This window comes from Bubalus bubalis, chromosome 10 (assembly GCF_019923935.1).
Source record: "Bubalus bubalis isolate 160015118507 breed Murrah chromosome 10, NDDB_SH_1, whole genome shotgun sequence".
Classification (NCBI taxonomy): domain Eukaryota; kingdom Metazoa; phylum Chordata; class Mammalia; order Artiodactyla; family Bovidae; genus Bubalus; species Bubalus bubalis.
In genome coordinates this window covers 82,016,627-82,160,805 of record NC_059166.1, presented here as the reverse complement: position 1 = coordinate 82,160,805, position 144,179 = coordinate 82,016,627, and the positions used below count along the sequence as shown (strand labels likewise).

The window sequence follows — 144,179 nt, the reverse complement described above, 5'->3', positions numbered from 1 at the left end:
AAGAAGTATAGTACTTTGCGGTCATTTCCAAATTGGAAACAGATTTAAGAAATGGTGATTTAAGAAAAGGAAAGGAGGTGAAATTTAGGATTCCTTGGAAAAGAAAAGTGCCCTAATTCTCCGTGTGCTCTGACCCTTCCTTGATTTCTCCTGTCTGCATTCTCCAATGCTTTCCCATGAGGGGTCTGTCCCAGTTCCAGGGCCCTTGCATTCTCCTTCCTGGTGGCTCAGATGGCAAAGAATCTGCCTGCAATATGGTCCCTGGGTTGGGAAGATCTCCTGGAGAAGGGAGTGGCTATCCACCCCGGCATTCTTGCCTGGAGAATGCCGTGGACTGAGGAGCCTGGCGGGCTACAGTCCATAGGGTCGTACAGAGCCGGACACGACTGAGCAACTAAGGCTTTCCCTTTCAACCCCACCCTGCAGGACGTGGTGATGAGTCACACAGCCGGTGCAGGACCCGCTGGCTCAGATTCCCTCTGCCCCCAAAACTCCTGGGGTCTGCTGCATCTCGGGCTGCCCACTCTCTGCAGTTTGGCCGTGTTCAGGATTGGGTCTCTGTCTGTGCTCTCCTTTAACATGTATCGGTCAGTTAGGTTCTTCATCCTGAAAGCAGATGCTCCATCCCGAGCCTGCCTTGATGGAGTCGGAGCCATGATGATTCTTGCCAAACCATGCCTGGAGCTGGCTCCTGCCCACTTGTCCCCACAGCTGTTGGGGCAGATCATCCGGGATCATGGCTCTTGTGTGTTGGCTCCAAGAGCCCAAGTCCCCAGTCTCTGTGCTACTATTTACTGGTGTGTAACTTGTCTCCAAGATGGTGACAATAACCTTCCCATCCTACATGCACTCTTCTTTTTTAACTTTTGTGTTTTGAGATAATTAATAGACTCAAGAAGTTGCAAAAATGATACAGTCCCATGTAGCCTTCAATCAGCTTCTCCAAATTATGATAGCAGAAGCATACCTATCGAATGACATACAATTACAGGACAATATACAGAGATGTAGCACATATGAAAATTGGCATCAGTCTGTTACTGTTACCTGGACTATAGGCCTTATTCAGCTTCGGTCATTTTGTAACCTGTATCTGTGTGTGCGTGTGTGTTCCAGTGCATATAGTTCTATCCGGTTTCATACCATGTATAGATTTGCATAATGATCACAGTCAACACACTGAACTGTTCAGTCACCAAAAAAGGACTCCTCTGTGCTTCTTCTATTTTCCTGTGCCCCTCTCTCCCAAACACCCCTCCCTGCCCCAAGTCTCTGTCGCCTGCCAACCACCACTCTGTTTTCCATCTCCATACTTTTATCATTTTGAGAATATTCTAGAAATGAAACCACACAGTATATAATCTTGAGATATTTTCACTAAGCGTAAGATCCTTGAGGTCTAGCCAGGCTGTTGCTTGTTATCAGCAGTTTATTCTTTTTTTATTGATGAGAAGTACTCCATTGTATGGATGTGCCAGAGTCCGTTCAGTTGAATGCAGGACAGGAGGGTTATTGCTGCCATCTTGGAGACAAATGACACAGTCCTCCAGCTAAGTGAGTAGACAGTGGGCACAGAGGCCGAGAACTATTCACCCGTAACGTGGGAGATGTGAGTTGAAGATTTAAGCTGCATCCAGTATTTTACTATCACACATAAAGCTACTATGAATGTTTGTATACAGATTTTATGTGAACATAAATTTTCACTTCTTTAGGATAAATGCCCAAGAGTGAAATTGCTGGGTCAGATGGAACATGTCCAAACTGTTTTCCAGAGTAGCTGTACCATCGTACATTCCCACCAATAAATAAGAGACTCCATTTCTCCAGATCATCCCTCATTCAGTTCAGTTCAGTTCTGTTGCTCAGTCGTGTCTGACTCTTTGCAACCCCATGAATCACAGCACGCCAGGCCTTCCTGTCCATCACCAACTGCTGGAGTTCACTCAAACTCACGTCCATTGAGTCGGTGATGCCAATCCAGCCATCTCATCCTCTGTTGTCCCCTTCTCCTCCTGCCCCCAATCCCTCCCAGCATCAGAGTCTTTTCCAATGAGTCAACTCTTCGCATGAGGTGGCCAAAGTACTGGAGTTTCAGCTTTAGCATCATTCCTTCCAAAGAAATCCCAGGGCTGCTCTCCTTTAGAATGGACTGGTTTAGCATCTGGTATTATCACTTCTTTTCACTTAAGCCATTCTAGTAGGCGTATAATGATATCTCACTGTGGTTTTAATATGTGTCTTTCTAATGGTTAATGACGTTGAACATGGTTTTGTGTGCTTATTAAGCCATTTGTGTCTTGTCTATGGTGAAATATCTGTTTATATCTTTTGCCCATTTCATAATTGGATTTTTTTTTAATGTTGTTCTTTATATAGTCTGTTGGGTGCAGCTTGCCTTTCGTCCTCTTAAGTGTCTTTCACAGCACAAAAGTTTTATCTTCTTTTTGTCTGATGGACAGTACTTCTGATGTCATGTCTGAGAACTATGCACCTATAAAAGAAACTAACATGTATTTGTACATGCTTGAGTGTGCATAAAGGAACTAGAAGGACAATTAATCTAATAAAAGTGTGGTTATCTATAGCGGGAACCAGAAGTTGTGGGCAGGAGCAGGAGGCATGTCTCTTCATCTTTTTATATTATTTGAGTTTTTAACTATATGGATATGTTCATTTAAAAAGAACATCATGGGTTTTGGAGTCAAGTCAGAGTTTCAGTACAGGCTCCATGATTAGCTGTGGGAGCTTGGGAAAGTAATTTTTTTATGACTTGCATTTTCTCATCTGTAAAATTAAATGTAAAAATAGACATAATATCTCAGCAACTTTTAATGAAGATTAAGTGAGATAATGTGTATGGAAATTTTACTCAGTAAGTAGTGACTCAATTATGGGATCAAATTACTAATCATGAACCAAAGAAAGATTTACATTTTAATATAAAATAGTTCCTATTTTTCCTGCTGCATGACAGTTGTCTTTGGTGACGTATTGCCCAGTTTTCTAGGCTTGTTACATTCTGCTGAGGAATGAAGTGCCTGCTTCCGTGATCTCTCTTCTTCAGTTAATGCTGTTTTGATAAGTAAGCATTTTTAGTGATAATAAGCTATGTTCTTTACCTGAACTAGTAGTCTGTAATATTTTCATTAGGTAGAAATCATTCCTCTTACTGGATAGGTGACAGCCCAGGGCTCAGAGAGGTAAAGTGATTTGCTAGATTGTCTAATTCTAGAGCTTCTATGTCTAACTTTGTTACCAGTGTAATTCAGAATATTCTCTATAGAACTCCAGTCCCTAGGGCCATTGCTAAAAGAAAAGAGTTCATTGGTTAAGTGATTTTGGTATACTGTTAAAAAAGAAAACATGTTATAAGAGTCCCTTCTTGAGAATTTCCAATTCATTTTAGGAAATTAAAGGTTCTAAAAAGTCCTGTAGTCTTTAACCCAGCATTTCCCAAATTAAATTAGCGAATGGGCTTTTTAGAAATATAAAGAACTAATATGTGGATAAACGCCCCTTGGAATTAGCATTCCATAGAAAACATTTTAAGGAATCCTGCACTGAGCATACATTTCTGTCCTATTCTAAAATGCTTGATATTTCTGTAAACTGTCTAATTCTGTAGTGACACTGAATGTTTCAGCTTCACAAGAACTCCACAAATTGCTCATTTATATGGTGTCATAGCATCTCACTAATGAAAATAATAATCCTATGGCAAACTTAGTATATGTATGTATATATGTGTATATATATATAATATGTATGTACATACTATATATAATATGTCTTTGGTTTATAACAATAACCTTAGAGGAATAGCAAGTTTATACAACAACTCTGAAGATAAATGATGTTAAAGAGAACACAAATCTTTCTAACAAGCCTGCTTTTCACCTTGAATGGTGTACAGTTCTGAAAAATTTAAGGTCATTTGGAGGGTTCTATTTAACTAATGCAAAATATATGTTGTATAACATACTACCTTAATTATAGTACTTATTTCCAATCTCTCTTCTTATAGGCTCTTAGAACATACTGTGTTATATTACATTTCAGTCCCCAGACAGGAGGAGTACACCATATTCTCTGTCTTGAATTCTACCATCTGTACAGTATCAGAGGGCAGTAGTGGTAAAGAATCTGCCTGCTAAGGCAGGAGACACAAAAGACCAGGGCTCGATTCTTGGGTCGGGAAGATCCCCTGGAGGAGGAAATGGCAACCCACTCCAGTATTCTTGCCTGGGAAGTTGCAAGGACAGAGGAGCCTGGCGGACCTCAGTCCGTGGGACTGCAGAGAGTTGGACGTGCCTGCGCGACCAAGCACACAGCACGTTCAGCAGTAGCTCTTTAAACAGATGTTTGCTGGTGAGTGCGATGTTGATGGTTTTAGATACACAGTTATGGACATACATAAAATATGAAATCATACTAAATGCCTCTTTGCCTCTAAAAGTTTTCCATTTCTAAGGATGCAGAATGAGTCAAATATTCTATTTTATGGTCATAGCATCAGAGTAATGAGCAAACCCAGGCTGGTCACTGTTCCATGTTATTCTTAGAAGGTAAAGGAAAATTCATCTTTTTGCTCCAGCTGAATGTTATTTCCATTTCATTGGCATTGGAAATAAAAGGAATACTAGAGTTATGAAACTTGAGTGTTTTTCTATTTTTATTGACAAGTGCGATTAGTAATTTGTTTGAAAATTATTTTTTAAATGTTTAAATCACAAATTAAAGCCAGTGATATAGGTAACAAACAGCACTTTAGAGATGTAATAGCTAGGAAATTGTTTTCTCTAAAAATTAAAGGAAAATAAGATTTCCTCAAAATATTATGCAAGAAGTTCAGGGTTGAGTTACAGTAATGAATACTGTATTTATTTTTAATAGTACTGTCTGTAATTTCTACCTAGAGCATACTTTGAAAGGGTCTAAACTAGGACAATTACTAATATTAGGCATAAATTGTTTATGAATTGATCTTAAGATGCTCTTATTTTCTATCTTATTAATAAATGATTTTTTCCAGTGAGGATACAGATTACTTCCTCTTCATCCTAAGGTATACAAAACATAATTTTATAATATTCTAGGATACATTGTTTCCCAGAACTTTAAATTGGGTCATTAGAATAAGCTAAATACTAGAGTATAGCAAAATTTAGCTTGATTTGAAGTTTATGGCTAGGTTTATAAAACAAAAACAGAACTTTGCTTTTGCTTTCTGAATTTTTAAAGCTACTTGGCTCACAATAAAAAGAAAACAAAATAAAATAAATGCACTTTATGTAATTCTGTTTAAACATTTACTCAGCTACTGTTTTCATACAGAATTCCTAAAGAAAAACCTAAAAAGTTACCTTTTCCAGTTCTCAAGCTAACAGTTGTGATACAATTCACAACTTGAAAATTCTAAACCAATGTGCCATCTGTTACTATGAATATGAAAGATAGTGCCTCATATGGAGACTTTTAATTATACCAAAACGTGAAATTTGGACTTTTGGTTACTATCCTAGTAACCTATAAAAAGCTTCTAATTTCGGAATACTTTTAGGATTCACAATTTCTTAAGAGAGCAATCCCAAAGAAGAATCTGAGGCTCAAATCAAACACGAAATTTAAAACCCATTTTAAAACTGCTTAACCTTAATAGAAATCAACTTGAAGCATTCATAAATTTTAACTTTCTCTCTTAACTTTCTGCTTTGGATTTATTTCCTTTACTGACCCAGATAGTCCATATAGAAAGACCCAGCAATTAATATGCTTATTAGAAAAGAGTTTGTTCAAATGCACTTCTCTGCTGCTATAACTATGTGGCATATATTAGTAACAGAATCCACAATTTACCTCTCTTCATATAATTAATATATCATTATAGGATTCAAAATTTAGCTTTACTTTAACAAGTCTGAAGTGTACTCAGAGCATTGAAACATATACATTACTGTATGTAAAACAGCCAATGCGAAGCTGCTATATAACACAGGGAGCTCAGTGTGGTACCATGTGACAACCGAGGGGTGGGGTGGGGTGGGGTGTTGGGGGAGAGGTTCAAGAGGGAGGGGACACAGGTATCCTTATGGCTGATTCATGTTATTGTGTGGCAGAAGCCAGCGCAATATTGTAAAGCAATTGTGGCGGATTCATTTCGATGTTTGGCAAAACTAATACAATATTGTAAAGTTTAAAAAAAAAAAAAACAGGTTCTCCTTAAAAAAAATAAATAAATAAATTAAGAAAAATAAAGTATATTCAGGATTAATAAGATTTTTATATATATAAATAAATGTTTGTTACACTCCACCACAGATTTTTGCCTTAAAATATCTAATACAGTTACAACATAGAGTGAAGACATGTCTTGTACGTTTTCTGAAACTGGGGCTTATTTTATGGAGGAAATTTGGCTTAATATTTCGAACTTTCATGCTAACCAAGTTCAGGGCTCTTGCTTTACGTAGTTTCAAATTTTAAGATTAAACACAGGGTAGATCAGTATTTATACTGAGCAAAAATTAAGCCTGGTTCTCTTTTCTATAAAGCCACCTATCTACTTACTACATTTTTGAGTTTATAGTTAACTTTACAATCTTTAAATTTTATCACTAACATACACTTGCAGAGCTTAGAAGTCAAACCCTGCTGAAAAGATGTGTGCCAAGTGGCTCCCGGCCCCAGCTCAGAGGTATCACTTTCAGCTCTCCTGTTCCTTCTTTTTTTAATTCTACTTATTTTAAAAAACCACTTTATTGAGGTATGATTAATACATAAAAAGCTGTACATATTTATACAACTTGAAGAGTTTGGAAATGAGAATACACCGTGAAAGCACCACCACCATCGAGGTCACTGACAAATCCCCCATCATGCCCCAGTTTCCTCCCACCCCCTAAATAGTATTTTGCATGTGTCTTTGAGAATACATGATCTGCATGTTTTCAGTATATAATCATACTGTTAGCTATAGGCACTGTGCTAAAATAGTAGATCTCCAGTACTTATTTTTGCAAGGTAAGTTAGTTCTGGCCCTTTCCAGTCCACTGGGGAAAGAACACACGCACACACAATCACTCCAGGGAAAGTGAGGCTGTGCTTTGTGGGTTGCAACATGGCAGCAGTTAGTGGAATTGGTGATGAGCCAGCGAGACGCTGTTTTGGGGTCAGCCTGATATTGAGATGGCTTGGGCCATGAGCACGCAGCATACTGATGTTTATTACAAGTCAGTTCTATTGGCTGACCCACAATTACTGAAACTTATCAAACTGGATGACCAAGCCTACTCTTCGGGGGAAACTTTTTTAAAACTCAGGATAGATACATTGGACCCAGAAGAGCTCAAATCAGAACCAACTAAAAAAGGAGAAAATACTTAAAAGAACAGGGGCTTTATGGAGTTATAATCAACTAATAAAAGTGGAGGCCATTCTACTACAAGTCTGATGGGCCCACACTTATTCTGTCTTCATACACTGCGGGGCAGTCTTAGAGATATCTCCTGATTTGATCAAAAATGAACTGTGTGTTTGCTTCTTGCTTTTCTTAGCATTTAGAGGTGATTTTCAAGAGACAGGGGAAGATGTCTTTTCTCTATCCTAAAACTAGAAATTCTAGTACACACTAAATTGTGCCTACAAAGTTGCTGTAAGTAAAAGTTTACATCCTTTTTTTTTCCCATCATCTCATGTAGAGATGAAAGGATTACAGATTCTTTTAATATTTTTAGCTGAATCTTTAAAAACTAGTTTTATTTTTGGCTGTGCTGGGTCTTTGTTGCTGCGAGGGCACTTTCTCTAGTTGCGGCGAGCAGGGGCTACTCTCCAGTTGCAGAGCGTGGGCTACTCATTGCGATAGCTTCTCTTGTTGTGGTGCACTGTCTTAGCTGCCTCACAGCATGTGGAATCCTCCCAGACCAGGGATTGAACCCAGTGTAGGCGGATTCTTAGCTGCTGGACCACCAGGGAAGTTCCTGGCTGAATCTTTTAAAAGGGACAATATATTTGCCATCTATTTCAAATACCATCTATTTTATTTATTTTTTATTTAATTTTATTTTTAAACTTTACATAACTGTATTAGTTTTGCCAAATATCAAAATGAATCCACCACAGGTATACATGTGTTCCCCATCCTGAACCCTCCTCCCTCCTCCCTCCCCATTCCATCCCTCTGGGTCGTCCCAGTGCACCAGCCCCAAGCATCCAGTATCGTGCATCGAACCTGGACTGGCAACTCGTTTCATACATGATATTTTACATGTTTCAATGCCATTCTCCCAAATCTTCCCACCCTCTCCCTCTCTCACAGAGTCCATAAGACTGTTCTATACATCAGTGTCTCTTTTGCTGTCTCGTACACAGGGTTATTGTTACCATCTTTCTAAATTCCATATATATGCGTTAGTATACTGTATTGGTGTTTTTCTTTCTGGCTTACTTCACTCTGTATAATAGGCTCCAGTTTCATCCACCTCATTAGAACTGATTCAAATGTATTCCTTTTAATGGCTGAATAATACTCCATTGTGTATATGTACCACTGCTTTATTATCCATTCGTCTGCTGATGGACATCTAGGTTGCTTCCATGTCCTGGCTATTATAAACAGTGCTGCGATGAACATTGGGGTACACGTATCTCTTTCCCTTCTGGTTTCCTCAGTGTGTATGCCCAGCAGTGGGATTGCTGGATCATAAGGCAGGTCTATTTCCAGTTTTTTAAGGAATCTCCACACTGTTCTCCATAGTGGCTGTACTAGTTTGCATTCCTACCAACAGTGTAAGAGGGTTCCCTTTTCTCCACACCCTCTCCAGCATTTCTTACTTGTAGACTTTTGGATCACAGCCATTCTGACTGGTGTGAAATGGTACCTCATAGTGGTTTTGATTTGCATTTCTCTGATAATGAGTGATGTTGAGCATCTTTTCATGTGTTTGTTAGCCATCTGTATGTCTTCTTTGGAGAAATGTCTATTTAGTTCTTTGGCCCATTTTTGATTGGGTCATTTATTTTTCTGGAGTTGAGCTGTAGGAGTTGCTTGTATATTCTCGAGATTAGTTGTTTGTCAGTTGCTTCATTTGCTATTATCTTCTCCCATTCTGAAGGCTGTCTTTTCACCTTGCTAATAGTTTCCTTTGATGTGCAGAAGCTTTTAAGGTTAATTAGGTCCCATTTGTTTATTTTTGCTTTTATTTCCAATATTCTGGGAGGTGGGTCATAGAGGATCCCGCTGTGATGTATGTCGGAGAGTGTTTTGCCTATGTTCTCCTCTAGGAGTTTTATAGTTTCTGGTCTTACGTTTAGATCTTTAATCCATTTTGAGTTTATTTTTGTGTATGGTGTTAGAAAGTGTTCTAGTTTCATTCTTTTACAAGTGGTTGACCAGTTTCCCCAGCACCACTTGTTAAAGAGATTGTCTTTAATCCATTGCATATTCTTGCCTCCTTTGTCAAAGATAAGGTGTCCATATGTGTGTGGATTTATCTCTGGGCTTTCTATTTTGTTCCATTGATCTATATTTCTGTCTTTGTGCCAGTACCATACTGTCTTGATAACTGTGGCTTTGTAGTAGAGCCTGAAGTCAGGTAGGTTGATTCCTCCAGTTCCATTCTTCTTTCTCAAGATCGCTTTGGCTATTCGAGGTTTTTTGTATTTCCATACAAATTGTGAAATTATTTGTTCTAGCTCTGTGAAGAATGCTGTTGGTAGCTTGATAGGGATTGCATTGAATCTATAGATTGCTTTGGGTAGTATACTCATTTTCACTATATTGATTCTTCCAATCCATGAACATGGTATATTTCTCCATCTGTTAGTGTCCTCTTTGATTTCTTTCACCAGTGTTTTATAGTTTTCTATATATAGGTCTTTAGTTTCTTTAGGTAGATATATTCCTAAGTATTTTATTCTTTCCATTGCAATGGTGAATGGAATTGTTTCCTTAATTTCTCTTTCTGTTTTCTCATTATTAGTGTATAGGAATGCAAGGGATTTCTGTGTGTTGATTTTATATCCTGCAACTTTACTATAGTCATTGATTAGTTCTAGTAATTTTCTGGTGAAGGCTTTAGGGTTTTCTATGTAGAGGATCATGTCATCTGCAAACAGTGAGAGCTTTACTTCTTCTTTTCCAATTTGGATTCCTTTTATTTCTTTTTCTGTTCTGATTGCTGTGGCCAAAACTTCCAAAACTATGTTGAATAGTAATGGTGAAAGTGGGCACCCTTGTCTTGTTCCTGACTTTAGAGGAAATGCTTTCAATTTTTCACCATTGAGGATAATGTTTGCTGTGGGTTTGTCATCTATAGCTTTGATTATGTTGAGGTATGTTCCTTCTATTCCTGCTTTCTGGAGAGTTTTGATCATAAATGGATGTTGAATTTTGTCAAAGGCTTTCTCTGCATCTATTGAGATAATCATATGGTTTTTATTTTTCAATTTGTTAATGTGGTGTATTACATTGATTGATTTGCGGATATTGAAGAATCCTTGCATCCCTGGGATAAAGCCCACTTGGTCATGGTGTATGATCTTTTTAATGTGTTGTTGGATTCTGATTGCTAGAATTTTGTTAAGGATTTTTGCATCTATGTTCATCAGTGATATTGGCCTGTAGTTTTCTTTTTTTGTGGGATCTTTGTCAGGTTTTGGTATTAGGGTGATGGTGGCCTCATAGAATGAGTTTGGAAGTTTACCATCCTCTGCAATTTTCTGGAAGAGTTTGAGCAGGATAGGTGTTAGCTCTTCTCTAAATTTTTGGTAGAATTCAGCTGTGAAGCCATCTGGACCTGGGCTTTTGTTTGCTGGAAGATTTTTGATTACAGTTTCAATTTCTGTGCTTGTGATGGGTCTGTTAAGATTTTCTGTGTCTTCCTGGTCGAGTTTTGGAAAGTTGTACTTTTCTAAGAATTTGTCCATTTCTTCCTCGTTGTCCATTTTATTGGCATATAATTGTTGATAGTAGTCTCTTATGATCCTTTGTATTTCTGTGTTGTCTGTTGTGATCTCTCCATTTTCATTTCTAATTTTATTGATTTGATTTTTCTCCCTTTGTTTCTTGATGAGTCTGGCTAATGGTTTGTCAATTTTATTTATCCTTTCAAAGAACCAGCTTTTGGTTTTGTTGATTTTTGCTATGGTCTCTTTTGTTTCTTTTGCTTTTATTTCTGCTCTAATTTTTAAGATTTCTTTCCTTCTACTAACCCTGGGGTTCTTCATTTCTTCCTTTTCCAGTTGCTTTAGGTGTAGAGTTAAGTTATTTATTTGACTTTTTTCTTGTTTCTTGAGGTGTGCCTGTATTGCTATGAACTTTCCCCTTAGGACTGCTTTTACCATGTCCCACAGGTTTTGGGTTGTTGTGTTTTCATTTTCATTTGTTTCTATGCAAATTTTGATTTCTTTTTTGATTTCTTCTGTGATTTGTTGGTTATTCAGCAGCGTGTTGTTCAGCCTCCATATGTTGGAATTTTTAATAGTTTTTCTCCTGTAATTGAGATCTAATCTTACTGCATTGTGGTCAGAAAAGATGCTTGGAATGATTTCTATTTTTTTGAATTTACCAAGGCTAGCTTTATGGCCCAGGATGTGATCTATCCTGGAGAAGGTTCCATGTGTGCTTGAGAAGAAGGTGAAATTCATTGTTTTGGGATGAAATGTCCTATAGATATCAATTAGGTCTAACTGGTCTATTGTATCGTTTAAAGTTTGTGTTTCCTTGTTAATTTTCTGTTTAGTTGATCTATCCATAGGTGTGAGTGGGGTATTAAAGTCTCCCACTATTATTGTGTTATTGTTAATTTCTCCTTTCATACTTGTTAGCATTTGTCGTACATACTGCGGTGCTCCCATGTTGGGTGCATATATATTTATAATTGTTATATCTTCTTCTTGGATTGATCCTTTGATCATTATGTAGTGACCATCTTTGTCTCTTTTCACAGTCTTTGTTTTAAAGTCTATTTTATCTGATATGAGTATTGCTACTCCTGCTTTCTTTTGGTCCCTATTTGCATGGAAAATCTTTTTCCAGCCCTTCACTTTCAGTCTGTATGTGTCCCCTGTTTTGAGGTGGGTCTCTTGTAGACAACATATGTAGGGGTCTTGTTTTTGTATCTATTCAGCCAGTCTTTGTCTTTTGGTTGGGGCATTCAACCCATTTACGTTTAAGGTAATTACTGATAAGTATGACCCCGTTGCCATTTACTTTATCGTTTTGGGTTCGAATTTATACACCATTTTTGTGTTTCCTGTCTAGAGAATATCCTTTAGTATTTGTTGGAGAGCTGGTTTGGTGGTGCAGAATTCTCTCAGCTTTTGCTTGTCTGAAAAGCTTTTGATTTCTCCTTCATACTTGAATGAGATCCTTGCTGGTTACAATAATCTGGGCTGTAGGTTATTTTCTTTCATCATTTTAAGTATGTCTTGCCATTCCCTCCTGGCTTGAAGAGTTTCTACTGAAAGATCAGCTGTTATCCTTATGGGTATTCCCTTGTGTGTTATTTGTTGTTTTTCCCTTGCTGCTTTTAATATTTGTTCTTTGTGTTTGATCTTTGTTAATTTGATTAATATGTGTCTTGGGGTGTTTCGCCTTGGGTTTATCCTGTTTGGGACTCTCTGGGTTTCTTGGACTTAGGTGATTATTTCCTTCCCCATTTTAGGGAAGTTTTCAACTATTATCTCCTCAAGTATTTTCTCATGGTCTTTCTTTTTGTCTTCTTCTTCTGGGACCCCTATGATTCGAATGTTGTAGCATTTAATATTGTCCTGGAGGTCTCTGAGATTGTCCTCATTTCTTTTAATTCGTTTTTCTTTTATCCTCTCTGATTCATTTATTTCTACCATTCTATCTTCTAATTCACTAATCCTATCTTCTGCCTCTGTTATTCTACTATTTGTTGCCTCCAGAGTGTTTTTAATTTCACTTATTGCATTATTCATTATATATTGACTCTTTTTTATTTCTTCTAAGTCCTTGTTAAACCTTTCTTGCATCTTCTCAATCCTTGCCTCCAGGCTATTTATCTGTGATTCCATTTTAATTTCAAGATTTTGGATCAATTTTACTATCATTATTCAGAATTCTTTATCAGGTAGATTCCCTATCTCTTCCTCTTTTGTTTGGTTTGGTGGGCATTTATCCTGTTCCTTTATCTGCTGGGTATTCCTCTGTCTCTTCCTCTTGTTTAAATTGCTGAGTTTGGGGTGTCCTTTCTGTATTCTGGCAGTTTGTGGAGTTCTCTTTATTGTGGCGTTTCCTCACTGTGTGTGGGTTTGTACAGGTGGCTTGTCAAGGTTTCCTGGTTAGGGAAGCTTGTGTCGATGTTCTGGTGGATGGAGCTGTATTTCTTCTCTCTGGAGTGTAATGAAATGTCCAGTAATGTGTTATGAGATGTCTATGGTTTTGGGGTGACTTTGGGCAGCCTGTATCTTGAAGCTCAGGGCTGTGTTCCTTTGTTGCTGGAGAATTTGCTTGGTATGTCTTTCCCTGGAACTTGTTGGCCCTTGTGTGGTGCTTGGTTTCAGTGTCGGTAAGGAGGCATTTGATGAGCTCCTGTCAATTAATGTTCCTTGGAGTCAGGAGTTCCCTGGAGTCAGGATTTGGACTTAAGCCTCCTACTTCCAGTTATCGGTCTTAATTTTACAGTAGTTTCAAAACTTCTCCTTCTATACAGCACCATTGATAAAACATCTACGTTAAAGATGAAAAGTTTCTCTACTGTGAGGGTCACTCAGAGAGGTTCACAGCGTTACATGGAGAAGAGAAGAGGGAGGAGGGAGTTAGAGGTGACCCAAATGAGATGAGGTGGAATCAATAGTGGAGAGAGTGGGCTAGCCAGTAGTCACTTCCTTATGTGCACTCCACAACTGGACCGCTCAGAGATGTTCACAGAGTTATACAGAGAAGAGAAGAAGGAGGCAGGAGACAGAGGTGGCCAGAAGGATAAAAGGGGGAAATGAAAAGGAGGGAGACAGATCCAGCCAGTAATCAGTTCCCTAAGTGTTCTCCACCATCTGAAACACACAGAAATTCACAGAGTTGGGTAGAGGAGAGAGGGGTTAGGGAGGAGATACAGGTGACCTGGTGGAGAAAATGGAGAGTCCAAAGGGAGAGAGAGCAGTCAAGCCAGTAATCTCGTACCCTAGTGAAAAATGGGTCCTGAAGATTGGGTTCTTAAAGGTACAAAATTGGTAACAAATACATAAAAGCAAAAATTAAAAATCTAGAGTAGAGTTTGGAATTTCAAAAATGCGATGTTAATGAAAAGAAGAAGGAAAAGAAAGAGAGAAAAAACGAACAAAGAAAAACAAACAAGGTCGCGAAAATTATAAAGAAACTACAGGTACAAAATTGATAACTAATACCAAAAAGCAAAAATTAAAAATCCAGAGTAGAGTTTGGAATTTCAAGAATACAACGTTAAAAAAAAAAAAGAAGAAGAAAAATAAAGAGAGAAAACAAACAAACCAACAAAAACAATGTTGCAAAAATTATAAAGAAAATACAGGTACAAAATTGATATCAAATACCAAAAAGCATAAATTAAAAATCTTGAGTAGAGTTTGGAATTCCAGATATATGATGTTATATAAAAGAAGAAGAGAAATAAACAGAGGGGAAAAAAAGAAAAAAAAGTCACAGAAATTATAAAAAAAAACTATAGGTACAAAATTGATAATATATACCAAAAGGCTAAAATTAAAAATCTAGAGTAGACTTTGGAATTTCAAAAATACAGTGTTAAAAAAGAAGAAGAAGAAAAATAAAGAGAGAAAACAAACAAACCAACAAAAACAATGTCGCAAAAATTATAAAGAAAATACAGGTACAAAATTGATATCAAATACCAAAAAGCATAAATTAAAAATCTTGAGTAGAGTTTGGAATTGCAGATATACGATGTTATATAAAAGAAGAAGAGAAAGAAACAGAGGGAAAAAAAAAGTCACAGAAATTATGAAAAAAACTATAGGTACAAAATTGATAACATATACCAAAAGGCTAAAATTAAAAATCTAGAGTACAGTTTGGAATTTCAAAAATATAATGTTAAAGAAAAGAAGAAAAAGAAAAAGAAAAACAAAACATGGTCAAAAAATTATAAAATATATATATGAAGTTTGCTGAAAAAGAAAAAAAAATAGGGTCTTTTTTTTTTTTGCAAAGTAATAGTTATAAAAGTGAAAATTAAAGGACAATAGAGGACTTAAAATTTTTTTTTAAAAAATTAAAAAAAAAAGAAAGAAAGATTGATCATAAAAATAGTAAAAATATATCTAGGTCTTTCTCTGGTTTTGTTGTGAGTATTGTGGGTTCAGTTCATTTTTGGCTAGTTCCTTGGTCCGACTTATATTTCTCAAGATCTATAGGCCCCTTCCTATGTAGTCCGTAGTAACCACAGGGTTTTAATCTATGGCCTGTAGCTTCCAAGGCGTTTCCCTCTGTTATAGCTTCTTCTGTTTGCTGGTCTCTTCAGTGTCTGGTTCCCGCCCTGACACAAAGGGGATGGTTGAGGACACTATTTTTTTTTTAATTTAGGCTCACTTGTTCAGCCGCGCTGTGGGGAGGGAGGAAGGGAGGGATGCTGCAAACAGATAACACTGGCGTGCGCTCGCAGTGCCTCAGCCACACTGGGTCTGTCCCCGCTCACGGCGCGTGTAGCCTCCCTGCCCACACTGCTCGGGCTCTAGGTTGTTCCGCCGGGAACAATCAGAGGCCGGCCCTGGGCTGAGCTCCCAGGTCCAAGCCGCTCAGGTTCAGGCACTCGGGTAGTCCTCAGAGGCGCAGACTCGGTTGGGCCTGCGTTTTGTGCTCTTCCCAGATCCGAGCAGCTCAGGTGATGAGGTGTTTGGCGGGCGCCAATGCTGCGACTTATTGCCTCCCCGCCACTCGTTTATCTGGGTGTAAAACCGGCGCACCTTCTCAGGCAGATGTTGACAGTCCAGACCCCCAAGAAGTTTTAGTTAGCAAAGAAGCCTGCTTACAGTTTTATAGATAGTGTCTCTCTGGGGCTGCGATTGCCCCCTTCTGGCTCTGGCTGCCTGTCACCGGAGGGGGAAGGTCTGCAGCCGGCTATCTCTGTTCAGTCCTTTGTTCTGTGCGCGGGCCTGGCGGTGTCTTAGGTTAGGGCTGGCTTTTCGCGTGGTAGATATCCCACAGTCTGGTTTGCTAGCCCAAATTATTTTGCTCAGATAGCGCTCAGGACATTCAGCCCGATTCTTACTCTAAGGGACACAGCCCGCACCGCACTTCCCTGCCCAGCCCCCACTTGCTAATGCCGTGTGCAGGCGTCTGCGCTGCTTCTCCGCTGGGGGAGTTACCGTAGGGCTCACAATCTGCGATTTTTAATTGTTTATTTTTTTTTTCTCCCTTTTATGTTGCCCTCTGTGCTTCCAAAGCTCGGCACAGATTCGGCAGTGAGAAGGTTTCCTGGTGTTTGGAAACTTCTCTCTTTTTAAGACTCCCTTCCCGGGACGGAACTCCGTCCCTCCCTCTTTTGTCTCTTTTTTTGTCTTTTATATATTTTCCTACCTCCTTTCGAAGAGTTGGGCTGCTTTTCTGGGTGCCTGATGTCCTCTGCCGGCATTCAGAAGTTGTTTTGTGGAATTTACTCGATGTTTAAATGCTCTTTTGATGAATTTGTGGGGGAGAAAGTGTTCTCTCCGTCCTACTCCTCCGCCATCTTGGCTCCTCCCCCATACCATCTATTTTAAAAGGACTATGTTTACAGGATTTTATATTTTAGGAGCTTCAAATACAAAAATGCTACATTAAGCTCCATAGCTAAAGAAAAATATGAAGCATTTGGAAAATTATTTGCATTATAGCTTGATATTAATAACCATTTAAAATGTATCTACTTCTTCATTATCTATACAAATTAACTTCAAATTTAAAGATAATTATACTAGGTATGGAATCTAAGGACTTCCCAGGAGGCACAGTGGTAAAGAATCTGCCTGCCAAAGCAGGCACTCTAGGGACATGGGTTCGATCCCTGGGTTGGGAAGATCCCCTAGAGTAGGAAATGGACGGCAACCCACTCCAGTATTCTTGCCTGGAAAATTCTGTAGACAGAAGAGCCTGGAAGGCTGCAGTCCATGGGATCACTGAGCACGTGCACACCACACACACACAGAATCTAAAAAGCTTCTATGGACATTTGTGGTTCAGTCCTTATGTCGTATTAGACTCTTTGTGATCCCATGGACTGCAACACACCAGGCTTCTCTGTCCTTCACTATCTCCCAGAGGTTGCTCAGACTCATGTCCATTGAGTTGGTGATGGCATCCAGCCATCTCATCCTCTATCATCCCCTTCTCCTCCTGCCTTCAGTCTTTCCCAGCATCAGGGTCTTTTCCAATAAGTCAGCTCTTCGCATCAGGTGACCCAATGTACTGGAGCTTCAGCTTCATCACCCAGTCCTTCCAATGAATATTCAGGGTTGATTTCCTTTAGGACTGACTGGTTTGATCTTGCTGTCCAAGGGACTCTCAAGAGTCTTTTCCAGCACTACAATTTGAAAGCAACAATTCTTCTGCACTCAGCCTTCTTTATGGTCCAACTCTCACCTCCCTACATGACTAATGGAAAAACTGTAGCTTTGACCAGACGGACCTTTGTTGGCAAAGTAATGTCTCTGCTTTTTAATATGCTGTCTAAATTTGTCACAGCTTTCCTTCCAAGGAGCAAGCATCTTTTAATTTCATGGCTATTCACTGTTCACGGTGATTTTGGAGCCCAAGGAAATAAAATCTGTCACTCTTCCTACTTCTTCCCCCTTTTTTTGCCATAGTTTTTTGAATGTTGACTTTAAGCAAGCTTTTCATTCTCCTTTCACTCTCATCAAGAGGCTCTTTAGTTCCTCGTTACTTTCTGCCATTAGTTACCACTCTAATATCTGAGGTTGTTGATATTTCTCCCAGCAATCTTGATTCCAGCTTGTGATTCATCCAGCCTGGCATTTCACATGATACACTCCGCATAAAAGTTAAATAACCAGGGTGACAGTATACAGCCTTATTGTACTCCTTTCCCAGTTTTGAACCAGTCCATTGTTCCATGTCTAACTGTTGCTTCTTAACCTGCATACAGGTTTCTCAGGAGACGGGTAAGGTGGTCTGGTATTCCCATCTCTTTAAGAATTTTCTACAGTTTCTTGTGATCCACACAGTCAAAGGCTTTAGCATAGTCAGTGAAGCAGATGTTTGTTCTGGAATTCCCTTGCTTTCTCTATTATCTAATCAATGTTGACAATTTGATCTCTTGTTCCTCTGCCTTTTCTAAACCCAGTTTATATATGCATCTGGAAATTCTGGGTTCGTGTATTGCTGAAGCCTAACTTGAAGGATTTTGAGTATTACCTTGCTAGGATATGAAATGAGCACAATTGTACGGTGGTTTGAACGTTCTTTGGCATTATCCTTCCTTGGAATTGGAATAAAAAGTGACCTTTTCTAATCCTTTGGCCCCTGTTTTCCAAATCTGCTAACATATTAAGTGCAACACTTCAACAGCATCATCTTTTAGGATTTGAAATAGCTCAGCTGGAATTTCATCACCTCCACTAGCTTTGTTTGTTGCAATGCTTCCTAAGGTCCAGTTGACGTCACACTCCAGGATGTCTGCCTCTAGGAGAGTGGCCACACCATCATGGTTACCCGGGTCACTGAGACTTTTTTTTTTGTACAGTTCTGTATATTCTTGCCACCTCTTCTTAATCTCTTCTGCTTGTTAGGTCCTTACCATTTTTATCCTTTATTGTGCCCATCTTTGCATGAATTGTTTCCTTGATATCTCAAATTTTCTTGAAGAGATCTCCAGTCCTTCCATTCTATTGTTTCCCTCTATATCTTTATTTCTATATGCACATAAACATGTATAAAACATGGGTGAAGGGAGACTGTAAAACAGAGTATCTGATTACTTAAGAAGTCATGGTGTATCTTGAATATTTGAAATTGAGTTCAGCCCTATAATTTTTTCCACACAGTCTTAGCCTGAGCCATTTATTTTTTCTTTTTTTTTAATTTAATTTTTTAACTTTACAATATTGTATTGGTTTTGCCATATATCAACATGAATCCACCACAGGTATACACGTGATCCCCATCCTGAACCCTCCTCCCTCTTCCCTCCCCGTACCATCCCTCTGGGTCGTCTCAGTGCACCAGCCCCAAGCTGGTATTTTTTATTTTCAAGCAAAGAATAATGGCACTAGGAAATTTTTTATTGAGGTATAACTGACATAAACATTGTTTTCAGGTGTACAATCGAATGACTCAGCATTCACATATACTGTGAAATGATTACCACGGATGAACTTAACTAACATCTGTCACCATACCTAGTCACAAAAATGTTGTACAGTGCTATACATGACACCCCATGACTTATTTTTTTTATAACTGGAAATTAGTACCTTTTGGATCCCTTCACCCGTTTTGCCCAACCCTCACCTCCTACCTCTGGCAATCACCAATCTGTTCTCTGAGCTCAGGTTTTTTTTAGGTTTTTCTAAATTACATAGAACAGTGTATGCCTTCCCCATCTGACTTATTTCACTTAACATAATGCCCTCATGGTTTATCCATATTGTTGCAAATGGCAAGATTTCCTTCTTTTTATGACTGAATAGTCCACTCTGTGTGTGTGTGTGTGTGTGTGTGTGTGTGTGTATCACAGTTTCTTTATCCATCAGTGGACATTCAGTTTATTTCCTTACTTGCACTATTGTAAATAATGCTGCGTATTTTCATTTTCTTCAGGTAAATAACCAGAAGCAGAATTACTGGATCATATGGTAACTTTTAAAGTGTTTTGAGGAACTTCCATCCTGTTTGGCATAGTGGCTGCGCCAGTTTCACTCATGCCAACAGCTCACAAGGGCTCCATCTCCACACTCTTGCCGAAATATTTGATAATAGCCATTCTAACAGGTGTAGGGTGATGTCTCATTATGATCTTGATTTGCATTTTGCTAATGATTAATAGTGTTGAGACCTGTTCATGGCCATCTGTTAAATATTTTTTGAAAAAGTGTCTGTTCAACATGAAAAGATGCTCAGCATCACTCATTATCAGAGAAATGCAAATCAAAACCACTATGAGGTACCATTTCACGCCAGTCAGAATGGCTGCGATCCAAAAGTCTACAAGTAAGAAATGCTGGAGAGGGTGTGGAGAAAAGGGAACCCTCTTACACTGTTGGTGGGAATGCAAACTAGTACAGCCACTATGGAGAACAGTGTGGAGATTCCTTAAAAAACTGGAAATAGACATGCCTTATGATCCAGCAATCCCACTGCTGGGCATACACACTGAGAAAACCAGAAGGGAAAGAGACACGAGTACCCCAATGTTCATCGCAGCACTGTTTATAATAGCCAGGACATGGAAGCAACCTAGATGTCCATCAGCAGATGAATGGATAAGAAAGCTGTGGTACATATACACAATGGAGTATTATTCAGCCATTAAAAAGAATACATTTGAATCAGTTCTAATGAGGTGGATGAAACTGGAGCCTATTATACAGAGTGAAGTAAGCCAGAAAGAAAAACACCAATACAGTATACTAACGCATATATATGGAATTTAGAAAGATGGTAACAATAACCCTGTGTACGAGACAGCAAAAGAGACACTGATGTATAGAACAGTCTTATGGACTCTGTGGGAGGGGGAGAGGGTGGGAAGATTTGGGAGAATGGCATTGAAACATGTAAAATATCATGTATGAAATGAGTTGCCAGTCCAGGTTCGATGCACGATACTGGATGCTTGGGGCTGGTGCACTGGGACGACCCAGAGGGATGGAATGGGGAGGGAGGAGGGAGGAGGGTTCAGGATGGGGAACACATGTAAACCTGTGGCGGATTCATTTTGATATTTGGCAAATCTAATACAGTTATGTAAAGTTTAAAAATAAAATAAAATTAAAAAAAAAAAAAAAAAAAAAAAAGTGTCTGTTCAGGTACTCTGCCTATTTTTTAATCAGTTTGTGTCTTTGTGTTGCTACTGAGTTGTATGTTCTTATACATTTGTTCTTTATACGTTTTGGCTATTATTCCCTTATCAGATATATAAGTTGAAAATATCTTCTCTAATTTAGTAGGTTGCCTTTTGATTTTGTTGGTTTATTTTTCTGTGCAGAAGCTTTTTAGTTTGATGTAGTCCCACTTCTTTATTTTTGCTTCCACTACCCTTGCTTCTGGTGACAAATCTAAGACTACCTACCACCTTCCCCCCTTCCAATTTTATGGTTTCACATATTTCATTTAAATCTAATCCATTGTCATTTTTTATATAAGACAGTAGTCATTTCATTCTCATGCATATGCTGTCCAGTTTTCCCAACATGTTTTATTGTATGATCTTGGTTCCTTTGTCATAAATTAATTGGCCATATATGTGTAGGTTTCTATTCTGTTCCGTTGACCTGTGTATCTACTTTTGATGACTATAGCTTTACAATCAGAAGTGTGGTGCCACCAGCTCAATATGGCTTTAGCTATTTGAGTTCTTTGTGGTTCCATTGAAATTTTAGGTTTGTTCTATTTTTGTGAAAAATGCCATGGAAATTTTGATAGGGATTGCGTTGAATCTGTAGATACTTTGAGCAATGTGAATATTTTAACAATAATTCTTCCAATTCATGTGCACAAAATATTTTTTCACTTGTATCTTCTTCAATTTCTTTCATCAGTATTTTAGTTTTAACAGGTGTTTCACCTCCTTGGTTATATTTATCCAGAAGTATTTTATTCCTCTTGGTGCAATTATAAATGGGATTTCCTTAATTTCTCTGACAGTTCTTTATTAATGTGTAGAAGCACAACAGACTTTTATATGTTGATTTCTTACACTACAAGTATACTAAATTCATTTATTCTAATAGCTTTTCGGTGGAGTCTTTAGTGTTTTCTGTAAATAATATGTTACCTGCAAATAGTGAAATTTTACTTTTTCCTTTCCAGTTTCAGTGCCTTCTATTTATTTAGCCTAATTGCTCTAGGGCTTCCAAAACTCGGTTAAATAAAAGTAGTGAAAATTGGCATCTTTGTTTTGTTTCTGATCCTAGAGGAAAAGCTTTTAGCCTTTCACTGTTGAGTATGACACTGGCTGTGAGTTTGTCATATAGTACTTTTCCTCTAAACCCACTTTGTTGAGTCATCACAAATGAATGTTGGATTGTCAAATGTTTTCTGCATCTACTGAGATGATGATTTTTATTCTTCACTTTGTGGTAGATCACATTGATTAGATGTTGAATCATCCTTGCATCCCTGAAATAAATTCCACCTCATCATAGTGAATGATCCTCTTCATGTATTTCTGAATTCAGTTCATAATGTTTTGTCGAGGATTTTTGTCTTTATGTTCACCAGGGATGTTGGCCTATAGCTTCCTTTTATTGTGGCATCTTTGCTTGGTTTTAGTGTTAAAGTAACATGGCATGCATAAGATTCACCTGGAGGCCTTGCTGAAGCACTGATGTGGGGATTCACTCTACACATTTTGGATTCCATAGAATTCGAGTGGAGCCCAATACTTTGCATTTCTCTTAAATTCCCAGTGATGCTGATGTTGCTGATGTGAAGACAATCTGAGGACCACTGATTAGAGATTATCCAGTTTCTTCCCTGCAGTTTAGGAGAAACAGATAGCACTTCTCTCCTTTCCCACAAGCTTTACTTTGTACTGCTGCTTCCATCTTCATCCCCATTCTGTAATTATTTCCTCTTTTCCCAGCACCCTCTATAAGCACTGACTTCCCACCTCCTGTTGTCTGGATGCAGAGACTTCCATTTTTTAAAACACAAAACAAGTGCCCTATCTAACCATTATTTCTGTGTCTCACGCATCTATCTATTCACTGCCAAGTTTCTAAATGATATGCTGGAATCAAAACCTCTACATTCTATTACTTTTCTCCATTACTTGGATCATCTCTGAATTAGTTAAGAGTCCTAGCAAGAAACAGCACTCTCAACTTGGGAAACTACTGAAGGACTCTTCATAAAGGTGTGGTCGCAATGGATGCTAGCAGTAACCTGGGCTGGAAACAATGGGAGATCTTCTGCCAGTCCTAGAACGGAATGGGTGAAGGGAAACCGAATCTGGAGGGAAAGTGCTGTGTGGAGAGTGAGCTACCTGAGGAGCTGTGAGCTGCGTGAGAGACATACAGCCCATAGCAATACCATGGAGATAAAGGGCAGGGGAAGAAAAAACTTTTCTTCCTGTCAATATGCCAGTATTTGCCTAGTGTTCCAAACTGGCTAATATACCCAGAAACCAGAGGTTCCCTAATCCCGGCTGGTAAAATCCTAGAGTTCAACCCTATTAAGACGTAGTAGTGAGGAAAAGAACAGAGAATGGGTCTGAGGTACAAATAGAATACATCTAGAATCATCCATCCCTTTTGTTCTTCAGCATATATCCTTGTCCTTTATTTAGGCAACAGATTTATGTTCTCAATGTAAGAATCATACAGTCCTGAAGCTATCATTTCATAAGAGGCTGGTATCAATTTAGTCATACTCTTCTCATGAATACAATGGAACTTTCTCCAGGATAGATCATACATATGTTAGATGGTAAGACAGGTTTCAATACATTTAAAAGACTGAAACAATACAAGATCCAAATTTAACAAATTAGAAATCAATAATAAAAGGATATTGGGGGGAAATTCCCAAATATTTTGAAATTAAACAATATACTTTAAATAATCCTTGTTTCAAAAATGAAATAAAGAAGAAATCAGAAAATATTTTGAACTGAATGAAAATGAAAACACAACATATAAATTATGGAATGCAGCTAGAGCAGTGCTTACTGGCAAATTTATAGCTTTAAATGCCTATGTTTTAGAAAGAAGAAAGACCTTAAATCAATAATCTAAGCTTAAACATCTAGAAAAAGAACAGCAAATTAAACCTAAAGCAAGCAGAAAAAGAGAAATAATAAAGATCAGGGTTGAGACCAAGGATGATGCAGGCACAACAGGGAAAGATCTAAAGGAACCACAAAGTTGGTTCTTTGAACAAAACAATAAAATTAATATGATGAAGGAAAAAAAGAAAAACAGACTACCAAAATCAAGAATGAAAGTGGGGACCTCACCACCAACTTTACATAAATTAAAAGGATTAGAAGTAAATGCTATCAACAACTTTATAACAACAAACTAGACAATTTAGATGAATTAGAAAAATTCCTAAACATACAAATTATTGAAACTGACTCAAGATATAGAAAATCTCAATAGGTGTATAACATGTAAAGAGAAACTGAATTAGTCATTTAAAACCTTTCCACAAAATCCATATCCAAATTCCAGGACACAGGAAAAAAGGACTACTGAAAACAATCTATGAGGCCATCATTAAACTAAAGGTAGAAAAAAGAGCAAAAGAAAACCACAGACCAATATCATGAATTACAGAAACAAAAATCCTCCATGAAATATTCGCAAATCAAATCCAGCACCTCATTTCCAAGGGGCTGTTAATGGTCTATTTCTTGACCTGGTAAATCACTGAACTAAATATTTTTCTCTTGTGCACTTATGTCTGTGTAATGGTTCAAGTTTAATGATTTAAATACACACAAGAAAGAAAAGAGTGCCTAGTTCTATGAGTTCAAACTATAAGTAACAGTAAAAGATAAGGACTAACAGAAAAACAAAAATAATGGCAGAATATGACAAATTCCCTAAAAGGTATGAAGTGTTCAGAGGAAATGGGAACATAATTGATCCATGTATGCTACTCTATTTTACTTTTTGAGGTGGTATGAGAAGGAAAAAACAAAAACTTTATAAGAAAAATAGAACTGGGGTTGCATTTACCATGGATGGGTAGAATGTCAATAGGTGAAGAGAAAGAAAAATTTAGGTGGAAATATGCATGGAAAAACTTTAAGCCTATCTGGGAGAAACACGAGGCCAGGTTTGGCTCCACCACTATATATACATATAGATTAAAAAAAAATCACTGGAAGCCCAAGGTGAGCGAAGTATAGAGGGAGTAACTTAAGTTTTCAGAGCAGGAAAATATGCTTGGGGGGGGGGGGGGGGCGGGTATTATTTTGAAAGTTAAAGAGCTGAATGTCTTGGACCAGGAGAAAGAGAATAGGGTGGCAGTTAAGGGACTCAGGCAGTTAACTGGACCACTTTCTCAACCTTTCAGGAGTTGGCGAGGTCAAAACTATTCATGTTATTTGCCTTTTTCAATCTCAATCTTTCAAGTTTCCAGACACTATATGACTTTTGTTTTCATACCAGCTTAAATGTGGAAATAGATATGAGAGTCTAGGGGTCCTCTATTAAATCAGGTGGTAAAGACCTAAACCTGAAATACTGAGTTACATATTTTTATATATGAAAATATAAAACAAGCTCACTCGTGTAATTTTGTTTTTGTAAAACAGTTACATTTTCATTAGAAATGTTATTTATGTTAGCATGCGTTGGTTTATAATTTTTTAATGAATTAAAATTTTACAGTCTGTTGTAACTTGCAATACATTATATATGACAGATATGTAATCAATGTAAGTGAAAATTGTTTGGGGTCCTCAAAAGTTTTAATCATTATAAAGGGATCCTGACACCAAAAAGTTTCAGAACTTTCAGGGAGATTTAAGGACATACAACAGAGCAGTACTGGTACGAATGAAGTGAAAAATATTAGATAAAAGATTTGCAGAGACAGAACTGATAGGAGTTGGACAGTAAATGTAGGGGCAAAATGGTGAAAGAGACAAAGAATTCAGAAGTTTATGACTTAGGAGAATGACAGATTAAGAGAAGGAAATAAAAAAGATCAGAAAGTTTGGGAAAGGTGAAACAAATTCAGCTTTGCCAAGTAACAACATGTAAGAAAATGAACTAAGTATAGGGTCTAAGATATAGTTTGATGGTCATTTTCAAGCAAAAGATACACATAAACATTACCATGAATATCTTGGATCACTTGTCCCCAGTTCCTTGGTGGAAGGTTGTGGTAGCTTCTGAAAATAGCTCTTAAACTGATAATTCTGGAAGCGTCCAGATTATTTTTACTAAGTGTCTTTTAATATTTTCTTAGTCTTGGCTAAATTACTATAGACAATTAGAAAGAGGCAGTCTGCTGTAGCTGTAAGCGGACCAGACTGAAAAGATAGAATTCTCATTACTCATTTTCTCTGGAGTTCACACTCGTTAATTTATACAATAAAAAGATATACAGGGTTGATCTATTAGGCTTCTTCAAATCTAAAATTATATGAATCGGCTATCAACCCCCTTCTCATGAACTAAAACATACACCCCAGCTTCCAGAAGAGTTATAGAACAAACCCAGATATTAGCTATTAAGTAGCAATACCTTTCTCAATTGACTGTATCTACTGTTGTTCCTCTTTACAGGAAGTCCTAACTCCTAGTATTTTGTCCAAAAATATGACTTTATGTAACGCGTAGACGTCTTGATTTTGCAAATCTTAAGCGTATACCGCTCTGACACTTCTCTCCCCAGCAATTCTCCATCCAGTCAACAACCTTCCAGGCTAAGCAGCTCTACAAGTGTTGTCATCAATCTTAAAAACCTCTTCATCCCACCGATCCCTTAAATTGCCCACTTCTGGAGTTTTAAGACTTTCTCCAATTAATAAGATTAAAGATGAATTAATTATTGTAGGCTGAATAATGTTAGGGGAAAAAACCCATTACTTCCCTAGGCTTTTTGGTCACAATGTATCAGGTTGCTTTCATGCAATCATTTACGAATCAGTTTATAGCAGTGCTTACCTTTCATTTCAATAGCAAAAGAACTCTTTCCACTCCCGCCAAATGAAGTTTTATATAATACTCTACTATAGAAATGGAGAAGCAAATGGCAACCCACTCCAGTGTTCTTGCCTGGAGAATCCCAGGGATGGGGGAGCCTGGTGGGCTGCCATCTCTGGGGACACACAGAGTCGCACACACGACTGAAGCGACTTAGCAGCAGCAACTATATAAAACAGGTCATAAAGTGCAATTACCCTCAGCGAGGTTGGTAAAGACCTAAACCTCCACAGACTTGGTCAGCCCCTGCCCCTCCTTCACACCCCATCCACTAAAGGCTCTTAGGGTGCTCCGCAGGCAGCATGGAGCACCAGGAAAAGCATCACTTTACGGAATCTTTCAAGATGCCACAATGCATGGAAGAATCAGAGGTTCAAACGCAGTAAAATTACTTCAGAAAATCTCTTCACAGCAACATCAATAACACATCACAAAAGTTGTTTTTTCTCAATTTACTCAAACGTATATAATATAAAACTTTTCACAGATGCATTTCAGGAAAACTGCCCTTTCAAGTAGTGGCTACAATACATGATATTAGGAAGAATCACTGGTAATTCCTCCTATAATAGATGTCAGTAGAGTACAAGATATCAAACACACATCAACAGTGAAATGGATCAAGATTATTTTTTATTGCACATTTGCTTACAAGTTTGCTGCTTTGGGCAGAGCTAAAAAGCTCAAGTGTTGTTAATTTCAGCCATATTTCATCAATCTAATTACAGCAGTGATTTGCCTGTATGTTCCCCGAGGCTTATTATTTCCCAGAAACATTAACCTTTGCAATTTGTCTAGGCGCCGGAGCAGATTTAACATTTGTTGTTTTAAAATTTTAACCACTCAAAAACAACCCGAACAGCATACTGTAAAGAAAACAATGTTTCTGTCTGTCTATATAATCCAGGCTCAGAAAATTTGATTATGTAACAGTGCAAAGGTAACTATAAACCAAACTTTTTCCACACTATTCAATTCTTGTATGTATAATTAAGCATTTATTTTAGAAAATTTTAACACCTTTAGGAACTGATTCTTTCACGATTAGGCTTTTTATAAGGTCTCCTCTCCCTATCAAAAAACAATCCCCACAATGACTCCTAATTTTATCTTAGACTAAGCTGCTCAGAATAGTTTCATTTCCTTTCCACAGTACTCCACAGATTAATGTAAAATGGAGAATGTGCTGTACAAACTGAAATAATATGGCATTCAAACAGCTCAAGCTTTAAAAACCAGGCTAGCACCCAAAGCCTGATGAAAAAAGACACAAGAATGGAGACATAAAACTACTATAGCAAACACAAAATTTTGACCGTTAACAGATCAGAAGTAATGGCTGATGCTCCTACTTGAAGCTCATCAATGTCACACCAAAAAAAAAAGAAAAGGTATTTGGCAAAACTCTTCTAAATTATTCATCCCAAATGAATTTTTAATTATTTCTAATCCATCACTCTTACATTTTACACTTCAATCACTCATGTTTTCCTTTTAAGACTATTCAGAAGAAATAGTTCTACTTAAATTTAAGCTAATAAGTTTTTCCTCTCACACATTTTTACATAAAAGTTACTAAAATCACAATTCTGAAGAATTTCTTTTTTAATCATACAAACATTATATACTTAAAATTAAGTAAAGAAATTATATCCTTTCATATTCTATCCAGAATGATCGGTTACCAAATTGGTATGAACTCTTTTTCCACAGCATTTACTTGTAACAATCACGACTTATGAAACTTGTATCTCAACTCCACGGTGAACTAGCAGCCATGCTTATTCCACATAGGTACTGCCAGTGGTCCCTGTGGTGTCCTTTCAACAATGACAAACTCATCAGGGTTGCCAAATGCTTCATAGAAAACCAACAAATCCTGTATTGCACGCTCCTCAATCTGAAAGGAGGAAGGGAAGAAAACTTGCTTTACTCTTTGAATTACCACTTTCTATGCCTGCAATACAGCACAATAGGTATCCTGCAAGGAGAAGGGCTGAGGCCTGAGCTAGAATAATCAGATACCCACCTTTCCTTGACTTTAATCTTGAGCAGAAGGAAAAAGAAACTGAAGACAGCTGATGGAATCCATTCACTGCAGTCTCTCACCCTGTGAGATACTTCCTGTTATTGTACGGGTTGTCTAGCTCTTTGAGCTCTTTGGGACAACGACAAGTCTTTGTTTCCTAAGTCTGGTTCTTTGGTTTTCAGCTAAGTCTATGGAATCTTAGTGTCTCTCGAATAAGTTCTGTTCTCCTTAAGTTAGCCTGGCTGGGTGTCTGTGGCTTACAACCTATGAACTCTGACTGATACAGAAGCCAGGTGGAGAGCTAGGTAAGGCCACTTCTCTACCGGTCACTTTCAAAAACTAAAACAGTCCAAAGCATCACCAGTGCTAAAAATATTAGCTTTACATAATTTTATTCTAAATTTATTATCCTGAATACCTTCAATTAATATTTGCTGAATGCTTCAGTTTTGTTTTACATTGCATTTACATTTTAATGTGCTAAATACATGCACCTCTGCAAAGCAAATAGAATTTTCTTAAGACCTAAGAATGAAATACAGTAACTAGTTCTTACCCTGAATTAAACCCAAAAAGGTTATCTTACCCTGAATTAAACCCAAAAAGGTTATCTTACCCTGAATTAAACCCAAAAAGGTACGTTACTTACCTGAATCAAAGCCAAGGGTTTCTCTCGGCTTCTGATAAGAGCTGCTTCCTGCTGTAGCTCTTCTTCTACGATAGACGCAAAAGTGACGGGTGCTACCACGGAAGGAGCGGTCAGTGAAGAAGACAGCCAGGGACTGAAAGAATAGGAATAATGAGCTTTCAGTCAGCTTGCCAAACTTTTGCACATAAAATCTCCCCTGAAATACTCTTTACCAGTGTCGCAGTGTCTCCTTGTGACCTATAACATAAGGGGACCTGGAAGCTTCTGCATTTAAACTTAACAGAATGACAAGGTGAGAAAGAGAAACAAGGAGGACTGATATTTTATTTGAATCAGTGCTGTAAGGTTTGGAGACACCAGAAAGTGGAATAGAGCAAAGCAATATAACTGAAAGATGACTCAAATTGTAGAGCAGAGAGTATTCAGATGATACATTTCTATTTGATACTATTCTCAGTTCTTAGTGTTCTCTCCCAGTGCCAAACTAAGTCTAGCTTTGAGGTCCCAAAGCTGATCAATTAACCTTACTTGGGACTGTCCGGAAGTGGTACATCTGAAATGTGGTTGCCTTCTCGTCCTGGGGAACCATGAGTAGAACATCTGCAAAACAAATGCCAAAACTGGAGATTAAAGCTTTTAGTAACATGAGTAAAACTGCTTATTAACAGAAATACAGGGGAGGAATTGCAAGGCTCTGACTCGAGACTAATTCATTTATGAAGTCAGACTTACCTTTGAAATTGTAAATAAAACAACAAAAATCTCTAGATAATTATAAAATTATGTGTATAAAATACCATGGGGGAAGATCTTACAAGATATGGGGTCTGTTCTTCAGAAACAGAGTAGCAGATGTAGAAAACAAACTTTATGGTTAGCAGGGGGGAAATGGGGTGGGTGAAGGACAAACTGGGAGATCGGGATTGATACCTACACTACTGCATATGAAAGAGATAACCAAGAAGGACTTACTGTGTAGCACAAGGAGCTTTACTCAATACTCTATAATGACCTATATGGGAAAGGAATCTAAAAGAGTGGGTATATGTACAACTGATTCACTTTGCCATATACCTGAACTAACCCAACACTAAATCAACTACACTCCCCAAAAAAGGTCTGTTTCTTTCTAATAACATTCACATAGCCAATTTATTATAAAAAACCGAACATTAGAAAATAGACAACTCTATGAAGAATGTTTTACATTAATAACATTTTATGAACAAAAGTGACAGATTAGCACGAAGTTTCAAAACATATAAAAACACGATAGTAGCCAAATTTTGTGTGACTATAATAGTATAAATACTGTGAGCAACAAAAATACAGAAAATGCTTTGATACCCCAGAGTTTATAGATAGGACAGAAATTTGTTTTATTCAAGTACAGATGACATTCAATGTTAATTACTGCTTACTGCTGTTCAGCAAACTGACTCAGTTATACGTATCTATACATTCCGTTCTTTAAAAACACTGTTTCCATTATGGTTTTTCACAGGACACTGAATAGTCTTCTGTGCTATACAGCAGGCCCTTGTTTATCCATTTCATATGTGAGAGCTTACATTTGCTAACCCCAACCTCCCACACCATCCTTCCCCCATCCCCTTTCTCCTTGGGAACCACAAGTTTGTTCTCTTATGTCTGAGAGTCTGTTTCTATTTCATGGATAGGTTCATTTCTCTAATAGTTTAGATTCCACATATAAGTGATACCATGATATTTCTCCTCTGTCTGATTTACTTTATGAGAATCTCTAGGTCCATCCATGTTGCCGCAAACGGTATTATTTCCTTCTTTTTTATGGCCGAGTAGAATTCGGTTGCATCTATGTACCTCATCTTCTTTACCCTTTCCTCTGTAGATGGACATTTAGGTTGCTTCCATGTCTCGGCTATTGTGCAGAGCGCTGCTAGGAGCAGAGGGGTGGCATGTATTTTTTTGAATTACAGTTTTGTTCAGATATGTGCCCAGGAGTGGGATTGCTGTGGTAATTCTACTTTCAGTTTGCTGAGGAACCTCAATACAGTGGCCACACCAACTTTCATTCCCACCAAAAGTGTAGGAGGATTTCCTTTATTCCACACCCTCTCCAGCATTTGTTATTTGTAGACTTTTTAATGAAGGCCATTCTGGCTGGTATGATGTGGCACCTCATTACAGTTTTTATTTGTATTTCTCTAATAATTAGCAGTATTGAGCATCCTTTTGTGTGCCTACTGGCCATCTGTATATCTTGCCCATTTTTATCTTGTTGAGTTTTATGAGTTGTTTATATATTTTGGAAATTAAGCCCTTGTCAGTTACCTAGTTTGCAAATATTTTCTCCCATTTCATAGGTGATCTTTTCATTTTGTTTATGGTTTTCTTTGCTGTGCATGAGGTTTATTTTTGTTTTTATTTCTACTGCTTTGGGAGACTGACCTAAGAAAACATTTGTATGTTTATGTCAGAGAATGTCTTGCTTAAGTTCTCTTCTAGGAGTTTTATGGTATAATGTCTTATGTTCAAGTCTTTAAGTCATTTTGAGTTTATTTTTGTGTATTTTTGTATATGGTGAGAAGGTGTGTTCTAACATCACTGATTCACATGTGGCTGATAGAACAGAAATTTAAAACACACTAAGAACTCACAAACTAGATGAGGAACCAAGATGTAAAATGACATAACAGAAAAGAATTTAAGAAAACAAACTTAAAGATCTACTGACTGTAAAGACTAAAACAACCAAATAGATTTGGTCATCTGAGAAGGCCTCACAGAGAAGACAATAAAAAGGGTAAAGAATGAGGGAGGTGAGAAGCATTCCTGTAAGGAGAAAAATGAATGAAGAAACAATGAGAGAGCCCTAGTTGTGGAATTTTATGCTTAGAAAGATACCTAGAAATTACTTAGATTAATCGATTGCCCTCTTTCAGCAATAAGCAAATGTAGGTCTAGATGGGCTTTACAACAGAAAGTCAAATAGAGCAAGAATAAATGGGGCCTAAAATACTGACTTTCTGATTCATTTATGCACATATTTATTGGGTATATGTCAGTACTATGGTACTGAAAATCAGGTTAAAACCTAGTTCTCTTCACTCTGGTAAAAGATTTTTATTTTATTTTATTTTTAAACTTTACATAATTGTATTAGTTTTGCCAAATATCAAAAAGGATCCACCACAGGTATACATGTGTTCCCCATCCTGAACCCTCCTCCCTCCTCCCTCCCCATACCATCCCTCTGGGTCGTCCCAGTGCACCAGCCCCAAGCATCCAGTATCGTGCATCGAACCTGGACTGGCAACTCGTTTCATACATGATATTTTACATGTTTCAATGCCATTCTCCCAAATCTTCCCACCCTCTCCCTCTCCCACAGAGTCCATAGGACTGTTCTATACATCAGTGTCTCTTTTGCTGTCTCGTACACAGGGTTATTGTTACCATCTTTCTAAATTCCATATATATGCATTAGTATACTGTATTGGTGTTTTTCTTTCTGGCTTACTTCACTCTGTATAATAGGTAAAAGATTTTTTTAAAGGTATTTAAGTAATGATAAAGCAATGTGAGAGTAGATAATTGGTATTTACATCAATATGTACCACGTACTATGGATTCACAGGAGAAATTACATAATATGGAAAAGGGTATATACACTACTGGCTTCACTGAGGAAATGACATTAAAGCTGAGGAGAGTGGCACCGAGAAGGGGCTTGGTCATACAAATACCGGGAACACTTCAAGACTGTTGGCTTAAGTAAAGGTAGGTTGTTCTCTTCAATGAACTGAATGACTGGGTTAAGAGATTAAGAGGGAAATAAAGTTAAAATGAAACAGAAGGGTCAGAGTACAGATGCACTAAGAATTAAAATGTTTAAACCTGATGTGTGTGTGGGCAAACAAATTTACTGAGTCTATTTTCATATACATTATCTCATTTAATCTTTCTAATACTCTGAAGAACGCACCTATTGTTCCTATTATATTGATTAGGAAACTATTAAAAATACTCAAAGAATATTCAATAATTTGCCTGATTAGCAAGCTGGGTAAATGGTAAAGACAGAACTCAAATCCAGGCTTTTTTCACTCAAAATACAGAGTATTTTCCATACACTGTAGCACAGTCCATTACAAGGATCTTCTAATTCTTCAAGGATTGGTTCAAATATCACCTTTTCTCTCTGCAAACAGAACTGAATATAAGGACTAAAGTATCTTGTATAGGTCTTGTTAAAGCCAAGCAATCAGAACTTACTTAACATTATATAATTTATAAAGTACTATCATGAATTACCTGATATAATCCTTGTAACAAACCCATATGATAGGCATTACTGTTCTCATTTCAGAAAGGTTCACAGTGGACTGCTGTAAGAATTATACCCAACTCATATCTGTTTTGTAAGATGTTAGAATTGTTTTCATTAATGATTTTCCAATGGATAACGTCATTAATTATAAATTTACTCAAACATCTTTATCAAAATTTCATCTTAGAATGAAGTAAAACTGCTAAATAGAGCTATGACTAAACAAATACAAAACGAGTATAAGCTTTCCAATAATAAATAACAGCATTAAGCCTCAGGTATTTGCAGCATAGAAACAGACATCCCAACAGATAATCTTATAAAATTTAGCCTTCTGGAAATAAAAGCAACATAAAAGGGCTGGCTAAAATCTTTCAAAGATTTTTGTTCAAAGTGAAGAACATTAATCTTGCCAAATTTAGACTTCAAGAGAAAAACTTACTTTTTGCTCACATGGTTGACAATTATTAAAAATAATTTTGTATTATCGCAATTACAAAGATTTTATATAAAATTAGAGCTGATATAATTTTATCTCACATGTAGTTTTCCTTACTAATTAGAAATGCAAGATCACATTTTCTGCCTAGAAGCACGTAAGGGGGTATTTAAGTGAAAGGAAAATGAAGGAAAACACATTAAAATGAAAAAGAACACAGAAGTAACAATAAACAAACAAAAAGTGCATAAACCTCTCTTTTCACGTCAGTAAGTAACTTTGCCATTCTTTTATTAGCTCCCTAGCCTGGGGCTGGGGAATGATCACATTTTCTACAATTAAGACAAGAATGAAGACAAGAATGTATTTTTTGTGGAATGTCCTGAGATGAGCCCTCCATCCCTGCCACTGAGTCCCTAAAGTATTCCTGTCTTCTTGCTCTAATTCCCACTATTTCCTCTGTTTACACTGCCCTTTCTTCTCTCTTAAAAATCCCATAAATATATGGCCATTTGATCATGTTACATTAATATAAATAATCATTTAAATATATAGCCATAAATATAATGATCAAAATATTTGAGATTGAATAGGAAAAGTGTTTATGAACTAATGCTCAAACTTTTCCTCTTCAATAAAGTTTTTCTGGACAGCTCTAGCCCATGGTCATTTTCCCTTCTCTGAACCACTCATACAGCACATAGTCATATATTGCTGTGTGACTTCTTTAACACTGTTATATTACACTGTATTTTTGTTCTGTCAGTTAACTTCCATGTATGTGTATTTAGATTCACCAACCAGATTTCAAACATATTTCAGGCTGGGTCTGTGTATTATACTTTTATATATACACCCAGAGATGCCAGCAGAATATGTATATCAAGTGTCCCATAATCTGGTGAATTAATAAATATTCTACTTTATTATATTTTATCATTTCCTTAAATACCGCTCTCTTATAGTAACATATTTTCTATGATGAAATTAAAAATGAAATCAAAGCTCTTTTCTTTCTCAGTGACCAGAAGACAAAAAACTATTTAAAACATTAACTTCCACTTGCCAAACACCCAAGCTATGGATAGCAAGATACTATATCATACACTCCTCTAACTAAAATGTCTAAAGCACTATAACATCACATACCACTTTTCACAATTATAGCCTGGTGTTATAGCACACCCTAGCGATCAACTATGAAACCACACATCCTTAATATTTTAAAAGATAGAGAAAATTAGAAAATTTTAAAAATACATTCAATACTTAAAATGTAAAAATGTTACAAAACAATCTTAACATTCACACCTTGACATTTATACATCCAAGGCAAACAATACAGCTCATTACATTAAAAACAAATACTACTTGAAATAAGAGCAATTTTGTTTCATTTATTCTTGCCCTCATTCACCAGATGCTCACTGAACACCTACTACACACTAGGAAACATTCTAATCAGTGATAAGCAAAGGTCAATCTTCCTTGCTCTCACTGAACATACAGCTGAACACAGACATTAAAAGACTAGTATTTGAAAACACTGGGCTTCCCTGGTGGCTCAGTGGTAAAGAATCCGCCTGCCAATACAGGAGACAGACAGTTTGATCCCTGGGTCAGGAAGAGTCCCTGGAGGAGGAAATGGCAACCCACTCCAATATTCTTGCCTGGGAAATCCCATGGACACAGGAGCCTGGTGGGCTACAATCCATGGGGTCACAAAACAGTCAGACACGACTTAGCGACTAAACAACAATTCAAAAACAGTAAATAAAGAATCACCCCAACAGTAAGTTTACAACAGTTCTCATGTTATCCACAGGAATACATTCCTAGTCCCCTAGAGTGGATGCCTGAAACTGCGGATGGTACTGAGCCTGTGCACACTATGTTTTTTCCCTATACATACATACCTATGGTAAAGTTTAATTTCTGAATTAGGCACAGTAAGAAACTTACAACCATAAGAGAACAATTATATAACAATATAGTGTAATAGAAGTTATGTGAACGTGGTCTATGGCTCTTTCAAAGTATCTTACAGAAACATAATGCCTTTTACTTCTATGTTCTAAAGTATGACAGCAAAACTAGCATGAGTTTTTGCTTCTTTATAATTTCATGGGTAGAAGATTCACTTATAACATAATCTTAGCACCCTAAAGATACAATTATTTTTTCCCCCTCTCCTTATTAGGTTGAGAACTTTCCACTTTTTTTTCCCCCCACTTGAAGCTTTCATTTAAATGGCTTCTCTTTGGCATATTTGAATTGTCAACATCACTACTCCTGTGCTTTGGGGCTGTTATTAAGTAAAATAAAGATTCCTTGAACATAAGCATCCTGAAACCCCAACAACTGATCTGATAACTGAAATGGCTATTGAATGACTGACGGGCAGGGTATACTGGACAAAGGGAAGATTCATGTCCAGGTAAAATGGATCAGCTAAAACGGTCAGGATGGGGAGAGATTTCGTCACACTACTCAGAACAGTGCAGAATTTAAAACTGAAAACATTGTTTATTTCTGAAATTTTCCATTTAATATTTTCACACTACAGCTCACAGCAGGTAACCAAATCCATGTGAAGAAAACCACAGACAAGGGGGTACTACTCAAACTGTGGTAAATGTGATAAGTGACAAGAGCCATGAAGGCATATAACAGGAAACTGACCCAGTAAAAGAAGTCAGGCTTCTTCCAAGAATTCAAGAAGCAAGTCAACAAGTCAAAAGGCAGTTAAGTGGGAAGAAGCAACTGGCATTTGAGAAACTACAAGGTCAAGGCTATAATACAGAGATCATGTTAAAAGCTAAAGAGGTTGACAGGAGCTAGACTGTATCAAGCCTTGAAGGCCATATAAGAATTCTAGCTTTTATCCTGCAAGGTAAGATTTGCATTTAAAAATACACAAACACTAGCCAAATATGCTATAGAGAAGGATAAAAGGCTATGGCAAGACTTGTTAGCAGGCTTACTCAGACGGCCCAGGTAAAAGATTAAAGTAGTCTAAATAAGGGTGGTGGCAGTGGAGATAGTTTAATACACAAATGGATATAATACTAGAGAGATATAACTGGCATGTTCTGACAGGCTGGATACTGCTGAGGACGATGGTCATGTAAAACTTGCGAATGACATTTACTGAGGAAATCAAGAATAGGCTGGGTTTGTGTTTTGGCTGTATTTTTGCTTTTACGAGAAGGCTATGAGGAAAATGTTCAATTTGGTTTGGGACATAAAAGTTTAAGGTATTTCTGAACATTCAAATAGGATGGCAATATCAAACAAGGCAGATGGAGACCTAAGTCTGAAGCTCAGATGCCAGATGTGGACAGGCAATTTGAGTCTTTCATGTATAGCTGATAATTGAACAGTGAAACTCATGAAAACACAGAACTTAAGTGAAATGAAAAGATAACCTATAAGTGAACTTCAAGTATGATGAGTCATATAAAAAGCCCATGGTGTTGGCAATATGGAGGCTACTTCCGAATTTATCCTGAACTGTTTCAATTTAGTTGTGGGACTGGAAGCCAGAATAAAAAGAAGTGGGCGATGACAGCTCTTTTGAGAAATCTGGCTGTGAAGGAAGCAGGGAATTGGGAACAATAGGACAATTCTAGAAGAAAGTGAGGAGGCTGAGTGAGGGATTGACTTCCCTCGCCACCCCCCACCCCCTGCCACTCCACATGTGAGACACCTGTGCATATTCAAAACCAAATGGGAAGAATCTACTTTAAAGGAAAACATTGATCCATAAGAAAAAGAAAGACAGTTAATAATTTAAGCCTTCATTAGTGGAACTGGGTTAAGATACAAGTACAGGTATAAATCGAACCCGTGTCTCTTATGTCTCCTGCATTAGCAGGCAGATTCTTTACCTGCTGAGCCACCAGGGAAGCCCATAATGACTTATTAGAAGATCCTAATTGAAATAAATGGGCTCCCCTGGTGGTTCAGTGGTAAAGAATCCGCCTGCCGATGCAGGAGACGTGGATTCAATCCGTGGGTCGGGAAGACCCTCTGGAGGACAGCGTGGCAATCCACTCCAGTATTCTTCCCTGGCAGACTACATACAGGCCATGGGGTCGCAAGAGTCAGACATGATTTAGGAACCAGACAACAGAGAAAATAAATACTATACAATTAAAATATGAGACATAAATTGAATATCAAGGCTGATAAACTTCCTCTTCATAATGTGTTGTCACTTTTGCGTAAAGGTTGGTCTCTTCTGTATGAGCAGGGACTATGTTAATTTTGTTCACCATTGTAACTGTACTATCCGCTATAATGTCTGATACACATCAGCTAATATTTGTTATATTAAGATATCTTACATTGCACCCAATTTGTATTTATGAGCCTATCACAATAGCTTTAATATTCTCCCTTAATCATAGGTAAACATTATATAAACAGGTGTATCTGTTTTACACATTAGAGTTCGATTTAAGATTTTTGTTTTAAAATAACATTACACTGCCAAAAGTATTTGAAAAGTTAGAGACAGATCACGACTTCTTTAGATCCTTTCTAATCTGATTTTCTGTACTATAAGTAAAAGGCTCTAAAACTACAGTCATAAATATACATATCTGTAACAAGAAAGCCAGTTACAAAAACAACAAAACTATGTTTCAACAGTTCATCTAAACCTGCACTTTCCAGCGTTGTTAGAAGACTGACATTCCTCAGGAGCTGCTCACAGGACAGGTGAGGTGACAGTGAAGTAGTATGGCTCCAGACCCCTCTTCGCTCGGGTCAGGGAAGTTTATATTACCTGTTTGATATGTTATAATTGGACGAAAGATCTGATTTTTAAAAAGGAATTGGGGTGGGAGGGGAATCTGACAGTGAAAAACTGCTTAATCATTATGAAAAACAAAATTATTAATCTGGTCACAACTAACATTTTTAATTACATTTTTATTTTGTCTAAAACATTCTAGGGAGTATAATATATAGGAGATGTCATATTAGCAGAAATAAGGGAAAAAAGAAAACTCCATTTAGTCAACCTACTTGAAACAGTTTTTCCTTCCAACATTGTCCTATCTAATGCCCCAAGAATGTTTGTTCCCTTTTGAACAATAATTAAAAGAGAATTTAATCATGGTGGGGAAACTTTTTAAAAATACCACTTTTAATCTATGTTTAGGTTTTCATGTAGGCATTTATAATATGAAACATCTTTTCAAAATACATTGGACTTTGACAACCAGTATCACAAACAGCTACAGAAAAAGATGGAAATACCTAAACAGGCTCAAAAAACCTTGGATGCATCTCAAAATGTATGCTAAGTGAAAGAGATTTTTTTAAAAGCATGTGCTGAATGATTCCACTGATATAATAAAACAACAGAATATAAAAGTTAATCCATAATGACAGAATTCAGATTAGAGCTGCAAGAAGACAGGATGGGGAAGGACTGTAAAGGGGTATGGAGAAACGTCTGTGAATGGTGGTTAATAGTCAGCGACCTGAAGAACTGGTGATGATGGTTTCACAAAGGTATATATATGCCAAACTTCAAATTACATACTTTAAATATATATATTGTTTACTGTAAGCCAACTATCAAAATATATCTTAAAAATAAACATGTTAATTTTGAATGTAAAAAGAATGTATAAAACCTGCCTTATAAATTTTTAAAGATTATTTTAGAACATAGAACCACTATAAGAACATTTAAAGGTAGGAAAATGTTTATTACCTTACAACTTTTGGAGACTGGGAATTTTCAATCCCTTTAAAACAAACTTTTTTGACATGATCTCCTGATCTCTGGCCAGTAACAGATTTCTTTTCTTCTACTAAGAAATCCCGGAATGACTTGGATGAAACTGAATGTTGAGAAGATGCCCTGTAGAAAGACAACAAAGATCATGGAAAAATATTCATTTTTCTTAAAAGGCTGTTGCTGGAAGTGGCGAGGGGACAATGAAGTGAATATATACCAAAAATTTCAGCGATATAATTAGTTTTCAATGTGATGCTGGCTTTTTGCTGTCAATTACAGACTAATCAAAACTGTGATAAGAAAAAACAATCAATGGAGATATACATGGGTGATAGCCCAGATATTGAAATTAGCAATGCTCTTAAAAACAGCATTATAACTATGCTTCAGATAACAACAAAAAATATGGTTAGAATAAATAAGTAAGCTCAGCAGAGGAAAAGTGTCTATGAAAAAGAAGAAAACAGAAATTCAAAGACTTTAATATTCAACAACAAAATTCACTGGAGGGGTGAAACAGCAAGCCTGGAAAAGTCTAAACTTGAAGATAAATGTTTTCAATCTTTTCTTCTGATTAAAAAAGTTTTATTGATTTACGTCAGCCATGGTGACTTACGGTAATATTAAATGTAATTGGACACCCAGAAGGAAAGGAGATAGGGCAGATAAAAATATCCAAAGAATATTTGGATATTTAATATTTAATTTGGCCATCTTCAAATCTGGCGAAATCCATAATGTGACAGACTCAAGAATTTTAGCCAACCCCAAAGAAGAAAAACGTAAAAAAGAACATACTTATACACACAGTGGGCAAACTGCTAAAAACCAGAGATCAAAAAAGAAATCTTAAAAGCAGCTGCAGAAATCCAACACAGTATGAAAACACCTGGTTATTTACCAGAAATGAAAGTCAAAAGAGAGATGTCTTTAATGTGATGGGGGCGGGGGGTCCCCCCACTTAATTACATTAAAAAAAGCATTAATCAAGCTAAGCCATAATGGATTCCTGACCCAAAGGACCATAAACACTGGTTGTTTTAAGCTACTGTTTAAGGCAATTGGTTGCAAAGCGATAGATAATACAAGATAACAATTTCAAAGGACAATAAAGAAATATTATAAATAACTATGCAAATAAATTTGACAATTTATAAGAAATGGACATACCTTATCAAAGATAACAAAAAATAAAATAGAAAATCTGTATAGACCTGTATCTAAAAAACTGAATTAATCCCACCAGCTTTTTATTGTAGAAACTAACAAATTGATTCTAAAATTTATATGAGAATACAAAAACCTAGATTAGCCAATGCTGTCTTAAAAAAGAAATACAAAACTGGAAGAAGATAAAACAAGTTACTGTAATCAAGACAGTGTGGTATTGACATAATTATTAACAGATCAATGGAACAGATTAGAGAACTCAGTAACAGACCCTCATGTGATAGTTACTTTACTTTCAATAATGGAATTGCCAAAGCAAACAAGTGGGAAAAGTGTTTTTTTATAGAAGAAAATAAAAAGACCTTTATTTCACACCATACCCCCCAAATTATTTCAAGATGAATTACAGACCTAATGTAAAAGCTAAATGTCCTGGAAGAAAATTGAATTACAGACTTAACATAAAAGCTAAATGTCCCAAAAGAAAACAGATTATCTTTGTAACTTGGTGGCAAGCAAAGGTTTATTCGGACATAAGCAGCAATAACCATCAAATCAAGGAATGATAAATTAGACTTAACCAAATCAAAAACTTCTGCTCATTAGAAGATATCATTAAGAAAATAAAAAATATCTGTAAAACATACATCTGACAAAGAACTTTTTTTCTTTGGACAAGCCAAATCTAAGATTTATATAAATGTGGTCAAAATTAAAAATAGAAAAAAATAATTCTGAATAAAAACAAAATCAGAGAAACTGCACTATCTGATTTTAATATTTATAAAAAGTTATCATCAAGTCAGTCTATATGGGCATAAACACATGCATGTAAGTCACATGGAACTGAGTAGAGTCCAGAACTAGACCCACAAATACATGGTCAACCGAGTTCCACCAAAACTGCCAAGTAATAAAATAGAGCAAGGACGATCTTTTCAATAAGTTCTGCTGGAACAACTAGATATCTGCATGGGGAAATAAACAAAAACCTTGCCCTGTACCTTACCCACATACAAAGAGACACTTAATCACAAAAGCTAAACTAAGGAAACATCTACATCAAATCAAAAAATGTTTGTAACCTTAGTCAAAGACATGGAGATACTAATACCATCTCCCTCCTTATAAAGGTTGCTATGTGGATTGAATGTTAACTTATGGTCAAATATTTAACAGTACCTGATACACAGAAATGCTATGTAAGTATGTTACTATCCACAATTTTCACGGCATTTAACAAAATTTGCTTAAAGAAAACAAGACAATGAGAACACAAATTCTGATATGAAGAAATATAGTCAATTAACAGGCATAATATCTTTCCTTCCTAAAGTCTGATTTAGAAAAATTAATCCAGAAATGTAACTTTTTTGCTATTAATCCTGAACATCATTTTCAGAAATCCTTAATAAGTCAATATTATAAATAACAATATAAAAAATTTCTGAGTCAGATATTAATTTCATCTATTTTATTTCCTCAAAAAACAAAGTGAATACAAATGCTAACCAGTTAATTCCTCTCAAAACTAAATTCATACTTTGAAGAAACCATAAAATCCACAACAGACTAAATTCATGAACTATTTGGGGTTCCCCATAAAAGATCAGCAAAGCCTTCTAAAATCTATTATCTTATCTGAATTCAGGGATTCAGTTTAGTCTCTGAGTCATGTCCAACTCTTTGCGACCCCATAGACTGTAGCACACCAGGCTTCCCTGTCCATCACCAACTCCCGGAGCTTACTCAAACTCATGTTTATTGAGTCAGTGATATCATCCAACCATCTCATCCTCTGTCGTCCCCTTCTCTTTCTGCCTTCAATCCTTCCCAGCATCAGGGTATTTTCAAATGAGTCAGTTCTTTGAATCAGGTGGCCAAAGTATTGGAGTTTCAGCTTCAGCATCAGTCTTTCCAATAAATATTCAAGACTGATTTCCTTTAGGATGGACTGGCTGGATCTCCTTGCAGTCCAAGGGACTCAAGAGTCTTCTCCAACACCACACTTCAAAAGCATCAATTCTTCAGCACTCAGCTTTCTTTATGAACTCTCACTCTCACATCCATACATGACCACTGGAAAAACCATAGCTCTGACTAGACAGATCTTAGTTGGCAAAGTAATGTCTCTGCTTTTTAATATGCTGTCTAGGTTGGTCATAGCTTTTCTTCCAAGGAGCAAGCATCTTTTAATTTCATGGCTGCAGTCACCATCTGCAGTGATTTTGGAGCCCAAGAAAATAAAGTCTCTGTTTCCACTGTTTCCCCATGAAGTGATGGGACCAGATGCCATGATTTTAGTTTTCTGAATGTTGAGTTTTAAGCCAGCTTTTTCACTCTCCTCTTTCACTTTCAAGAGGCTCTTCCATTCCTCTTCATTTTCTGCCATAAGGGTGGTGTCATCTGCATATCTGAGGTTATTGATATTTCTCCCGGCAATCTTGATTACAGCTTGTGCTTCATCTAGCCTGGCATTTCACATGATGTACTCTGCATATAAGTTAAATAAACAGGGTGACAATATACAGCCTTGACATACTCCTTTCCCAATCTGGAACCAGTCTGTTGTTCCATGTCCGGTTCTAACTGTTGCTTCTTGACCTGCACACAAATTTCTCAGGAGGTGGGTAAGGTGGTCTGGTATTTCCATCTCTTTCAGAATTTTCCACAGTTTGTCGTGATCTACACAAAGGCTTTGGCATGGTCAATAAAGCAGAAGTAGATGTTTTTCTGGAACTCTCTTGCTTTTTCAATGATCCAATGGATGTTGGCAATTTGGTATCTGGTTCCTCTGCCTTTTCTAAATCTATCTTGAACATCTGGAAGTTCATGGCTCATGTACTTTTGAAGCCTGGCTTGAAGAATTTTGACCATTACTTTGCTAGCATGTGAAATGACTGCAATTATGTGGTAGTTTGAACATTCTTTGGCATTGCCTTTCTTTGGGATTGGAATGAAAACTGAACTTTTCCAGTACTGTAGCCACTGCTGAAATTTCCAAATTTCCTGGCATATTGAGTGCAGCACTTTCACAACATCATCTTTTAGGATTTGAAATAGCTGAACTGGAATTCCATCACCTCCACTAGCTTTGTTCATAGCGATGCTTCCTAAGGTCCACTTGACTTCGCATTCCAGGATGTCTGGCTCTAGGTGAGTGATCACAGCATCGTGATTATCTGGGTCATGAAGATCTTTTTTCTATAGTTCCTCTGTGTATTCTTGCCACCTCTTCTTATATCTTCTGCTTCTCTTAGGCCCATACCATTATCTGTCCTTTATTATGCCCATCTTTGCATGAAATGTTCTTATCTGAATAACTAATATATATCTGATTCTGGCCTAACCACCAAAACACCTTTATATGCATCATTTCATTTAATCTTTACAACAATAATCCTTTAAGTATTTTCATCACAACCTAAATTTAAAAGAGCACAACCAAAGCTGAGGCATTTGAATGACCCTCAGATCACCAGAGTAAGCAGAACTGGGATCCAAACCCAGTTCTTAATGATCACAAAACTCATGCTTGGCCATCTAGTCTATCACCGGCTTCAATAAGAATCAAAATAATACTCCTTATAAAGTGCCAAAGATGGAAGGAAAATGATGATTCACACTTAGTTTTGTTAGTATGAGCTAATAAGCATCTATTCATAACAAAATCAGCTGAAACCTATCAAATTTCTATCTGCTCAATAATTAAATAGGACTGCCTCACATAAGGTTTTTCTAAGGAAAAAACTCACCAATAACTCAATACATGTTAAAGAAATCAATCGTGAAAATATTACAAATAAAGTTACATTTTATTTATATATTAATGGTTAATACTTATATTATACAATGCTTAAGGTGCTGTTCTAAATGTGTTTCATTAACTCTGTTTACTCTTCACAATACCCCTGTGAAATAGGTCCTGTTTTTAGTCTATTTATGAACAAGAAAACAGAGAAAGATTAAAAAATTGTCCTGACAGAGAAAGACTGGAAAGTCAGATTAAAGACTTAACCTGAATTCACACTGCTAGACAATAGATCCACATTTTAAAGTTCAGGCAAGGCTGACTCCTGATTACCAGGCTTAATCACTATACTACTATGTTCACAGAAAATCATTCACCCTATGCCAAGTTCTTTAATCATAAGAAAGAGATTTTCTTTACAGATTTATCAGAAATATGACCTACCAAGGCATTCATGTTAAAGATATTTCTTCAAAAGAACTTACCTGACTTTGACTTTATCACAAAATTTTCTTCAAAGGACATACATGGGCAGAACGTTAAAAAATTAAACACAAAGAACCACACCCCATTTCCTTACCAACTCTCTTCTCCTCCCCAAAATACACATACCTGAAAGTTTCTACTGGCAAACAACACAACTATGCTATAAAGTACTTTGTATTATTAGTCACAGGGAACACTGCTGGCAAATACTCTGCCAAAAAAATCTGATGAATGTCTTTTGTAAGTAATTCATGTCTCTAAGTACAGAAACTTCACCATCATCTGTATAAAAACCACAAGACGTCAGATTCACCTTAGTGGTAATTTGCAAACTTCTAGATGTGATAAATAGTGTACACCCTAAAAAAAATTCTTTCTTTCATAGCTAGTTTATACCATCTCCTTAAGAATAAGTGTAGGTAGCAATGCTTACTTACAAGATATCTTACATTCACATGTTTATTAATCATGCATAGTGGTCACTTATAAAATGTATTATGCAGACTTCTTTAAATGAATTCTATTATTCTTTCCACTGATCATGCCATAATTTGAAACAGTGTCTGATGTCTGATTTCCCACAATTTTACTTTCCTAACTCAAAGGCTCTGGCTCTTTTCCATTTTAGCAGACAGAGAAACTTATGAAGCATTTGTACCCACATAAAAAATTAATCAACATTTTTTTTCTCAACTAAGGAAGCTCTAAAAATTGTGCTTTAATGAGCAAGATTTGGAGCTAAAAAGTTAAGCAACTGAACTTAAGTTTATAGGTTAGCTCAAAATGGAATTTGGAAGAAGTTACATTCATACAGCCAGGCCACAAAGATCGTGCATTCTTTCACTCAAGATGGCTGGTAAGAAATGTAGTTTTATTTCTCCAAGTAAAATAAAGGATAATGAAAAGTGATCAACTCCCATATACACTTGGTGTTTTCACAACAGATTTAAAAGTCAACTGGTTAGAATTTCATTGTAATGCAAAAACCAGTTATTTTTCATATTTAACACTGTCACACCTAATTGCATGCAGCAGGAGTACTGTTACATACTGGAAGTCGTCATACAGACTAGGTGAATGAATGGGTGAACAAACTACGTCAATTCCCTACCACAACCGGTAGACTTAAAGGGCTACTTTGTGATTTGCTAATTAATTGCACATTAAGCTTATTATTAAGAAGTTGTTGTTTAGTTGCTAAGTTGTGTCTGACTCTTTTACTACCCCATGGACTGTAATGTAGCCCGCCAAGCTCCTCTGTTCTTGGGATTTCCCAGGCAAGAATACCGGAGTGGGTTGCAATTTCCTCCTCCAGGGGATTTTGCCAACCCAGGGGTCAAAAACCACACCTCCTATATTGGAGGTGGATTCTTTACTGCTGAGTTACCAGGGAAGCCCGTTATTAAGATAAGAAAAGAATAAAAACATCCTTTAATAATTAAGAAAAATCACATTAGATGATTCATCAGGAGATAAAGATGTCCCTTTGAGAAGTAGTTGGGAAAAATCACTATAGCAATGAATATATTCCATATATACAATCTGTAAATCAAATCAAATTAAAATGCTAATTTCGTATTTTCTACTTTTTTCAAAGCTGAGCAAACTTTAAATTCTACCAACTTTATTTAGACCAACATTTACAAGAGATATCCTCAGAAAAACAAAGACCAACATTTACAAGAGACATCCTCAGAAAAACAAATCTATTCCTGTTTTTTCTAATATGATTTCTAGAGAAAACAGTAAGGAAGAAAGTATCAAATAGTATACAAGTTGTTCCTAGACTTGGATGTTCCTAGACAAGCTTTTCACAATTAATAAAAGAGCCCACCAAGTAGCCAGTATAATGTATCAAAAAAGAACCCACATGAAGGCACTTCCCTATGAAATTTAAGAACACCAGAGATAAAAAGAGGGAAGCGGGGAAAGAAACTGGTAACATATTAAGAGTTAGGAATTGGAATGGCTTAGACTTCCCAACAGAAATAAGAAAAAGGAACTCTACGAATGATTTCCAACTCAGAATTCTGTTCCCATCTATCAGTCAAGGGTGGTGAGAATAAAAACATTTTCAAAGTTATAAGAGCTCCAAAACTGTACATCCTATACACTCTTTATCAGAAAACTACTGGTTTTGATGTGGAGTGTGCTACCTCAAATCAAAGAGTAAGCCAAGAAATAAAAAAACACAGCCTCTAAGAAACTGGGGATCAAACACTGGAGGGAAGCAAAGGAAATCCCCAGGATGACAATTAAGAGAAGTCTCAAGATCATGGTATTAAGCATGCCTGAAAAAGGCCTAGTTCAGACCAGAGAACTCAAGAGTTCTAAATGAAAATGTTTCCAATAAAAAAACAAAAGTCATAAGTAATCTGGGATGTTTCCCAGTAAGGGAATTATTATTATTTATTAGTTATTCCAGGGAAAAAATAAAAGTGTAAAAAAGGAACTACAATCATACAATGGTTCTGTTGTGAATCTTAACCAGTCAAAACAGACTTTCTTTATTGGGGTTGGAATGAACTCTGGTGTTTGAAATAGGTTCTAAACAAGAGTTGGATTAAGTCTATTAGTTGGATTTCCCAACTTGAGTGATCACTGTTTTGTTCCTCTTTCTGTTCATTTACTTTTTGTTTTTTAATAAGGAAACTGGTTTATGGCATGGCTGAAATTGTATTTACTAAGCCCAAAGCTTCCTCAGGCTTCCTAGGTGGCACTAGTTGTAAAGAACCCGCCTGCCAATGCAGGAAACATAAGAGACACAGGTTTGATCTCTGGGTTGGGAAGATCCCCTGGAAAGGGAATGGCAACCCACTCCAGGATTCTTGCCTGGAGAATCCCATGGACAGAGAAGCTTGGTGGGCTTTGGTCTGTGGGGTCGCAGAATCAGACATGACTTGACATGAGAGCAGAAAGCTTCCTCATGTGCTTAGTTAACTGGCTCAAATTGCAATATATTTAGTATCTTGAGAACTAATTTAAGAAGTTTTTTTTTTTTTCCCCCTGGTCTTTTCCATACTTTTGTTTAGGAAAAACAGTAACTCTTTTTTTTTTTTTTAAACTTTACAATATTGTATTGGTTTTGCCATATATCAAAATGAATCCACCACAGGTATACATGTGTTCCCCATCCTGAACCCTCCTCCCTCCTCCCTCCCCATTCCATCCCTCTGGGTCGTCCCAGTGCACCGGCCCCAAGCATCCAGTATCGTGCTTCGAACCTGGACTGGCGACTCGTTTCATATATGATATTATACATGTTTCAATGCCATTCTCCCAAATCATCCCACCCTCTCCCTCTCCCACAGAGTCCAAAAGACTGTTCTATACATCAGTGTCTCTTTTGCTGTCTCATATACAGGGTTATTGTTACCATCTACCACATAAACCTAACAAAGGCAGTGATCAAATTACTTTTGTATATTGCCTTATCAGAAACTAGAACATGCCTTGCAGGTAGAAGCTACACAACAAATACCAATGAATTGAAACATTCTACTAAACCCATTCCCTCAAGTTTTACTCTTTTCTTTTTTACTTGGGTTTTCTCATGTCTTTTTTTTTTCTGTGATCAAGTTTTATATTTACTAGTGGTTCTGACATGTAGTCTTCCTGATGGCAATCAAAATGAGTTGCCACTCTCTTCAAAATAATTTGCATTTTAATTGGGGAAAAAATATTCCTTTTTACAAATAGGAAAAAAGTGGCATTAGAAGCAATGAAAGGATGTCCCCACGCCCCTCCCCTCCCCTCAGTCAAAGGTAATCTCTAGTACCCTCTTCTATGCTTGGGACAGCAACAGGGTTTTTTCCTGCCCTTCATATTTCCATGTATTTTTCCTCTAAAATTGGTTTCCACATATTCTATTAGTAGACTTCCCTGGTGGTATGGAGGCTGGGGATCTGCCTACCAATCCCGTGGACATAGATTCGATCCCTGGTCCAGGAAGATTCCGCATGCCACAGAGCAGCGGGGCCCAAGTACCACAGCTACTGAGCCTGCACACCCTGGAGTCTGCACGCCATAACCAGAGAATGCCCGTGCATACCGATGAGGACCCAGTGCAGCCAAAAATAATTTTTTTTTTAAAGTCTATTATGATATTAGTTACCAAAAAAGGAGACTGCAAGGGAAGCAGGAAGTACAATCTATTTTACATATCTCAGAATTGCCATCTGAACTCTTTGGAAATGATTCCTATTAATGCTGCATTTATGGTTAAATTCTAATGGAGAAAACTATATAACATATTGTTAAGTAAATAGCCCTGCTTAAAAGTGACAATGACAAGCTATGATAATATGATACATACAGGGAATGTGCAAAGAAATTAGGGTGCTAGAAGAGATTTATCAAACTTCTCCATGATATATATTATTTTTATAAAACAATGAAAAAATAATGCTCTCAAATTACTTTAGCAATAAACATTAAAATACCAAGAAGAAATTTTATCTACACATATGAAAAAAATTTGAAAATCATGATATACTTGTCAAAACAAACAAAAAAATAAAGTATTTCCCAAGGTCTGATTCATAACATAAAAGCAAAGGGGAAACAAAATATTTGAAAAAACAGGAGGGAAAAAAAAAACCAAAGCCAAGAACCACCTTAAAAGCTAATGTACAAAGCTTATTTTAATAAAAATTAGAGCATACCATGCATTTGCTGGCTTGGGGATTTTTGAAGGTGCACTTAAAGCTGTTTCCACGTTATTCATTCCTGAATTATTATCTTTGGTAGTCAATGCAATCATTTTTCGTTGCTTCTGAGAAAGTTTAACTCCATGAGAAATCATTTTTCTAGAAATTAAATTAAACCAATCAGTTTTACTGCTTCTGAGAAAGTTTAATTCCATAAAAACTAATTTTGCTAGAAATTTCTGCTTAAGAATACAGGTAATTATATTGCTTTGTGTTTATTTGATGAAATTTTACTATTAGTAGATCAAAATGACCACAAGTTTCAACAGTGACCATATATATATATATATATAAAATCAGTTTATACTACCAAGGATAAAGTAATAGCTACAATGAGCCCTTGTAATAGTGTGCATCACACTTGTATCAGAAATAGCCTATACTGATTATTTTAGAGGCCAATTTCTGGCATATAATATTGTATTCCACAAGAGCTGGACTATCAACCCAACTCAATCTTTAGCACATACTTAAGAAATAATGTTATGGAGGCTAAATTACCTATTAATAGAAAAGAGCTTAGAACTAACTTTAACATCAAATGCAGAAAAATAATAGGAAAGGTCCAGTAGGTCTTTCTAATTCTTTAGGGCAAAACTATAATACAACATGTTCTTTCCTTTTTATGATTTTGTAACCAACCCCAAATTTGTCTTTGGTGTAGTTCCACATTTTTGTCTGCTTTCTTCAATTTGCATGATGGTTCTGAGATCCATGACAGGAGGGCTGACAGGACTAAAAGACATATAAAAGTTACTTTACAACCCGCTCATTACTACCCAAATATTACTGAAACTGTAAATTATATATAACATTATTAAATGAGAGGACAGTTTAGGTCCATTTTGTAAGCTGTGGTCAACTTCAAAAAGGATAAATGAAAGCTACTTTTATATATACATACATAAGTAATAATTAAAATGTATCTAAAGTCAAATATTAAGTGATACATGTTTTAATAAGTAAGTCTAACATTAATGATTAGAAGATGCTTCCAAGTGTTCCCACAAGTATGTTTACTTGGGCAAAAAAATTTGAAACTACTTTCTGACTATCTTTAGACCATGAACCATCATAAACCAGGACATCATAATCTTTATTCCAACTGTGTAATAGAGCATATTTCGAAATATTTACACAAATGGTCCAGATGTTAGTATTGTTAGTATAGTTAATTAGTATATAGTAGTATAGTAGTAAGGCAATTAACAGTTTTAGGCCTATAATAAACCATACTAGGTAATAAAGATGAAGAACAACCTCAATAAGCAGTTTGAAAGAATACTGTATTTTAATTATATTTACTCCTTCAGTTTTAAAAACTGCATTTTCTAAATAAAATTATGGATAGAATATATAGGCAAGTTAATACTACAGTATAACAGTAAATGAGTATCTTCTGACAATAACTGTGAATAACAACACATTTTATGAAACCTTAAATATCCTTTAATGTGCTAAAGAAAAGATAAAGTAAGCCTATAAAAGACAAAATGGTCTTCCTGAGTGGGTGTTTTTACTAATATACACTATTCATTAGAAAAAAAATGGTGATATCAAGGCACTGTGTGCATGTATGTGTTTGTTACGGAGGATTTACTAGTATTCATTAATGACACTACAAAGGCAACTATATTTTGTCTGGAAAAAAAGCCTATTTTAGCTGATTAGTAATTTGTATGCAGTTAGATCATTTTCTCTATATTAGAAATTTATATTAATGTTTTTAGATGTGCTCCATTAAAAATTTTCATTTGACTAAAAATGAACGATATTTTGCTGACTAACAAGTACAGTACAGAACAAAATAAAAATCCTACCTGAAAGAGCCAGACACCCAATTGGAAGAACTTGTAGTATCAATTCTGTTACTGGGAATGGGCTGTGGAGCAGTTATTTTAAGTAATGGTGATTTTTCCCATGGTTTTAAATCTTCCCGAAAATATGCAGGAGGTGTACCATTAACATACGATTTAATTTTCCCCTGGAGGTAAAAAAAAAAAAATTTTTTTTTAATTGAGTAATAACAGGTACCCCTAGCATAGCAGTTTACACGCAGTTGGTACTCAGTAAATACTGGTTAAACTATATTAAAGAATAAAATTTTATGACAATAATCATCTAGCACTTTTAATTCACTTCTTCTATAGGTTAGTATCTTGATCAGTTTTCAAATCCTCAGTGGCTATAACCTAATTACTGGAAGCTTTGGGAATAATTTTTAGGGAAATAAATCTGCATATTAAAGCCCTATTTACATGAGCATTAAAGAAAAATGTTAATAAATATAAGTGGTTCAAATAAGATATGAAGCAGTAACTTTAAAATTAATGTCCATGATTTGAAGAAGAAAAAAAATTAAAGTTTTGTATAAATGTCACACAATTCACTCTGAATATACTTAAAGGACTCTGAATAAAATGAAAGCCAAATAATATTGTCACTTCAAAAGGGATGCAAAAACTATTGCTATTAAAAGAGGTCAAGGAAGTTATTGAAATAGTTATTTCTACTGCCAGGATAGATTCTTCTATTACTGCTAGAAAGGCACTTCAACCTTCATTTAAACCTCAACTGTCTTCCAGACCAACCTTAGTGTAATATTAATTGCCCCCAAACTTTTACTCTACATAAAAAAATTTAATAAAAATTTGTTTTGTATCAATCCTTGAGGCCTAGAAGACTCTTAATAAAGGGTACATTTTCTGAGGTCTCACAAATTTCTAGATATTCTGATATGTTTTGTGAAAGCAAAGAGGTTAGAAAAAAATATCTGGTAAGTTAGAGGTTTTCATTCCCTACAGATTAACAACTATGGAATAAAATGTTAAGAGATGTCTAAAATATGGCCTCCCCAGAGTTGACCAGACTAGGAATTCAGCAGCTTGGTGTCAATTATGCTAGACTAGAAGAACTCTATTTCAGATTGCATTGTTCTTAAATACCATGGAGAAAAGATACTAAATTGTAATTGTAATTCAGCTCATTTTCAAAATCATTTTCCTTAGTTTTTAGCTGGTGTTAACTGACATTCCACAAAACAAATTTCAAGTAATCCAGCCATGAATATACAGGTGGTGCTACTGGTAAGGAATCTGCCTGCTAATGCAGGAGACACAAGAGACATGGGTTCAATTCCTGCATCAGGAAGATCTCTGGAGTAGGAAATGGCAACCCACTCCAGTATTCTTGCCTGGAAAATTCCATGAACAAAGGAGCCTGGTGGGCTACAGTCTGTGGGGTTGCAAAGAGTCAGACACGACTGAGCAACTACATATACACATATATTTCAACTGTCTATACAGTATTGTTATACTTTACATCAATATTATATTTAATGTAGAAAGATTAGAAATATAACATCATAAAGAGCTCAACACTGCCATTAAAATCTTTAAGAGTAGAAACATTAGGCAAATTTGAGAAAATTAATACTACAGGTATTATGTCACTAATTTTATATATATATATTTTATAAACCAGTTAGAGGAGTCTTTTAGAGTAAAACACTTGTAAAAAAGCCCAGTAAAAAAAAGCTGGGTTCTTAGTAGCTCAGCTGGTAAAGAATCCGCCGGCAATGCAGGAGACCCCGGTTCAATTCCTGGGTCAGGAAGATCTGCTGGAGAAGGGATAGGTTACCCACTCCAGTGTTCTTGGGTTTCCCTGGAGGCTCAGCTGGTAAAGAATCTGCCTGCAATGCGGGAGATCTGGGTTCAATCCCTGGGTTGGAAGATCCTCTGGAGAAGGGAACAGTTACCCACTCCAGTATTCTGGCCTGCAGAATTCCATGGACTGTATAGTCCATGGGGTGGCAGAGTTGGACACAACTGAGCAACTTTCACTTTAGAGTAAAAACAATTAAAGACTCAACTGTCTCTAGACTAGAATTTGAAGAAAATAGTGCATTAAAAAATAAAGACAAACCTCAGACTTATCTGAATGAAATCCTGTTGTGAAGTCAGGAGACTGTAAATCTCTAGGACTACTCACTCCTGCATAGCTTCCTTCAGAGTCTGATGTCAACAGTTCTGGAAGAGACTCCACAGAATTGGTCTTACCAGACTTTAACAATTCTAAAAGGTAAAAAGTTTTTAAACATTTAAACACATATACATTAAACATACATGAATTACATTTAAAGAACCAAATAATTTAATGAAATAAAAAAACTGAAATGGAGGTTTTAAAGCAAGTTTTATTCATTTCAATTACATATCAATTATAAGGAAGATTGTTATTTGGTATCTAATTTAAGAAGTGACTCAGAATATTTTCCCCCATAAAGATAAAAAAGGAAGACAAAAATAAGTAAACTCTACTCTTTTTATAAGAAAGTGTATATTTACTAGTGGAATGTTCCCAAAATTCAAATATAAATTAATCTAATAAATAATGTCTTCTAACTTTAAGGATCAACACAAAAACTAATCATTCACACAACTATCCTTGATGAAATTAGCCTCAAACTCAAAATTTCTTCAAGAATAGGTCTTTTTTTTGGCCATTAAATTTAACCTTTCAATCATTATTTGCTTTGGCCACAGAAAGAGTAGTATAGCAGGAAGAATACCAAAGGGAAATCAAGAAAAAAAATTCTACTTCTGTTACTACCTGAAATCACATAAACGTTTTCTGACCTTGCTTCAAGTTTAAAGGAAGGGGCATAAATTAGTTCATTACTAACATCTCTTCCAACTTTGAAATGCTATGACTCTAACACATGTGCTAACAATAACATCATTTAAAACAAACCAAATGTCTGCTTTTTCCATAAACCTTTAGGTATTTGGAAAATCACTAGTTCCATGATTGTCTATCCATTTAAATATCTTCCCATCAATGTACCTATGCTTCCTTCTAAGGATGTGAGGTAATTCATGTAACACAGAGAATGAAAAATCACAGAATTTTAAACTTGAAAAGATCCTAAAATAGGAATCAAGATATGTAGTAAATGAGAAATACCTTTATATTAGCTATCTTTTAAAATATCTTTTATATTACCTAAAACAATTATTCTTTGCATTATTTACCAAACATGTCAAATACCTCATTTGTACTTAAGTTGTTTGTATAAAGCTGACTATGAAAGAATATACTGTGGATAGAAATTGCACCAGTTTGTCTTACTGCTATAGATACACCTACAATTCCTTGAAGCCATATTGTAGTGTCATTATTTGTTTACACTTCAAAGTTTTATCTAAAGAAACTTAAAATTTAGGTAGCTTAATTTAGATCTAATCAGATGAATCTAGAATATAGGGTAGTCTATACCACCACTGGCCTCAACTTCTGAAAACAGAACAAAACACTGTGAGGGGGTGCTACTCTAGTTTAAAAACACTAAAAAAACATTAATAAGCAAAGGCAATGTCAATCTTAGTAAGACATTAGATTTTCTTTTACATTAAAACAAAAAGGCTATCAAAACATTTTTGGACAAGTAGGGAAAGTTGAGTGTAGACTACAATACTGCTGCTGCTGCTGCTGCTAAGTCGCTTCAGTTGTGTCCGACCCTGTGCAACCCCACAGACGGCAGCCCACCAGGCTCCCCCATCCCTGGGATTCCCCAGGCAAGAACACTGGAGTGGGTTGCCATTTCCTTCTCCAATGCATGAAAGTGGAAAGTGGAAAGTGAAAGTGAAGCTGCTCAGTCGTGTCCGACTCTCAATGACCCCATGGACTGTAGCCTACCAGGCTCCTCCGTCCATGGGATTTTCAAGGCAAGAGTACTGGAGTGGGGTGCCGCTGCCTTCTCCATCTGTAATACTAGATAGTATTATTAATTAATGTCTTCCAAAGTCCGACCCTCTCCAACCTATCTCCTATCTGCAGAGATCTGATATGGCTGAGCCAAGCTGAACTGTATGCATAAGATATGTGCAATCTTTCTGCTGTCTCTAGGCTTGAAACACTGCCCTATTCTCTTACCATGTCAACCTGCCTCTTCTTCTTAACTAACCTCTCTTTACTCTGTAAGAGCCAGCTCAGCTATTACTTTCCTCTAACAGATGTGTCCTCTAACAGATCTTCTCAGACTGCTTTGCGTGCCTCTCTTGTGCTCACAGAGCAGATATCAGAGTACTCAACCACAACACACACCATTTTCTGTGGCATCCCTGAGACAAGGATTATCTGTTTCTGTAGACCCAGCAGACAGCATGTAATAGTATTCAACACATGTTAAATGAATTAGATAAGGAAGAGAGTCTTGAAAGATTAGATCAGAAAATACACCCTCAAATAGGTTCCACTCACCTGTAGATGGCGGACTCTGAATAATATCTGAAAGATTATAACCTCCAGAACTATCTGACCGTTTACGTGGCTTCTTTTTCGCTTTTGTTTTTGTCTTCTTGACCATACTTTCCCTAGGAAGGAAGCAAACATAAAAGTCATTTTAAAAAAGTTAAGTTAGAGGTAAAACAGAACAATGAAATTTTGAGCAATGGAATACAGCATTTTGGTCAAACAGAAAACACAGAAGAATACACATGCTCTAGAGTCCCATTTATCTACGTGGCCCAGAGTTCCACTAAACTTCAATGTGATCCTATCACACTATAGCTCTAGTATTTCTGTGAAAGTCAGAAACAAGGTGGTATATATGAAAATACTTTGAGAAGTAAAATACTGTACATGTTCACATACAAACTATTATAATCTATGATCTGGAACTAGAAATATTTGGTGATAATTTTTAAAGCATTTCAGGGGCTGCTTAATTCTTTGAATTAAGCATTATTAACCAGGAAAGGGAAAATAACACTATCTATGAGGACTACAAGTATCTTATCTCATCCAAAAATATTAAATCTCATTATATAATTTATCCCCAGTTAACATAGGTCAGCTATGGATACTATTATTTTGTAAAGGATAATATACTTAAGTCAATGTTAATTTTATGATAACTTTTAATGTGGTAACACATCATACATCCAAGTCAGATATTAATAAATATCAAGTATCCCAACAGCTACCATCAAACTCCAGAAAAGAGGTTAAAAAAAAATTCCTGGAACCAAGAAGAACTTTTCAGAGAGCAACATAGTTGATTATTATACTGCTGCTGCTGCCTGCTGCTGCTAAGTCGCTTCAGTTGTGTCCGACTCTGTGCGACCCTATAGACGGCAGCCCACCAGGCTCCCCCGTCCCTGGGATTCTCCAGGCAAGAACATGGAGTGGGTTGCCATTTCCTTCTCCAGTGCATGAAAGTGAAAAGTGAAAGTGAAGTTGCTCAGTCGTGTCTGACTCCTAGTGACCCCATGGACTGCAGCACCAGGCTCCTCCATCCATGGGATTTTCCAGACAAGAGTTCTGGAGTGGGGTGCCACTGCCTTCTCCAGATTATTATATACTTACATATATATACACTCATACTTACATGTAGTAAATTACTTGAACATGCCAAAATTTTAACAGGTCATTTACCAAGTAAAGGGAAAGTAATTCTATAACCAGCTGATAAACTAGCCTGAAACACAAACTGGAAATTCTAAACCTGACTTGTCAAACAGTCAACAGGGAGATTATGTAGAACCTGGAATATTTTATCAGAGAACTCCCAAATGCCAGGCATTATAGGTCATGTCTCTTGAACTAGTAGGGTTCTCTATAAAGAGGGATCTAGAGGAATGGCTGATGAATCCCCTTGGTTCACCCTCCCCAGAAGGCAAGCCTTTTCTCTTCTATCAAGATGGAGAAGAGGCACTTCTTTGGTTCAGGAATAGATGAATGCTTTTTGAAAAATTCTCAAACAATGCTTTTTGAAATCCAACCATGTGCACTGGTCTTCATAAACCTAGTGCCTCTAATTCTTAAGCCTGTCAAGAATTCTGTTTTAGTCTTTTCTGTTCTAAGTCATTATTGCTGAACAACCACTTTCCAACTTCCAAAACATTAACATCTCCTGACTGCCATTTACTCCTTTCCCATTCTCTCTACTCTAGCACAATATGCCTTTTTCATTTCTTTACTATGCTCTCTGCAGGGTTTGGAAAGGTACTGAAGATAACTGCACTTATTCAACCCAACATATTAAACTGGAAGGGTATATTCCTTTTATGCTTAATTTTGTCATATCTGCAAATATTAATTATGCATTTATACCAAAGCTAAGAATGAACATAAATATCTATTTTCTATGTTAATTTTCACATTTTATTTCAGTGTCAATACAAAAGTGCCAACAGTGTCCAAGATTGGGAATGGGGGAAGGAGAAAAGAAACGGAAAAAAAAAAAAAAACCCAAATCTAAAGCTTACGAGTAATTCTGTTCCATATTTACTTCTTCTTTCAAAAAGATATCTCCATCTTCTACATCCAAATAGCTAATATCTGGTCCATCTTGATATGGTGTAATGACTCTTCTCTCCATTGCTGGAATCTATAAGAAAAAAGATGTTACTTTTTTCTTATAAATTCTACAAAATGTGTAGAGGAATGACATCACCTACCTTTCTCTCGCCTCTTCAATCTACAACCAGTAAAACAGCCAGAGCTCAAGAAAGGTGCTCCTGTCTAACACACTAGGACACCAGAGATTTCCACACATCTGTACATCTAAAGGTGTAGGTTGGAACACACAGAGGAAGGAAGCAGAACCACTAGGAGTGGAGTCTGTGCCTGTGATCCTGGGCCTCTAGCCACGGCAGTTGAGTCCACAGCTTCAGAGACCCGAGGAGCAGCAGGCGAGATGGCACACACATCTCTAGCCTCCTGAAAGGAGTGGTGGCGCTCACAACCACAGGCTGCTAGGTAGCAGCGGCAGTGGGCCCTGGAACACAGCCCTCAACCCCCACCTCCCACCGTGGAGGAGCCCAGAAACCTTATACGACAGCAGACACAGCAGAGACGCCTGTGAAACTATGCCTCCTGCCACTCTCATGCTCCTCCTCCCCCTATGCAGAGGAGACTGTCACAAAGACTCCCAGACACTGGGGAGGGCCCAACATCCCAATGATGGCAGCAGCCCTGGCTGAAGAAAGGCAGTAAGGATCAGGGAGGCACAGAAGCAACAGTGATGGCACTGAGGCACACCTCTCCCAGAGCCAGCGGAAGCTGAAAAGTGCCAGCCAGAAAATGTAATCGGACGCAACACAGGGAAGAAACCAAAACCTAGTGTTATAATGCCACCTGCTGGAAAACAAAAGTAAGGACTCTAACTTCCAACCTATCGTTAACTTCAAATGCACCCGCAGAGGAATAATTCATCAAGCACCGTGTATAAGCATAACACTATATCACAAAAAGGAAAATATTTCTCCAGAAACCAAACTGAATCACCGAGTGTTTCAATATAACTGAAAGATAATTCAAAATAGCCGCTAACTCAAGGAGCTACAAGAAAATCAGAAAGGTAGTTTAATGAGCTCAGGAATAAAATTAATGAACAGAAGAAATACTTTACCAAAAAGATAGAAACTCTAAAAAAAGAACTGAGGAATTGGAACTGAGGAATCCAACAAATGACATAAAGAATGCATTAGAAAGAAATAGAAATAGAGTTAATATATGGAAGAAAGAATAGCAAGCTCAAAGATAGAACTCTTGAAATGATACAAGTATAAGAAAAATGAGGAACAAAATATTTAAAAATGAGGAAATTCCTCAAGACCTATCTCTTTTACGAAGGATGACACTAAGGTAATTAGTAACCCAAAAGGAGAACAGAGGGAGAAGGCAGCAGAGCGTTTATTTAAAGAAATAACAGCTGAGAAAATCCCAAATCTGGGGAAGGAACTGGATAAACAAGTACATGAAATTAAGAGAACACCAAATTACCTCATACAAAATGACCTTCTCCAAGACAACTAATAAATAATAAAATTGCTAAGAGTCAAGAGCAAAGATTTTTAAAGGCAGGCAGTGTAAAAAGGACAGTGGCCTATAAAGGAACCTCCACTAGGCTATCAACAGATGTCAAGGCAGAAACTCTACAGGCTAGGAGGGAGTGAAATGACAGTCTCAAAATATTAAAAGATCAAAAACTGTGAGCCAAGAATATTCTATCTCGGGAAAATATCATTTAAATATGACAGAGAGAGAAGGCTTTCTCCAATGAACAAGCTGAGGGAGTTCATCAACATTAGACCTACATAATAAGACATGTTGAAAGCAGTACTTTAATAGAGACAAAAGTAAATAAAACTTTGAGCAAGATGATAAATAGAACCAGGAAACTGTAGAGCATAAAGGTTAAATGGAGAAAAAAAGAAAAAAAACTATAAGCCATTGCTGTTTGGTAGCAAACTCACAACATAAAAAGGGATAATTTGAGAAAGCAAAAACAAAAAAGAGGATGAGAAAAACTGAACAGGTAAAGCAAGGTAACATACTATCAGCAGAGAAAAGACTGTTTTTCTATGAGACGTTTTTTACAAAGCTCAGGACAACCACAAAACTTTATGTTACAGAGCAGAGAGATGAAACATAAAAAAAGAAAACACTGAGAAAAAGACCAAAGAAACCTCCACACCAAAATGACAAAAACACAAGGAAAAAGAAACAATGGAGATGTCAAGCAACCAAAAAACAAAACATAAAATTTCAGGAATGATGCTAAAGCTGAAACTCCAGTGCCTTGGCCACCTCATGCGAAGAGCTGACTCATTGGAAAGGACTCTAATGCTGGGAGGGATTGGGGGCAGGAGGAGAAGGGGACGACAGAGAATAAGATGGCTGGATGGCATCACTGACTCGATGGACGTGAGTCTGAGTGAATTCTGGGAGTTGGTGATGGACAGGGAGGCCTGGCGTGCTGCGATTCATGGGGTCGAAAAGAGTCAGACACGACTGAGCGACTGAACTGAACTGAACTGAAGTCCTCATCTATCAATAATCACCCTAAATGTAATGGATTGAATTCATGAATCAGAAGACAGAGACTAGGTGAATGCACCAAAAAATAAGACTCAACTATATGCTACCTCCAGCAGACACACCTCAGCTATAAGGACAAACACAAGCTCAAAGTGAAGAGATGGAATATTATACTCCAAGCAAATGGCAGCAAAAAAGAAGCACATATAGCCATCCTCATACCAGACAAAATAGACTTCACGCCAAAAAATGTAACAGACAAAAAATGGTCAGTATACAGTTATAAAGAGGACAACTCATCAAGAAGACATTGAAGTTACTAATGTATGTGTACCTAACCTAAGAACTATAAAATATATAAAACAATTATTAACCAACCCAAAAGGAGAAAAATGACAGTGACAAAATAATTGTAGGGAGTATTTACCACCCACTTACATCAAGAGATGGGCTTCCCTGTGGCTCAGCCGGTAAAGAATCCACCTGCAATGTGGGAGACCTGGGTTCGATCCCTGGGTTGGGAAGATCTCCTGGAGAAGGGAAAGGCTAACCACTCCAGTATTCTGGCCTGGAGAATTCCATGGACTGTATAGTCCATGGGGTCACAAAGAGCCAGACATGTCTGAGCGATTTTCACATATACATCAACAGACAGATCAATCTAGAAGGAAAGTCTACAAGGAAACAGTGGCCTTAACTGAAACATCAGACCCAATATATTTGATAAATCAGATTTGAACAAGAACATTCCATCCAAATGTAGCAGAATATACATTCTTCTCAAATGCTCATGAAAGTTAATTAAGGATAAGCTACATGTTGGGACACAAAAGTCTGAACAGATTTAAGAAACCCCAAATCCTATCAAATATCTTTTCTGATTACAATGGTATAAGAAAATAGAAATCAAGAACAAGAACAATAGAAAATTTACAAATATGTAAAAAACAACATGCTACAGAACAATTGGGTTACTGAAGAAATCAAAGGAGAAACAAAATTCTACCTGAAGACAAATGGAAATATGATACAGCAAAATCTATAAACAGCAAAAGCAGTACTAAGGGTTTGTAGCAATAAAGGCTTACCTCAAGAAACAAGAAAAACTTACACCTAGAGGTACTAGAAGAACAAATGAAGACCAAAGGAAATGAAGACCTTCTAGAAGGAAGGAAATATAAATATAAGGACAGTAGAAAAGATAAAGTAAGAGTTGATTCTTTGAAAAGATTACAAAATTGACAAATCATCAGCTAGACAAAGAAAAAAGAGAAGGCCTGATAAATAAAATAAAATAAAATAAATGAAAGAAAAAATGATACCAAAAAATGTAAAAGAATATAAGAGAATACAAAATTGAAAACCAAGAAGAAATGGACAAATTCTTAGAATCATAAAACATTCCAAGACTGAATCATGAAGAGACAGAAAATCTGAATTGATGAATCATGAGTACAGAGATTGAGACAGTGATCCAAAAGCACCTAAAAACACAGATCCAGGACCAGACTGCTTCACAGGTGAATTCTACAAAATATTCAAAGATTTAGTGCCTATCCTAAAACTCTTTCAATGAACTGAAAAGGAGGGAATGCTTCCTAACTCCTTTTATAAGGCCAATATCACCCTGATACCAAAACCAGACAAAGACAACACAGAGAAAGAAAATCACATGCCCATATCTCTGCTGAACAGATACAAAAATCCTCAACAAAATATTAGCAACCTGAACTGAATGACACATCAAGAGAATTATACCGCGTGACCACGTAGGGTTCATACCAGGGATGGAAGAATGTTTAACATCCTCAGATGGATCAGTGTGATACGCCACGTTAACAAAATAAAGCCCCAAATCACGAGATCTTCTCAACAGACGCAGAAAAAGCATCTGACAAAATTCAACCCCCATTTAGGATTAAAAACTCTCAATAAAGTGGGTATAATTTATGAAAAATCCACAAGTTACATACTCAGTGGCAAAGTATTAAAAGCTATCCTCTAACATCAGGAATAAGACCAGGATGCTGACTCTCACCACTCTTATTCAACACAGTCTTAGAAGTGCTAGCCAGAGCAATTAGGCAAGAAAAAATAAAAGACATCCACATTGGAAAGAACGAAGTAAAACTGTCACTATTTGCAGATGACATGATTTTACACATACATACTCTACACATTCCACCAAAAATCTGTTAGAAATAACAAATGAATACAGCAAAGCAAAGGATACAAAAATCAACATACAAAAATCTGTTGCATTTCTATACACTTAGAATAAGCTATCAGAAAAAGAAATTAAGAAAACAATCACATTTACAATCACAACAAAAAGAATAAAACACCTAAGAAAAGATTTAAACAGGAAGGTAGAAAATCTGTATGTTGAAAACTCTAAGACACTGTCAGAAGAAATTCAAGAAAATACAAATAAATGGAAAGATATTCCAGTCTCATGGAATGGAAAAATTACCATATTACCTAAAGCAGTCCAACTCAAAAAAATCCCTATCAAAATCCCAAGAACATTTTTCACAAAAAGTTCTAAAATTTATATGGAACCAAAATAGATGCTGAAGAGTCAAAGCAACACTGATTAAAAAGAACAAAGCTGGAGGTATCACACGCCCTGATTTCAAACTATTTTACAAACCCATAGTAGTCAAAACAGCATGGTATTGGCAGAAAAATAAGTACAAAGATCTCCAAACAGAATTAAAGCTCAGAAATAAACGCTTGCATATATGGACTATTAATTTATAACAAAGGAGCAAATGGAGAAAGGACAATCTCCAATAAATAAATAGTGCTAGGAAAACTGGACAGCCACATGCAAAACAAATTAAACTAGACCACTATCACACCACAGACAAAAATTAATTCACCGTGGATTAAAGGCTTTAGTGTAAGGCCTGAAACCATAACAGTCCTAAAAAAGAAAACATAGGTGGCAGGCACTGTGATATGAGTCTCCCAGTATCTTTTTAGATATGTTTTCTCAGTCAAGGAAAACAAAAACATAAATAAAGTGGATTACATCAAACTAGTTTCTACAGAGCAAAGGAAATCATCAATAAAATGAAAAGACAACCTACCAAATGGGAAGAGATATTTGCAAATGATGTATCAAAAAACAACTCATATGTATGAATTCAATGATATATTTAACAAGAAAACTATCTGATTAAAAAATAGACAGGAGTTGAATACATATTTTTCCAAAGAAGACATATAGATGGCCAACAAGCATATGGAAAGATGTTCAGCATCATTAATTATTAGGGAAATGCAAATCAAGACTACACTGAGATATCACTGTATACCTTTCAGAAAGCTAGGGTCAAAATGACAACACAATATCATGTGTTGGCAAGGATGTGGAGAAAAGGGAACCCTCATACACTGTTAATGAGACTTTAAATTGGTAGAGTCACTAGAGAAGAAGGATGGAGATTCCTAAAAAAATTAAGAACAGACTACCATAACTGGACATGGAACAACAGACTGGTTCCAAATAGGAAAAGGAGTACGTCAAGGCTGTATATTGTCACCCTGCTTATTTAACTTATATGCAGAGTACATCATGAGAAACGCTGAGCTGGAAGAAGCACAAGCTAGAATCAAGATTGCCAGGAGAAATATCAATCACCTCAGATATGCAGATGACACCACCCTTATGGCAGAAAGTGAAGAGGAAAAAAAAAAAAAGAAAGTGAAGAGGAACTAAAAAGCCTCTTGATGAAAGTAAAAGAGGAGAGTGAAAAAGTTGGCTTAAAGCTCAACATTCAGAAAACTAAGATCACGGCATCTGGTCCCATCACTTCATGGCAGATAGATGGGGAAACAGTGGAAACAGTGGCTGACTTTTTCTGGGCTCCAAAATCACTGCAGATGGTGATTGTAGCCGTGAAATTAAAAGACACTTACTCCTTGGAAGGAAAGTTATGACCAACCTAGACAGCATATTAAAAAGCGGAGACATTACTTTGCCAACAAAGGTCCATCTAGTCAAGGCTATGGTTTTTCCAGTAGTCATGTATGGATGTGAGAGTTGGACCATTAAGAAAGCTGAGTGCCAAAGAATTGATGCTTTTGAACTGTGGTATTGGAGAAGACTTTTTAAAGTCCCTTGGAGAGCAAGGAGATCCAACCAGTCCATCCTAGAGGAGATCAGTCCTGGGTGTTCACTAGAAGGACTGATGCTGAAGCTGAAACTCCAATACTTTGGCCACCTGATGCGAAGAGCTGACTCATTTGGAAAGACCCTGATGCTGGGAAAGATTGAGGGTAGGAGGAGAAGGGGATGACAGAGGATGAGATGGCTGGATGGCATCACCGACTCGATGGATATGGGTTTGGGTGGACATCGGGAGTTGATGCTGGACAGGGAGGCCTGGTGTGCTGCGGTTCATGGGGTCGCAGAGAGTTGGACCTGACTGAGTGACTGAACTGAACTGAACTGAATTGAACCATAATATAGCCAGGTACTCCACTTCTGGGTATTCATCCAAAGAATACAAAAACACTTATTAGTAAAGATATATGCTCCCCTATATTCACTGCAGCATTATTTACAATAGCCAAGATATGGAAGCAACGTATGTGCCCATCAAGGGATGAATAAAGAACCTGTGTTACATGCATTTGCATATATAAATATGCACACACACAAATATATATATATACATACAATGGAATACTACTCAACCATGAGAAAAGATGAACTCTTGCCATTTGCAACAACATAGATAGACCATGAGGGTATTATGCAAAGTGAAATAAGTCAGATGGAGATAGACAAATATTGCATGATTTCATTCATAGATGGAATATGAAACATTAATAAACAAAAACAAAATAAATGAACAAACTAAACCCCAAAATTCCCTTTGTACAGAGAACAGAGTAGTGATTATGAGAGGGAAAAGCAGGTGGTGAAACAGGTAAAAGGGATCAACCATATGCTAACAGACAGAAGTTAAATTTTTGGTTGCATGCAACCTGTAGAGTATACACAAACAGAAATATAATGCTGTACACATGAAACTTATACAGTATTATAAATCAATGTCACCTGAATAAAAATAAATAAAACCATTAAAAGCCCATGTTTTTATAATTTCTGGATCTTTGCTAAATAAAAAATAACAAAAGACTCTGAAGCTTTCCATAAATTCCATTTATAAAGCAATTTAAATAGACATTAATTTTATCATTGAAAATCTTTAATTTTGATTATCATGTTTACCTGTACAGTGGGTACCTAAGTCTTATGTCCTCATTTTTAAAAGATCCTAATGAATCAGAATTCATTAGGAATTTGTTGTACTGAGAAGTTGGGCGAAATATACTGCTTTACTTGATACTGTAACTGAAAAAAAACATAAACCTTACCATTTTCCGGTAAAACACAGAAAGGTCCTTCAAAACACCATCACTTAAAACATCAAGAGATCTAAAAAATAAATTATAAAATTCTATCTTAAGACTCAAGTAATTTAATACCTGGTAAGATTTTCAAATGTATAGAGACATTTTATATTGTTGAATAAGTAACATTTATTTCTTTTAATATGTCAGCAGTAACAAACTCTTTTGGGAAGTATGTGTGATTATATATTTCAAATATATAGCAAACATATTAGACAAACATACTGAATAAAGCTCAAGCAACTCTTACAAATAATAGAAAAATATTTTCTATCATAGTAAAATATAAATTTTCAACTTTCATTTTCTACAAATTAAAATCCTTAAAGAGTAATAATATAATATTATAATTATATATTATAATCATATGTAATATATAATTAGTCTAATTAATTAATTATAATCCTACAAAAGAGTATTACATTGCTAGAACAATGGCCTATCAGGTACCTGAATTCTATCTAGAATTACCATTGTTCCTATTCATCTACATGACCTTGAGCAACTCATTTCATCTCTCTAGGTTTTAAGATCTTCATGTATAAAATGACATTTGGACTAGTTCAACTGAATTCAAAGAGATTGTCAGGAATTTTACTGATACTTTGAGGGATCAGTAAAATTTTAAATCAGTTTTCATTCCAAAGTATACTTCAAACTATTTTACAACTAACATGAAAACATGGAGAAGAAAATGGCAACCCACTCCAGTATTCCTAACTAGAGAATCCCATGGACAGAGGAGCCTGGTGGGCTACAGTCCATGGGATCGCAGAGTCAGACATGACTCAGCAACTAAACAACAATATGGAACAAGCACATTCAAATGTGTACCATTCCAGTTTTTTTAGCATCTGAAGATAATTAACTCGTGATGCTACGTCAATTTGGATGCAGCTCTCCTTTCTTAACATCTATTTGCATGTTTATTTACACTTCTGAAAAACACGTATTTGACTAGAAATGTTTACATTTATACAAACAAATCTTTATTAAAATGAAACTTATGCAAGTCTACTTATGTAAAATTATTCAACATAACACACATGCCACCCTTAATACTTCAGCTGACAAATTTGTCACAACGTAATAATTGAAAACCAGTGTGACACATCATTTTCCAACATCATATTTTAGATATGGTGTTCATTTCACGCTGTGGTTGATTCTTATCTCACATATTAAAAGAGCTTAATTTGGTGATAATGAGAAAAAATTGCTATGATTAGAATTACTAATGTCAGCAAAAATAAATGAATTTATTCTGAAACCTTTGTTCTGCCACTAAAATACCAGAGGCATTTTAAATGACATTGTCTAACATCCCATACTATTAATTTGTATTTAGAAAGCATTTTTCACCAAGTAACAAAGATTAAACGCCCATAAGAATTTTTTCTAAATAGAACCCTAAATGTCAATTATTAAGAATCTCTTAGTGATTCATCTTTATAAAAAGGTAGAAAACTTTTATTTCAAACATGTTTTGAAATTAGTTTTATTAAAAATCATCCTGACTTTGAAAAGTTACTTATCAAACAACTGTTACTACTTCTAATTATATGAATCAAGGTTTTTCTGGATTATTTGCATAAGAAGTTTCATGGGTTTTTTTCATCCTCATATGAGGATATAAAAAATCTACTTTATAAGGTTTTCATGAAAATTATGAGCATCCATACAATATTTCTAGAATGCTGCCTGGCACATGATAGTATTATTATAACTATTATTATGTAACTACTATTATATTACTATTATTATTATTAATAACTATTATTATGGCAATAAGTGTTACCTATTATTACAATTAAAGCAAAATACAGAATTATACTGGAGACTGACTTTAAAAATGTAACTGACACTAAAAACTCTAATGTGAAATTTCTGTATCCACCAAAAAGACTCATCTTCTTATCACTGACTTTATAGTGAATAAATGTAATAAAATCTTGACCTTACACTAAAAAATAAATCTGTAAATTTATTTCATTAAAAAATTCCACTGCTAAAATAGTTGAAAAGAATGGGATTAAATTTCCTAAGATTCCTCTAATTCTAAAATGTCCATGACTCCTAAATCATTAGCATTTATCAAATTCTTTTCATCCAGGTAAACATCAGTAATGTGAAATATTAGCTTATAACATAGGATATAATATTTAACTTATTTTTTCATGTAACATGTGTCATTTTTCATAATGAATATTCTATTACCATCAAAACTTGAACACATGTACCACCTTGCAATAAATCAGACCAACTAAATTTTTCAGGCCATCTGCTGCACACTAAGTTTGACCAAAGAATCAATACGTAGTATAGGGAAAATCTTAAAAGAGAATAAATACAAAGAGAAAACAGAAATCAACCAGTAACAAATCATATGCATAAATATATGTGAAGTAATTAAATGCTGACTTAATTAGTATTACAGATAGTTTCCAAAACCCAGGTAACAACTACATAATTACAAATTAGCCTAAACAAGCAGAGTGATACGAATATATATACAAATATACTTGTGGTAATATTGTCCCATGACCTTCCAACCAGAATGTAAGCTCCTATAACACTGAGGGCAAGGATATTGTCCATTTGTTCACTGTAGTATTGTAGCAATGGCTGGCATACACTATGCATCCAAATACTGATGAAATGATTAAATGTCTTATATTTTCACTTTTTCTACAAAGTTAGGATTTATTGTTATTTAGTTTCAAATTACTAACATATTTGCTATTATATATAAATAAGTGCTTTTGCGACAGTCTGTATATAATACTCAACCTACCTTGCTTCAAGTAAAGCTGCCATATTCAGTCCAATAAACTGTAAACAAGAGAGTTTCAACTGTTCAGCATTATACATTGCTGCAAATTCCAGTAGCATAGCAGCATTCTTAAGGGTAACTACAAAGGAAGAAAAGATCTATAAAACAAGATGAAAGGCATTTTAACTATTGCAAATGAAATACATTTATTTATTAACTTGTCAGGTTTGAACATTTAGAAGAAGGAAAACTGAAAGTACTGTTCTGCTAAAAAAAAGTTATACGAGGGCAAATATAGAATTTATTTTCCAACCCGATATGCCAAAGTAATTTTAAATGATTCGTTATGAGGAAAAATAAACACACACAAAATTTTAAGCAAAAGAAAATAGAAAAGGTGCATTTCAGTGTCATCTAAAAGCAAACACGTAAGAATCAACAATCTTCCACCTAAATATTTTGGAATATTTTTAACTTTCACTGATAAACAACATTCCTTTTCACTTACATATCACAGAATAGTTATTTCCTCTTCTATAAAACTAAAACAATACACTTATGATTAAGAGAAAGTGAAGGAATCATTCTATAAAATATATTTATGTTAAATCAACTATCAGACTTTACGTGAGTATATTTACATATACAAACACATACTATATATTTAGAAAATAAGTACATTTAAATATTACTGTATTATCACTCATGCCAGTGCACAATCTGACATACTGCACAAAAGATGTTAGATTTTGTTATAATTCTTGTAACTGTATTTACGAAGTGTGTTTTACTGGAGACTGTCCAAGAATATTCTGCTTACCTAACATGAAACTTGGCTTCTGAAATCCCCTTTTTCTTATTTACTCTGAGCCCCAGCCAACAGAAAAACACAACTATTTTCTACACCTGGCTTCCTCCATTTCCTTTCTCTTTCTCTCTTGTAACTCAGTCAAAAGCTATATGCAGACAATAATGATCTCTGCCTCACTCTGGACTGACCCAAAGTCTCAACTAATGATGAACCCAAAGTCTCCCATTTCACAGAAATAAAAATGAATCATATAAAAACTTTATAAAGAGTTGTTCAGCTGGTTTCAAGGACTGCCCAATAAACAGACACTAAAGTTCTGTTGAATTCTTCTCTTGCTAGATTCTAAGATGATCAAGAAATTCATTAACAGGGGCAATTGTGCAGCAGGAGCCAAGAAAGAATATCCAAAGGATGCCAGGAAAGTTGATTCTACAACTGAAAATATCCTCAATTTGTATATTTTATACCTACTGCATGTTGTATCCTTCAATACAGAGCTGGTCCTCCATACCAGCAAGTTCCACACACACAGGACCAACTGTATTCACTGTGTTAATACTATACTATTTTACATAAGGGACCTGAGCATCCACAGATTTTGGTATCTGCAGAGGCTCCTAGAGTCAATCCCTTGTGACACTGAGGGACAACTGTATTTCCTTTTTCTGGTTTTTAAGATCATAGCTGTTGCTCTCTTTTTGATAACCAAGAAGAAGATACTCCACAGAGCTTAAGTGAGTAAATAAGATACCTGAACTAAGATTAACTATTAGCAAGTACAAATCAGAAAAATCACACTTCCTTAAGAGACAAAGAAGGAGAACAAGAATAAGATTAGAAAGCCAAGAAACTTCTGTATCAGGCTAAGGAAATTTAACCATTGTCTCAGAGGAAGCAATTAAAAACATATGAACAGGAGAAGACACTAACCACTTCCTATAGGAAGATTAAAGAAAGAGAAGTCAGAAGAGAGAAAGGACTTAAAAGACTACTATGACACTACACAGAAGGGACGAGTAACAGTGATCTCAACTAGCACAGTGACAGTGGGAAGAGAAAGGTGGGGGAAATGTGATTAACATAGTCAAGAGACTGATCAGTTTTGACAGCTGCAATTTGAATGTAAGGCAGAAAATAATAAAAAAATAACTTTGGCTTTCAAAGTTTAGTGTTAGAATGACAGTCCTGCAAATAACTGAAATAAGCAGAGAGAGAATTAAGAGCTTCAGAAAAAGAGATACTTTTGATCAAATACATTGATGGATGGTTACATAAAAATTCGAACAAATGCAATTCTCTGGCAGTCCATGGGCTTGGACTCTGTACCTGCACAGCCAAGGACGCAAGTTCATCCCTGATGGGGAAATAAGATCCCGTAAGCTGCACAACGTGGCTCAAAAAAAAAAACTTGCAGCAAATAACAGGGTCGTTAAGTGTAGACTTACAGACCAGGGCAAGTGCAAAGAATTTCCACTTTCAAACTCCCATCCTTCAGATTACAAAATAATTTCATGCCATCTTTATTATTCAAGTTTTATGATATTTCAAAAAATTAACATATTTCAATTATAAGATTTACATGTATTCACATATTAACATCTCTGAAATAAGGATGTGCTTACAAATGACAAGAAATAATTTTAACTGTCTTGACAATTTTCATGATATAAAAACAGGCATTTTACTTAAATTGCATCATAAAGTCAATAAAATACTGTAAATCCTGAATCAACCTGAGAAAACACTATGACTCTAATTCAAAATTACTCACGTTTTTCAGTTAATGCTACTTCACAAATTTCTTTCAATCGAGATATGAGAAGCTGATCAGCCACCACAAGAACACTACAAACAAAATCCACATTTTGAGATTCTAGAAAAAAAAAACAAGTGTCACTCATACTATTCTGTAAACATTATACCTGGGAAAAAAGTCCAAGTAATTAAGATACTACAAAACACTTCAAAAGAGAGTTAAGATGATTAGTTTCTAAATGTTGAAATTGTAAATATGATAAACAGTAATAACATCAAAATATTTCTATCTCACAGGTAGAAAACTGTTTAAAAAAAAACACAAAACACCAAAATGCCCTGGTTTACATTAAGACCATAAAATGGGCAACTTGAGTGAGATCTCTTTTCGTCTTAAAGGGCTAGAATGCCTGCCTTATTTAAAATCTCTCATTATTGTTACACTAATGGGGGCAAGTCAATTCTCATCATCAAAGATAATATACAGGTATATGTTAAAACACACACACACACACACACACACACACACACACACACACAGTGAGGGACAACAGAGGTGAATAAAGCTCTTAGGTTTGGATCTGGTCATCTAAGAGTACTTGTAAACTATAGAGAAGTTCCTTAATTTAACATAACCTTGGTCCAGTGTACTATTAATGACCTTAAGCAATGCCCCCGAGTCACTGCCAGAATAGCAATATAAATAGGAAAAAAAAAAAAACACCACCATAGGAAGGAAAAAAATGGTTAAAAAGAAAAAACATTAAAGTAGAAAAAACATTAAATGAGAGGTGAAGTCACTGTAAATGGCAGACTAAGGACCACTTCAAAAATTCTTCTCTTCTACCAAAGCAATGAGAATTATTACAAAAAAATGATCAAAAATCAACTCTTTCAGAATTCTAGAAATTAGCCAAAGGCTCACAATAATCAGGGAGCACTGACTCCAAAAACTTGGCTGAATCTTGCTAACAACAGTGAGCTTTGGGACACCCTGGCTCCTCCTACGTAGATCCTACTCTCCTCCATTCTCAACAGTAGTCCTGAAAGCCATCACTCCTGCAATCATGGGCTGAAATAAGCAGGTACAGACACTGGAGGTGACAGAACAGTTGTGGGGCAACATTAGCAAATAACTGTTATTATTTAACCCATCTGGCAGTTTCCTGGAAACCCCACTAGTAGGGGTTTATTTGACCTGACTCAAAGCTTACCCAGTGTGAACAGCCTCAGAAAAGGGTATTTATTAAAAACAAATAGCAATTGTTTAACACTGAAGCTGTCCAAGACAATGATAAGGGGCAGAGCAAACAAGAGGCAGGTCAAAACTTAAAAAGAATAGCTCAAGGAAAAGATGTTGTCAAGACTGAATGTTTGTGTCCCCTGAAAATTCACATGGTGCAGTGGTAAGGGTAGGGCCCTGCTCTGACAAGATTAGTCTCTTTCTATGAGACAGAGATCTATCCATACTTCCCTAACAAGCTATTCCATGTGTGTGTGCTCTCTCACTCTTTCTCCATATACACTCATAAGCACTGAGGAAAAGCCAAGTAAGGACATAACGAGAGGCTTGTTACACAACACAAGTAAGGACATAATAGCAAGGTTATACACATAACCTGTGTATAAGACAGGAAGAGAATCCTGCCAGACCTTGGTCTGAGACTTCTAGCCTCCAGACCTATGAATAATAAATTTCAGTCTGTTATTTTGTTATAGCAGTCTAAGCTGACTAATACAAGTGTCATAAGGGGCTTTCAAAAGTTTTAACATATTCCTGTGAATCTAGAAGGCCATACAAACGTGGAGGACTGTGGACATGCCCAGAAAACACTTAGGAAGGCCCCAAACTCTTACCTCTGGCTGAACTTCAGATTCTGCAAAAGCAGGAAATAAAAGCTAAGGCAGAATTGTAGGCTGCCTGTCTAAGAGTTGAAGCCATGCCACAACACACACAATGAACTCCTAGGCATAGGCTGGGAAATTTAGACATTTAAGGAAAATTCTGTCTATTAGCTGAATAAGCAGAGACCTCCATGGTCACATATGACAAAGAATATCAATCTGACAGAATTAGCTTCAAAAAGTCACTAAACAGGAAAAAATAAATAAATAAATAAAATAAATAACCCCTGAAGAAAGAGAATCTGATTTCAAGAGTTGCTACATTATGGGAATTCCCTGATGGCTCAGTGGTTAGTGCAATTGCACTGCCAAGCCCTGGTCAGGGATCTAAGATCCAGCAATTATGAAAGATGAAAAGAGAAATGTCGAGTGTGGCCTATAGGCAAAAAAAAAAAGTCAAGAGAACGTCCCTAAGAATGCCAAGATCCTGAACTATTACAAAGAGTTTAAATCGATTATTTTAAATATGTCCAAAAACAAATTTAAAAAATCATGTCTAAAAATTTAAAAGAAAGTATGAGAATAACATCTCAAGAAATGAAGACTATCAATAAAGACAGAAACTATAGGTTAACAGAGATGATCCAATATGAAGAACAGAAAAAAAAAAAAACAATGAATAAAAATAAACAGCATAAGGGATTTCTGGAATACTATAAAAAGATACATAGGGGACTCACAGAAGCAAATAAGAAAGGACAAAATATTTGAAGAAATAATGGAACTGGAAGATAGAAATTGACATATATACACTATTATATATAAAATGGATAACTAATAAGGACCTCCTATTAATACAGGGAACTTTACTCAATACTCTGTAATGGCCTACATGGGAAAAGAATCTAAAAAAGGGTGGATACATGTATATGTATAACTGATTCAAACTAACACAACATTGTAAATCAAGTATATTCCAATAATTCAACAAATAAATGCTTTACTGGTATATAAAAAAAAAAATAAAATCAGTGGTAATCTGGAAAAAAAGAAATAATATCAGAGGGGGAGGAAACTAAGAGTGAAGAAAATCTGAATGCAAAATTAAGCAGTAAATGACAGCCAAGATAGGTGTAGTTCAGTCACTAAGTTGTGCCTAACTCTTTGCAATCCCAGGCACTGCAGCACACCAGGCTTTCCTGTACTTCACCATCTCCCAGAGTTTGATCAAGCTCACGTCCACTGAGTTGGTGATGCCATCCATCCATTTCATCCTCTGTCGTCCCCTTCCAAGAAAGGGAACAACCCAAAAAACCATCAACCAATGAATGGATAAAGGAGATGTATTGTTTATATGGTATGTATACATACATGTATCTGTGTGTGTGTGTGTGTGTGTGTGTGTGTGTGTGTGTGTGTGACATACAGTGTAATACTACTTGGCCATAAAAAAGAATGAAATTCTGTCATTTTCAATCATGAACCTAGAGGCTATTATGTTTAATGCTGCTGCTGCTGCTGCTGCTAAGTCACTTCAGTCGTGTCTGACTCTGTGCAACCCCATAGATGGCAGCCCACCAGGCTCCGCCGTCCCTGGGATTCTCCAGGCAAGAACACTGGAGTGGGTTGCCATTTCCTTCTCCAAGGCACGAAAGTGAAAACTGAAAGTGAAGTCGCTCAGTCATGTCCACCTCTTGGTGATCCCATGGACTGCAGCCTACCAGGCTCCTCTGCCCATGGGATTTGTCAGGCAAGAGTACTGGAGTGGGTTGCCATTGCCTTCTCTGATGCTTAATGAAATAAGTCAGAGAGACAAATACTTTATGTTATCACTTCTATGTGGAATCATGGAATTTAGAGAACACAAATGTAAATAAAAAAGACAAAAACAGATAATGAGAACAAAGCAGTAGTTACCACTGGGGAGAGGGAAAGGGGAGAGGCAAGATAAGGTTATGGGATTAAGAGTTAAAAACTACTATGTATAAAATGAGAAGGCAACAGGATATATTGTATAGTACAGAAAAATAAAGACATTGTTTTTTTTAACAACTTTACATGAAGCATAATCAATAAAAATATTGAGCCACAATGCTGTACACCTGAAACTAATATTGTAAATCAACCATACATCAATTAAAAGAAATACAGAAAAAAGTTGTGATTGTTATAATTACATTAGGGCTTCCCTGGTGACTCATATGATAAAGAATCTGCCTGCAATGCAGAAGACCTGGGTTTGATCCCTGGGTTGGGAAGATCCCCCTGGAGAAGGGAATATGGCAACCCACTCCAGTATTCTTGCCTGGAGAATCCCATGGACAGAGGAGCCTTGTGGGCTCCAGTCCATGGAATCAGAAAGTCAGACATGACTGAGCCACTAACACTTCCAGTTCCATGATTGTATTACATGTAAGCCTCATTGTAACAACAAAGAAAAAACTATATTAGATACACTGGAACACTTATATAAAGGAAATATTAAAAGCTGAAGGCAGAAATGGACATGAATACAATAACAGATAGGACTTTGGGCATCCCTGGTAGTCCAGTGGTTAAGAATATGCCTCCCAATGCATGGAATACAGGTTTGATCCTTGGTCTGGTAAGGTCCCACATGCTGCAGGGCAGCTAAGCCCATGTACCAGAACTACTGAGCCTGCACTCAAGAGCCCACAAGCCACAACTGCTGAGCCCATGCTCTGAGAGCCTGTGCTCTGCAACAAGAGGAGCCACTGTAATGAGAAGCCCACACCCTGCAACTAGAGTAATCCCCACTCACAACTACAAAAAGCCCATGTGCAGCAACAAAGACCCAGCATAGCCAAAAATAAATAAGTAAACAAATATTTTTTAAAATAATAGAGGACTTCAATACTCTACATTCAATATGAATAAATAACCCAGACAAAATTAATAAAGAAACAGCAGATATGACCAACACTATAGACCAAATCACCCTAACAGACATATATATAAAACACTCCATCCAACAGCAGCAAAACAGACATTCTTCTCAAGTGTGCACAGAACACCCTGCAGGACAGACCACGTGCAGACCCACAAAACAACAATTTAAGACTGTAATCATATTAAGTATCATCTCCAACTACAAGGGCATAAAATTAGAAAAATAGGAAAGAAACTGGAAAATTCACAAATGGTCTTGAATAATCAGGAAGTCAAAGAAGAAAGAGAAAGCAAAGAAAATACCTTGAGTCAAAGGAAAATGAGAAACACAACATATCAAAATTTAAAGGACAAAAGAATTTCTAAGAAAGACGGTTATACTGATAAATGCCCTAAAAAAAAAGATCTCAAAAGAACAACCTTTGAAGGTTTTTACACAACAAAGAACTATAAAAAGAATAACAAAGCCCAAACTTGGCAGAAGGAAGGAAATACTAAAGATAGAGCAGAAACCAATGATTCAGACACTAGAAAAGCAAGAGAAAAGACCAATAAAGAGTTGTTTATTTGAAAAGAGAAAATTAACACACCTTTAAGTAGACTAAAAAAAAAACAACTCAAAATTGCAAATGAAAGAGGAAACAGTACCAATGATATCACAGAAATATAAAGGCTCATAAGAGACTATAATGGATAACTATATGCTAATGAACTGGACAACCTAGAAGAAATGGATCAGTTCCTAGAAACATGAAACATAGCAAAACTGAATAATAAAATAGAAAATTTGAACAGACTAATAACAGAATAAGGAGAATGAATCAGCAATCAAAAAGTTCAAAAACAGAATGCATCATCAGTGAATTCTACCAAATATTTAAAGAAAAATTAACACAAATCCTTCTTAAACTAATCCCAAAAACCAAAGGGGGGGAACACTTGCAAACTCACTTTATGAGGCCAACCTTATCCTGCTACCAAAGACAGACAAGTTCACTACAAGAAAATTACAGAACAATATCCCTGATGAGTGTGTATATAAAAACCCTCAATACAGTACCAATAAACATAATTAAACAGCATATTAAAAGGACCATACACCATGATCAAGTGGGATTTATACCTGTGATGCACGGACAGTTCAAAATGTGCAAATCAATAAAGATGATACACAACATTAACAGAATAGAGGCTAAAAATCATATGATCATCTCAATAGTTGCAGAAAATGCACATGACAAAATTCAACATCAGTTCAGTTGCTCAATCGTGTCCGACTCTTTGCAAGTCAATATACATTCATAATAAAAACTGACAACAAATTAGAAATGCAACAGGTTTTTGTATATTTGTTTTTAACCCTGTAAATTTGTTCATTTATTATTTCTAATAGTATTTTGGTGGCATTTTTTACTATTAGAAATAATAAATGAATAAAGTTGCAGGGTAAAAAAATCAATATACAAAAACCTGTTGCATTTCTATACACTAACATTGAGCTAAGAGAAAGAGAAATTATGGAATCAATCCACTTTACAATCACATCAAAAAAGAATAAAAGACCTAGGAATAAATTTAACCAAGGAAATGAAAGATCTGCATACTGAAAACTACAAAACATTGAAAAAACAAATTAAAGAAGATACAAATAAATGGAAAGATATTTCATGTTCATGGGCTAGAAGAACTGATATTGTTAAAATGCCCATTCTACCCAAAGCAATCTACATATTCAATGAAATCCTATAAAAGTTCCAATGGTACCTTTCATAGAAACAGAAAAAGTAATCCTAAAATTTACATGGAACCACAGACGACCATAAATGGCCAAAGCAATATGAAAAAATTCAACAAAACTGGAGTTGTCATATTTTATGATTTCTATTACAGAAATTCTGAGTCCTATTACAAAGCTAGAGTAATCAATACAGGAACACCCTGGCATAAAAAGAGACACGTAGACCAATGAGACAAAATAGGCCAGAAATAAACCTTCATGTATACAGCCAATTAACCTCTGACAAGAACGTCAAGAATACAAAACAGGGAAAGACAGTCTCTTCAGTTAAGGATATGAGAAAACCTAATATCCACATGCAAAATAATGAAACTGGACAAAAATCAACTCAAAATGGATTAAAGATTTAAATCTAAGACCTGAAACCAAAAAACTCCTAGAAGAAGAAACAGGAAAAGCTCCTAGATACTGGCCTTGGCAATGATTTTTTAGATATGACACCAAAACCACATGTAACAAAAGCGAAAATAAACAAGTGGTGTTCCATGAAACCAAAAATCACACCAAAGAGTCAACAGAAAAGGCAACCTTGGAATGGGAGAAAATAACTGCAAAGCATGAGAGATTAATGTCCAAAATATATAAGGAACTCATATAAATTCAATAGCAAAAACAAAACAAAAAAAAAACTACAGACCTAGAAGACAAACTTCTGGTTACCAAAGGGGAAAGACTGGGGTGAAGGATAAATTGGGAGTTTGGGATTGACATATACATACTACTATATTCAAAATAGATAACCAACAAGAACCTACTGTATAGCACAGGGAATCTTGCTCAATATTCTGTAATAACCTAAATGGGAAAAGAATTTGAAAAAGGATGCATATATATGCATAATTGATTCAGTTTGCTGTATACCTGACACTAATACAACATTATAAATCAACGATAGTACAATATAAAATAAAAACTTTATTTTTAATGGGCAAAAGATCTTAGACATTTGTCCATGGAAGACATACAAATGGCCAAAAGGTAAATGAAAAGGTGCTCAATATCACTGTTTATCAGAGAAATGCAAATCAAAACCACAAGAAGATGTCACCTTATACCTGTTAGGAAGGCTATTATCAAAAAATATATAAATGCATCTCTTTATAAATTTCAGTTCAATTATTAGTTTATACTTCAGACACATTCACATGAGGGGAAAAACAGACAAGAAAGAACTTTTGTAGACTATCTATCAAGACTATACTCTCTGTTGTCAATTTTTCATCTCAATCATGTAAAAGTAGCTGGGTATGAAAATGTTAAATCTAATCTCAACCATTATTAACAATTCTTATAGAGTTCATTTCCATGTAGGTAATGAAAATTTTCTATTCCATTCCTTCACTGTTAGTAATCATCTGTATAGCTTATTCTAAATTTAAGCCTTTGTCGATTAATTCAATTAAAGCAGAAAATAAGATTTGTGTAATTTTATCATTTTTAAACTGTATCTTAAATATCTAAAATGTCCTAACTTTTATTAATACCTTTTATCACAATAGCTTCATCAGTATAGAGGTAGTCCAAAATAACTTTCAGTATATCAGAATGTATTGGCATTTCCAGAGCTGCACAACTGGAAGCCTAAATAAAAGTAAAACAATTAATTTTCAACTACAAAATAACACTACAATCTGATTGAGGTGATCACTATGAAAAACTTTTAACAGGAATCACATCAAATGCAAAAAAATATAATGTTAAAACACAAAGCTAAAATGAGATACATTTAATTTTAAAATGCCTTGTAACATGAAAAAGAATCAAGAAAATCTGAGAAAAAAGAAACAAACTGGTATTGCAAATATAACTCCAAATAATAATGGAGAATTCATTTAAGTAATTATTTTGCAACAACTTTAATTTCAAAACACTGCTATTTTCCAGACAGTTTAAGCATAAATAAAGTCAATACAAAAGAAAAACTGAGTTAAAAATATTTTAAAGTTTCTTTAGTATATAATTTCCCAAAAATATAAAGCATAATTAGCAGCCTATGTGGTTTCTACTTAAATCTTACCTCAATCCATGAGCTACTCAGCATACTATGAAAATATTCTGAAAGAAAAAAAAAAATTCAATTAAGACTAGGCAACAATACCAAAACAAATAAATCTGCAACCAACAAAAAGTACACCTACCAAGTCTAGCACAAAGAACACATTTATGACAAGGAAATTCCTTTCCATCCACTGATTTCATGGTCACATCACATAAAAATGAACTGGAAAAAAAAAGTTTAATTGAAGCAAAAGCAATTTTAGGATTTGTCTTAACTTTTGATTTTCTCCAAATTAAAGGTGGCATATAACAAACAACTTGAGGGTATACATACAAATAAAATATTTTATCTCCTTCCACTTTAGGGAAAAAAAATAAGGCCTTACAACAAAGATAGTACTTGTAAAAGGAACTGTGTACAGACAAATATTCAAAAAAGTCTTCCTTCTAATTTTCCTTTTTCAATACAGGCCAGGTGCTAATTAATATGACACTAAGCGGCATGACAGTCAAAGGTCATTAATTCACTTATTTGTACAACCTATTTTGTGCTAAGCACAGTCTATATACAACCAGGTTTTTCTCTAAAATTTTCTACCTACAAGAGACAAATACCTAAAAATAAAAACTTTTAATAATAAACATATTTAGAATAATGTACTTATTATGGAACAAAATTATACTAAAGGAAATAATCTTCATAATGATGAAGAGAAGAGGCATAATTATTTTGGTTTCTGGGTTAACATCATTACCTATTTATTAAAAAAATACAAAATTTAGGAAATTTTTTTTAAATTCTTTATTAGAGAGTAATCAGAAAAAAAAAAATGAACTCTATGTCTTACTGAGCAGTTAACATTTTATCCATTTGCCTCAACAATTCTCCAACATTTCCAGACATGAAAAAGATTAATAAAGGTAACAGGGTATCCACATACACATTTTGCTGCATACATGTGTAAATAAAGAGAGCTCTATTTCCAGTTAGGGCCCCAAAATCTAGAGATGAAAAGTTTATCTTCATTTCCTAACTTACCATTTTTTCTGATTTAGCTTTGGTTTACTACCAGTTTTCTTGGCAATGATACTAATTTCTTCATTTTCATATCTGACTCCATCTAACCTATCAAGGATAAAAAGTAACAATTGGTGACTATATTCCCCTACCAAAACAACAAAAATCCAACAAATGAGCCCACATCTAAACATGATTGTATAATTTGTATCACCTAGAAGAGTATCTCAGCAAACCCCTACTCTGTGATAAAGAAGTCATACAGTGTCCTTCAATTTTACTTAATATTTAAAATGTGTTAAACATCATTACTGACAAAAAAACAAGTGAAAGCTACAACACAAAACCCTTCATGGTTTCAATCAGAAAACATGATAAACTCTCCTCCCTTGGCTCCTGCCCCACAACTAAGGTTATACTGCCACAGGCAACATAAATACCTTAAAAATAGAGAACTCCAAAAAATCTGGTTTGTTAAGATGACAAATATTGTCAGGCATTGTACACATGCTTTATGACCAAACTACACCAATAACATAAGGTAAATATTATCCCTCTCATTTTATCTACTGAGAAACTAAGGTTCAAGAAATAAGAAATTTGCCCTAGGCTGGTTATAGTGGAGCTAAGAGGCACATATAGGTCTAACTCCAAAGACAGTACTCTTTCCAGAATACCACACTGCCTGCCACTCCAGATCCCTGTTACAGAGACACCATGAGAGTTCAAATCCATGAACAGCCTTTCTATCCTTTAATGTTTTAATCCAGGGAATCCTAGAGATAGCTTTAGTAGAAAACAGAGAAACAGGTCCCTTAAGAAACAGATCCAAACAGAAAGGGGAGGGGGAGAGAAAAGGAGAGAGAGAGGGAAAGTGAAGGAAAGAGAAAAGAAAAGGAAGATGAGGAGAGGATGGAGGAGGGGATGGAGATGGGTGGGGAGGGGGTAGGGAGGGGAAGAGAAGGACCAAGATCAGCAGCAGGAGCAAAGCAAAGCTGAGCAGGGAAAGAAAAACCAAGAAGCAGAATTTCTAAAAGGAAGACATAATGAGACATGAATAGATACTAAGGAGGAGTCATACCTACTACTTAAATTACTGAAACCAAATTTCTTTGCGACATTTTGCAACATTTTTACAGGATCATCTTCCCCAACACTTTTTACTTTTTTGGAAGATTTGGATTTACTCTTCTGCTTTTCACTAATTGTATGAGCTTGATTACTTTTGTAAACTTCAAATGCTGACTTCTGATTATCTTCATGGGAATTCATTTTATTCGAATGACAATTTGGAGTGCCTGGATGTCCTTCTGGTTTTCTGTTTAAATTTAGTCTTGGTTTGAAGCCATGAGTTAAAAAGTCGCAAGTATCTGTGTATATAAACTGCAAAAGGTATTCAAACAGGTCAGGATGAACCTTCTCTACCACAAAGAGATGGCAGCCTGCAGAATCTTCATCTTTCCGGTAAACATCTGTGAAGTCTAATGCGGTACCATCCGAAAGAAACAATTTCTGGAAAAAGTCAGAACGCACTGCCAAAATATATTTATGTGCAGGGAAGAGTCTACTGCCAACTTGAAATGTCACATCATGGATGTTGTCCATTTCATCCGTTTCCCTTAACAGCTTGCCAAACTCCTCAAAAAAGGATGAGGAGGACACAGTTGGAATTTCATAAAGGCTAGAAATGAAACAAAAATTATTTTTACCTTCAAAATAATGAAAAAAAAAAAAAGAAAACACAAAAAACCAAGAGCATCCCTAGGCAATTCTCCTTAAAGTATAATTTCATTTTTACTTATTAAACTTAGAAAATCTTTCATTTGACATTTCCAATAAAAATATTGCATTTGACATTTCCAATAAGAACATTGCATCTTATTCCAATAAGAATAAGACATTTCCAAAAGAATAATTTTAGATACCCTTTAAATATTTTCTGTTCCTTTATGTATTTTATTTCCTATATGTATTTTATTTCCCCTCAACTAACATGACAAGAATTAAGTTTTCCTTTGAAAGGAGAGTTTTCTGTTTCTATAGGGAAACACTAGAACATAAATTGGAATGACTTTTGGAGAAATTTTTTAAATGTATTTTTAAAAGTATTACTAAAAACATTCAAAAAGAGTACAGTACAGTGTTCAACCTTTTCCTGTTTTATATTCTTTCATGTCACAAGTGGAGAATATATACAGAACAGCAAATAAATACTTTAGGTCCCAGATCCCAGAATAAGTTAGCAACTCAAGGAAATAAAGATAAATATACACACATACATCAGTCCATATCCCTGGTTCTTTCAGAACTTTAAGCACGCAATCATACCTTCCCAATGTACGTTTCACTCTTCTCGGTAGGGTGACCAACTCCCCTGGTCCGCCTGGGACTGAGCAGTTTCCCAGGAGAGGAAACTTTCAGTGCTCAAGGTGGGACAGACCTGGGCAAACCAGGAGGAATCCTGTCTCTAGGACTTTTTACCCTTTTCAGTTAAGACCCTTGATATTTATCTTAAACCTGTCATCTCTGTACTAATGTGACAGAAGATGTGCACTGAGATTCACAATGCCCTCCACATGACTCTATACTACTCGTCTATCATTTCCCACTGTACTCAATGGTCAGAAATTTTTGTAAACTATGTAACAAATATTTATATTTCTCAAAATCTGAGAACCTACAGGACATCATGAAGTACCAAAGACATGAATAAATTCTGTGTGCATATGTACATATTACCTTCAATATTTTCAATAAATATCCATTTACAAGCTAAAACAAACACTCCTAACTTCCAATATAACAAACTCCACCTTTGAGTTAACCTAGTAATAGGATTATATGTCTGAAGTCTCTATAAGACTTGACAACAGCTATTCAATTAAATTTGTACCAGGAGCTAACAAAAACAAAAGAAAACCCAATGACTGTTCCTTCTAAAAATGAAATTTAATATAGACAAGTGTACATTTACCTTGTTTTAGGATCTGATTGCAAGACTGCAAAGTTGCATCCACTTGGATCTGTGCTGACACTAACAGCTCTATGGGCAAAAGTAAGTTTCTCAAGTCGAATTCTTTCATATACACTATTTATATCAGAGACACAAGACACATCTGGTGAGGAATTATGAAGGTTTGATAAAATCTCTGCTAAAAAGAAAAAAATAAGCTTTCATTAATCAAGGCTTTATTAAAACGGTTAAAACGATTTAGGAGTAAATGGAATAGAAAAACAATTAGAATAGAGAAATCTTTTGTCTGCGTTAAGTCCTTTTGAAGAACTACATCTTCTCTCTCTTCAACATAATTTACACCCTATATATTATTTGTCTGATAGAAGAAATTTTGGTGGGTCAATTCTCAATTATTCATGATTTTTTTTTTCAATTTTCTTCTTTTTTCAATTACTCATGATTTTGTCCTCCACACTGCAACCAAAGTTGTCTAAAAGGCAAATACAATGTCTATACTACCTTTAAAAATTCCTCAGCTTCTATTAAAAACGTCATTTGCTTCCTCCCTTCTTCTCCCCCTTCCTTCCATTTATTCAGCAGATATCTGAATGACCACATGTGCTACGGTGACATAGTGTTTTTCAGTGTAGCCCTAGTAATACTGTAGTGAACAAGATAGATAGCATGCCTCTACACTCTTGGAGTATACAATCAAGCAGAGAAGACAGATGTTAAACAAATGATTTTATCAGTACAAGTCAGATCAAGGATATGAAAGAAAAATATGGCATGTGCGTGCAAGTAAATGTTTCTGCCTGTAGTATGAAAAATGTTTAAAGTAAATAAAGACAAAGAGATCACTGACAAAACTAAGAGTCCAGAAAAAGAATGAACACTATTAAGACTGAGGTTGTAGCAAAGAAACTAGAGAAAGTGGAGATTTCAAAAATATTTGAGATGGAAGTGACAAAACTTGGTGACCAATCGGCTATAGAGGGTGAGGGAAAATGGGGTGTGAAAGATAGCCATTTACTTAAAAAACACTGAAAAGCAGATACATAAGCATGAGAACGTGAATTCAGTTTTAGACCACAAATTATGACTAAGACACAATTCTAAGGATTCCAACACAAGTCAAAATGCCTCTGGTTACTCTCAAATTCACTCTCTTTTATTCACAGGGATTTACTAATCTTCCTGACACTGAGTTATTCCAATTTCTATGTTCTTAAAAGACTTATTATGTGCAAATTAGTATCTGTCTCCATGAACTGCAAATATTTGTAAATGTATCTATTGCCCCTACAAACTCATGACTGTCTGAGAACAGGGGCCCATCTTACATATTTTTGTATCATTAAAACCTAGCCCTATATCCAGCACATAGTAAATATACCTTAAATGTTTATAGACTTGTGTAATCTATAAAGAAATAGATACTACAAATCAATTAACTATCCAAAAATCATTCCTTTGTGGCTTTATAGTTTTGAAGAATATGTTTATAATTTTCTGAGTAATTATAAATGTTCTTTATGTATCTTTTAGCATATAAAACTGATTTGTTCACTCAATAGATGACTTAATGAGGGAAGGAAATATGCTGAATGCTAATGATTACAAAGAAACCTTGATTTCACTGTGAGGATAAAATGACTATATATCATGGTCCTTGCCATCTTATGATAGGAGACCAACATTAGAAAAATTAATCACAAAGATAAATACATAAAAACAAGTAAAAATAAGCTACAAGATAAAAATACAAAGAGAACATTAAAAGTTAAACAGGGTAACCAAGTTTAAATAATTGGTAAAAACATCTCTGAAGAAGCATAAATTAAGCTGAGATGTGAATTTCAGAAAAGGCCCTGGGACTAACCACAACTGGACAAGACTGAATACCTGAAGGTCAGAGTGTCTGGAGAGTGGTAATGAGAGGGAGAGAACTCAAGAGGAATTCAGAGATGCAGACAAGGGTCAGAGCAGGAGCCTTGTAGGCCATGTTCAAGAAGTGAGGAAACCATCAAAAAGTTTTTAAACACAGGTAAATTGGGATCAGATCTTAAAAGCTCACTCTGGTAAGAGAATAAATAAAAAGAAACGAGTTGAAAAAAGGAAACATTTTTTGCAGTGACCATTTGATGTGACTTGGGCTAGGGTGGAAGGAATGAGATGTGAAGAGGTCAATGAATTCTACTTTTTCTGGAAGGAAAAAAAAATCAACAGATTACTAACTATGGATGAAAGAAAAAAGCTACTTACTACTAGAGTTTAAAAAAAAAACAATGTTAAGCAATCCACAAGTTCGTCAATTCATAGTCAGAAAAATCAAAAATGAACTATATAATGTAATGAATAACTCCTATTTTCCATGCTAGCATCTTAAAGCTCTCCTTTATATTCATCAAGGAATGAATAAAACTTGCCTCCAATTATTCAGTAATTGTTTAATAAAGCGACCTGTAGGTTTTAAAATTCTCAATGAATATAAAAACCTTATTCTTCCTGTAATCTTCCTCTAAATCCTAAAATGCCTTATAAAAGTTTCATTTTATATATTCAAAACACAAAACAAAAACCCCCCAAAACACCCCTGAAGCATAAGCCACTCAAATCTCAATTTGGGGAGAGGGGGATAAAAAGGAATTTGGAAGATTGTTCAAATCCACCTGCAAAGTTTTTTGTTTTTAATTTTATACTGCCCTGTCCCTAGAGCCAAGACTAGAGATTAGCAATACTCTGCCTCTGTTACTGATGGGAATGTACCATGATTTCAGGGCATACTAACAGATATAAGATTGAAAATTTAGGATTTAAGTGGATTGAATTCCCTTTGTTTACCTGCACACAGACAAACCAAAAATCAAAAGAAGAGATATAGAGGTAAAACCTAGTAACATTTGTCAGTTAAACCTAATAATAAGTAAGTACAAAATTAAACATTAGCCAGAAGGTACTTTTGCATGCCATTTACATATATGAACTAACCTTTCTTTTCAGAACTCTTTCTTTTTTCTTCAAACCATTTCCCTCTAAATCCCTCTCCATCTCGTGTGACAAAAAGAATTTCATTTCTACTTAAAGCAATATCAGAAATGAAGACTTGGCGTGGATAAGCCCATCGACACTGCTTCATAGAACTGTTGACAGATCTCCAGCAAAATACCTAAGATAAAACCAAATTACAGTGGAATAGAAAGCAATATAGCATCTGAACAACCAAAAAATGAAATCAACAGATCTTATCTCAAAAACTAAGAGCTCTCAGTATGTTCCAATGTTCATTTTTCCATAGTATAAGATATACATATAAAAGCCATGATGGTGTATCTTTCAGAAAATACATCAAGCAAACATGAAGCATTAAAAATGCTTCAAAGACACTTCTCTTAAGAAGTAATGTTCAGTGTTACTCATGTGGAGCAAACATATGCTACAATGTTTAGCATACAATATGCTAAAGAAAACCAAATTCTTAATGCTAAAACTTGAATGTCAGACTTAAGAGTAATATTTACAAGAAGAATGAAAACCACCCTACAAAAATCCAAACTTTACTCTCAAGGGGAACAAAAAAAGATGTCTACATAACTCAAGTAAAACAAAATCTCAGAGACAGAACAATCATCACAGAATTCAGCAGCTTCCACATGGTTCTGTCAGCCTTAGTGCTCCCGAGAAATGGCCAAGGGGCTGCTGCTCGAGGACTGAAAATGACAAGAGACCAGGTGCCGGGCTTTCCAATCCAGCTCTATCTAGAGCAGCAAACCTTTTTTTCATCTACATCATAGACAGGCATTCCAAGCACGATTTCATTTGAAAAATTAATACTACTGATCTTGAAAAGCTCAATCTCCTCATAATTAAGAATCTTAAAGCACAGAATGGTATCTGCCAAGGTCACTCAAGTTATGTACACAAAATATAGACTGTACTGATCAGCTGATACTATCAGAGCTTGTCCTGTCATTTTTAAAGTTATTAATTTTACAGGAAGTAAGTATCCACATGTATAAACAAGCTAGATCTCTATTACTGTACATGAACTATATCCCAAAGTCAAATGTTTTTAATATTCAACTTTTTAAATGTAATTCTATGCCTCTGCTTCCTTCTTTTACTACAAATTAGATCTCTAATTCTTAAAGATAGTTCCCTCAAATAAAATGATCAATCACAGATTTATTCCTATAATGTACCAGTAGGTGGAGTTTTATGATTAATTCTTCAGTTTCTAAAATGTCAATTTTTATAGCAATTTATAAAACCTCAATACACTTATTGTATGTTTTTATTTTATAAACAAAAAGCAGACAGCAATCGGTTTTTCCAGTCACAGTGTAAAACTTATTCAGTGTTTCTAATGTATAATGCTATGCTAAGTGACTTCAGTTGTGTCCGACTCTGTGCGACCCCATAGACAGCAGCCCACCAGGCTCCCCCGTCCCTGGGATTCTCCAGGCAAGAACACTGGAGTGGGTTGCCATTTCCTTCTCCAATGCATGAAAGTGAAAAGTGAAAGTGAAGTCGCTCAGTCGTGTCCAACCCTCAGGGACCCCATGGACTGCAGCCCACCAAGGCTCCTCAGTCCATGGGATTTTCCAGGCAAGAGTACTGGAGTGGGGTGCCATTAGTTCCCTGACCAGGGATCAAACCTATGCTCCCAGCACTGGGACTGTTGAGTCTTAACCACTTGACTGCCAGGGAAGTCCCACAGATTCTTTATATAGCGATCCAGAAATACATATATTTTCTATATGACAGTTATAATCTCTGTATATATAATATTTTGTGTACATTTAAGATCAAATTTGAGAGAAAATTTCTGATTATGTATTTTTAATACTGCCAGCTTAGTTTTTTACCTTTTTAAAAGAGTAGTTATATACCTCACATCTATATAATTCAATATTATTTTTGAATACTTAGTGTATATATCAAATAACTCATCAAATCCCTTACTTCTATTTTACACACAATAAATGAAATTTTAAACTACAGTTTAACAAGGCAGTACTATGCAACCTGACATGTCATACTTTCTTTGAAATACCAATTACTATTTCAAACCAATTAGTATTGGACATCAAAAACAAGTAGGGAAACAAGTCAGCAGGAATCCACTATCATAGCAACACAGTTTTACATTATCAGGTCCTCTACAGCTGTCAACTGAGAACAAGATTACTAAGCTTTTGCATAAATATATACTCACCCTTCCAGCTCCATCCATTGCAAGAATGCAAATTTTCTGACCCCCATTTTCTTTCAAATGTTCAGGATCAACTTTGTATTCCATATGCCCCCCAGATACAAGAACCTTTTTCAAGTTCAGTTGTCTGAGTGAAAAAAAAAAAATTCTAGATGAATATGTTTGCTATACTATACAAGCTCAATTTTAAATAAATTACTATTCAAACAATAATTTAGGGTGATTGCTGTGAAAGATAAAGTAAGGTGATTTGACCTTTGGTATCCTTAGTCCCTCCTTTTATGAGTTTCCCCTACACAATGACCATTTCTTTCTATGGCAAGTTTTTACCTACTCAGATATACACGCTATATATCTAAAACCCCATGTGCTAACATACACATTCTGCCCAGATTAAATAACTGGTAAGACGAAAAAACTCCTATATATTATCTGCATTCTTAACAGAAAAAATTTAAACCTCAAAACAAAACAGAAATCCTTATTTCAAATATGGACAACTTTAAATAGATACAGCTACTATAAAAATAATTAGTATTGCTAATTTAATAACCCATCCACTAGTCAATTCATTACACATTTCATCATATACACATGTGATGCCTATGGCACTGTGTGAAACCTGCCTGCTACTATTCCAGTGACTGTCCTCTCTTTCAGGTATTTTTAAATGTTTAAAAATATTTTATTTTAACATTTTAACTTATAATATATTTTTATATTTTATTTTAAAAAATAAAATAAAAAAATTTTAATGTTTTTCTTTTCAAAATTACTACTCTGTAACAAAAGAATTTTCTTAGGCAAAACTTGGATGTAACATATTTATGTAACTTAATGTTGTGAGGTTAAGTTTTATAAATGCAAAGCAAAAACAAATTCTTACATCCCATAAATCATCTCATGCTCAGAAAGAAACCTATATAACTCAGTTCTAAGAAACAAGTTTGATCACATTTTCATATTTTTATAACTGAAATATGACCTTACAATTGGTAACTTTCCAACTGTTACACACAGAAGATAAGTTGTGTATATTGACGGTTGACATCTTCTGTTCATAATGGTATCTGTTCATGAAGTTACCGTCTCACTGACATTAGCAAAAGCACATTCTGTTGCATTTCAGTTCAAATCCCTGATTACTTTAAAAGTTGGATGGCTAACTCTCTAGAATTCCTACACATGCCTACTCCCACTAACTGAGCTACTGTATCTGTTCAAAGATCTATTTCTCTACTTGTATTTATTACTACACGTATAATGAAATATGTAAAACCAACAAAATAGTAGTCTGAGAAGAACACTTTCTATAAAAGCATAATACTTTAAAATGATGCAACAAATATGACAGGCAAAAAATTACTGTCAAATCAGATATAGATTAAGCAACTATATTAAATACTGAAAATGTATGAAAAATATAGGATTCTGCCCTTAACTTACTTCATAATTGTTTTTTAAGCACTTGCTCCTTAAGTCGTTCAAAATGAAGAGATAACATATTACAAATATGGTTTATGCACAAAAGACAGAACTCCAGCTGACTCATCTATACTTAAACCTTAAGTTTTATAATTCCCTGCTTTAACTGACTTTTTGATTAGACAGCCAACTACTTGTTTACCACATGCTACTATAATATGTTATCAGATAAAAACTGGCTATACAAAAATATAAAAATACACCAATTAGGTATAAATACTTGGACTGAGTAGAGGGTAGAGAGTATGACTAACAATGTTTTTAAATAAATGTGTAATATATAAAGGCTATACATGAACCAAAGATGATTGTGTCACAAACCAAGAATTATGATTAATCTATTTCTGTGCACCTAAAGCATAAAAAAGGGAAACTTATAGGTCATATTTAACCATATGTTATCTTAATTCAGAAATACTCTTTACAACCCTACAAAGAACTTTTACATATATTTACTGAACATTTGCCAAAAGATTAAGATTATCATCTTAGGCAAAAACTCTTGACTTTCCCACCATTCAGTGTTCCCATTTGACACATCAGAGAATAACATAAAGCTGAAACTCAGATATTTGCTGGAAGAACTGAATTATTAAGGTACGTTTCTTTCACAGAAATATACGTACTTAGAAGCCAGCTTCTTGCACTGATAGTCTGCAAGTAAGTAAATATCTCCCTTTGTGGTAACACAGACAGTAGCCCCATCACTAGCAGCAACCAAAGACAGAGTGATGTCCTTATGATGAAGGGCAGAGACTTGACGAGGAGCAGTTACACACTTTTCTCCATTGGGATCTAGTAAATAACCTAAAAAATTACATAAGCAAACAAATCACAAAATATCCGTTTTAAGAACACAATTTATTTTTCAGATATTGTTATCCTGGATTTCTTACCCAGCTGTCCACCATTTAGTCCCATAGTGTAAACAGCCTCTCTAGTCCACAGCACGGTATGAAACCTGCCAGCTGCTATTCCAATGATTGTCCTTCCTTTCAGATACTTTGCCTGCATCTATTCAAAGACAAGTAAGGCTTCAGTTTATTATGTATCTATAAACTAACGGAATTTTGCAAAAGATCTAGCAGACCAGGGTAGCAAATACAGGGCATACTTGCTGCCAGTAACCCCTTCATGTACTAAAGGCAGTCATCACCAATAGATCTCAGCACTAATACTGACCCCAACTCCTCTTAGAACATAAGACATTTTGATGCAGCCACCTTAAATCAGCAGTTTTAACATACAAAAAACTTTATACAAACCATTAAACTTTTATTAACATGCAATATACACAACAGGCATCCTGGTTCTTATTAGAAAACATGGTACTTTTATATTTGACATATCCTGAGTCTCTTAACAGTAACACTGCTAACATTTTGAACCAGATGGTTGTTGTGGGGGACTGTGTCACAGGAGGTTTGGCAGCATCCCTGGCCTCTGTCCACTAGATGTCAGTACCACTAACCCCAGCCCTACCCCCCAGTTGTAACAACTAAAACTGTCTCTAGACATTGCCAAATGGCTCTGGGGCACAAATCTGCCCTCACTTAAGAACACTGGATATGTCCGTAACAACCCGGAGCTCCAAGACAGCCACACAAACAGAATGAAAATGTGAGTAAAAGCTACCATTCCTAAAGAAGTCTAAAAAATGATTAAATATCTACACATTCCACAGTTGGTTGAGGAAAATGGATCTTCTAAGAAGTACCACAGATCGGAAACTACCTCTAATTATCTTGGAGTAATTACTATTGATTCACTAGCCATCCAGAATGTAAAAGCATTGGATTTTAAAGCTTTATTAATAAAAAATGAATATCTAATAATCATTTTAAATCCATAGAATTAAACCAATGAAGAATTTTAATACCAGAATGCAAAATTTTATGAGTTGAAAACACACGTTATAGATGATTCTGCTGCTGCTGCTGCTGCCAAGTTGCTTAAGTCGTGTCCGACTCTGTGAGACCCCATAGACAGCAGCCACTAGGCTCCTCTGTCCCTGAGATTCTCCAGGCAAGAATAGTAGAGTGGGTTCCCAATCCCTTCTCCAATGCATGCATGCATGCTAAGTCCTTTCAGTCGTGTCGGACTCTGTGCGATGCTATGGACAGCAGCCCACCAGGCTCCTCTGTCCACGGGATTCTCCAGGCAAGAATACTGGAGTGGGCTGCCATTTCCTTCTCCAATAGATGATTCTAGTAATACATTAATTTAAAGCACCAGCCCTGAGGTCCTGTGTACTAGGTCCCTGAAGTTGAGGAAAGGCCACCTTCTGCTGGTAGTTGTACAACAGAAAAAGGGATAATAGAAAACAGAACAGTGGCTTTCAGGCTTATGTTCCCTCAAATAGACTTGCCAGGTGTGACTTCTGCGCAGAGACAGATTGACCATGAAGCCAATAAGCTTAAGCTTCTGGGGACCTCACGTGCATGGCCCATTTTTTACTTATAAAAAATTCGTGGTTTTTTTTTTTAAGGAGGGCCTCAAAATTAAGCTTCAAACCCCAAATATCTGGATCCCCCTCTGCAAAATATCTGGATCCTCCTCTGCAAAATATCTGGATCCTCCTCTGCAAAATATCTGGATCCCCCTCTGCTTGTGACCACTTGTAAGTTGAATCAAAGGCAGTTTGCTGCCTAATATCCCAAGTGCTTTCTTTCTTTCTCACTCCAAACAAATTTTAATTTGTACTATGCTCAATTTCTCCTGTGAAAAATAAAATATATACCATTGAAGAAACATATACCATTGACTATAGGTAAAATAAGTTGCTCTTATCAACACCTTCTATCTTTTTGTCCATATAGGTTTTATGGCAATGGTCACATTATTGTTTAAAAAAGAGAAGTTTACCTGTCTGGGTACATTACAACTGGAAGGCGGAGGAATGAGTCCTAATTGATGAAAAATATTTAGACCAAATGTATAAACACATCCATCTTCAGTTAATACAACAGTATGATCCTTAGCAGCTGCTACTTGAGAACAATTATGACCACTCAGTCCTTCCACAAGCCTAGGGACCTACAAAATAAAATTAACTTTGAAATATTACATTAACCATTTATATAAAATATACAAATAGAATCCGAGGATATTACATCCCAAATGACATGACTGCTATATGGCTGAAGGAGGGGGATGAATTTAATAGGACACGGGCATTGCTTTATAAATAAAATACAAAATCCCAGTAAGACATTTTAATAAAACAATTGGATTCGATAAATGATTTTGAGCCCTTATCATATATCATACACCAAGTGCAAATTTGTTTGGTCTGAACAAAGGCTGTTCTTTAACCACAGTATTCACTGGTGGAGTGAAGCAATAAATGAAAATACAGGAATCAACACAGCCCTTCAACGAAGACCAAACAATATTATATTCCTTTAAAGTCATCTGTTCTGGGTTCAAATCTTAATCCAGCCATTTACCAGGTGCTGCTGCTACTGCTAAGTCACTTCAGTCATGTCTGACTCTGTGCGACCCCATAGACGGAAGCCCAGCAAGCTCTCCCGTCCCTGGGATTCTCCAGGCAAGAACACTGGAGTGGCTTGCCATTTCCTTCTCCAATGCATGAAAGTGAAAAGTGAAAGTGAAGTCGCTCAGTCGTGTCCGACTCTTAGCGACCCCATGGACTGCAGCCTACCAGGCTCCTCTGTCCATGGGATTTTCCAGGCAAGAAAGAGTACTGGAGTGGGGTGCCATTGCCTTCTCTGCATTTACCAGCTATTTGATATCAAAAAAATCTCTTAACTTCTCTCATTTTCTTCATCTGAATGCAAAATAATAGTATTTTGGATGATAATAAGATCAATATAAGGAGTAAATGAATTGGTAAGCGCAAAACAACCATCTCTGGCTCAGAGTAAACAACTAATAAATGAGTACTATTATTACTATTGTCATTATGTATAAAATGAGGATAATAAGGCTATAACTTCACAAGGCTGTTTAAGGCTTAAATCAAGGTAACAATACTAAATGGAAAGCATAAACAATGCCTAGCACATAATATACCCTAATAATAGAAGCAATTATCATAGCTCTCTCTCCTTTTTAAAGACCTCTTAATCGATGAATATGCCACCAGTCCCCTCAAAAAAAAAAAAAAAATTACTTAAAAATAAACTAGTAAGGTATTTTCCTGAATGTAATGATTATTAGGTTTTCCCAATTAGCACTAAGTTTCAGTAGCTGACTAAATTTTGTGATTATATAATGAAAATATTGGCTCAATTTTTAGACCACCAAATACCTTAATGAGAAGTTAAAAATGAATAAATCCTGGACTACAACAGGAAAAATGTTTTACAATTAAACTCCTTTTAAAATTTCAACTATGGAAATATTTTAAAGCTTATTTATATACTATATCTCCTGACTCAATACTTCCTATAAGAAAAAAATTTTTGATGCTTTAGAATTTTACATATTTAAATCTTTATTTTAAATACAATATACCAGGAAAGTAACTGATCTTTTAAAATCAATTATCAGTTGGTATACTATTTTCTCCTTTCAGTTAGTTAAAAAAAAAAAATTTAGTTAAGTGAAGTTTCCAATCTATCAAATTTTACCAAAGTTACCTAAACTGTATAGTGACATTTCAATTACCAAGCATGTCTGTTCATCTCCATGGCCTAATCGTCCTCCAGGACCATGACCACAGGTGTAAACCTGCCCTTTCTGAGACAGAAACACTGAGTGAAATTTACAAAGCACCACCTACAGGAAAACAAGAGAATATTATTAAATGTCTCTGTATAAAATATCCTTTATTTTATAAAAAGAAATAACAGAATATTACTAATTGTTTAAGCTAGATAATGGGTACATTAGAATTCATTATACTATTCTCTCTACTCCGTACATGTTTAAAATTTTCTGAAATAAAAATTTAAAATATATACTGGTCTATATTAAAACTATGTCTAAAAACACTGACAGATGGGAAAAAAAATAAATTTAGAAGGAATTAAGCACGTGTAACCAAGAGACTAAACAAAGGAAAATACAAAAAGTAACCAATTGTTTTCCAATTTCATAAAATCCCACACAACAAGAAGTGAACAGAATTAAATATGAAGTATAAAGATTACCAAATATTGATATACTACTAAAGAAAATAGTAGAAATGCTTTAAGAATATTTTTTCAATATCACCTATACGGAGGGAGTGGTGGGTAAACGGTATGTCCTTTTCATATCTCTGAAATGTTTAATATATCTTTAATATCATTACAAGGCTTTAAATAATTTATACTGATTTTCAAGCTTTTTTCAAGGCATCATCAGTACACTCATTTTACCTAAATACTATTTAAAAATCCTTTTATCTTAAAAAAATTTGCATTTGTGTTTCTTATGCTGTCCATAAATATTTCTAACTTAGGACATTAAAAAAGGATTAAGAAATTTAAAAAATCCTAGAATTGTTTATAAGAATATTATAAGCTGAACTGCAAGTACTATTTACACATATCCTTAACCACTTGGCAAGTTCTGTAAATACTTTTTTATAGAACTTGTTTTTTACAGAAGAAAGTTTATCAAAGACTCTGGGTCTTTGATTAAAGCAAAAAAGTCATTTATTTAGCTGTACCACAAACATCTAGAAAGTCTAAAAATAAAATAAAAAATTGTATTCAAATTTGTAATACAAAGTTAAAATCTGTAAAGGAAATATTATTTTATGAAAATTGTATTCAAATTTGTAATACAAAGTTAAAATCTGTAAAGGGAATATTATTTTATGAAACTAGAATACATTTTGTTCAATCCTATATTCAACATTAGAGTGCCTCTATAATTTCCAACTTCAGCTTCCTTGGTGGCTCAGTGGCAAAGAATCTGCCTGCCAATGCAGGGTTCAATCCCTGGGTAAGAAAGTGCCCCTGGAGAAGGAAATGGCAACCCACTCCAATATTCTTGTATGGCAAATCCCATGGATAGAGAGGAACCTGGCGGGCTACGGTCGACAGGGTCTCAAAAGAGTCACACACAGCTTAACAACTAACAACAACATCAAACAACCAACGCCAGAGTATAAGACCTTCAACTTTAAAACCTTTGAATTTTTTAAAGAGGCAACTGATCATGGATTTTCATCTTAATTATCAGGAATATATTATGCTAATAACAATAATCTCTGTCCCACGGCAGTCAATTCATCTGGTACAACAGAATCAGCTATTTTTCAGTGAGTAATGGAGCTCTCTACATAACCAGGCACTCAGTAAATACTGCCAAACACTTGTTTCCTTTTTTCTTACTAATTTACACTACTTTCCTCTCAAACCTATCCATAGTGTTTGTGTTTCAACCCTTATTTTGTGGTTAAAACAAAAAAATCCTTACGTCCTTAATTTCTTCACAAAATACTTAAGTGTCCTTGTCTTAACTGAAATATAGCTTTGTCTTCATGTACACTGTTTCATCCTTAACCCTACCAAGTGAAATATGCTCAATTCTTCTATATTCTTCTATGTATTTTAGAATCAGAAGGTACAGTCAACCAGCCCATTTCCTGATACCTCCATGACTCCTTCACATTTGTGTAAAAATCTCTGCTCCTGAAAAATCTTACCTCACCAAATCTGATTGTATCTTGTACCAAGTCAGAAAAGGAAAACAGGAGCCTTTCTAAGTGCCTCAACTCTGATTAATCATTCATGGCTGCTGACAGGTGAATTCTGAGGACTTGTCCCAATTTACTTTAAAACAGAGAGGTGGGGAAGAAGAGAGTGGGACTGAAGGAGGAGGGGAGAGGAAGTGTGCACTGTGATTGATCAGCTGCTGCTGCTAAGTCACTTCAGTCGTGTCCGACTCTGTGTGACCCCATAGACGGCAGCCCACCAGGCTCCCCCGTCCCTGGGATTCTCCAGGCAAGAACACTGGAGTGGGTTGCCATTTCCTTCTCCAATACATGAAAGTGAAAAGTGAAAGTGAAGTCGCTCAGTCGTATCTGACTCTTAGCGACCCCATGGACTGCAGCCTACCAGGCTCCTCCGTCCATAGGATCTTCCAGGCAAGAGTACTGGAGTACAGTGCCAGATCAGCAGTGTCTACCAAAAGCTTTCAAGTAGGTGAGAAAGAACAGCCAGCCCTGCTCTAACTGTTTCCCTCACATTCTCTAGAGACTCTGACCCCAGGCTTAAGACTCTGATCTGTCCCAAGTCCTTTCAGCATCCTCAATTCCTTCCAAGTCTTTGTATTAATAGATGGCTAGCCAGAATCAGGACACCTGATCTGAAGAATTGAGCATATTCCACTCAGTAGGGTTAAAGGATGAAACAGTATATACAAAGACACAGCTCATTTCAGTTAAGACAAGGACACTGAGTACTTTGTGAGGAAATTAAGGATGTAAAGGATTTTTTTTTTAACCACAAAATAAGGGTTGAAATACAAACACTATGGATAGGTTTGAGAGGAAGGAAGGCAGTATTTGGCACTATTTACTGAGTTCCTGTTATGTAGACAGCCCCATTACCCCTGATGCCTCCATTGCTCCTTCACATTTGCGTAAAAATCTCTGCTCCTGAAAAACCTCCCCTCACCCATTCTGACTGTATCTTGTACCAAGTCAGAAAAGGAAAACAGGTGCCTTTCTAAGCTTTCAGGACACCACTCTACTCTACTTCTTTCGTCACTCTTTATTCTCATGTGGGCTCCTATTCTTGCCCTCTCAAATTTTAATATTCTCTTGGGTTTAACTCTATTACATTTTTTAAATTGCTAATCGTGATACATTAGTGACTTCTGGTGTGAAAAACAGTGTCCTGCTGCTGCTGCTGCTGCTAAGTCACTTCAGTCATGTCCAACTCTGTGCAACCCCATAGACGGCAGCCCACCAGGCTCCCCTGTCCCTGGGACCCTAAATATGGTGGCTATATAATTTATCATCCAAATAATTGGGGGAATAAAAGGGGATGACAGTTATGATTACATCAGGGGAAAAAATGAAGAAAAGGACTCAGCAGACATATTCTGAGGTGCAATTTTCGGATTTAGAAAATGAGATTTATAGCTTTAAAAATTATTAAGTAGAGGTTGTTTAGTGGCAAAATTAACACTTTAGTTAAACTTAAAAACTTTGAAGACTATCCAGAGTGCAACGGAAATGAAGCTCAAGAGGAAGAAACATTGAGGCTAGATATGCATTATACACACAGAGACACACACACACACGGAGCATTATAGAAAAAGATGAGTGGGTCAAATAGTACCAAAATCCACTGAAGAGGGAGATAGCCAGGATTATGACATAAAGACAAAGGCAAAACCTTAACAATTATCAATTAAAATTTTACAGTTACTTATATTTAACAACTCAGGTTCACTTACCTAAAACTAATAACAAATTGAGTTTCAACAACAAATTCACTTGAGAACAATTTGAAGAACTTTAAATGGAAAAAAAAGCTAGAAAATCCAACAGAAGTTCTACCTTTAAAAAACTATCTGTATGCTGCTGCTGCTGCTAAGTCGCCTCAGTCGTGTCCAACTCTGTGCAACCCCATAGACGGCAGCCCACCAGGCTCCTCCGTCCCTGGGATTCTCCAGGCAAGAACACTGGAGTGGGGTGTCATTTCCTTCTCCAACTATCTGTATAACACCTTCTAACTTCTAATGCCCCTTATACAAACGTAAATGTGTTAGTCATTCAGTCGTGTCTGACTCTTTGTGACCCCATGGACTGTAGCCCACCAGGCACCTCTGTCCATGGAATTCTCCAGGCAAGAATACTGCACAAACATCTCATAGTTTTATGATACTTTACACAGTCTAACTATGATTAACAAAATCTTAAAAGAATTAGTAAAATACCTGCTTGATATAAATCCCACTCCTGGAGAACAGATCCACCAACTCTGGATGATGTTTGCTATTCTGGCTTCCATGACCCAGGGTGAAATTTGTATTATCTCCCCAAGTGTAGACATCTGTAGGATCTAAAATGAAAATGAGTTTTTATATTCTATCACATTTTAAACAAGTATCAGTGTTGTTTAATTACATACTGAACAAATCAATTTACTTCAAATATGACTCTTTACCAAAACCAAACTACCGTATTTAGAAAGATACTACCAAAATTTTCTTTTAAATTATCCATCTATTAATTTATTATAACACTCTAGAAACAGAAATCAGAAGATCCAAATCAGCACAGGCCTGTCTCAACGAAGGCAATTTAACATGTTGAACCCTTGTTTCTTTAGCAGCTAAGGTTTAACTGCCAAATGAGTAAAATACCACCTGCCATATTCACTTAGCTCTCAGAAAAATATTACAGATAACTATTTAAATGTAGAATATCATTAAAACATTTCATATATATAGGTTCTAAATGAAGCACATGGTATTAGTTTCTATTATTACCTAAGGATTATTTTCCAATACTTTGATCTTGATAGATGCAAAATCATACTAGGGATTAGGGCAACAAAAATGAAAATGGGATAAAAATCATAGCCAATTATGATATAAATCTTCATTTTTATTTTGGAACACTTATCAAGTTCTTGAATAGAATAATAACTGTAACTTGCAATATAGTGTCCAAGACAGAAATAAAATGAAGAACATGTCCTTACCTAGATTGCTCATTAGTTAAAATGCAAATTAACTAGTGCCCCCATTTACATCTCTTCTTCTTTTCGATCAATTTACATTCACAAAGCTCACAGGGCACAAAAATTGAAAAGATAAGTGCCGTTACAAGAACGAACATGTGGATAGAAGAATCACTTCCTTTCCCTTCGACCTTAAATGCTGTCCTTTTTCAATGCACATCAATCACTTTACAGTAGCTACAATTCTAGCTGCCTTTATTTGTTGTTCAATCACAATCATGACTGACTTCTTTGTGACCCCATGGACTGCAGCACACCAGGCTTCCCTGTCCTTCTCTAGCTCCTGAAGCTTGCTCAAACTCATGTCCATCAAGTCGGTGACGCCATCCAACCATCTCATCCTCTGTCGTTCCCTTCTCCTCACGCCTTCAATCTTTCCCAGCAGCAAAGTCTTTTCTAATGAGTCAGTCAGCTCCTTGCATCAGAAAGCCAAAAGTTCTGGAACTTCAGTTTCAGCATCAGTCCTTCCAATGAATATTCAGGACTGATTTCCTTTAGGATGGACTGGTTGGATCTCCTAGCAGTCCAAGGGACTCTCAAGGGTCTTCTCCAACACCACAGTTCAAAAGCATCAATTCTTTGGCACTCAGCTTTCTTTATAGTCCAACTCTCACATCCATACATGACTATTGGAAAAACCACAGCACTGACTGTACAGACCTTTGCTGGCAAAGTAATGTCTCTGCTTTTTAATACACCGTCTAGGTTGGTTATAGCTTTTCTTCCAAGGAGCAAGCGTCTTTTCATTTCATGGCTGCAGTCACCATCTGCAGTGATTTTGGAGCCTGAGAAAATAGTCTGTCACTGTTTCCATTGTTTCCCCATTTTTTTGCCATGAAGTGACGGGACCGGATGTCATGATCTTAGCTTTGTGAATGTTGAGTTTTAAGCCAACGTTTTCACTCTCCTCTTTCACTTTCATCAAGAGGCTCTTTAGTTCTTCTTCACTTTCTGCCCTAAGGGTGATGTCATCTGCGTATCTGAGGTCATTGTTATTTCCCTCTGCAATCTTGATTCCAACTTGTGCTTCATCCAGCCTGGTATTTCACATGATGTACTCTGCACAGAAGTTAAATAAGCAAGGTGACACTATACAGCCTTGATGTGCTCCTTTCCCAATTTGGAACCAGTTCATTGTTCCATGTCCAGCTTTTACTGTTGCTTCTTGACCTGCATACAGGTTTCTCAGGAGGCAGGCAACATGGTCTGGTATTCCGATCTCTTTCAGAATTTTCCAGTTTGTTGTTATTCACATAGTCAAAAGCTTTAGCGTAGTCAATGAAGCAGAAGTAGATGTTCTTCTGGAATTGTCTTTTCTATGATTCAATGGATGCTGGCAATTTGATCTCTGGTTCCTCTGCCTTTTCTAAATTTAGCTTGAACATCTGGAAGTTCACATACTGTTGAAGTCTAACTTGGAGAATTCTGAGCATTACTTTGCTAGCATGTTAGATGAGTGCAATTGTGCGGTAGTTTGCACATTCTTTGGCATTGCCTTTCTTTGGGACTGCAATGAAAACTGACCTTTTCCAGTCCTGTGGCCACTGCTGAGTTTTCCAAATTTGCTTCAGGGCAGCAGTTTAACAGCATCACCTTTTAAAATTTGAAGTAGCTCAGCTGGAATTCCATCACCTCCACTAGGCTTTGTTTGTAGTGATGCTTCCTAAGGCCCACTTGACTCTGCATTCCAAGATGTCTAGCTCTAGGTGAGTGATCATACCATCATGATTATCTGGATCATGAAGATCTTTTTGTATAGTTCATCTGTGTATTCTTGCCACCTCTTCTTAATATCTTCTGCTTCTGTTAAGTCCATACCATTTCTGTCCTTTATTGTGCCCATCTTTGCATGAAATGTTCCCTTAGTATCTCTAATTTTCTTGAAGAGATTTCTAGTCTTTCCCATTATATTGTTTTCCTCTATTTCTTTGCATTGATCGCTGAGGAAGGCTTTCCTATCTCTCCTTGCTATCCTTTGTAACTCTGCATTCAGATGGGTATATCTTTCCTTTTTTCCTTTGACTTTCGCTTCTCTTCTTTTCTCAGCTTTTTGTAAGGCCTCCTCAGACAACCATTTTGCCTTTTTGCATTTCTTTTTCTTGGGGATGGTTTTGATCACCACCTCTTGTACAATGTTACAAACCTCCGTCCACAGTTTTTCAGGCACTCTGTCTGTCAGATCTAATTCCTTGAATCTATTTGTCACTTCCACTATGTAATTATAAGGGGTTTGACTTAGGTGATACCTGAATGACCTAGTGGTTTTCCCTACTTTCTTCAAGGCTGTGTTTTTACTCTTATACACATAAATGTAGATTGAAATTAAAAAGTATAAAATAAACCTAAGTGTTATGAAAGAAAATCAAAGTTATCAACCTATATATATTAGAGTAAAAGTCTTTGCAGATATCCACACAAAAATTTTCTCAGGTATTTTTATAACAATAAAATTTCTTTAAAATTTTCAAAACTTTACTTTAATGGAATATATTTATGGAATTTTCTTACCAGTATTTTTGAATACTACATGAGTTGGTCTATCCTTCATTACAAGATCCAAAGCTGACAAGCCTTCTTTATCTTGAATATACAGATTAACACCATGCTAAAAAAGGAAAAAATGTGCATATAGATATAGACATACATGCATATATTTTTAACTATTTATCTATAATCAGTAACATTTATATTTATCAATTTAGATGATCAAACTATAAAGAACATTAAAAATAAACACCTAATAACAATTATCTCCTATGCTCATAAACATTTATTTCTCACACAGAAGAAAACTAAGACAAATCAAATATCCAATTCTTGGTAGAATAAAGAAGAACCATAAAATGTAAAGAAGCAACATTTAAAACCAAAATGAAACAAAAATCTAAATGAAGTAGATATGAAAGTTTTCCATGGTAACGCAGGTCAGTTACCTAGAGGGCCCTAACTCTGAGAGTGTGTGTGTATGTACATACACATTTTTTTTTTTTGGTATTTAAAGAACCAAATTCCACATCCAGATAAGGGGTGTAAAGATTTCTACAGGACGGCAAACAATAGTTTTTACTTTTTGTATGTTTTTCACACTTACTGTATATAATGTGATCACCTATGCTCCATCTTTTTGACTTAAATTCTGTTATATCTACTATTGACATGAAGACAATCATATTTTTTATTTCTATTTGTGTGATTTATATCTTTCCACTTAAAATTTTCTACGTGCAATTTCAGAGCATTGTCTCATCACTTACAGTTAGACTGTGTCTTAAGTCACTGCTGAGGGCACAGGTTCAATCCCTGGTTGGGGAACTAAGATCCCATAAGATGTGTGGTGTGGCCATAAATAAATGTGAGAGTGTGCGTTTGTGTGTTTTAAGGATGAATTTAATCTATAGTTTTATATCTCCAGAATTTAAACATGAAATAGAACATTTTCCATCCCATTTATTTAAGGCAGTTAGTATACCCTATCCTTAGTACATACTTACTGTCTTTTAAAATATAATGGGAGGAGAGGAGAAAGTGCAATGTTCAATTCATATTACTATTACATTACAGCTTTTTAAATGCAAAATGTACTCCTTTTCAAAAATAACAGTATTTGTTGACAGTTTAATACGGCATTCAACAATTATTTTTTAATCTAAGTTTCTTTTTGTTAAGACTTATTACTTATTTTGGGCTGTGCTAGGTCTTCGCTGCTGTGCTCAGGCTTCCTCTAGTTGCAGGGAGCAGGGGCTACTCTCTGTCGTGGTGCACGTGCTTCTCACTGTGGCGGCTTCTCCTGTTGCCCAGCAGGTACTCTAGGTGCATGGCCTTCAGCAGTTGCGGCTCGCAGGCTCAGTAGTAGTGGTGCATGACTTAGTCGCTCCGTGGCACATGGGATATTCTCAGAGCAGGGATCATACCCATGACCTCTGCACTGGAGGGTGGATTCTTAATCACTCAACACAGGGAAGCCCTCAACAACTATTTTGACTGATGTGAGTAATCCCTGCCTATCCACACACACTGGAGTTATAGGTTGAGATGGAACCATGAAATTTTTAAACTTTAACCATAATACGTTGCAACACTGTTTTGGGTTACTTAAGAAAGGGACTCTCCTCTTATCTTGTAACAATGAATTTTAATAAACTAGAATCAATTCTTTACCATGGAGCCACCAGGGAAACCCAGTCCATGGCATTGCAAAAGAGATGGACATGATTTAGCAAGTAAACAGCAATACCAATTCTAACTTCATTGTGTTCCAGACAGTAATGACAACTGATTTCACAAAGATTGTCAATGAACAAAAACTACTCAAGATAGTGAGCTAACAAATAAAACAAAATTCAGAAGTGATCTTTTAATAAGATCTTAATAAATTTAAAAATGTACGTTGCCTATTTTCTAAGTTAGATATAATAAATCCACATAGAAAGACCTGATTTTGACCTTTATAAGAGTAAAAAGGGCTGATTCCAGGGCAGTGTTCCAAGTTACGAATTTGACAAATAGGATCCCAGAAACTTAGATCCCTGCAGATTTTACTTTACCAGTTTTATAAATTCATCCTAAACTTTACTGGACCCTATTTGCATCTTCTTAAGTAGCGCCAACTGCATAAAGGACTAGGAACTTTTTTTTGCCTTTGGAGTTCCCTAGATATGGTGGTCTCTGATACTTTTTAATATGCTCACTTTAAACTCTAAAGGTAAAGGACCAGTGTGTAGTCTATCTCATTTATTTAAAGATCAACTCTTTACATATCCCCCAAAGAGGAGATAAATTCACCAGCTTACTAAATAGCATCTAAGCATAATGAAAAAAAAACAAGCAAAAAAGGATTCTTTTTTTTTCATTACAATATATCTAGCACTGAGATCACTGCCTAATACACATCAGGCACTAAAGAAAAATTTCTGTTCCAAATACTTTACAAATAGGTTATCATTTAGTCCACACACGCTTATGATTCAGCTAGTTCTTCCATAAGAAGTTTCTGCTGAGGGTTTTCATCTTTGGCAACTGGGAACTGACAGCATGGGTGTATATTTATTGTACAAGTTTAGCACTTAATTTTAAAATTTCATACTATAAAGTTTTTATCAAATGTAATTCATTTAAAATGTGTTTTTCTGTATAGTCTCTTCCTGCTCATCCATAACACCTTAAATGCTAGAGTTGCCAGCAGAAGCGAAATTGACAACAAACAACTCTATCGTTGCAGCCCTTCCAATTAAAGAAGAGTTAAAAGGGGAAAGGAAAGAAGTCTGGACCAAACAAATGCAGATGGATTACAGCAACATGGGAGTACTCAGTGGAAGAAAGACGTTTCTGTGGGATATTTTATCAGTGGGAAGCATCCATGTTGGATGTCTATCACTGATCAGAAGGACACTTGATGAAAATCAGACAGTCAAGCCAAGAGCAAGGTGGCCCAAGGCACAATGTCCTGGCCTCTCCTGGCCAAGGCAGCAAGGATGACTGAGGATTTCTAAAGGTAAATGAAAGCCAAAGGGAAGGAAGGTCCAAAATTCATACCACAACCTATTTCAAACTGAAGACCCAAATCCTCACACCTGAATGGCAAACCCTAGCACAGCAGAAACCCGAAGGCCATTCTCAGGCTTGAAAGGGTCAGTGGTCACCCAGTTTCCAGCAGAAACTACAGGGAGAGGCCAAAGCAGAACTGACAGATGCTATAACTCTTACTAACCTAACTCTTCCTATAAAAGAGGTTATAATAAGGGAACTAAACTGATACACAAAGGTTTTAGATATAATAGGAATTAATAATACTATTAATACTTAAGAAAAGTTTTTCTTCACTGAAACTCACTGGGGGGAAAAAAAGTGAGGATGGTACTATCATTATCCTTTTTTTTATAGTTGAAACTGAGGTTCAAGATTCAGTAACTCATCCAAGATGACTTGGTAAGTGGTAGACCTAGATAGTTTAGCTCCAAAAAGGACATTTTGCTATTAATATATACTGAAAATCATTTTGATCAGTAAATGTTACTACCTAAAAACCACTATGCAAACAATTGTTTTGAAGTCAAAAATAGAATATAAGCTCCCTAATGTCTTACAATGTGACCACAAGTTCCTTGAGGACAGGAACTTTGTTCTGCTTTGTTCTTCTCTGGTCCTCCACAAACACGACTGAATGCCGGTACAAAACCAAACTGTGCAATTTAAAACTCATGATTTCTGACAGTTTTTAACTTGCATTTACTAATGAAATGATACCAGGGTATATCTCAAAACATTATTTGTCTAACCAGTACAACAAGCCTAGATTTAATCTACTTCGTGGGAAATTTAAAATAAACTGATTCTGGGAAATCCCAAGGACAGAGGAGCCTGGCGGGCTACAGTCCATGGAATTGCAGAGTCAGACACTACTAAGCGACTAACACCTTTTGGGCTCCCCAGGTGGTGCTAGTGGTAAAGAACCTACCTGCCAATGCAGGAGATGCCAGAGACATGGGTTCAGTCCCTGGATTGGGAAGATTCCCTGGAGGAGGAAATGGCAACCCACTCCAGTATTCTTGCCTGGAGAATCCCAAGGACAAAGGAGCCTGGTATGCTATAGCCCACAGGGTTGCAAAGAGTCGGACATGACTGAAGCGCCCTAGCACGCATGCAAAACTGATTCTGATTATTAATTTTTTAAACAACTATAAAAACTTTGCCTTTTCATACTGTTTACGGACAGCAAGGAGGTCAAACCAGTCAATCCTAAAGGAAATCAACCCTGAATATCCAATGGAAGACCTGATGCTAAAGTCCCAATGTTTTGGCTACCTGATGCGAAGAGCCAACTCACTGGAAAAGACCCTGCGGCTGGGAAAGATTGAGGGCAGGAGGAGGAGGAGGAGGCTGCAGCGCACAAGATGGTTAGACAGCATCATTGACTCAATGGACATGAATGTGAGCAAACTCCGGGAGATACTGAAGGACAGGGAAGCCTGGTGTGCTGCAGTCCACGGGGTCACAAAGAGTTGGACACAACTCAGTGACTGAACAAAAACAACAGGAAAAACTTAATCCCTAGCCAAACAAGAGATGAACACACTATCCAAATCAGAGTCCTTATATGATTTCAGTAACTAGTGTCTTTTTAAAGTAGCTAATAATATAATTATAGAAAAGGAAACCATACTTTTTAAATATACTGATATATAGTACTGTGTAAATGACAAAATATCTGGGATTTACTTTAAAATAACATGGGGTGGAGAAAGTCAGTGGAGACATATTAAATACATAACACAAAATTAGCCAATAGTTTACATTATAAACTTTAGTATATGTTTAGAATTTCACATCGTAAAAAGTTTAAATTAAAAGGATATATGAGATTTGAATTCTAAAAATGGTTACAATAAAAGATATCAAGTTCTTATCAATTGATAAGAACGCCAATCTCTTCGTGGAGATTAAGAAAAACACATGCCAGACCGAAAAGTTTTAAAAAAACAAATGACACTTACCTTCAGTAGAGACCAAACACAATCAATATGCCCATAAAAAATGCTTCTATGCAAAGCTGTCCATCCTGACTCCTTGTCTTTCACCAAGGGATCCACTCCTTTCTCAATAAGCCAATCTAACACTCCTTTTTTCCCACAGGAGGCAACAAGGTGGAGGGCATTCCGACCAAAGGCATCCCTGATGGTTGCAGCATTGTGACAATGACTGGAGAGAAAGGCCTTAATCTGGTTTTCACTCCCCTTCGTTACCACAGAAAGGACATCCAAAGCATGAGTCAGGGAGCGACACTTTGATGTGCAGTCAGGGATGGAGGAATTCATCCTATTTGTTTTTATGCAGCTTCCTTCTTCAGAATAGTCAGATAATTTTAAAAAATGAAAAAGCCAGGCCACAAAGCTGCTATTCAGAAAGACTGATAGAGAATAAACGGCCTGCTTAGGGTTATAATTTAAATCGTCCTGGCAACAGTATAAAACTATATAGATTTGTACAATGTATTTTGGCATTTAAATCAAAAAATTATAAATAGCTCTATAAAGTTTATATCAAATACAAGTTCTTTCTTTAAAAAAGAAAACTTTCCACAGTTTATAAATTATTCCTGAAGTCAAGCACCAAGGGGGAGTGAGGAGGGGAACTCCCCCTCCACACTGTCTGATCCTTTTAAATATCCATAATTGCAAGGGTGACCTGTAAGAGAAGGAGAAACAAAGTAAGAAATATAGAATCTCTCTCACTCTTCTCAAGTATTTTACAACTATCCCCCTATTTAAGTGCCTCTGATTCCTACTTTCAAGAGCAAGCAAGCAAATCAAAGACAGGCTTTGACTTTAGTTGCTCCTCCTCCCGTGATACTCTCCGTATGGAATTTGTGGCAAAGTTAAGAGATTCACCGACAAAAGCTCGGCCTCCTCTCCCACTTTTGATGAGGGAGGTGAGTTCTGCTTGACTATAAGCCTGTCTGAAAGGTGGCTCCATCCACCCCCACCGAGAAAGTTGAGGAGGAAAGGGAAGTGGATCCAGCTGGCAGTCCCCTTCCAGCTTGTTTGCCTGGATTCTACGTCACCATACAGATGACTGGAAGGGTCTCTCACATCCGAGGTATGTCTAAGCTCTTTGACTTCACTCAAACTTTACTTCAGGATCCAGGCATTATGGGTAGGTATGTATATGGGGAGTGATTAAGTTAATTCATTTAATCAGGCCCTGTGTGTATCACAAACCCAAGCCTACATCAGCCCACAGTTACAGACACACCCATCCAGGAAACCTAACACCAATCAATCCTCCAACTCTGCTTTGGTGCGCTCACCTCCCTGTACAAAATAGGACCTGCACACCTCAGTAGGAAACCCCCACCTCCTTGTCAAGCACACCCTCCTTCAGAGTTGCCTCTTCCAACATTCTGCAAAATTCTCTCTCTCTTGCCCCAAATCCCCTGGAAGCCTGCCTCACTGCTAGTGAGAATTGAACTCCCCGCAATCCATGGGTCATTTTCCCTTGAATAAAAAACAGCGAAGTTGTTACCAATTTTTTTAAATTTTGTCATCTGACAGGAGAGAGACAGTGTGTGAGTGAGAGAGATGAGGGAAGGGAAGAAAGGACAGAAAGGAAGAGAGAGGTATTACTTTGTGCTATTCCTGCATTTTAGGAGATTTCAAGCCCTGAAACTGCAGTCACCTGTTCCTACTTCATATGTAACTTTCAAAGAAATGAATTTTGAGGTCACCTTGATATTGTTTTTTAGGTGGCCATCGTTTTGCATTATCTGCTCTGTTATGGTTGCCAAAAAAAAAAAAAAAAAAATTAACCAGGTTTAAAAAACAAAAACTTTTCACTAATAGAAGAAATTTTCCCATACTGAGATATGGAGAGGTCATTCTTGCTTATACATGATTTGGCTTTAAATTTATGCTAACTAAAAACAGCCTGTCTTATGGCCTGTCAAACACACTTGTACATCTGCTTTTACCATTAAAGAAGAGTGTGGCTCACCATCCAGTAACACAAAGCTTGAGTCGCACCCACTGCAGTAACCCACTGACAGTACGTCCTGAGGAAAATTTAGGATGGGAAAAACAGGATGAAGCATCTACACTGGGGATCTACAGACTCCACGATCGGTCAGACGACCAGATTCTCGCACCTCCCCACACACAGAGAAACACTACTATCATTTACTTGAGGTATCTGTCATTTGTGATGAGCAGTACTCTTTTATCAACATGTACGCCTGCCTGTATGCATTTCCCAGCAAAAAAAAAATTCATGTTTATACTGGCTCCTCCCAAGTTACTGAGATGTTGTTTCCTGGGCTACAGTCTGCAGCTGAGTTGGAATAAAACCCTCATTTATTCCTACTATGGGTCACTGGTTATTTGCATCGACATCACCTTCACATCTACAGTATTCTGTATCTGTATCAGTCATCCTCTCAGTGTTTTTCCAGTCTCATGTTTAAGGTTAACTTCTGTGTGTTACTCTGGAATCCGCCTCTTTTCTTCCAGAACCCTCATTACTTTTCTCCTGTATTTCTACACTCTAACCAGTTATACCTCCACAAGCTATAAACACACTTAAATCTACTGTCTTTATAGGAATCCCATTTGAAAACTTTACCCCTTAAAACTGAATGATCAGGCTTCCCTGGTGGTCCAGTGGTTAAGAAGCTGCTTGCCAACGCAGAGGACATGGGTTTAACTCCCACAAGCCTCAGAGCAACTACGCCAGTGCGCCACAACTCCTGGGCTTGCGCTCTGAAGCCCTCCAGCAGACAGAGCCTCAACTACTGAAGCCCACGTGCCCTAAAGAGCAGTCCCCGCTTGCTGCAACTAGAGAAAGCCCTCGTGCACCAATGAAGACCCAGAGCAGCTGATTAAAAAAAGAATTTAAATAATCATTATCACCAGCACCTCCACCACCACAATAACCAACACTCTTATCAGTCAGTATTTACTAAGTGCCAGGTACCGTGTTAACATTGTTTTCTCTGCCTGGAAGGTTCTTCACCACAGAGGGAGATGTTAATTAAACATCAGGTATTGGAACTTTCCTGGTGGTCTAGTGGCTAAGACTCCATGCTCCCAATTCAGGGGGCCGAGGTTCAACCCCTGGTCAAGAAACTTGATCTTGTATCTAAAGACCCTGCATGCCACAACAAAAAGATCCTCCGTGCCCTAACTTGAACCCAGTGCTGGTTCTAAATAAATAAGTATTTTTAAAAATATGCCAAACAACAAGTATCCAAACAACTGGATAGCTATCTAGGAGGAAAAAAATCTATAAATACTTATTTCATACCTTACACCAATATACATTCCAGATGGGTCAAACATAAGATATAACACATTAAAATACTAGATGAAAAACAAAGAGACTCTTTTTTATAATCTCAAAGCACAAAAAGTCTCTCTAAATGTGATTTAAAATCCAAAAGCTATTTATATCCAATAAATTCCATCAGTTTAAAACATACATAAAAAACTTTAAAGACAAAAAAGGGGAAACTTTTTTCTTTAATATATCATCTATACAAAATAGTAAGAGACCAATAGAATAAAAGTCAAAGAATATGACCAACTTTCTCACACAAAAAGGGGGTGTGGGGTGGATTTAAATGGATTTTTAAAAAGAAACTCATCTCATTCAAAAGAAAAGAAATGTAAATTAAAACTACAATGAGACACTAATTTTATCAAAAAGACAAAGATCAAAAAGGTTGATATCACTATGTATAGACAAGGGTGTGGAGAAATAGAAACTCTACTCCATTGTTGGTGAGTGTACACCAGTACAGTTATTATAGACAGCAATTCAGTAATATTTGCCAAAATGTAAAATGCACATTCCTTCTGACTCAAGCAATTTTACTCCTAGGAGTTTATCCTGTAGAAATATATCTATGTGTGAAACGGTATAAGTACAAGAACAGTCACTGCATCAATGCATGAAAAAAATCTTCATAGTTAAGATAGTTAAGGTATGTCCATGCAAACGATTGTTCATGTATCAAAAAAAAAGGCAGCTACATATTTTCTAATATGAAATAGCCTACAAGATAAATTGTAAAATGTCTCTTAAAACTAGATGCATGTGTAATACCACTTATGAGAAAATGTATATGTAAGCACATGTTTATGCTTAAATACACATGAAAGATGTTTAGAAGAACATACAAGAAAATGGTTAATAGTGGTTGCTCCAGGGAAGAGCACATGGCTGGAGACAGAAATGCAAGGCAGACTTACTTTTTACTACAAACCTCTTTTGAATGCTTTACCAAGTTCATGTACACATTTTAAAATAAACATACATCTTAAAAACACACATAAATGCTAATATGTTGATTAGAGAGGCCACAGGCAAGTCAAGAAAACTCAACCATCATACATGAGCCTCTAGTTTTTTTCCAATATGCTAATGTTTCTTGCTTTGCCCTTTCTGATCTGGAAAAATAAAATATTATTTGTCAACCACGTGATGGAGAAGGAAATGGCAACCCACTCCAGTGTTCTTGCCTGGAGAATCCCAAGGACAGGGGAGCCTGGTGGGCTGCCGTCTATGGGGTCGCACAGAGTCGGACACAACTGAAGCGACTTAGCAGCAGCAGCAGCCACTTGATAAACTACTTATCTTCAGTTTCTTCAGTGTTAGAAAACTAAACACCAATATAATATACTAGAAATTTTATATCTAGAGTGGACTACTTCACATTAAGGATTTCTCCATCACCTTTTATTTATCATCTCCTAATTATCTTCTCCTTTCAGTATTTTTTTCTTCTGGATTTTAAATGAGTAGTCAATCCATCTATAATGCCTAGATTTTAAAGCTTTTATAGGAGAAATTCTACATAAATTACCTTTTCCAAGGTATCAAATTAAGTTCCCAAAATACTTCTTTCATTTTAATTTATTTTAAACATGTAGTCAGCCCTTCATATCTGCAAGTTTCACATCTGTTAATCGAACCAAGCTTGGATTGAAAGTATTTAAAAATTCCATGAAGTTCCAAAAGCTTAATTTTGCCTCATGCTGACCAACTATATTTACATAGCATTTTCAACTACAGTTGACCCTGAACAACACAATGGCCCTCTCATAGCCAGCTTTCGCTATGCTAGGTCCCTCCTAGTCACAGCTCCACATCTGCAATTTCAGAGGCAGATCTTGGTAGTACTGCAGTACACATTTATTAACAAAAATCCAAGTATAAGTCGACCTATGCACTTCAAACCCATGTTGTTCAAGGTTTAACCATATTTACATAGCATTGGCATTGTATTTAGATATCTAAAGATGATTCAAAGTATACTTGTATGCAAATATTAAGTCATTTTACATACAGGACCTAAGCATCTGTGGATTCTGTTATACCATTGGAGTCCTAGAACCAATACCCGACTGATATCAAGGAACTTCTGTATTTATATGAATGACAGAGCAAAAACAGTTACATGACTATTTAGAGGGACATAAGTGAGTTCACATGTATGTACAGGAAAAACTTCTGTGCAGCAGACATAAAACATTCCAAATCCATATTATCCACTCCCATTTCAAATCACACTAAGTCATAAATTCTAAACCTAACTGGTTCCTAACTATTATGATTTCCCCATTTGGAAATGATAGCACAGAACTAGAGAACTCCTAGTTCTTTCTAGCTCCAGTTCTGTTTCCACTAGACTACATGTAAACAAGCTAACAAAGTGTTCGGTAGTTAGCAGACATGAAGACAAAGTACCAAAGCCTCAAGTAGTTTAAAATGTTAAACTGGAAAACATGATAGGTGGCAAAACAGTCACAAGTACTTAATTCCTTTGAGGCTCTAAAATTTTGTGTTTTCAGTGTCTTCCTAATACCTGAAAAGAACCACTTACATCAGTCACTCAAACCTACATGCAATAATTAAGGTACAAGAGAAAAGAATTTCCTAATTTGTTATGATACATAACTCAAAGACTTAAAGGGAAAAAAGAATACTAAATCTAAATAAAAGTGATACTATACAATATGTAACAAGAGAGGCACGTACAGAGTACTATGAACATAAATATGGAAGTGACTAAGAGCTGGCACTTCTCTGAATCCTACATATTTGAATTCAAATATAGCAATGCCAGCTGTTACCAATTATGTAACTACAAAGTACAATAATCTCTCCAAGCCTCCATTTCTTCACCTGAAAACAGAGACAATGCCACCCACCTCACAGAGTTACTATAATGATATATGAAGCTGCTCAGCATGGTATCTGCCACCAAATGTATATTCCACAAATAGTAGTTTTTATTACTACCCATTTCTTCAGTAACAAAAAGATAACTTTTATCCCAGAGCTCATGTTTGGTCTTGCAATATCTCTGTCACTGGTTTCCGAGCACTCACCTCCTAGGAAACCATACATACCAAGGTTACCAATGACATCCAAATTGCCAAATATTACTTGGGGATAATGTTACTTGACGTCCCTGCTGTTGAATGGTTACCACCACATTCACATCTCCAAGGAGTACTGAAAGGACAGGGAACCACTGAAGCATTTCAGCATGGGCTCGCTCTCCTACCACTTCTCCAAAGGCATTTTCCCTTCCCCTGACATTCAAGTGTTGGGCTTCTCTCAGTGTTCCACTGAGTTATCCTTTCCTAACTCATACTCACTCACCTTGGATAGTTTCAATGTCTTCATGTTACTTTAACCTATGTGCTCATAATCCTCAAACCTGCCTCCTGCCCTCATGTTTCCCCTAAATTCCTGGCCCAATGCCTAGTGTTAATCTTATCTATGCTTTGAACAATACTTATTGAAGGCATGTGATATTTTACATCAGAGAGGTTAAGTAGACCACCCAAATCACACTATCAGCAAAGAGTTAGGATTCAGGATTCAAACACAGATCTATTTCACAGTCAAGTCCAAGCTATTTCTACAACACTATGCTGCCTCCTCAGTGCATCTACAGGTCACAAGGTACTGCAAAAACAAAAATACAAAGAGCTTAAGGGCTTCCCTGGTGAATCAGACGGTCAAGAATCTGCCCACAATGCAGGAGACCCGGGTTCAATCCCTAGGTTGGGAAGATCCCCTGGAGAAGGGAATGGCTACACACTCCAGTATTCTTGCCTAAGAAATCCCATGGACAGAGGAGCCTAGAGAGGGCTACAGTTGTGGGATTGCAGAGTCAGACACAACTAAGCGACTGACAGTTTTCACTGTTACTCTAGATAATTCAAAAAATTCTATTCTCGATATTCATCAATAATACTTGACTGAAAATACAGCTCATTTAACAACTGTATTGACTGAACAAGATTTATTATCTAGTACATAGTCTACCATCAATGGGTCACAGTTTAGTACGGGGGAATGAACTGCTTAGTAGAAGGGAAAGAATTTAAGCAAGTACTAAAAAAACTCATGATTAAAAATCTATGGTAAAGATGTAACAAGTGACTCACAGGAATGTACATTCAATAGGAGGGATAGAGAGATTTCCCAAAGGATATGTATAAACGAAGACTTAAGATGAGCACGTGTCAGCCTGGGGTTAATGGGCATTTGAGGCAGAAGTAAGAGTAAATATAAAAGCACTAAAATTACCTTGGTCCATTCTGAAAATTCCAAGAAATTCAGAAAACAGAAATGCATAATGCCTAATATATATATACTGGATACACTAGATTATAGACAGTCTTATGTGCCTTTCTTTAGGGATAAAGAAAGTGAGCAATCAAAAACATATTTAGGACCCTGAATTGATTAGATGTGGTGATAACTTCTAGGTTTCTGGCTTGGGCAGCCAGGAAGAAAAGTAGAGGGTAAATACTTTAGAAATCAGAGAAAACAAACTTAAAACAAAAGGAACAAACAATTAAAGGTGAAGATTTGTTTTATATGTGATGAAGTGTTGATGAGAAATTGAGTGGAGGAGTGTAGCTAGCTACAGGCAAGTGTTAACCTTGAAGATTGCTTCACTATAAAGGTGCCAGTCAGTAGAGGTTGAGCCCTCAACCATGGCTCATAATCCTACGTATGAACTTGGTTAAGAGTTCAGTTATATTCCTAAAACACAAATCTGATCATGCTAGTCTCTGAAATACTTAAGACCAAAATGAAACAATATATTTCATGCATTAATAGCTTTGTGACCTCAGAAAGAGGAGGCCAGTTAGACTTGGCAATTATGTAGCACATAAAGTTCAGACTGTGAATTCAGAACACTGGGCTAGTAACTCAGATACACCACTAATTAAGTTATAAATTACCCTGGGCACATCACCCATCACCTAAGATTCAACTCTTTCCTGTAAAAAGGGAATAACTATTTATCTCCTGAGTTGTTCTGAAAAATCAGTGAGACAATTCATGCACATGTAAGTACCAAACAATGTTATGAAGGAAAAAGAAACATAGTGATACATATAGATCAGAAAATGGAGTAACTATATTGAAGTCCCTTCTGCTTGGAACGTTTTTACTCAAACCTTTAGAAGGCTGCCAACTTGTCCACAGTTTACAAACGTTATGTCTACCATCTTTTGAACTTTCATATGGACAAGCATAGTACTTTACATAAATGAACTAACTGTATTGCCCTGTATATTACCTTTACTTCAGAAAGAGGAAATTGATGTAAAAGCTTGATGTAAATTGATGTAAAATCACACAGATAGAAAACTGTGAATTCTACCTATTCTCTCTACCCAAATTGCTCTTTCAAAATGCAGTTAGGAAATCTTCAATAAGAACTAGAATAGTGTGGCAGAAAAGAATTACCCTTACTTGTAGTCATAAGAATTGGGCTCCTACTATGGATGTGATTTCAAACAAGTCCTTGTATTACTAAGAACTTAAGTTTTCTGAACTGTGTCAAACTTGGGATGCCACCAACCAGTCTCAAAAGAATGTCTGCTAGCAGCTGGTGACCACAACCTTACTTTTTAAAGGCCTCCTCTTATAATTATTATATTTTTAGACAATGAATTTGCTTTAAATCATATGTTAACAAGATGAGAAAACACATGTGCAGGGACCAATAGCACTCATTACCCATATGTTAATACCAAATCAAGAGTTAAAACCTACCTAGATAAAACAAGACAAATGGCTACTTGGCTACAAGTCTCCCCAAAGCACCAGGGCCAGACTGGGTTTCTGACTTACTCTCCTGAAAAGAAATGTGACCAATTTTGTCTATTAACATTCACATTGTCACTTGTCCAACTACTTCTAACTGGGTGTGTGACACCTACATCAATCATACTAGGCCAACAGAACAAAGAAAATGTGTATGACCACACCAAATAGCTCCATTTCTCTGGACAGGGTAACCCAAGCTCTGACTCTATCTAGACCAGGATCAAAACTGCTACCAAATGTAACCTGGTTCTTACTCCTGCTTGGGCCCCTGGTTACAAAAAATTATTTTATTGATATTTGACCCCTGACTTTTCCAATCTAGATTATTAAGTCTGTCTCTTCCAAATTATAAGTTTTGCATCAAGATGACAGTGATGGAGAGATACCAGCCACTCCTCGGAATAGATCCTGCCAAAATAACAGCAGAAGTCACCCCGAGACAAAACAAGAGCTCTGTGACCCCAACTAGAAGCTAGAGAAGACAGACCTTTGCCCTTCATCTTCCCCATAAAGATTTCTTGGGGTTCATATCCCTCAGGGGGGATTTGAGGCAGACATTACTTTGTCAACAAAGGTCCGTCTAGTCAAGGCTATGGTTTTTCCAGTGGTCATGTATGGATATGAGAGTTGGACTGTGAAGAAAGCTGAGCGCCGAAGAATTGATGCTTTTGAACTGCGGTGTTGGAGAAGACTCTTGAGAGTCCCTTGGACTGCAAGGAGATCCAACCAGTCCCTCGTAAAGGAGATCAGTCCTGAGTGTTCACTGGAAGGACTGATGTTGAAGCTGAAACTCCAATACTTTGGCCATGTGATACGAAGAGCTGACTCATTTGAAAAGACCCTGATGCTGAGAAAGATTGACGACAGGAGGAGAAGGGGACGTCAAAGGATAAGATGGTTGGATGGCATCACCGACTCAATGGACATGGGTTTGGGCGGACTCCGGGAGTTGGTGATGGACAGGGAGGCCAGGAGAAATATCAATAACCTCAGATATGCAGATGACACCACCCTTATGGCAGAAAGTGAAGAGGAACTCAAAAGCCTCTTGATGAAAGTGAAAGAGGAGAGTGAAAAAGTTGGCTTAAAGCTCAACATTCAGAAAACGAAGATCATGGCATCTGGACCCATCACTTCATGGGAAATAGATGGGGAAACAGTGGAAACAGTGTCAGACTTTATTTTTGGGGGCTCCAAAATCACTGCAGATGGTGACTGCAGCCATGAAATTAAAAGACGCTTACTCCTTGGAAGGAAAGTTATGACCAACCTAGATAGCATATTGAAAAGCAGAGACATTACTTTGCCAACAAAGGTTCGTCTAGTCAAGGCTATGGTTTTTCCTGTGGTCATGTATGGATGTGAGAGTTGGACTGTGAAGAAGGCTGAGTGCCGAAGAATTGATGCTTTTGAACTGTGGTGTTGGAGAAGACTCTTGAGAGTCCCTTGGACTACAAGGAGATCCAACCAGTCCATTCTGAAGGAGATCAGCCCTGCGATTTCTTTGGAAGGAATGATGCTAAAGCTGAAAGTCCAGTACTTTGGCCACCTCATGCGAAGAGTTGACTCATTGGAAAAGACTCTGATGCTGGGAGGGATTGGGGGCAGGAGGAGAAGGGGACGACAGAGGATGAGATGGCTGGATGGCATCACTGACTCGATGGATGTGAGTCTGAGTGAACTCCAGGAGTTGGTGATGGACAGGGAGGCCTGGCGTGCTGCGATGCATGGGGTCACAAAGAGTCGGACACGACTGAGCGACTGAACTGAACTGAACTGAGGGAGGCCTGGCGTGCTGTGGTTCATGGGGTCACAAAGAGTCGGACACAACTGATTGACTGAACTGAGCTGAACTGAACAGTTTCTCCCCTGTGGACAGAAACTCCATAAATACCAGAAACTCCATAAAAGCAGGACGATGGAAGAGTCTGGGCCTTGCCCAGATAAGAGATAAAAGACCACTTACTCCTCATTCAAAGTCAAGGAGACCTTGCAGACTACACATGAAAGGCTCCTTAGAGGTCAAAAAGGGAAGAGGCATCACCTCACAGTAAGTGATGTCAACTACCCATAAGCCTCTGCACTAGAATCCATCTTGGCTAAGAGATGAGCGGGCACACACGGTTAGTTCCTAAGCTATACTGAATACAGACTCAGAACCAGGCAAATCAAAATGACTGGCCAAATGAAACCCGGAAGAAACGCTCCTAAAAAGTAATTCAAACTACCATGAGAGCGCAACTCTTTTCTGCCTAATGTTTCATTAAAAAAAAAAAAAAAAAGAATTGCATTCTTACCATCTAAAACCCTGTTCAAGTAGCTTAATCTCCCTAATCCAAATTTCTTCATCTGTAAAATGAAAACAACTTGCCTTATGAGTGGAGACCTTGCCTACAAAAATTTTAAGTTCCTGAAGGGAGGGAAGGGAATGCCATACTAACTTATATTTCTCACAATATTATAATATGTATTCAACCAGTAGGTTTATTTTTTTTGAAGAGCTCTCTAAAATCAAAATATCTTCCCTAAAGACTTGTATCTATGTTAACTGTTACAAAGCTACAAATTATACTGACTTATAATCAAAGAATGTTTAAAATTTTAAATTCCTTCTGTAAGCCCTGAAAATATTTCACCTAATTTTAAAACATCAAGACATACTACTTTAGGAAATAATTTACCTTTATCAATACTGTATTTCATTCTAATGTTTTCTCAATTATTCTCTGGGTACAAGAGAAAAAATTCAACATTTTATTAGCACAAAACCCAGTTTCACAATTGAACAATTCCACAAATTTTAGGGGGCAAGCACATCTCTGGAGGTGGCAAAGAATTACCACCCTATTAATGATAATAAAGGGATTTCCTTAGGGGTCCCTCCAGTGGTTAAGATTCTCTGCTCCACTGCAGGGGGTACAGGTTTGATCCCTGGTCCTAGTTGGAGAACTAAGATCCCACATGACACAGGACACAACCAAAAGATTAAAAATAATAATAATAAGCTAACTTCGAAATCATTTATAATAATTAACCAAGTAACACTGAGCTCCTTATGTAATATGGTCTATTGAACTTTATGGTCTTGAAGCATAATGTATAATTTAGCATACTGAAAGCCGTGGACATAAGTTTAAAAAAAAAATTTAAATAATAGAAGAGCCATTTTTTTAAATTCCTTGAAATAAGCTGCTTTGACTAAATATCTGTACTTTCTGCAAGTATCATAATATAATTCTTTTTAGAAAGCAGCTCTTTCTGCCCTATATCAGTTTCTAAAATCCATAAAAATTAAGGAATTCAAATTACAAAGGGCAGGAACTTCCCTGGTGGTCCAGTAGCTAGGACGCTGGGCTCCAGTGCGGGGAGTACAGGTTTCATCCCTGGTCAGGAAGCTAGATCCCAGATGCCCCAACTAAGACCAGGTGCAGCCAAATAAATAAATAAAAATTAAAAAGTTTTTTTAAAAAAAAGGGGGGGGACAGTGAAAAGGTCAAGGATCTATGGCAAGATGTGAATTTGGACATCACGGGCATAGAAACACTGGTTCTTTTATCATTTCTGATAAATTTTGACTTTCAAACCCCCTACCTTCCATGCATGGGGGGTAAAAAAAAGGTGTCACATCAATCTCTACTTTCTGACCTGTCTGGTGAACACCCTTTACGTTTTATTACCTACGCTGGAAATACGGAATCACGGATATCCTGAGTTACTTATTTCGCTACTGAACTAAAACTTTTTTTTTTTTTTTAGAAATCCGCAACATGATACAAGAACAGAAGGCCTCTATCCTGTCTCTTCCATCCCCCAAGAAAAGAACGGGTCCCTTTCACAGAACAGTCGATTCACTCTGCACTTCATCGTTAGCATCCCCAGAGTGAACGAAAACTTCTGTGACGCGACGAAGGGGCTGAGGGATATGGGCGCCTCGAAGAATGGCTTCACATTCAGGCTCAAGGGACAGTGACACGAGACAACCACCAGAAACGAGCAGCGCGACGTCGCTGGAAGGCGTGGCAGGAGAACCGCAACGTAGCGCGCTGCCCGCACACACCATTCATTAGCTCAGAGAGGAGGCGGGGAGGTGGCCACTGGGACCCGGGCCACACGGCCGGCCTCGCGCCGCCTCGCGCGGAGCCCGGCGGCCTCGGCGCCCGGAGTCCCCTGCCCGCTGTCCCCCGCACCCTGCGGGAAGATCACACCGTCCCGTCGCGGCCGAAGCCTCCCCCTCACCAGTCGCTAGATGAAAATGCGCCAGTGGTCTCCGCGGGGTGGGCGCACGGCAGCGCAGGGACTCATCCTCAGTGAAGGCAGCAGGAGAAAGCGAAGGGCGCCAGTGGAGGCCGGTCCCCAGGCCCGGGTCAGCTCTGGAGGCGGCTGCAGCTACAGCCGCGTCTACAGGCGCCTGGCAGGGGGGTGGGAAGTGGGTCTGGGAGGAAAGGCCGGCGCGGGCGGGACCTAGGAATAAGACGGGCGCTGATTGGCTGGGGCTCATGTATGCCTCTTGAGGATTGGCTAGTGTCTGCTCAGAAGGCCTCGCGTGGCAGCACCGAAACTGTGGCCTTTCCCTGGCGCCCTAAAGGAACTTGACCCCGCCGGCCTTGGGACTGCCAGCGCTGGCGGGTGGGGGTGTGCGGAGGGGGGCGGCGGGGTTGGGGAAGGCCGCGGTCGGGGACTCTTAAACCAACGGGGGATGGTGGAAATGTCCGCCTCGCGTCAGCTGTCGCCCAAGGAGAAATCCTGTTAGCCCCCACAGCCGGAGACTTAGCAGTTCACGATAAACCCTGGTGTAGAGACTGAACTTTGGGAACCTGGACGGATGCCTTGGTCACCACGCAACAGAAATCAAAGGCGTAGGCATCTGCCACCTGAGTTTCCTCCCCAACGCCCTACCAGTGGGGTCACTGAAAAGCTCAGGGCGCGGTCTGGCAGAGAGACAGCATCGCCCCTCCCACACCCAGATGATCGGGGCGGGGGTCACTCCCTGGGTCAGAAGGCGTCAAGGACTTCTTAGATCATCGCTGTGCGCGTCCAGCCGCCGACCCGGGGCCCGCCAGTCGCCAGCTCACGCCACTCTGCCTGACGCCAGGCTGGCTCTATCCTTTTTGCCCCCCTTTAACTCCGCACGGAAGGGCTGTTTTTTAAAATGGTCGCGTGAAAAATGAGGGAGGAAAAGCAAGCAGCCAATAATCGATACTAAGGTAGCGAAAAAGAAACACCCTGCCTGGGAATGCCTAATACAGTAGGCGCCCGTTCAATGTTTGTTCGGGGAGGGCTCGGTGACTCAGAACAAACAACTCGAAGTCAGGAGGTAGCTGTGCGGCTCTGCCACGTGGTCAGTTATACAAGCCATTTAGTCTCTCTCATCTGTAAAACGACAGAGTTGGACTAAATGTCTTCTTTGGGACGGCCCATTCAGCTGAACTCATTCAGGAGCCTGCCTTGTGGAAGCCTAAAGACACCCAGCTGGTTCGTGAAGAGAATAACTAACTCTGTTCTGTCTCTTTGCCCCTTATTCTAGGTGCCCTTCTTTGACAGGTAACAAAAACTAGTTTATAATGTAAACATTGAAGTGATTTTGAAAATAAGCTATGTATGATGACTTTTATATTCATGCACAAAGAAGCTAGCAATGGCAAGAAAAATAATGTAAATAAATGCACTGACCAAAGATCAAATATTTTATCAGTCTCTGGGCAAATTAATTGGCTTTTTGGAAGCCTCTATTTCCTCATTTGTAAAATAGGAGCATCAATGCAATTACCATTGTGAAAATGTAATTATATAGAGACATATTGCACTTAGCAGAGTGCCTGGAACACAATAACACTTCCTAAATGGTAGACGTTACTTTTTATAAATAAGTATTTCCTTAGCAGTGGAATTATTCTAGTTCCGTTGCAATTATTCCATTCATTTTAACAATAGCCAGTGTCAGGCACTTGTAAACAATAGGGATCCAATTAGTGAACAAAACCCAGATAATCCCACACATAAGAATTGTTTGCAACTTGTACAAAAACTGCAAATATTATTATGATAAATTGAAGCTCCCAAAGAAGTGACACTTGAACTAAGATTGGAAGAATGAGTAGATAATAACAAGATGAAGCAGGAAAAAAAGAACACTGCAAGCCAAGGGATGTGAGATTGCTCCCCATTTCCCTGGAAGATTAGATGTCTTCAAAGATACTGGTAATTTGCAGGATGGAATACTGCAATGATTAGGAAATGGTACAAATAAAGGAAAATGAAATGAAAAAGGCATTGGAGATGAGGTTAGTGAAGGAAGAGATCAAAATTAGCCATAAAAAAAAAACTCTCTTTGTGCTGACACATAGAAGAAAGAAGAGACAGAACTATACTAGTAGCAATTATTATCTGTGTGGTGGGTTATTGGTGATTGTTAATTTCTATCATTTTGAATTTGTCATTTTTATTTGCAATAATTAAAGTTACTTCATTAAGTTAAAAAAAAAAATGGAAGTTTAGAAAAATAGTTGACTGGAATCTCCAAAGTAGGGTTAGGAAATTCCCTGGTGGTCCAGTGGTTAGGACTCTGTGCTTTCTCTGCCAAGGGCCTGGTTTCAATTCCTAGTGAGAGAACTAAGAACCCAGATCCCATATGGTATGACCAAAAAAGAAACAATTTTTTAAAATTAAATTAAGCTTAAAGCAAGAAATCTAAGGATGGCTTTAGAAGATTACAGTGATTTAGAGGCAGAGAAGTAGGAAAATAGTCCATGAATCAGGAATGGAGCTTGAGATGAGACCAAGACAGAGCATTGCAGAGATGTTTAAACCACACCATTTCCAATAAACTCCATAAATGCCATTTTTCTCATGTTAATTGTTCTATCCTTCATCATCAGAATGTATTGTGCTACCATTGAAGTTGTACAGACAAGGAATACAGTACTGCCCCTACTTCAGCTGGTGGCAGAAAAAAGAATATCAGAATTTGTATGGTTGCAATGAACCATAACCCAGACCTGCTCAGGTTTTGTAAGAGTGGTTATCACTACCGGAAGATCAGCAATGCAGCTGGCCTACAGATGATGAGAACTTTTTTGTTTGACCTGATTTTCTTTTACTCCAAACTGCCTTCCAGGTAAGAACGCTTAGCTGGAAGCAGCTTTCTGACACCAACCTCGGCTTTGCCACTGGGAAAGACAGCACTGAGCCCTCTGCCTCAAGCACAAAAATCTCAGGGCACCTGATGTACCCTGATATTGTCTCAGATTAGGTGAACCGTAAGGGCATCATGACTGACAGCTTTTATTAGAATTCTATAGTGGCTCAGTGGTAAAGAATCCACCTGCCAATGCAGGACACATGGGTTCAGTCCCTGAATCTGGAAGATCCCCTGGAGAAGCAAATGACAATCCACTCCAGTATTCCTGCCGGGGAAGTTCCACAGACAGAGGAAACTGGGCTGGCTACAGTCCATGGAATCACAAAGAGCCAGACATGACTTAGCAACTAAACAACAAATAATTGAAGCAGAATGACAAGTAGTTTCCCAAAAGAAGACAGGGTACAGTGGCAGATAAAATTAGATAACTCTTCATTGGAAGGACTGATGTTGAAGCTGAAACCCCAATACTTTGGCCACCTGATACAAAGAGCTGACTCATTTGAAAAGACCCTGATGCTGGGAAGGATTGAGGGCAGGAGGAGAAGGGGACGACAGAGGATGAGATGGTTGGATGTCATCACCGACTCAACAGACATGAGGTTGAGTAAACTCTGGAAGTTGGTGATGGACAGAGAGGCCTGGCGTGCTGCGGTTCATGGGGTCGCAGTCGGACACGATGGAGTGAATGAACTGAACTGAGGGTGTTTCTATACTATTAGATCCAGGGGTTATGGACTCTGCTGCGTCCTCCCAATGGGAAAATTATCCTTCTAATTCTCATTTAGAGGAGGCAACCTCCTCACAAATCTGTGATGCCTTCCCTGATGCCCTTTCCTAACAGTTATCCTCTCTTCTCTACTAGTTTTATAGCTTATTCATTTTACGTGTCACACTGGGTTGTTTTTAGATTTATTAGTTTTATATGTGGGTGCAGTACAAGCAAAGGTCCTGAAGGCAAACTGTCTGAATATAAAAATTTACTTCTATTATTACCAGCTTTGAGACCTAAGGCAAATTATACAACCACTCTAGGCCTCAGTTTCCTCACCTCTGACGGGCTTAGCAGTACCTCCTTCATAAAGGCCTTATGAAGTTTAATGACTTCATATATATCTCAGTACTGCTATTAGTGGGCCTAACAAACGTTGATATCCCTGAAACCTTCTGGATGAATATATTTGCATAAGCAAGTTTGAGAGGTGGGATTGGGAGACCCAAGAAATGACCCAGAAGATGGCAGTGTTTGAATATAACTTTAGAAATATATAAGCTTGAAAGCAGAGTCCACCAATAAACCCAAAAATTCAAGGCAAATACTGGAGAAATTCAAGACCATTTCAAAGCCTACATGAGGCAACAAAAATTGTGAGAAATCAAATCTATGGATTTGTCAAGCTTAGCATTCTTTTATAATCAGGACAAACTCTATTCCCCCTTTACTACGAGAATTTGTAGTGCTCGTTTCTCAGCCCACCTTAACTTAGATTTGCTTGTGTTCCTTCTTTGCCTAACTATGTGATTAAATCAGATTATCACCACTGTTTCTTTAAGAAGAGGGAGTGGGAGGAGGAGGAAGAGGGAGTGGGAGGAGGAGGAAGAGGAGGAGAGGGGATTGGGGAGGAGGAGAAGAAAAACAGGTTGGATTTAAAATGTCATGCTGGGCACATACTGCATGCCACAAATCTCTAGACCTGGCAGGAAAAGCATCTTTAAAATTGAATTTTAAAATTCACAAGTGAGTGCATTGGAAAATAAGAACGTTGGCTCTTGATGGTCCAGAACTTAGGAGGATTCTCTGAAAGATGGATAGGAGGCTGGATTGGACAGTAGAAAGTAGTAACAGCCCCAAAACAACAAGACAGGACTGCTACAAAAGACAACAGCAGTGCCGAGAGTGTTCCACATCCAGGGTGGCTGTCAGGAGCAGAAAGGAATTCATACTAAGCCGCAAAGTGATTAACTGGACTATCACAGCAGGAGCAGATAAGCTAACTGAATCTTCCTTAGCCTCCCTCTTCAATGAGCACAGCTGGGATATTTGCCTCCAGGTAGAATATAGGGCCTTCAGTTTAAAAGAGAGGACAGTGGCCATGCAGAAGGTGAAACCTGGAGTAATCAGGAAACTATTATACCTCAACACTACCTACTATCTCTTCGTGTTCAGCAACATGACCCATCCCTTCCTCATACCCCTAAAGCAAGACAGGTATTCAGGTGTGGCTACAGGTCTTATTCCTCCCCACAACAGACAGCGCTTCCTCCACAAACAATATTGTTCTAATCTCTTTTGTGTACAGATGAGCACAAAACTAAGAATCATCAAATATTAAAGGAAAACTAACACTGTGAGAAATATACATTTACAGATTGAAAGAAGTTCAGCAGAACCTAGGCAGAATAAATTCAAAGATAGCTATGCCCAGAAATATCATAGTCCAATAGCTGAAAACCAAAGATGAAGAGAAAGCACTCCGAGAAAGATGTAGTATTATATAAAAGGAAGAATGACTTGAATCACCGTGGATTTCACACCATAAACCATGAAGATGATGTGTGTGTGTCCTAAGTCGCTTCAGTTGTGTTCCACTCTTTGTGACCCTATGGACTATAGCCCGACCAGCTCCTCTGTCCATGGAATTTCCCAGGCGGGTTACCATTCCCTTCTCCAGGAGATCTTTCCGACCCAGGGATCGAACCAGCATCTCTTGTGTCTCCTGCATTGGCAGGCAGCTTCTTTACCACAGCGCCACCTATGACAATGACAGTAGGTCAGTATCTTTAAAGAGCAGAAGAAAGAAAACTGCTAACCCATACATTGTCCCTCAATAATGAAGGCAGATGAAGATATTTTTAGAGAAACAAAAAGTAAGAGAAGTAACTGTCATCAGAACTGGCCCACAAGAGATGCTAAAGATCTTCAATGGGAATGCTGCCAGTTGGAAACAAAATTTTAGGAAGGAAGGAAGAACATGAAAAACAGAAAATGTTCAAGGAAATATAGTCAACTCTCAGTTTTCACAGCTTTCGTATTTGTGAATTCACCAATGGGCTAAAATTTATGTGTAACCCCTAAATCAGTACTCAGAGCTTTCCCAGTCATTCAGAGATACACACATTCAGGGATTCAGGGCAGCGGAAGCTCTGAGTCACCTATTGCAGGTGTTCTCAGCACGTTCCAGATGGGATCAGACGAGACAAAGCTCTGCCTTCCTGTTTTAACTCTCAGGATGCAAACAGGTGTTTTTATATATTGCCATGTTTTTTGCATTCTTGTGCTTTTTATGGATGATTTTGCTCTTTAAAGTGCTCCCCGCCCCCCAAATGGAGTGCTGAAGTGTTCCTAAGCCCAAGAAGTCTATAAAGATGCTTTGAGCAGAAAATACATGTGTTAGATCAGCTTTGTTGAAGAATGAGTTATCATGGCCATCAGTTTAATGTTAAAAAAAAAAAAGCAGTTCAATCTTGGTTATCATTTCCTTTGCTATGCAAAAACTTTTAAGTTTCATTAGATCCCATTATTTTTGTTTTTATTTCCATTACTCCAGGAGGTGTCAAAGAAACTCTTGCTGTGATTTATGTCAAATAGTGTACTGCCTATGTTTTCTTCTGAGAGCTTTGTAGTTTGGGGCCTTAAATTTAAGTCTTTAATCTATTTTGTGTTTATTTTTGGGTATGGTCTTAGGAAACTGGATACAGTTTTCCCAGTACCACTTATTGAAGAGGCTATCTTCTCTCCATTGTATGTTCTTGCCTCCTTTGTCAAAGATAAAGTGTCCATAGTTTTTGGGTTTATCGCTGGACTTTATATCTTGTTCGATTGGTCTGTATTTCTGTTTTTGTGTCTTAGTGTCTTGATATTGTCTTGATGACTATAGCTTTTTTGTATAGTCTTAAGTCAGAAAGGTTGATTCTTCCAGCTCCATTTTTCTTTGTCAAGATTACATTGGCTATTCAGGGCTTTTTGTTTGTTTGTTTCCATACAAATTGTGATTTTGTTGTTGTTGTTCTAGTTCCATGAAAGATACCATTGGTAGTTTGATAGGGATTGCACTGAATCTGTAGATTGCTTTGGGTAGTATAGTCATTTTCACAATATTGATTCTTCCGAATGGGAGAAAATAATTGCAAATGAAACAACTGACAAAGGATTAATCTCCAAAACATATAAATAGCTCAAATGGTTCAATATCAGAAAAACAAACATCCCAATTAAAAAATGGGCAGAAGACCTAAACAGATATTTCTCCAAAGAAGACATATAGATGGCCAATAAGCAGATAAAAAGATGCTCAATATCACTAATTATTAGAGAAATGCAAATCAAAACTACAATGAGGTATCACCTCACCCCAGTCAGAATGGCCATCATCACAAAATTTACAAACAATAAATGCTGAAGAGGATGTGGAGAAAAGAGAACTCTCTTGCACTGTTGATAGGAATGTAAATTGATACAGCAACTATGGAGAACAGTATGGAGATCCCTTAAAAAACTAGTTATAAAACTACAACATGACCCAGAAATCCCACTACTGGGCATATACCCTGAGAAAACTATAATTGAAAAAGAAACATGGACCCCCAATGTTCATAGAAGCACTATTTACAATAGCTAGGACATGGCAGCAACCTAGATATCCATCAACAGATGAATGGATATAGATGTGTGGAACATATATGCTGTTGCTGCTGCTGCTAAGTCGCTTCAGTCGTGTCCGACTCTGTGCGACCCCACAGACGGCAGCCCACTAGGCTCCTCTGTCCCTGTGATTCTCCAGGCAAGAATACTGGAGTGAAAAAAAAAAAGAATACTGGAGTGGATTGCCATTTCCTTCTCCAATGCATGAAAGTGAAAAGTGAAAGTGAAGTCACTCAGTCGTGCCGGACTCTTAGTGACCCCATGGACTGCAGCCTACCAGGCTTCTCTGTCCATGTGATTTTCCAGGCAAGAGTACTGGAGTGGGGTGCCATTGCCTTCTCTGTGGAACATATATACTGAGCAGAATATTACTCAGCTCATATAAAAAAGGAATCTTCTTCTAATGCAACAGACCTGGGTTTGATCACGGGTTGGAAAGATCCCCTGGAGAAGGAAATGGCAACCCACTCCAGTATTCTTGCCTGGAGAATCCCATGGACAGAGGAGACTGGTGGGCTACAGTCCATGGGGTGGCAAAAGAGTCAGATACAACTCAGTAACTAAACAGAACAACAAAAATAAAAATACAACATATCATTTGTATGATGCAGCTAAAGTAGTGCTCATATACAGAAATTAATAGCTTTTAATACTAATGTTAGTAAAGAAGAGCAACCACAAATCAAGCACCTAGAGAACAGACTTCTGGACAGAGCAGGGGAAGGAGAGGGTGGGACAAATTGAGAGAGTAGCACTGAAACATATGCATTTCCATGTGTGAAACAGATAGCTAGTGGGAAGTTGCCGTATAACCCAGGGAGCTCAAGCTGGTGCTCTATAACAATCTATAGAGTGGCGTGGGGTGGGGAGTGGGAAGGAGGTTCAAGAGGGAGGGGACACGTGTATACTTATGGCTGATTCACGTTATATGGAAAAAACCAACAACAATGTAAAGCAATTATCCTCCAATTAAAATTTTAAAAAAAAATCAGTCACTTATGGTTCCACATTTAGAAGCTAGAAAAAGAAAAGCAATGTGAATTCAAAGTGAGGAAAGGGAAGAAAATAATAATAACATCAGAATTCAATTAAACAGATAAAAAAGTAAAGAAAAGTAGCAAGCTGAAAACTACTCTTTGAAAATATTAGCAAAATTGACCAACTCCTACCCAGAGTTAGTTTTCCAGAAAAAAGTAAAATTTGAGAACTGACAAGAATTTCAAAGGCTTCAAATTATACGGTACTTGGAAAGCTAACTAGTTAGCTTATCACAGTTTCAGGGTTGCTGGCACACTTAATGGGATTCCTGGGCCAGAGATAAGACTTTATTGTTCATGGCACAGCAAATGGAATGAGCTTTATGTTTGCATCACTTCCTTTTGAAACGGGAGGGAAGGAAGCCAGGCACAACCTTTCAAAGAATGAGATAGTGAACTTCCTGGTGGGACGGTGGGTAAGAATCCATCCGCCAGTGCAGGCAACATGGGTTTGATCCCTGGTCCAAGAAGATTCCACATGCCATGGAGCAACTAAGCTCGTGTGCCACAACTACTGAGCCCATGCTCTAGAGCCCCAAAGCTGCAACTACTGAAGCTCATGTGCCCAGAGCCTGTGCTCCCCAACAAGAGAAGCCACAGCAATGTGAGGCCCGTGCATTGCAACTAGACGGTAGCCCCCGCTTGCTGTAACTAGAGAAAACCTGTGTGCGGCAATGAAGACCCAGGACAACCAAAAAAAAAAAAAAGAATGACAAAGCCACAGGACATGGTAAAAACTAGTTAGAACCAACTAGATCCAAGATAGTGGAAGATCTGACTTTTGATGGACCTTGAACCTCAATATGTACTCATTGTAAATGGCACCCCACTCCAATACTCTTGCCTGGAAAATCTCATAGACGGAGGAGCCTGGTAGGCTGCAGTCCATGAGGTCGCTAAGAGTCGGACACGACTGAGCGACTTCACTTTCACTTTTCGCTTTCATGCATTGGAGAAAGAAATGGCAAGCCACTCCAGTGTTCTTGCCTGGAGAATCCCAGGGACGGGGGAGCCTGGTGGCCTGCCATCTATGGGGTCGCACAGAGTCGGACACGACTGAAGCGACTTAGCAGCAGCAGCAGTAATACATTAGCATAAGCTACTGATAAGGCAATGGCATCCCACTCCAGTACTCTTGCCTGGAAAATCCCATGGATGGAGGAGCCTGGTAGGCTGCAGTCCATGGTGTCGCTAAGAGTCGGACACGACTGAACGACTTCACTTTCACTTTTCGCTTTCATGCATTGGAGAAGGAAATGGCAAGCCACTCCAGTGTTCTTGCCTGGAGAATCCCAGGGATGGGGGAGCCTGGTGGGCTGCCATCTAAGGGGTCGCACAGAGTCGGACACGGCTGAAGCGATTTAGCAGCAGCAGCAGCAGCATAAGCTAAGTGACATACCCACCATGATGGGCTTCTATGTGGCGCTAGTGGTAAAGAACCCTCCTGCCAACACAGAAGACATAAGAGATGCAGGTTCGCCCCCTGGGCTGGGAAGATCCCCTGGAAGAGGGCATAGCAATCCACTCCAGTATTCTTGCTTGGAGAAGTCCATGGATAGGGGAGCCTGGTGGGCTACAGTACATGAGGTTGCAAAGTGTTGGACACAACTGAGTGACTAAGCACAGTATACAGCACATTTTTATAGGCTGGGTAATTTCATAGGCTAATGAGTAGAAGGATTGTAAGCTGTGCTAAGTCACTTCAGTCATGTCCAACTCTTTGCAACCTCACAGACTGTAGCCTGCCAGGGTTCTCTGTCCATGGAATTCTCCAGGCAAGAATACTGGAATAGTTTGGCATGCCCTCCTCCAAGGAATCTTCCCAACCCAGGTCTCCTGCATTGTAGGTGGATTCTTTACTGTCTGAGCCACCAGGGAAGCCCCCATAAAAATTAACCATGCCATATTTCAGGGCCACTCTTGCCTTCTGAGATGGCCTACACTCAGTTTGTATAGCGTGTCTCTCTCTAAATAAATCCACTTCTTACCTATCACTTTGTCTCTCACTGAATTCTTTTTGCAATGAGACATCAAGAACCTGAGCTTCATTAAGTCCTGAGACCTGGTGTGGTCTCAGTTAAAAGACTGTGGGTTCAAATCTCAGTCTGGGTTTCAGCTGGGTTCCGATCCTGGTGAGTGGCTTCAACTCCCAATCTGAGGTACACGGTTTCACTTTGGCCCCCAAATCCGTCAAGAATGACAGAGTGGCCCAGGTAGATGTTGCAAATGCTAGTGAGTCAGCATCCCAGCTAAGGAACTCCAAGCTTAGGGAAACAGTATTTTAAAATATATTGCAAGTTGACGTCTGTTTTCATCCCTGAAGCAGAAATTGCCTTTACTATACTAAATAGTAAAAAATTGTGTCCTCTGCCCCGGAGAAAGCCACCATCGCTCTTTACCAAGGCTGTTTGCTATACCAACACAACAACCTTGAGAAGACAGTGGAGGACAAAGGCTGTCAGTGTCCTCCTCACAAGATGTGCAGAAACATGAGAACATATAAGTAGATAGGGTAGGGGTTCCTGGAGACAGAGAACCAGGTAAGGCTCTTTTGACACAAGAGAAGCCATTTGGGGCCTAAGCCATTCTGTGAGCTAAGCCTGCACAGTGCTCATCCTTCAACAGGGCTCAGTGATTATTTTAAGGAACAAAAGAATGCAGGCATAAATGACTAATATCAGGCAAGAGAAGTGAAAATAGCAGAGATAATAAATCAGTTATAAAGACTACCAGTTAATGGTAATGACTAGCCTGAGGCATGGAGAAGGAAATGGCAACGCACTCCAGTGTTCTTGCCTGGAGACTCCCAGGGACAGGGGAGCCTGGTGGGCTGCCGTGTATGGGGTCGCACAGAGTCAGACACAACTGAAGCGACTTAGCAGCAGCAGCAGCAGCAGCAGCAGCCTGAGGCATTCTTGAACTCCTTTGCAGAATTCAAGCTCCCTCCAGCCTTCAACCACCAGATCATCTGGAACCTAAGGAATGACAAAGGCTGACCTTTTCTGATCCTCCTGAATGCTTCAGTCAACCAAACTTGGACTCTCTTAACCACTGCCCCAGTTCTACGCTGAATTCTCCTCTGCTCAAGCCCCTTCAGGAATATGAATATGCCATCCCAATCCTTTTGTTGAATATACATGTACCCTTGGCAATTTTGCTATTTAGGGAGACAGTGCTTTGGGGAAAATCCCTAGTATTCTCCTTACTTGCTGCAAGTAATAAATTCTTCTTTCTCCTGCTCTTTGGCGTGGTTGTGTCTTTTGACTCAATATCCACCAAGAGGTAAACCTAGTTTTCAGGTAACAGAGACCCATGTGTAATTGTCTCTCAGTAAGAACCCCAATTACCAGTATCAGGAATGAAAGTGAAGTCACCACTCTAGATCCTACAGACATTAGAAGGAAAAATAAGAAAACATTATAAACAACATTAGGTTAGGGGGGGTCTGCCTTTGAGGAATTAGGGATAGATATTGTCTGGGAAAGGGTACAAGAAAACTTTCCAAGTTGGTAAAAAATAATATTTTGTATCTTTACAGGGGTGTGGATTACAAAACTGTATGCATTGTCAAGACAACAGATAGGCACTTAAAATTTGTGCATTTCATTGTTTAAAAGTTACCTCAAGAGGAAAAAAAATAGTAAACAATATGAACTTTAGCAATGTTTTATGCCAACATATTTAACTGTAAATTAATGCCTGCTATTTACTATGTATCAAGAAATATAATTTGGAGAAAAAGATGAAGGATGATATGTGATAAGGGAAGTATATAAAAATGTTTACTGTAGTTCACAGTAAAACTCCTCCAAATCTGTTGCATGTTTAAAGTTTTCAAAATATAAAGAGGAAAATTGACTTAAAAATTGTATAACTCAGGGGCTTCCCTGGTGGTGTAGGTGGTTAAGAGTTTGCCTAGCAACACAGGAGACACAGGTCCCATCCCCGATCTGGGAAGACCCCACATGCTGCGGAGCAACTAATCTCAAGCACCACAACTGCTGAGCCAGAGCTCTAGTGCCCACGAGCAGCACCAGTGAAGCCCGAGTGTCCTAGAACCTGACCTCTGCAGCAAGAGAAGCCACCGCAGTGAGAAGCCCATGCCCTGCGACGAGAGTAGCCCCTGCTCACCGCAACTAGAGAAAGCCCGCACGCAGCAACAAAGATCCAACACAGCCAAAAATAAAGAAATCTTTAAATAAATTAGTCTGAATTTTCAAACAAATTGTATAAATCAGTTACAATGTATGAACTTGATTTGGATCATAATTTGAACATGTAAGATGCTAAAAATGATGAGACACTAGGGGAAATCTGAACACTGGCTGATTACTTGTTAATTGTTTTTATGCCTGTGTAGGATAAGTTCCCAGGTCCCATAGTCACTCACCCTTACTAGTAAGGTGCATGCTTTCCAGAATTTTGCTGTCAGCATCTGCATTTCTTCCCTGAGGGCTTTCTCTGCATGCTGAAGTCTTGGCCAGCCCTTGGCTGTCTGCAGGTGCTGAGGAGTTAATGCTTACCAGAGCAGCTTTCTACCCATGTTTAACTTACAGCCTTCCCTTTTTCGTTACACTTCCTCCTTTTCCCTACTGGGGCTCCTTCTCTCAAACAGACTATATGCATTCAAGTCTGTGGTATATTACGAGTTTCTGGAGGAACCCAGAGTATGACATTGGCATAATGACATTTTAGTTATGTTTTTTCAAAGTTCTTCATTTTTGGAGATACATATTGAAATATTCACAGATAAAATTATAGCTTGGGGATTTGTTTCAAAATAATTGAGTGTTTGTAGGTAGAGCGGGTAGAGATATGAGTGAAAGACATGGTAGAATCACGATATTGTTGAAGTTCATTGATGATCATGGGTATTCATTTTACATTTCTGTCTACTTTGTGTATGTTAGAAATTGTATATGTACATAATTATTGTGTATGTTAAAATCTCTATATATTTCTAGCTTGTATATGTTAAAATCATTGAGCGCCGAAGAATTGATGCTTTTGAACTGTGGTGTTGGAGAAGACTCTTGAGAGTCCGTTGGACTGCAAGGAGATCCAACCAGTACATTCTGAAGGAGATCAGCCCTGGGATTTCTTTGGAAGGACTGAGGCTGAAGCTGAAACTCCAGTACTTTGGCCACCTCATGTGAAGAGTTGACTCATTGGAAAAGACTCTGATGCTGGGAGGGATTCGAGGCAGGAGGAGAAGGGGACGACAGAGGGTGAGATGGCTGGATGGCATCACTGACTCGATGGACGTGAGTCTGAGTGAACTCCAGGAGTTGGTGATGGACAGGGAGGCCTGGCGTGCTGTGATTCATGGGGTCGCAAAGAGTCGGACACGACTGAGTTGGACACGATCTGATCTGATCTGATCTGTATATATTTGAAATTATGCTAATCATACTAAATGACCAATAGGGATTAATGATAATAAGGGAGGTCTGTTAGGAACCTTGGGCACAAACTCTGGTCTGGGTTCTATCAAGCAGATCTACCTCCAATGGGTCAGTGGGTCAATGTGAGGAAGACCTTGGTTTAAAAGTGGATCAGGGAAACTACGTGAATATTCAAAGCAACTTTATTTGTAAAAGTTCCAAACCAGAAACAACCACAATATCTTTCAGTGGGTGAATTGTTCAATAAGCTATGGTATATCCCAAGCTATGGTATATCCATACCCTGCTATACGACTCAACAATGGAAAGGAACTAACTTTTCCTTCTTAACTAACACAATAATCTAAATGGATCTGAAGGGCAATAAGCTGAGTAAAAAGAGTGAGAAAAAGTCAATCTTAAAATATCACACATGACTGCATTTACTTAACATTCTTAAAATGATGAAAACATAGAGATAAAGACAGATTCATAGTTGCCAGGGGTTAGCCACAGGAAGAAGTAAGTATAACTATGAAAAGATAGCACAAAGAAAATTTCTATGGTGATGGATCAGTTTTGTACCTTGATTCCAGTGATGGTTATACCAATCTATACATTTGCACAGACCAGTACACACAGACACATTCACACACATACACATAAATGAATTCACACATAAAAGTGATAAAATCTGAATAAGGGCCATGGATGGTACCAAGTGAGTTTCCTTATTTGGTTTGTGCTATCGTTATATAAGGGCTTTCCTGGTAGCTTAGTTAGTAAAGAATCCATCTGCAATGCAGGAGACCCTGGTTCAATTCCTGGGTCAGGAAGATCCCCTGGAGAAGGGTTAGGCTACCCACTCCAGTATTCTTGGACTTCCCTGGTGGCTCAGATGGTAAAAAGTCTATACATTTGTACAGACCTGTGCACAGGTCTATAGTTATATAAGGGCTTTTCTGGTAGCTCAGCTAGTAAAGAATCCTCCCGCAATGAGAGAGACCTGGGTTCAATCCCTGGGTTGGGAAGATCCCCTGGAGGAGGGCATGGCAACCCACTCCAGTATTCTTGCCCGGAGATCCCTATGGACAGAGGAGCCTGGGGGGCTACAATCCATGGGGTCACAGAGTCAGACATGACTGACTAAGCACGGCACAGCATAGTTCTATAAAATGTAATTATTGGCGGGGTGCGGGGGGACTGGGTGAAGGGTATAAGGGACTTCCCTGAGCTATTTTTGAAGCTTCCTGGGAATCTATAATTACTGAAAAATAAAAAATTAATATCTTTTCTAAAAAGTAAAGAAATGGAAATAAAGTTTAAAAAGAAAAAGCATTCAGATTTCAAAGGTAATTAGGGTGAAGGTCCTAGAACTTGAGTTGCGTATTCATTGTTGACAGTGCAAAAGAACAGGCTTCCTTTCCTCTGTCCAGAAGCAAGAGAGATACAGTCTTCACTGGATAACCCAGTAGCCTAATTATTACAGGCCCTGTAGCCTATAAACCCGATTATAAAGGTTCTCTCAGAAATTATAAGTTGCCCAACATCTTAATACATTCCTTTTAGGCTTAAACTAGACAATGCAGGCTCTGTTGTTTGCACTTTTGAATGCTGGCTGGTTCTTATTCTGAGGGTTTCAATTGCATATCTTAATTTTCTGAGAGATTTAAAAAGGTGATCAACAAAGCCTAAAGCATATCTCTACCCACTGAAACCACTGAGAAATTGATATCAGGCTATAATGTAATAAGGTTACACAATATCCCTCAGGAATTTCTTTGTTTTGAGTCTGAATGTAGCTGCTTGGTTACCTCTAGAAGCAGAGAGGACTGGAACTTGTAATAGTCGGTGGCCCTCCCTTTCTGAGGTTGTTATTCTGAAATCCCAAAGAAACCAGATTTCTGGCATGTCTTCCATGTCCAGAATGTGGGTTTTTCTTCTGTAGCTCACTCACGCTATGCGGCACGGTCCTCCCTAAACCCCCTGAGTGACCCATCCTGGTTCTCAGATGGAAGGAAGACTAAGCCTTGGAAAACTTCCTGCTTTTGTGCTCAGTTGCTCAGTTGTATCTGACTCTTTGCAACCTCATGGACTGTAGCCCATCAGGCTCCTCTGTCCTTGGGAATCTCCAGGCAAGAATACTGGAGTGGGTTACCACTTCCTACTCTAGGGGATCTTCCTGACCCAGGGATCAAACCCACATCTGTTGCATTGGCAGGTGGATTCTTAAACACTAGCACCACCTGGGAAGCTCCTTCCTGCCTTTAAGCACAACGTTAAGTGAGGGCTCTGAAAGGGGGATACTAAAGGCAGCTGCACAATTGCCCTCTACTGTAAGCAGATCAGGAGTGGACAAGAAGCCCAGCACAGGACCAGAGGAGAAAGCAAGAGAACAGACTGAAACACATAGTTCAGAAAAATGAAGTAAGACTCAGAGAAATTATCTTGGCCTAAGTTAAAGAAGGAGAAGGAAGACAGCCAGGATCTTAAGGACCTCATTTCCCCTATAACCCTTATGACTGCTTTGCCTTCAATGTGTATGTGGATTTGGATCCTTGCTGGTGTTGGCATTTGGCTCCTAATTTGCTCAGCCTTTAACTGAGCAAGAAGAAATTAACTTATGAAGTTTACAAGAGCAGAGCCATGTGAACAACTTCATTTGAATGGAAGCTTTCTTTGGTCCCAAACAGAAAAGGTCATTGTCAGTGTCCATCTGTTTCCTGATCCCAGTTTTAGGTTTGTGGATAAAATGCAGCTGAATAAGCACTTCCTAAAAATTTACATCATTGCCCAATGGACCTGTCCCCAAATGGAGATGACAGAGAGGTACATGTTACAACTGGTATAGCAATTTCTTCTTCACAGATTTGTTCAAGTCTTCTAAAACAGCCACCATTAGATACTTAGATTTTTGACCAAAGACAAAAACAAAGCAAAACATAGTGAATAGTATCATAGTCACGGTACCTCTAGATCAGCTGAGGTCCACCGTTCATTATCATCATCATTGCCTACTTTTCTTTGGTGTTTTCCAGTTTGGAAGTTACTTTAACATCCTTTGTCTCCGATTATGATTTTGCTTCTCAGCAATAAATCCTGAGAAAGAAGTAGGGACTTACAATCAAAAGGTTTATAATAAAAAAGATGATGCTCTAAGGGGTTAAGTGACTTGCTCAAGGTCACAGAGCCATAAAAAATTCCTCATCCATCACATCAGAAACAGACTAAGCCTGCTGCCCCCTGTCATGCTAACAGATTACATGAGAGAAAAGGGAGCCCTGGGGAATTTCCTCTAATCACCCCACATTAGCTGAACTGCACAGATTGCCTTCTACTTCCTCTCAAATCCCATTGCACTTGCCATCTGTAAAATTCACTTGAGCTCGTTCTTGCATTTTGCTTTGTCTTGCTTTTTAAAAGTTGAATAAGTGAATGGGTGAGTGCTGTGTGTGTGTGTGCGCACGTGTGTGTGTGTTTTCGTGCTTAGTCGCTTCAGTCACATTTGACTCTTTTCGACCCCATGGACTGTAGCTCTACAGGCTACTCTACCTGTAGGATTCTCCAGGCAAGAATACTGGAGTCGGTTGCCATGCCCTCCTGAACCAGGGATCGAACCTGTGCCTTTTACATCCCCTGCCGAAGCAGGTGGGTTCTTTACCACTAGGGCCACCTGGGAAGCCCCTGTGGGTATGTTAACACCCTTATTTTATATAAGGGTGTTAGAAACAAGGACTAGAAACAGGAAACTAGACTCCTGTATTCTCACAAAATTTAATGCTGCAATACTTATAGTTTTTATTTGACTTTAATTAAATTAGATAATAGCATGAGAAATATGGACTTTGGCCCTAAGAAGACAGAGAAAAGGAAAATTTTAGTGGAGGAAGACCAGATATTTTTAAGACTATGGAGTCTATATTCATTTATCATTCTTTCTTAAATATTTTCTTAAATTTTCTTCTTTTTTTAAATTTTATTTTATTTTTAAACTTTACAAAATTGTATTAGTTTTGCCAAATATCAAAATGAATCCGCCACAGGTATACATGTGTTCCCCATCCTGAACCCTCCTCCCTCCTCCCTCCCCATACCATCCCTCTGGGTCGTCCCAGTGCACCAGCCCCAAGCATCCAGTATCGTGCATCGAACCTGGACTGGCAACTCGTTCTTAAATTTTTTTTTAGTATTTATTTATTTGGTTGTGTAGGGTCTTAGTTGCAGCACTTGGGGATCTTTCAACCGGCATCCCCAGCACTGCAAGGCAGATGCTTAACCAATGGACCACCAAGAAGTCCCTTGCCATGACTTTTAATTCCCTGAATTCTTGGAGCACAAGCCTGCCTCAAGCTCAGTGGTAATCCTGGGTCAACCTACACCTCAGCCTTCTTCACTCCTTACCTTAGTTATGCTGGAGACAAGATAACAAGTAACAGGAAGATGAACACACACTTGTGTAAATAATGAAGGGTATCTGAACTGAGAAGACCGAAGGTAAAACTGCCTTCCAACGTGGCTTCATCTTAGAGTGCAAATGATGTGAGCAACACCAAGCTTCTCTTTGTCATTTCAGGTTGCCTTCCTTGGCGTTGGCTTTGTTCTCAGGCCAGGCACCGCTCCATCACATTCTGGTGTGCAGCAGTGCTCCTGAGAATTCAGATGTCATGCTTGTTCCTGCTCCTTGGTATGTGATCTATTTTATCCCACTTGTACACGTTCAGTGGTTCAGTTTAGTTCAGTCGCTCAGTCGTGTCTGACTCTGTGCAACACCATGAATTGAAGCATGCCAGGCCTCCCTGTCCATCACCAATTCCCGGAGTTCACTCAAACTCACATCCATTGAGTCAGTGATGCCATCAAGCCATCTTATCCTCTGTCGTCCCCTTCTCTTCCTGCTCCCAATCCCTCCCAGCATCAGAGTCTTTTCCAATAAGTCAATTCTTCACATGAGGTGGCCAAAGTACTGGAGTTTCAGCTTTAGCATCTTTCCTTCCAAAGAACACCCAGGACTGATCTCCTTTAGGATGGACTGGTTGGATCTCCTTGCAGTCCAAGGGACTCTCAAGAGTCTTCTCCAATACCACAGTTCAAAAGCATCAATTCTTTGGCCCTCAGCTTTCTTCATAGTCCAACTCTCATATCCATACATGACCACTAGAAAAACCATAGCCTTGACTAGACGGACCTTTGTTGGCAAAGTAGTGTCTCTGCTTTTCAATACTCTATCTAGGCTGGTCATAACTTCCAAGGAGCAAGCGTCTTTTAATTTCATGGCTGCAATCACCATCTGCAGTGATTTTGGAGCCCAAAAAAATAAAGTCTGACACTGTTTCCACTGTTTCCCCATCTATTTCCCACGAAGTGATGGGACCAGATGCCATGATCTTCGTTTTCTGAATGTTGAGCTTTAAGCCAACTTTTTCACTCTCCTCTTTCACTTTCATCAAGAGGCTTTTTAGTTCCTCTTCACTCTCTGCCATAAGGGTGGTGTCATCTGCATATCTGAGGTTATTGGTATTTCTCCCGGCAATCTTGATTCCAGCTTGTGCTTCTTCTAGCCCAGCGTTTCTCATGATGTACTCTGCATATAAGTTAAATAAGCGGGGTGACAATACACAGCCTTGACGTACTCCTTTTCCTATTTGGAATCAGGCTGTTGTTCCATGTCCAGTTCTAAATGTTGCTTCCTGACCTGCATATAGGTTTCTCAAGAGGCAGATCAGGTGGTCTGGTATTCCCATCTCTTTCAGAATTTTCCACAGTTGATTGTGATCCACGCAGTCAAAGGCTTTGGCATAGTCAATAAAGCAGAAACAGATGTTTTTCTGGAACTCTCTTGCTTTTTCAATGATCCCGTAGATGTTGGCAATTTGATCTCTGGTTCCTCTGCCTTTTCTAAAACCAGCTTGAACATCTGGAAGTTCACGGTTCACGTATTGCTGAAGCTTGGCTTGGAGAATTTTAAGCATTATTTTACTAGCGTGTGAGATGAGTGCAATTGTGCATTAGTTTGAGCATTCTTTGGCATTGCCTTTCTTTGGGATTGGAATGAAAACTGACCTTTTCCAGTCCTGTGGCCACGGCTGAGTTTTCCAAATTTGCTGGCAAATTTGCACTCATATTGAGTGCAGCACTTTCATAGCATCATCTTTTAGGATTTGAAATAGTTCCACTGGAATTCCATCACCTCCACTAGCTTTGTTCGTAGTGATGCTTCCTAAGGCCCACTTGACTTCACATTCCAGGATGTCTGGCTCTAGGTCAGTGATCACACCATCGTGATTATCTGGGTCGGAAAGATCTTTTTAGTACACTTCTTCCATGTATTCTTGCCACCTCATCTTAATATCTTCTGCTTCTGTTAGGTCCATACCATTTCTGTCCTTTATCGAGCCCATCTTTGCATGAAATGTTCCCTTGGTATCTCTAATTTTCTTGAAGAGATCTCTAGTCTTTCCCATTCTGTTGTTTTCCTCTATTTCTTTGATTTGATCTCTGAGGAAGGTTTTCTTATCTCTTCTTGCTATTCTTTGGAACTCTGCATTCAGATGCTTATATCTTTCCTTTTCTCCTTTGCTTTTCACTTCCCTTCTTTTCACAGCTATTTGTAAGGCCTCCCCAGACAGCCATTTTGCTTTTTTGCATTTCTTTTTCATTGGGATGGTCTTGATCCCTGTCTGCTGTACAATGTCATGAACCTCAGTCCATAGTTCATCAGGCACTCTATCTATCAGATATAGTCCCTTAAATCTATTTCTCACTTTCACTGTATAATCATAAGGGATTTGATTTAGGTCATACCTGAATGGTCTAGTGGTTTTCCCTACTTTCTTCAATTTAAGTCTGAATTTGGCAATAAGGAGTTCATGATCTGAGCCACAGTCAGCCCCCAGTCTTGTTTTTGCTGACTGTATAGAGCTTCTCCATCTTTGGCTGCAAAGAATATAATCAATCTGATTTCGGTGTTGACCATGTGGTGATGTCCATGTGTAGAGTCTTCTCTTGTGTTGTTGGAAGAGGGTGTTTGCTATGACCAGTGTGTTCTCTTGGCAAAACTCTATTAGCCTTTGCCCTGCTTCATTCTGTACTCCAAGGCCAAATTTGCCTGTTACTCCAGGTGTTTCTTGACTTCCTACTTTTGCATTCCAGTCCCCTATAATGAAAAGGACATCTTTTTTGGATGTTAGTTCTAAAAGGTTTTGTAGGTCTTCATAGAACCATTCAACTTCAGCTTCTTCAGCATTACTGGTTGGGGCATAGACTTGGATTACTGTGATATTGAATGGTTTGCCTTGGAAACGAAATGAAATCATTCTATTGTTTTTGAGCTTGCATCCAAGTACTGCATTTCAGACTCTTTTGTTGACCATGATGGCTACTCCATTTTTTATAAAGGATTCTTGCCTGCAGTAGTAGACATAATGGTCATCTGAGTTAAATTCATTTTGCCTTTTCATACTGTTCATGGGGTTCTCAAGGCAAGAATACTGAAGTGGTTTGCCATTCCCTTCTCCAGTGGACCAATTCTGTCAGACCTCTCCACCATGACCCACCCGTCTTGGGTGGACCCACAGGGCATGGCTTAGTTTCATTGAGTTAGACAAGGCTGTGGTCTTAGCTGGATCATTGAAAAAGCAAGAGAGTTCCAGAAAAACATCTATTTCTGCTTTATTGACTATGCCAAATCCTTGACTGTGTGGATCACAATCAACTGTGGAAAATTCTGAAAGAGATGGGAATACCAGACCACCTGATCTGCCTCTTGAGAAACCTATATGCAGGTCAGGAAGCAACATTTAGAACTGGACATGGAACAACAGACTGGTTCCAAATAGGAAAAGGAGTACGTCAAGGCTGTATATTGTCACCCTGCTTATTTAACATATATGCAGAGTACATCATGAGAAACGCTGGGCTAGAAGAAGCACAAGCTGGAATCAAAATTGCCAGGAGAAATACCAATAACCTCAGATATGCAGATGACACCACCCTTTTGGCAGAAAGTGAAGGAGGAAGTAAAGAGCCTCTTGATGAAAGTGAAAGAGGAGAGTGAAAAAGTTGGCTTAAAGCTCAACATTCAGAAAACGAAGATCATGGCATCTGGTCCCATCACTTCATGGGAAATAGATGGGGAAACAGTGGAAACAGTGTTAGACTTTTTTTGGGGGGGGGCTCCAAAATCACTGCAGATGGTGATTGCAGCCATGAAATTAAAAGACGCTTACTCCTTGGAAGAAAAGTTATGACCAACCTAGATAGTGTATTGAAAAGCAGAGATATTACTTTGCCAACAAAGGTCTAGACTGTCTAGTCAAGGCTATGGTTTTTCCTGTGGTCATGTATGGATGTGAAAGTTGGACTGTGAAGAAAGCTGAGCGCCAAAGAATTGATGCTTTTGAACTGTGGTGTTGGAGAAGACTCTTGTGAGTCCCTTGGACTGCAAGGAGATCCAACCAGACCATTCTAAAGGAGATCATTCCTGGGTGTTCTTTGGAAGGAATGATGTTAAAGTTGAAAGTCCAGTACTTTGGCCACCTCATGCGAAGAGTTGACTCATTGGAAAAGACTCTGATGCTGGCAGGGATTGGGGGCAGGAGGAGAAGGGGACGACAGAGGATGAGATGGCTGGATGGCATCACCGACTAGATGGACGTGAGTTTGAGTGAACTCCGGGATATGGGGATGGACAGGGAGGCCTGTCATGCTGCGATTCATGGGGTGGAAA

General features: G+C 37.4%; 1 protein-coding gene across 4 annotated transcripts; it reads right to left on the bottom strand.

The window, feature by feature from the left end:
* Positions 1 to 27,457: 27,457 nt before the first annotated feature.
* Positions 27,458 to 121,690, bottom strand: IBTK (inhibitor of Bruton tyrosine kinase). Of its 4 annotated transcripts, none has more exons than XM_006048261.4 (29): positions 121,490 to 121,690; positions 108,112 to 108,802; positions 103,130 to 103,226; positions 99,813 to 99,937; positions 95,598 to 95,708; positions 93,831 to 94,001; positions 91,862 to 91,979; positions 91,592 to 91,772; positions 89,484 to 89,607; positions 87,257 to 87,434; positions 84,284 to 84,461; positions 82,391 to 82,990; positions 81,331 to 81,417; positions 80,432 to 80,514; positions 80,311 to 80,348; positions 79,778 to 79,874; positions 71,757 to 71,858; positions 69,196 to 69,313; positions 66,366 to 66,426; positions 58,415 to 58,536; positions 56,406 to 56,518; positions 54,069 to 54,217; positions 51,965 to 52,128; positions 50,787 to 50,879; positions 50,100 to 50,243; positions 40,002 to 40,151; positions 30,048 to 30,119; positions 29,520 to 29,652; positions 27,458 to 28,741 (listed from the first exon to the last, which is right to left on the bottom strand). In XM_006048261.4, exons 2-29 carry the CDS (start codon positions 108,616 to 108,618, stop codon positions 28,610 to 28,612), a joined length of 4,248 nt encoding a protein of 1,415 aa, XP_006048323.3. In that variant the 5' UTR covers positions 108,619 to 108,802; positions 121,490 to 121,690; the 3' UTR covers positions 27,458 to 28,609. The 4 variants fall into 4 exon arrangements, with proteins under 4 accessions (XP_006048323.3, XP_006048324.3, XP_025150617.3 ...); XM_006048262.4 differs by having other exon boundaries at positions 84,284 to 84,458; XM_025294832.3 differs by lacking the exon at positions 95,598 to 95,708.
* Positions 121,691 to 144,179: the final 22,489 nt, after the last annotated feature.

Excerpts from the sequence above, each read along its gene's own strand:
- IBTK (XM_006048261.4), bottom strand. The coding sequence starts at position 108,618 with ATGCCAAAATACATTGTACAAATCTATATAGTTTTATACTGTTGCCAG. Across the intron at positions 94,002-95,597 it reads GAGATGAACAGACATGCTTG|GTCCCTAGGCTTGTGGAAGG; the intron begins GTAATTGAAATG and ends TTTATTTTGTAG. Across the intron at positions 69,314-71,756 it reads AGTAGCATTAACTGAAAAAC|TTACCCTTAAGAATGCTGCT; the intron begins GTGAGTAATTTT and ends CTTCCTTTGTAG.